Source organism: Herpailurus yagouaroundi, unplaced genomic scaffold (assembly GCF_014898765.1).
Source record: "Herpailurus yagouaroundi ecotype Mexico unplaced genomic scaffold, PumYag 197, whole genome shotgun sequence".
NCBI lineage: Eukaryota > Metazoa > Chordata > Mammalia > Carnivora > Felidae > Herpailurus > Herpailurus yagouaroundi.
Genome location: NW_024412428.1, coordinates 9,565,723 through 9,709,901, shown reverse-complemented (window position 1 = coordinate 9,709,901; position 144,179 = coordinate 9,565,723). Strand labels below are relative to the sequence as shown.

Below are 144,179 nucleotides of genomic sequence, written 5' to 3'. Positions count from 1 at the left end.
TTGGATCCCCCGGGGCTCCTGCTCAGATGCCAGGCATCATCAACATCTCGGATCGTATCGAGTCTCATCCTTCCCACCAGCTGCCCACCCCACCTGCTGGTCCACGATGCCTCACGCTGTCCTTTACTTACAAAGGGAAGAGGACAGATGTAGGAATCTAGAGACATCATCGGTCCCAGACCTGGCTCTTGCCACCTTCTTGCTTATTATCCTGAGCAAGTCGCATCTCTGTTATGGACTGAGTGTTGGTAACACTCCCACATCCATAGGCTGAAGCCCTGGCTGCCCTGCGGGGGTGGTGGGAGGTGCTGCCTTTTGGAGGTGATCGGCTTGATGTGGGGTCAGAGGTAAACAAATCTGCTTAACAATCATGAATCCAGCATTTCCCAAACTTACGTCCGCAAGGACCGGTGGGTAATGGCTGGCTTATCTCCGCTCCCGTTGTGACCGCCAGTGGACAGGTGAGAAAGCAGGATTCTGGCTGCAGAGGTAGGAAGAGTGGGAAGGGGGGAAAGAAGAACCGGGTCAGAAAAAAAAGGCAGATGTTTTCCACTGCTTTGCCCCATTTTCTCCCAACAAGTCCAGACCCACTGGAAGTTGCACCTGGAGGTATCTGGAACCCCGCTTGACATGATTTATAAGATAGGGTTTTGTTTTGAACGCCGCTGACTTCATATAATGGCATTATTTCCTCAAGGGATTAGTTAATGGAGGGAACACTGCCCTCAGCAAAACAGCATTAATGCAGAGCTCTCAATTTAAAATAGTACCAAGTAGGCAGGCTAGAACCCTGAGGATTAAACTCGAAATGTTATGGTCCAAAAATAAAGGATTAAAAATGAGTACTTCATTAAAATGGGGAGAGATCCAGTGTTTGAAGGTTTACATAAAGCAGGATGGGGAAAGGGGTCCGGCCAAGGTGGGTTGGTTGCTCAGGAGGCTCAAAGATTCCAACACGGAAGGGCAAAATCCGGGGGTGGGGGTGCACACAGCTCCCCCTGCCCTTTGTAGCAGGTGAAGATATTCAGGCTTAAGGGATAAGTAGTAATATACTCTGGCCCATCCGCAAGCTGATGATAAAACTGAGAGTGGGTCCTCTCTGTGCCTCTGGAGCCTGGGTTCAGTAGGAAGGAGAAAACTCGGGATTTAAATCCACGTCAGGAAGAAGGGAAGGAAGGAGGGAAGGAGAGAGGGAAGGTGGGGGAAAGGCAGGCAGATAGGCATAGTTTGCTAGTCTGAGGCAGTGGCAATCAATTGTCTAGCTTTTGGAGACACGGAGAGGATTGTTTGTCTGCTCAGCACCCTCCTCTTCTCCAGGGAACAGTCCTTGGCATCACTGTGGCTCTACGAGACCAGCCATTTTTAAAGGAACCAGGCTGCGGCCCTCACTCGGTCTGAGCCAAGGTAAGTGCTGACTCAAGATATGTCAGCAAGTCCCTTTGCTAGGGATGTGAGACTTTGAACCCCAAGAGAACCGGACGTCAGTCTCCCTGTGGGGTTCAGGCTACAAATTAAACCCAGAGACTGTTGTGGCCATGTTTCCTGCACCATGGACAGAACTGGTCTGCAGAGAGAGAGACAGACAGACAGAGAGAGAACAGACAATATCACAGGGACAAGGATGGGACATTAGCCCTGATGGGGTTTTTAAGTTCTTGGTCATAATGTTTCCCATGGTTCTACAAACCAACACATTTCTCATTTTGCCTAAGCTTGGATTGCCTAATGGGGAGCCAGGAGGGATGCATATTCCCTAGGCTGCTTCAAGGTTAAATGATGCCCATGAAGAGATCAGCATAGCAAGTGCTCTGTAACTGGTAGTGGCATCATTATTCTTTCTCTACCGCTGTTGGGATCTCTGAGGGGGTTGAGAGCTTTCAAATGGCTGCCTTAGAGCCACGCTTGGAAAGGACCCGGCAATTGGCCTTCTGATATTATTCCTGAAACTTGTTTTTCTCTACCCTGAGGAGTCTGCGTTGTTGGTTAGAACTTGTGGCCTCTGAATTTTCTTGCGCCATTTACTTAACTGATAACCATCAGCCGGTCATTTAAACTCCCAGAACCTCACTTTCCTTGTTGGTGAAATGGGATAATCCATAGGGGTGTTATTAGGAATAAAGGAGATAATACGTCCGAAGTCTTAACCGAGGCTTGCCTGGCACAAAACAGACTTTCAAAATTGTTAGTTATTTTTTTTTTACCAACAGCGTCCCTTTCCTCTCCATGGTCCCACCCCACCTGGGGGCAGGAGGTGTCGGGGACACCTGGGTCGTGACGGAGCTGCAGCCCATCGGCTCTGTGCTGTCTGCACTCAGTGAAATCGAGGCTTCCGAGGAAGAAAAACCTCGAATCTGACCCGTGGGCTTCACTTCAAGCTCTAATTGTTTTGGGAGGAAGCCCACATTGGCAGACATCATTTCTTGTTTTGTTCTTCTTGGGCCCCGTCGGGCAAAGCTTACTCTGAGTCAGTCAACTGGATTAACTGGGGAAGAAGAATTTGCCAAAAAAAGAGCACTCTGGTCTCTTCAGAGCCCAGACACGGAAACTGCCATGTGATCAGTGCTCCTTCTGGGCGGCTTCGCTTCCTTCTTTTTCCTGTGCGGGACAATTTAAATTCAACAAATCCGAGCCGATAATAGGCAAGTCTGGCTTCTCCCCGACAGGACAGCCGATGTGCAGGCGACCTGGTGGCACCCGAGGGTCTGGTAGATGCCGGGCCACCCCAGCTCAGGCGTTCTCCGGGAAGGCTGGTTCCGCTCCAGCGGCAGCGTGCAGGAGAAGGACCAGATGAGCGTGCGGATTCCTCAGGCACCTGCTGCCTCCCGCTTAACCGGAAGCCCCCGCTTCGGCACGGTGGTCCTTCCCATCACGGCACCGCTTCCATTAGCAAAAACGTGCGCATGCTCTACCCTTCGATTTGACCCTCTATCACCAGCTCTTCTCCCTCCTGCTGAATCTGAAACACCTTGGAAAGCCTTCTACTTCCGCCCCTCAAAATCCTTCCTTCCGTGGTCAAGTCCTTGCCACGGTCACCTCCCCCCAGACTCTGTGCCAGCACATGGAGCTTCTCACACTCCCAGAACTCCTCCACCTTTCTCTCTTGCCCTGGGGCCTTGCCTCATGCTCCTCCCTCCCTCCCTCCACCCTGCCTTTCACTTTTAATTGCGGTAAGACACGCATAACACACAATTGACCATCTTAGCCTTCGTTAACTGCAGGACAGTTGGGTGGCATTAAGCCCGTTCACCACCACCCATGACTGGAGCTCTTGCATCTTGTAAAATGGAAACTCGATCCCCATTAGACAACAGCTCTGTACTCCCCTCTTCCCCCAGCCCCTGCACCCACCGTCCTACTCTCTGTCCCTATGAATCTGACTCCTCTCAGTCCCTCATGTAAGGGCAGTCGTACAGTCTTCGTCCTCCTGGGTCTGGCTGATTTCACTCAGCTGAATGTCTTCAAGGTGCATCTGTGCTGTAGCAGCAATTCCTTTTCTAAAAGTTCTCTTTCAATTGGCTGAGTTCTATTCAACTTTCAGGCCGGGGTGTGAATGCCTTTCCTCCAGGAAGCCCTCCCCTCCGTGGGCCCCCCACACTGATGTTCCCACAATGCTTTGCACCCCTGCTGTCAAGGGGCAGCTGAGCAGTGAAGGGTGGGGGAGCCTGGAGACTACCCGCTGCTTCCCTGAGTGTGGACTCCTTCGGGTCACAGACTCCCTCCTACTCCCACCGTGTCCCGCACAGAGCAGTGCTCGACAAATAGTGCAGCATGAATGCTGAACAAACTCCTTGGAAGTACTCACTGATGACTTTCAGCAAACATCTCGAGACCAAGCCTGAATGTTCTTGATCTACCAGGGACAGGAGGTACACTCACCTACCCTTTGCTGGAGCATGGTTGTCTCTGTGGGGCTATTCTCTGTCTCTCTACTGGATTCCGTGGCCTCGGGCGGCACCCCCTCCACGTCTCTGAGAGCCCAAAGGTACCCTTTCCCTCTCTCCGCTCCATGCACAGCCACTGGGTCATCCGCTCGCCTTCCTGGTACCGTGTCTCTGGAGATGATTTCCCAGTCTGCCTCTCCCAGCCTCACTTCGCCCTACACAGCCTGGGAGCCATCTACTCTTGGCCTCTTGGCCACCCCTCTCCGTGTAAGTGAACTCCAGCCAGCGTGTGTTTCAGCAAGTTAACACTAGCACCGTCACTCGGGCCCGCATTCGGGGGAGGACGCTTGATTCCACGATAATCTGCCCCCAGCCAACAGCTTCTACGTAGCGTCTGGAGCATTTAAAAATTACGCTTTCCTTTCTGTGCTCAGACCCGAGCCCTTCTCTGCGGCATGGCCTTTCACAGAGCAGTGGTACCACGCGCCTGCCTCACCACCGAACAGTGGTCTGACTTTGAGCAAACTCGAAGCTTCGGTTTCCTTATCCATAAGTGTGGATAACACGTCGCACCTCTCCAGGATGTTGTGAGGACCAAACAAAATAATTTTGTGATTCCCACCTGACTGTCAGAGGTGGCCCCGGACAGAAGACCCTCAACATTTTTTGGCGTTGAGTAAGGCGTGTGCTATTGGAGAAGGCCCCACTCAGAGAATGTAGGTGAGGTAGCACCAACGCGGGTAGTGCAGTGACAGGATCTTCTCCCTCCTCCTTGTTGCTCATGGTCTCTGCTTCTTGTCCTCAGTGCTACAGCCAAGCCGTCCAGGGAAAGCGTCAGTGTGATTTGTAGGGGAATCCTTGCCGCTCCAAGGCTCACATATAACAGACGCCCCCCTGACGGACCTCATGGATTGACTGACTGACTCTGTAAACACCTGCCAGATGCCCGCAGCCTCCCAACGATCACATCTGGCAGATGGCACGTCTGCTCCCAATGGTCGAGGGTTGAGTTGTACACTTAACAAGGACCTGCTGTGTGTGTTCCCAGACCTGTTTATGCCAGTGGGACATTTTACTGCAATTATATATTTACTTAAATGAGATGAAAATGTGCCCAAAACCTTGTAAGAACTGAGATGAATTCTTTGGAAAGACTAGAGGAAGGGTGATATTGAATTGAGGATAGATGGGACAACTTTTAAAGCTTGGCGGAAAATTCTAAAAAATCTAGGAGTCTGCTGTGCTCATATTGTTTTGCAAACACCTTCAAGTTCTTGCTGTACTTAAAAAAAGCAAAAGAAGGGGCGCCTGGGTGGCTCAGACTGTTGTGCGACTGACTCCACTCAGGTCATGGTCTCACAGATTGTGAGTTCGAGCTCCATGTCAGGCTCTGTGCTGACAGCTCAGAGCCCGGAGCCTGCTTCGGATTCTGTGCCTCCCTCTGTCTCTGCCGCTCTCCCGCTCACGTTCTGTCTCTCTCCTTCAAAAATAAACATTAAAAAAAAAAAAAAAAGCAAAACCTGAAAGCCATGTAACGGATTTAAGGAAGACTGTGCTGAACTCATCTCTTAGTTGAAGAAAAAGCCTTGGCCCAACATCCAAAGATTGGGGAATGGGTGCACATTTCACTGTTGCAAGTTGAAATAAAACATTTACTGTACGTACGTCGGTTCCCTGCCTTAGAAAACATACGTTTTTCAGTAGCCCAACAACCACAGGTGTTGATCCAGTTGGATGAGAGTATTTCCACTGGTTCCCTTCCTGGTTGGGACCTGCGAGGCAGCCCCGCTCTGGCCTCTTTCCTTCACTGTTCACAGCTCCCCCTTTGCATTCCATTCTTGAGGCCAGTCAGCAGAAAGAGGTAGAGAATCAGCTCGGTGTCCAGAGCCAGCTTCCATGCCAGCCCACTCGGAGTGGACGGAGCGAGTGTCGGTGGCATCTTACTGCTGGCTTATGCTGTTTGGAAGCCTTGCCCGCCCCACACCCATAACAGTCTCCAGTGATGGACTGCAAGGTGTCCCTCAAAGCTCAGATGTTGGAGCCCTAATCCCCAGTGTGATGGTATTTGGACACGGAGTCTTTGGGAGGTAATTAGGGTTGATGAGGTCATAGGATCGGTGCCTTCACAAGAAGAGGAAGAGACATTGTTCGTGTTTCACCCCATGAGGACACGGTGAGAAGGTGGCAACTGCAAGCCAGGAAGAAGGCCCTCACCTGGAACAGGATTGTCCAGAACCTTGATCTCAGACTTCCACCCTCCAGAGCTACGTGAATGAATGCCTGTGGCTTAAGCCGCTCAGTCTGATATTTTGTGACAGCAGCCTGAGCAGACTAATGCTCCCAGGAGGGGAAACTAAAACCCAAGCAGGTTCTGCGAAGGTGAATAAAGAATGACACCGATTCTGCTGCTGCCCACGATGACAGTGATGAAGATGCTGGTGATGTCAAACCCCACGTGTCTGAGGACAGAGGATCCCCTCCCTTTCCCTCTCCGGACCTACACACTGTCACGCTCACCAGCTCGTTGGATTGCAGACCCACATGGGAGATCTCCATGTGTATAACAGGAAGTTTAAGTGACTTGCCTGAGGTCATACTGTTTTCAAAGACCTGTAACTCTAATCCTAGTCCGTGTCATTTTCTAACTGGCCAAAAATTCTCCCAAAGCCAACTTTAGATTCGTGGCTAAATGATGCCCATGATGGATGGTGTTTCTGTCTGTGATGCTCTCCAATTTTGATAGCATCTGAGACATGTTCCTATGTGACCCCCTGAAACAGAGATTGCTAGCTGTCTACCAAAAATCCTTTGTTCCTTTCCTCCTTGGTTACAGAACTCTGAACTCCTCTTGCAGCTAGGTGTGGCCCACGTGACTGTGTTCTGGCCAACAGGATGTAAGCAGCAGTGTATGGGACCTCCTAGAAAAGTCCATAAAGGTTCCTGATCTGGCTGGGAGGTGCCTCCCCTTTGTCTTGGACCTCTGTTCGCCATGCCTCTGTTTCTTCACACTGTCTGAAAGGTGGGAGGCCCTGGCAGCTATAAGGTGATAGGGAAGACAGAAACCGGAGCTAAGATAGTGGGTAGAAGTATGAAGAAGGGGTCTGGGCTCCTGATGACCTAGAGCCACTGCACCAAGGAACTGGGCATGTCGGGATGGTGTCGTCACTCACACAGCCCCACGGCCTAGATCTAAATCATGCAGGCAGGATGTTAAACTGGTGAGATTTGAATGGTGACCTCATTATACTCACAGGCTGTGGGGCTTAGGGACAAGTGACTCATGCTGATGGCAGAGTAGCCCAGGATGCCTCAGCCAGGAAAGGCCGCCTTACTTCAAGGGGGCCCTCGCTTTGACCTGGCTGTTCCGGTTCGGCTCACCTGCCGTTGCAAAATGCATACCATTGATTTATGTCTTGTTTCAGTTCAACTTCAAGGATGGAGTCTTCTGGAGAGCAAGGGTTAGGGGTTTTTTCAGGCTGGAAGAAGGAACACTTGTGGGAATGGGAACCCAGGATCATAATGGTGACAGGGAACAGAGATAGCTTGTCAGTTACATGCATTTTTCTGTGTTGGAACAAGATACAGGCTGGCTGAATCTGTTACAAAACAAGAGCATTTTCCCCCCGAGCTTTTACTCAAATTTGAAACCACCAACTCCTATGTGATATTTTCCAGGTGAATGATTTTCTGCATTCCATCAACTTACTTCAGTTGTGGTTGTGTTTGATCTGCTGGTATTCGGGAAGAATCGCTACTGACACCCAGAATCCAATCAACACATTCGGTTTTGCAAAACAGACATTCAGAGAAACGTAACATTTTTAGAGCTGGAATAAAACTCACAGATCAGCTACTCCCGCCTCTCATTTCACAGATTAATGGAAGTGATTGCTGGAGGTCACGCAACTAATGAAGGTGAATTTAACAGCAGAACTCAGGCGACCCTACCTCATAAACACTTTATTCTGCAATTTCACAGTTTGGGGTCCCATCGAATGATCCAAATACACTATATAAGGGCTCAGGTTCTTTCCTTTTGCCCTATTTCTCTGGGAAAGAATTTGCAGACTGTTTCCTGGGGGTACCAGCAGTCAAATTGGACAGAAAAATAAACACAGATGCACCTAATGGTCTACCAGCGAAGACCAAAATCCATCCTGGAACGGACTGCCCCACTCTCTTTCACCCTCAGAGAACCAACATCATGTCAATGATCTGTTTTGATTTCTGGAACCGAGCGGCTTCCTCCCCACCCTGCCTCTTCCTTTTCCTCCTCTTCTCCCTCTTCCTCCTGCTTTGCCCTCCCTCCGCTCCCTTCCTGTTCCTACATTACACTTGCAGTGGGATTTCTCTCTAAGACTGCCTTCCAGCCAAGCACTCGCCTGGCTTCTGAGCACATCAGCATTTTTCCCTTCCTCTCGCCTTCCTCTCTTCCCTCCTCCCTCTGGGCTTTTGTTTTCAAATGGCGGGCCCATCAAAATTAATGAACTCATTTATTTGCTCCGTATCAAACGCACACTGAAATTATTGTATTTCTAAATAGACCAATGGTGCTGGGTAGACACATTCTGATCTCCTGAGGGCTACCACCGCACCTCTTTGTTACCTTGGGAATGCTTATGAGAACAGAATCGTGGAAATGTGAGAGGCCTCTGACAAGACAGAAGGTTTTCTTGATCTATGCCTGCCCAGTCCCTTTATTTCCTATTTTGAACGTGTTTGGGGCTCTACACAAAAGTCAGCGACGAGGTCATACCGTGTGATCAGTATTCCAGGAGGCTGCCAAGGAAAAACCTGAGACACATTATTTTGCTGGCAGAGCAGGTGTTCTGCTTTGAGTTGTAACATAACCAGTGAGCAATAGCTCATGAAATGACCTTCTTTTCAATTTATTAAAGGGCAAGCATTTCTTGGAAATCCATATATTTTCACCAAGCTCTAAATCAAGACTGCATCTACCAGGGCCCTCTTAAAATCTCTTTCTCCAGTTTTGACTTTCATAGACTGGGGCACTAACCCATTCATTTATTCCTTTCACTTGGAAGCCAAGCTTCTGTGTGTATTTCTTAATAGAGAGTGTGTGCCGTGGGCTGAATTTGCAGTGTCTGTCCTTCTCAGATGTGACAGCTGGGCTGAGCATGATCCTGGGTCTCCTTACATTCCAAGGCCATGAATAATTGCCTTTTTATCAGTCAAAGGAGGACAAAGTCAAGCGACGCTAGGGGGATGAGCTTCAATCATTCCCACAGATGCACCCACAACCACCCCCTCCCCCACCCTACCTGGTCGGAAGCACGATCCCGGGACACACTTTAAATCTCTATGTTTACTTGTTCTCTGGGTCATCCCCTGACTCTTTCAGTCTGCAGTTTGTATTCCATGCTGATCTGCCTGGAAGCCACAAAATCCGAAAATGCAGGTGAATTGGATGGACCAGAACCAACCTTAGCCTTTTCCTCCACCACATTGTCTCGCTCCTCCTTTCCTTTGTGCACAGCAGCAACATCCCCTTCCACCACTGGGGGAGCAGGCATGCTCTGGGGATCTGTCAAAATTTCATAGGGCACTCTAGGGTGGCTCCTGGAGGCAGGAATGAAAATATCCCAGGGGCTATGCTGCCCAAAGGTTCCTGGAGGAATAGAGACAAATAAGCATAGTACAGAAGCTAACCTATCTTCTAATCAGAGCAAAGCTTACTGCTAAGGTTGTTAGGTCAACCTAATCAAATTTAGTTCTGCTTCTGTGGTTCCGTAAGAAACAGCTCCAGGGCAGTTGGCTCTGGAGACTTGAGCCTGGAATGCCTCCTACAGAATGCATCACATGGGTGCATAAGTTACTCAGTACTAACCTAAGGGTGGACAGGATAAATTCTAGTTTTAGCACTTGCTTCAAGGTATATCAGCTAGTGAGACAAGCTGACCTGCTGAAATAGGTACAGAGTCTCTCTACATAGTGAGTCAGGTGAATCTCATTACTTTAGCCCACTCAGGCTAGGCCCTTCCCTGTGTTCTGAATTGTTCCAACCACGATATGACCCTATGATAACACATTTCCTTACTAAACTCACTGCATTGAGTCTAGGTGAGCTCTCTAAGTTGAAATGTCTTTAATTTTGCCAATTTTTGTGAATGTAGGCTGACGTTAAGGTATAGACTGAATTTTGTTTCCTGCAAAACTCACATGTTAAAGCCCCACCCCCAGTGTAACTATATTTGGAGATAAAGCCTGTATGGAAGCAGTTAAGGTTAAAACGAGCTCATGAGGGGTGGACCCTGATCTGACAGCGATCTGATAAGAAGAGACACCAGAGCCATCCCTCTGCCACGCAAGGATACAATAAGATGGCCCTCTGTAAGCCAGGAAGAGAGTTCTCTCCAGAACCCGACCATGTCAGCACCCTGATCTCAGACTTCCCGTTTCCACAACCATTCTGATGTAGGAAAAGACATGCCTATTGTTTCAGTCACCCAGTCAACAGTATTTGTTAGGCAGCTTGAGCTGACTAATACACTTGGCCTTAGAGAATATATGTAGCCCTGAACTGAGACTGAGAAGGCAGCAAGGTGGGACATTCCATACCTAGGTACACCCCATCTCTGCTCCATAGGCACATGGTGCAGTCAAGGGAGGATGAGAGCAGAAACTGTTCTTCTATCAGCTCTAAACTAATGAGATAAACAGGGAGGAAAGATGCTCCAAAGCTGTTCCAGCATGAAAGGGACATTGAATCAATATGTCAATGCTCCATTAATGATGGTTGGAATGTAGAAGGCAGGTCAATCTTCTGAATTATCCTTGGTACCATTCTCTCCCTACCTCCTATCACATCACACCCTCCAAGTTCTCCAGCGCCAGTCCCAAGATATCAAACAAGATACACCAAAAACCATCTTACAGATGATGGGTCTGGGGGAAAGATCAAGATCTTGTAAAGAACAGCCCCACCAGAGTTCAGGTTGTGCCCTTAGCACTGACTCCTTTCAATTCAGTAAGAAAAAAAGGTGGGGGGACACCTGCACCTGGGTGGCTCAGTAGGTTGAGTGTCTGACTCTTGATTTCAGATCAAGTCACAATCAAGTCAGGTTCGTGGGATCAAACTCCGTATCAGGCTCTGCGCTAAGTGTGAAGATTGCTTAAGATTCTCTCTCTCTCCCTCTGCCCCTCTCACCTGTGCTCTCTCTCTCTCAAATTAAAAAATAAATTTAAATTTAAAAAGTAATAAAAGGATTAAATTTACTAAGTGTCTAAACTTAAAGGAAAATACCAGACCAATTCACGGAAGACGATGATCCATTTACAAGAAAAATGAAGACTTCCAATGGCTTCCTTTAGTCCTGTGCAAGTGGTACATACATCTTGTTTTCCCCAACAGTAGGATTCGGGATTACAATCCCGTTTTCCTATTTTGACTAATTCAGAGGCCTTTTGAGAGGGTTGATTTGATCAAAGCAATGGGAAGTATTTTAACTCTTACAAGTTCTTGAACTCTAAAATAGATGGTACTCACGACGTCACAACACTGACATGGGCCATGCGGAAGGTCACATCTAAATCAAAAGAAAGAACACACCTGAGCACAGTGGGAGAGTTAATCACCATAATGCTAGATGCCATACAGCAGTTTCATGGGATGGGGTCAGATCTGGATGAGTGTCCAGCAAGGGAGAGGTACCCGTGTGGCAGTCATTGGTTTTGCTACACTAACTGCTAAGTGTTTATTGAGCACCTAACTATGTGAAAGACCCCATGCCAGGTCCAAAGACATATAAAATGGGTCCCTTGCAAGCTGCTTATGCTATGGTTTCCCTCAGTGCTTAGGGTTTTGAAAGCACGCAGGAGTAGACCAGTAATCAAAAGTGATTTGTAAAGTAGGCTAGCAAGTGCTATGCACCCAATACTTGGAATAGAAGACGGAGGCTAGGCAGGTGGCTCTTACTTCTAAATTCCAATTTCTCTTGCTGTAGCATTTAAACTTCTGTGGGGAACAGGAAAAGGTGACTAAATGGAAGTCTGTATTTACCTCTGTATTGGCCTTCCAGAAACGTGTTTATTGGGATTCTATATAGCCATTTAAATATGTTAGATTCTAAATATGCTGAACGGAGTTAAATGTGCTTTTTTGGAAAGTTGGCTAAGGGATGCAAAGGTAAAAAACAAGTTCTGGAAATTATGTAGTGTGATATAGGTGGCCCTGTATATATATATATATATATATATATATATATATATATATATATGCATAGAAACTTTCTGAAAGAAAATTAAGATTCATTCACAGTGTTCCCAGGAGGCAGAAATGGCAGGTCAGGTGGTAAAAGAGGTCAGAGTAGCAACTAGTGCTTTTCATTTTCCATTCTTTGGTGCTCTCTGATTTTTTGCTAATCGTGAGCATTTTTACAATTGTATGAGAGGGTTTTAAATTTTTAAACATTTTTGTACCACCAAAGCAATGTTTCCATAAGACAGAATTTCTGGAATACAGATTTCCAAAAATAAAAAATAATGCACATTTATAACCTCATCTACCAAGAGATAACATTTGTGAAAGCCTTGGTGTGTGTCTTTCCAGACTTTCAATCTTCCACGTATTTCTTCGTTTTAACAAAGAATCATGCTCTCTTTATTTTTAAGATTCATACTTTAATGTTGTCTTGCGATCTGAATGTTTTCATTTAATAATTTACCGAGAATATTTTTCCTGTGAATACACATTCATTTACAGCACTGTTCTTCAAAGACTGGATGGTATTCCAGTGTATTTGTCATACCATCATGTACTGAATCAATTCTCCTTATGTTGGATATCTAGGTTGCTTCTAATTACTCTCTTTCTCCCTTACGAACAATGTATTGATTCACCTGATAACTAAATCTTGTGCGCATGTTTTATTATTTCTTATGGCCAAATGCTTAGAAGTAGGATTGCCAGTTTGAAGCTTTCGATATATAGAGTCAACTTACCCTTCCGATAGCATACACCAATTTGCTTCCTAGCCAAGAGCATATAGGAGTGCCCATTTTCCTGTATCCTTGCCAAGCTAAAAATATTTGTTTCTAAACCCATTCTTAAAGGGTTTTATAGACCGCCTCCCCCTACCCCCCATCCTCACTGGTACAATTTCATCTTACCAACCAGAATATTAAGTTAAAACTGAAGCTGTGCTCATTATAGTATTTAACATGAAGTGTTTATTGTCTACTCTTGGGGGACTGCAGCTCGGGTCCCTGCAGGCCATATTCTTTGATGTCATAGACATGCACAAAGCCTTCCTGGTCGGCCACGTAGGCGAGGGCATCTCTTGCTGTCACTGCGATGCTGCTGACCTGTGCTTTGTCTCTGGACTGAAAAACACATGCACATGGTCCATCACACGCACACACATTGGGTCCATCATACACACACACACACATACACACACACACACACACACACACACACACATGGCCCATCACAGATGCACACGGGGCCCATTGCCGATAAAGCTGACTTGTCAGACAATGGCAAGTGGAATGCTGCATCCCATTTGCAGTAAGAACTCATCACTGTGCCTGTGTTAATCTTTCAGCAAGATAGGGTATGCTATATAGATAATCAAGCTAAAAACTTGGAGCCCAGAAGAGTCGCTGTGTTGCACAGTCAGGCTAGTGTCGATAAAGAAAAAAACAGGGGCGCCTGGGTGGCTTAGCTGGTTAAGCGTCCGACTTCAGCTCAGATCACGATCTCACAGCAGTGAGTTCGAGCCCCACGTCGGGCTCTGTGCTGACAGCTCAGAATCTGGAGCCTGCTTCGGATTCGGTGTCTCCCTCTCTCTCTGCCCCTCCCCTGCTCGCACTCTGTCTCTCTATCTCTCTCAAAAATAAACATTAAAAAAAAATTTTTTAAGGAAAAAAAACAACAACAAACCCCAAGCGTGGAAGTTATTTCCAATCGACTGTCCAACTTATAGGAGTGAGGTTTGCAATGGGACGGGCCCCACCGAACAGCCTCCAGAAGGTGACAGAACCTGTGAGGAGAGGACAGCAGGAAGACCACCGGGGGGTGTGCACTTCACCTGTGCCTCCGAGTCTCAGACTTTGCTGCCAGGCACTGCAGCCTCGTGACACCAGGGGCCTCTTCTTATATCCTTGGCTAGAATTATCTGTGAATATAGGGGAAGAGGGTCCTCTTCGTGGGTTTTGAATCAAAGGGCTCAGTGGCCTTTTCTGTCTCCACTAATCTAGGCAACTTTCCTGATGAGAAGGGCAGATTCGGCTATGGAGGAAAGGTCTAGAAGTTAGAGCTGTGGCAATCTGTGTGTGTGTGCACACGCGTGTGTGTGTGCACGCACATGCATGTGTGTGTAAGTACTTATTTTAAACACACTGTGGGGCCTGCCTAGTCAAAGGGATTCTTGGGCCGGGGGGGGGTCTTTGTTGCCTATCAGCCACAATTCTTGAATGTGTTTTACACATGGGTGTTCATGTAGCAAGCCTTTGTGAAGTGGAGACCCCATGCATATCACTTGCTCTTGGGAGTTCCCTAAATTACGAGGTTGAAGTTTCCTCCTCTTAGGGCCAAAGGGGCTCTGTGATCCCACCAGGCAAAGCAGAAGCCATGGATGCCTCAGTGTGGAGGGTGGAGAGGAGCATCCAAGGGCATCTGCAGCTTTGGGGCTGGGGCCATGGGTCCAAAGTCCAGAGGACATAGCCTCCCTAACTACCTAACGAGAACGCCAATGACCACCCCGGGATCCGTACACACAACTTGAGCTTCCCCTCTGCAACTGGAACACAGGTGGCTGGCTGTTTTTCAACTCATAATTTTAATTAAAATCCTGGAGCTTTGGAGTAGGACTGTGGCCCACTTGTTACATTTTACTAAAGCCTGAGGGTCGTGTCATTTGTGTAACGTCGCCTCACTAGTTAGTGGTAGATCTGGCTTCAGAAGCTCATCCTCAGGCTCTCAGGGGAGCCCTGGCTTCTTCCTCCTAAAACGAGCAGGATACATAGCTGATCTGCACTTAGGATGCTTTGTTCTTCTTAAGGCTCTTCCGTCAGGCTGCCTGTGCTTACTCGCGGCTCTCCCCTTAAAAGGCTGTGCTTGGTGTTCATTTAGCCTGACTACATGATGTTCTCGGTGACCCACTTCACTTGTAGAGGCCTCTGAGTGGGCAGCTGAGGCGAGGAAACTTGATTTGGAGGAAGTGGGAGTCAGGCCCTCACTCCCTGGGTGATCACCTCCTTAGCTGGCAGGACCGGGGCCAGAGCAGGTAGGGTAAGGGGCTTAGTCAGCCTGGGCTCCAAGGACAGAGCGGCTGGAAGGAGAGATAGCAGACGTTGTGGAGGGGAGTAGTGAGTGCTTAGGGACCCTCCCTTTCCAGGTCCAGGCCTGCAGTGGCCAAATATTAGAAAAGAGCAGCATAGCCCCTGCGGGAAGCTATTCTTACCTTGGGGCCCATTGGTGATTAGGGAAGTGGCCACTGATTCAAACTTGGCTGCTCAAGTCTTCAAGAGGGCAAGACAGGAAACGCTCCGATCTGGGCCTGGTGACCAGGGAGAGTTTGGGTGTGCTCACAGCCCTTTCTCCCACCTTCTTCTGTAGCTCTGCCCCCCAGCACACCCCCTCCCCCACCATGGGCCTGAAGCAGGAGCTGTGCACACAGGGGCGTGGACATCCTGGCGTCCTCGCTGGTTAAGAACCAACCCGGGTAGGGGCGCCTGGATGGCTCCGTCTGTTGAGTGTCCGACTTCAGCTCGGGTCATGATCTCACAGTCCATGAGTTCGAGCCTGCTTCAGATTCTGTGTCTCCCTCTCTCTCTGCCCCTCCCCCCTCATGCTCTCTCTCTCTCTCTCTCTCTCTCTCTCTCTGTCAAAAATAAATAAACATTAAAAAAAATTTTTAAATAAAAAGAACCAACCCAGGTAAAGTCAGGTGTGAAGGCAGATGGCCCTGGCATCGCCCAGGAGCCTAGGACTTTTGGAGAGAAACAAGGATTTGGGAGGCTTTGCCCAGGACTTTACAGGTGCTTCTCAAGAAGTCCCCACTCCCTAGAAATTCTTGGATTGAAATAATATGAACTAACCATTGTCACCTCTTACATTTACCAAGATACAAAACCATGTGAAATCCTATGGTACTGGATTATTAGTCCCATGGTCAGAGAGAAAGTGGAGACTTAGAAAAGTCAAAAGCTTTGCTCAAGGCCAAAAAGATGTCCATTCTTTCATTCACTTGTTTTTGATGAACATGTGTTAAATCTCTGGTACAGCCCCGACATTGTGCTGAGAGCAGTGGATAGAAGGAGAGGCAGAGGGCCACACTGAGGCAAAAGAACTACTCCCAGGAATGAACAGGATGCTGCTGGCACATGCAGGACGGGACTTGTTGTGTATGGAGAAGGGAGAGGTCAGAGAAGGCATCTGAGGGGAAGCAGCATTGAATCTGGAATCTTGAAAGATGTCTCGGGCACTGGGCAGAGAGGGCTGTCTAGGAAAAGTCATCAAACTCTATCTTCTCTGTACAGCCAAGGGTTGGAATACATTCTAAGTCCACCTCCCTGCTTCCTCCTGGTCTTCCACTCCCCCTGCTATACTTTAAGCACCATCGACACAGGAGCCACATCTGTTTTTTTTTTTTTTAAGCCACTTATCTGTAAATCCTCTCGCCATGCTTACTACATAGAACTCAAATATTTGCTGTTAAATAAAAATCCTGGAAACTTAGATGAAACCTGTGAGAACCACAAAGAACGTTGCTACTTGAGGTTGTGGGCAAGGAGCTCTCTTTACATTTTTCTCTTTGAGTCTGTGGGCATCGGGGTACGTGGCCCAGACTGAAGGTGCCATGAATGGTCTCATGTAAATAAGGGGCTATATAAATAATGAGGCTGGTGCTGAAGTTAAATACAAGGGGTGCTGTCTCACTACCATGGGGGTACCCATGAACCAGGCTGTTAATCATTCAGCAATACTTATTTTGGCCTCTGAGCTCACCACAGTGGACATGATAGACTCAGGCCATGCCCTCAAGCAGAAAATGATTATAATTAGGATTATCTATTTAATGGACACTTTCTTTGTGCCAGGCACTGAGCTAGGCATGTTCTCAACATTCCTGTACTTTAATCATCACAACAATCTTAGGTAGACATTATGTTTCTGATTTGGCAGGTGGTGAGACTGTTTTAGAAAGAATTACATTGCCTAAGGCACACAAGTTAACCATAGAAGGGCTGAGATTCAAACCCAGATGTGTTCACATCCAAAGCCCATGCCCTTGATATTGGATTTTGTAGTTGTCTTTGGAAGGCTGAGGATTCTTAGAGGCAGGATGGAGGGTCCACCCACATGGCGGTATGGCTCTTGCCCGTACCCAATGTCTGGGATATACCTATAGTGATTAGGCTAAGTGTTACCTTACTCTCAGTTTATCAGATCCTTGGGATTATTGACACAAGGGGGGGGCAAGATGGGGGGCAGGTAAAAGAGGGGCATATGCAGCAAAGATAAAGTCCCTTCACTTTGCCCACATTCGTCCTGCAGAGGGCCTGCAGTCCCAAGAAATGGGTCTGCATGTCACTTCCCTACTTTCCTCAGGGAGAATTTCACTTCCCTAAACCTCAATCTTCTTCATCTGTGATATGGAGACAATACTTCCTATTTCATAGAGTTTGGCCAGGAGTAAGTGAGACACTATGTGAATTGCGCTACATGACCTTGCAGAGATAGCTGAAAGGGGACAATGAACCTACAGTTCATGGCACAGAGATGCTCAACAAATGGTAGCTTTCATAATCATTGTTACTGAACTCTCTGGCCTCAGTTTCCTCATCTGTGAAAACGGGTACAATAGCACCTATCTCTTAGGGTTAATGTGAATGCTAAATGAGGTAAAATATTAAAAGCACTCAGGAAAATACATACAGGATTAAATATATTATTTATATAATATTTGTATATTGTTATATTAATTATAATTCTATTATTAAATAGTAGATACTATTTAAGTTATTATATTTATGAAATATTATATTGTTATAATAGACAAATATCATTATTTACAAACAAGAAAATATTATTATATTGTTTTCCTAGTTAAAAAGCCTTAGTATCTAAGAACTAATAAATGAATTCAGCGTAATAGCAGGATACAAAGTCAACACACAAAAATCTGTGCATTTCTATACACAGACAAGAAACACTCTGCAAAGGAAATTGCAAAAACAACCCCAGTGGAATAAAAAAGAATAAAACACTTAGGAATTAACTAAGGAAGTGAAAGACTTGTACGATGAAAACGACAAATAAATTCAAAACATTTATTTATGTTATGAAAGAAATTGATAACCTAAATAAATGGAAACATATCCATGTTCGTGGATTGGCAGACTTAATATTGTGAATACTACCCAAAGTGATCTACAGACTCAATGCAATCTCTATCAAAATCCCAATGATGATTTTTGCAGAAATAGAATACCTATCCTAAAATTCGTATGGGATCTCAAGGACCCCGGATAGCCAAAATTTTTTCAAGATTTTTTTAATCTTGAAAAAAAAAGAGCAAAATTGAAAGACTCACACTTTTTGATTTTAACATTTACTGTAAAACCACAGGAATCAAAACAGTGTGGTACTGGTATAAAGACAGACATGTAGATGAATGGACTAGAATAAAGATCCCCAAAATGAACCCTGACGTTTATGGTCAAATGATATTTGACAAGGGTGCCCAGATTGTTCAATGGGGAAAAGAGAGTCTTTTCAACAAATGGTGTGGGGAAGCTGGAATATCCACATGCAAATGGATGAAGTTGGACCCTTATCTAACGCCACATACAAAAATTAACTCAAAATAGATCAGAGGACTAAACGTAAAACCTAAACGAGAAAAACTCTTGGAAGAAAACACAGGCCAAAAATTTCATGACGTTGAATGTGGCAATGATTTCTGGGCTATGACACTAAAGGCACAGGGACAAAATTAAAAATAGACAATTTGGACTTTGTGAAAATTTTGAAAAATGTACATCAGAAGACACTACCCAGGGTAAAAGGGCAACCTATAGAATGAGAGAAAATAGGGGCACCTGGGTGGCTCAGTCGGTTAAGCGTCCGACCTCAGCTCAGGTCACGATCTCACCGTCCGTGAGTTCGAGCCCCGCGTTGGGCTCTGGGCTGAGGGCTCAGAGCCTGGAGCCTGCTTCCAGTTCTGTGTCTCCCTCTCTCTCTGCCCCTCCCCCGTTCATGCTCTGTCTCTCTCTGTCTCAAAAATAAATAAACGTTAAAAAAAAAATTTTTTTTTTAAAAAGAATGAGAGAAAATATTTGCAAATCACATATCTGGTAAGGGATTCATATCCAGAATATATAGAGAACTTCTAAAACTCAACAACAAAAAAACCCCAAACAACCTGATTCAAAAATGGGCAAAGGACTTGAACAGATGTTTTTCCAATAAAGATATACAAGTGGCTGACATGCACATGAAAAGATGCTCAACATCACTGATCTTTAGGGCAATGCAAATCAAAATCATAATGAGATACCCCCTCATACCCATTAAGATGACTATTAAGACAAACAAACAAACAAACAAATGAAATAACAAGGGTTGGTGAGAACGTGGAGAACTTGGAAACCTGTGCACTGTCGGTGGCCATGTAGAATGACAGAACCACTCTGGAAAACAGTACAGAGGTTCCTCAAAAATCTAAAATAAAACTGCCACACGATCCAGTAATTCTACTTCTGGACATATACCCAAAAGAACTGAAAAGCAGGGTCTTGAAGAGATACCGGCACACCCATGCTCACAGCAACGCTATTCACAGTGGCTAAAATGCAGAAGCAACCCAAGCGGCTACTAATGGGAGAAGGGATAAGCAGACTGTGGTACACCCACAATGGAATATTATTCAGCCTTAAAAAGGAAGGAAATTCTGTGATATGCTACAACAGGGTGAAACTTGAGGACATTACATTAAGTCAAATAAGGCAGTCACAAAAAAGACAAATATCGTATGATTCCACTTACACGAAGGACCTATGGTAGTCAAAATCGTAAAAATAGAAAGTATCATGGTGGTTGCAGGGGATGCGGGGAGGGGAGAATAGGGACTTAGTGTTTAGGGGTGACAGTTTCGGTTGGGGATGATGAAAGGTTCTGCGGACAGGAAGTGGTGATGGTGCGCAGCCACGTGATTGTGTTTAATACCACCCAACTTTAAGTTTTGGTGTGTGTGTTTTACCACAATAAACAAAGAGGAGGAGGAAAGGAGGCAGAGGGGAGGGAGGGGGAGGAAAGGGAAGTGGAGGAGCAGAGAGAAAAAGCCTTAGTCTCCCAGTGAGCTCACTGCTTTCCTGGATTTTAGCCTGGTTGAAATCTGCCTCTCTCTTTCACTCTCAAATTCTTTCTCTTTGTTGTGAAGGAAGATGTAACGATCCCGAATGTAAGGAAGAACGAAGCTAAAATGTTGGAAAGTCAGCAGAAAGGATGTGTTTCCAGCTCATTTGGCTTTGCCTGCTCAATCGCCTCTCTCTCTCTCAGCTCCCCTCTCTACTGAGAATGACTTCAGAAGAATTGTCCAGACAGTTTTCCAAATAAGATGATGACCTCTTAACCAATCCCATGTGAAAAAGACCACTGGGTTCTTTGACCTTCCAGAAGAGCCAGGACTGCTCTTTCCTGGAAGGGTGGGGAACTTTCACATACTTTCACCTCGTTTTTTGCAATGTAGAAATGTGACTTATTGGTAACGATGGCTGGCTTTGCATTTGGGGAGCAGAAAAGGAGTTTCTCAAAGCCAACAGTCACATAACTTGAAGCAATAAATGCTGCTGCAAACAGGGTTTTAAATTAGAGCTGCTGGCTAAAAGGTCAACATCGCATTCTTGGCCAGTAACTTTATTTTCATTTTAATGGCAATGAAAATAATCTTTTAGAAGGAAATGCCATCACTTTTTCCCCAAAGGTTTTTAAAACTCTTAGGCACTCTGGGAAAGAGCTTCATAGAAGAATCTTTTTTGTTATCGTAAAGGGGGTAGGAATAGACTGGATAATAAGTCTATAGGTAAGAATTTCTTTTTAATCTCATGGTGCTTAGTGGTTTCCGTTGCTAGCCACTGCCTTCCGGAGTGTCTCTCTCGCAGTCCAGAGGCTGATCACATTACTTTACCATTATTTTACTTACTGGGCATTCATATCTTGTCTCTGAATTTAGACTGTGAGCCCCCTGAAGGCAGGGTCAGGCCTCGCATCTCTCTCTCATCTTTTCTATGCATCTCCCTCAGGGTTATGCCCATGGGAGTGGTTCAAAGATATTTTCTGATCAAGTAAGTCATTAGAACTTTTCCTTGGCTAGTAAGTTATCAAATGCCTAAAGCGGGGATTGCAGGGTAGGGTTCTCTGAGGGTTTGCTGCTTGGGCTTCAGGAAATGCAAGAACTTACCAGTTTTATGCAAAATCACCAGTGCCTTGTGTCTCCCCTGTTGGGGCTCCATGGGTATGAGGTAGTGGGTCCCCTGGCTGTTGGCAGATGAGTGGCTGCAGACTGTGACTTGGGAAAAATAAGCCTGGACTCTGGAGGTAGGGCAAGGACTGATAGGAAGCCTTTGGCGGCTGTGGGTTCCCACGGTTTTCCATCCAGCACAGCCAGCCATGAAACTGATAGTGTGTTTTTCAAATGGTTCATGACTTAGAGGGAGAGGGGTGTGGTTACCAGCCCCAGGACCCAGCCTTGGACCTGCACATAGCAGGAGCTCATCAATATGTTTTGAATGAAGATGTGAATGAATGGGCCCATGATCACATTAGCAGAGAGAGGGGGTCTTAAAGAAATGGAACCAGGGTAGAGAAATTAGAGAGAATGGGGTGGGAGAGTGGGGAAAAGTTTTGCAATAAAATATACAAGTAGTAAGGACTGATCCATGTTGGGGTGTGTGGGGGATCGTGGGACCCTGGGGGCACCCGAAGGGCTAATGCGTGTGGTGAGGGTGGCATTAAGCTTGAGGGCACACAGCTGAGTGACACATCAGGAGATGATGTCTGAGGTGGGATAGGGGACAGGAGTGATAGCTGGGAAAAGGAGCCCATAAAGAGTGGTATTAAAGACACAGGGCTAAAATCGGCACTGTAGCAGAGACCAAGGGGCTCAGCAGGAGAGACAATCCTTCATGTGGACAGTGGATGAGACAAGGCTCCCAAAGGTAGTGGCCAAGGCTGTGAGATAGGCTCTGATGGATGAGTGCCTGGGATATGGACTGAGCTAGCTAAACTCTTAAGCTCCCTCCCAGCTTTGGGAATTTCCATTTGACAGGTTAAACCTGAAACCAGGCTAATCCCTTCTCACCTGGATGCTGTCCAGAACTGAGATTTCTTTATCCGATGAGCCAGGAGTCCAAGCCTGCTGGGGCCTGTGCAGAACGGCCATGGAGCCTGCCCCTCACCTACCTTTTCTTTCTTCTGCAACCATGAGAGGGGCTGAGAGTGTTCAGCTTGCAGTAAATGTGGCCTGAGATGACGTTCCAAATGATGACCTCTCCATCGTAACTGGAAGTCAAGAGAAGAAAAGGTGGGCATTGAGCCACACAGAGGATGTCCTCTTTGTGCCCATGGTTCTGAGAAGGAGAGAGATGGAGAGGGACAGGGTAAGAAATCAAATTCTCAATCACCCATAGATAGTTCTCCTTCATCTTATCCCTAAGACAGAGCATGCAGACGGGTTCCTCCTCCTGTGCTTGCCCACGATGGAGACTCACCTAGAACCTCATGACCCAGCCCCAAGGATCAGGGCATCCTTCCAGGCAGGAGTCTGTGTACAGGTCAGCCAGAGAGGTGCTGCCTCTCCTTGGGTCAGTTCTACTACCTTCCCCAGGGAAGTGATAATCCTAGCAGCTTCCTGACCTCCCCACACAGCTGACAAATGGAGTGTTTGCAGGGAGCCCTGTTTGGGGCTGAAATGGTGATGGCAATGGGATAATGGAAACCAGCTCTGGGCCAAGGTGATTTGGCTTCCCAACAGCTCAGTTCTAAGTTCCAGAGTGTGCTGTCCCTTGACTTGATTCCTACAGGGCTCCCATCTGCGGCTTACACATGCAGTTAGGAATTTAGATCACCTACTCTCCTCGAAAGGAGGATTTGGATATGGATCCTTAAGAAAGATGAGAAACCAAAATGGAGTTTTTTGAGGGCAGTGCTGCAGAGAGGTTAAAGAGCTCCCGGCCACAGTCCTTCAACATCCTCACTGGGGTACAGTTTCCATGTGAAGAGACTTGGCTTCTCCTGGTGCTGTAGAGGCATCATTTTTCCCTTGCTCTCACATACTTTCCACAGAGTGTCCCCTGGGGACCTGTCCATGTCATCTAAGATGTCCCTTCTGCCTGAAAGTGGCTGGGAAGGTGGTGGCATAAGACAGTTGGAAAAGAGAAGGTCAATGGCTCTCTCTTTCCCACAATCTTCTGCCAAATCCTGTCTCCTTCTGTGACTTGTGACCATGTATGTCTGGGATCCTCCTCCTCCTGTGATGCCCCACTGCCCACACCATGACGTGTACATGCCTTACCATGACTGTCAAGCTCTAACTTTTCAACCTCATTTCCCTCCTGTGTCTGATGCCCCAGCCCCTCAAACTTTTCATAGCCCTCCAGACAACATGCTTTTCATGCATGCTTCCCGACTTGGCTCATGCTTTCATGCTTTCCCCCTTCCCATCATCTACATTGCTTTCCTCACCTCGGCCTCCTGGGAAAATCCTAGTAATCTTTTGATCTCCTGTGTGATGTTAGAGCAAAGTTAGTAGTTCCCACCTCTAGGCTTCTCCCACATCTTTTACGTTATTATATCATTTGTCACATTGCATGATTATTATTTCCGTAGTTTATCTCCTCACCAGGCTGTGAGATTCTGGGCCAAGAATCACATTGTTTTTTAAAAATATTTTTTAACGTTTATTTATCCTTGAGAGACAGAGCATGAGCAGGGGAGGGGCAGAGAGAGGGGGAGACACAGAATCCGAAGCAGGCTCCAGGCTCTGAGCTGTCAGCACAGAGATCGACGTGGGGCTCGAACCCACGAACCGTGAGATCATGACCTGCGCCGAAGTCGGACGCTCAACCGACTGGGCCACCCAGGCACCCCAGGAATCACATTTTATTCACGTTGTATCTCTTGGCCCTATCCATTAAGCATGACACTATAAAAGTGCCCAAAAATATGTGTTGAGTGAGTTAATAGTTGAATAAATAAATATTTGAATGCACTAACACTTCACTGACTTGCTTGACAATGCCTCCTTGCAATGGCCTTCACTTCCAGGCATTTTCTGCACAACTTTGTTCTTTCACTCAATAATCACTAATCTGCGAACTCCGGGAAGGCAGAGATCATGAGATGACCCTTTTGATCATAACTTCATCTTCAGTGAACAAAGCACACTTGTTCCACAATCTGCACTTGGCATATGCTAGTTGAATGGAATCAAATTAATTAGGCATTGCTATAAAGTGGGCACTGGGCTAGGTCCTGGGAATACCATGGTGAAGGCAGACAAGGCCTGGCCTCATGGAGTTTGTATCCTAGTGACTTGTACCTTTTGGAATGTTTATGGGGGTTTAAGGTAGGGTTGAGCTGTAGCACACGGTTGGGCACAGTGACTTTGCTTTCTTAGCACTTGTCTTATTGGCTTGGCATCCAGACAATTCTGAGGGAGGCCATTCAACCATAGGAGGCTGCAGAAAGTTGGGGCACTTTGCTAATAAGAATCACAAGAAGTATCCCGGTTGTGGGCCCCCAACAAGCCACAGGGCAGGAATGTCATCTCTTCGGCTCCCTGGCTGCCCAAAGGTGACACAGCAAATGCATACAATTTTGCATGCCAAGCAGAAATAGGAAGTACATGCTTCTTTCAGGAAAGTCACACCCACCACATCTTGGGCTGGCATTCCTGTACTACATGAATCCTGGCTGAGCTCATGGAGAGCTGCATGGATTGGCTTCCGTAGCCCCATGCCCCAATCTGAACACAAGGCCATCACTCTTCCTGGAGGGGAAGCAGCTGCCTGGAGCCCAGCACTTCTGGCTCTACCTGGACCCCAGTCATGATTCCTGCCACAGCAGAGGCTTTTGAGGTCCTTGTGACAACCCTAGGCAGGCCCAGGAGAGTCAGGGTGAGCCTCTAAGTGACAGATATCCTCAACATGTGCCACTGTTTGGGTTGAGAGCCACACAGTGTGGACCAGGGCTCATCAGGTCATCCTGCCAGTGTGGCTGCGGCTTCCAGAAGTGATGAAAGTCACATGGTGCATCCTGTATGCAAAGCCAAGGAAGAGACGTTGTATAAGCAGTAAAATGAGCTGCCAACACACTCACAACTTCAGAGAGAAGGTGTTGGCACATTTTATAACCCTACCCCTCACCCCACCAGTGATGTAGTTTTTCGAAATGTCAAAGCAAATTCCTCTAGTGCTAGTGGGAATAAAAAGCAATCCACTTCTGATGTTTGGGTGATTGCATTTCAACAAATCATATGTCAACTGACAAACTCTCCTTGGATGGTCTGCATAGCTTTGCCTTCATAATAAGAAGCCATAGCCGCTGCATGTGTTAAAACAAAAGCCGTCAGCTCAGGAACCTATAATACCAAAGGACGGATTCAACACCAGAGCTTCTCAGGTAGTCGTCTCTCAAATCATCTGGGGATGCAAGGCTTAGGCTGTGAAATACGGCTTGCTTTCAAACGAATAAAGAACTTACAATGTTTAAAGACCTTCAGAAATCCATGGCCATCCAGCATAGTGAGCAGGGGAAATAAAATGTCACAGGTAGATTTAAAACTTAGTTTCAGTCAGCATTTTCAACTTCTCCTGTCCCTGAATCCTTTCTCCATCTCTAAGCAATAAAAAAATACTTTTTCCCCCCAGAGATGCTTATAGATGGCATTTCGTCTCCTCTTCCCACTTACAGAGGGACCAGGGCATAAAGACAAGGTGGAAGGAAGAAGGGAGAAAGTAAGGTCTGGACAATTGACAGAGTGGTTAGCCCTCACTTAGGGGCAAGGATATGCGAGATATGCTGACGCCCCAGCGTGCCAGGGAGGAGGGAGCATGACAGCCCAGGTACGAGGGGTAAGAATACAAGGCAAACTGTGTAGAGCTCCACGTTCCAGGCACGGTCTGCTTTGAATTCCCAGGGATGCCCTCTGTGCCTCTGATAGCTCTTCTAGCTAACACTTCGTGATACTGCGACTTACGATAAGAAATAGGTATTCGGTCTCTGTCCCCACTTCTGGCAGATAGCTCCTAAAACCCTTGGAATTCCCTAAGTGCTGAGAGCATGGGAGGTGTCTGAAGTTGGTGGGGGGGCATGAAGACCGGGCTTGTGGGACTGAGCCTGTAACCTGTGGATCTGATGCTATCCCCGGGTAGATGGGCCAGGATTGAGCTGAATTGTAGGACACCAGCTGGTGTCAGGGAATTGATTGTTGATGTGGGAACCAGCGCCCTCCCAGAGTTAGGTGAAGAGTCATTATACTTCCTCCCATAAAAGAGAGCTAGAGGGGTGCCTGGGTGGCTCAGTCAGTTAAGCATCTGCTTTCGGTTCAGGTCATGATCTCATGATTCATGAGTTGGAGCCCCACATCGGGCTTTCTGATGTCAGTACAGAGCGCGCTTCAGATCCTTTGTGCTCCTCTTTCTCTGCCCCTGCCCCACTATGTCTCTCTCTCTCTATCTTAAAAATAAATAAACTTAAAAAAAAGAAAACTAGAGGGAAGAAACAGAAACAAAAACCAAAGTAAAAAAGGTTTCTAAAAGGGAGGAAGAGAGGGAGGGAGGAAATTCTTCTATCTCTATCATGGCTTAACTTGTAGAGAGAGCAGAAGTCTAAAGAACTACCACAAACTGATTTTAGTGTGAAAAGAATCAAGGGTAGGGTTGGTGGGGAGAGGATAGCAATCTGAAGCAGGGTTTTGAATAGCTCATTTTGTACATTTCACTTACAAAATACACATTTATTCTTCTGTCCCATCCAACAGCTATGATGCACCTAGAACAGTAACAGAGTAGTGGTACATCTCAATACTTGAGCTTATCATCTCTTTACTTTTTGCAAGCAATCAATACTGTGGTTTAATTTTGCCATGTCTATATGATAAATGGAGAGAGCAAGATAAAATGTGATTTGATAAATTAGGGTCAGCGTTTTCACTGCTACTTAAGGGATCTATAATTTCCGAGGTCTATGGATGCTACTCCAGGAGCAGTTGCCCTTCTGAAGGTTAAGTGAGCCTAAGAGCTCGGTTGAAACATGGAGGCAAGGGCACAAACAGAAACCAGTCGGGAATTGTTTTCACTCTTTTTGTGTTCAGGAGAGAATTTATTGGATTTTTATTCCTGGCCTTGTGGCTGCTGAATTTAATTACTCTGGTAATCTAGTCTGTGATTTATTCTTCAAGAAAGCATTTGGTGGAGAGATGCAGTGCTCCCTATCTCTACCTCTAAATAGTCATCAAAATGTGCAGAGAATTGCTTCCAATATTCTAGAAGAGCCTAGTTGCCTAAATTACCATCAGGGAGCAACCAGGGTCTTCGGGAATGCTTTGACATATTTCCTTCTGGAAAATTCCCTTCATTGTCTTGGTGTCCTCCTCCAGCATAGATTTTGTATCAAAAAGATGCATCCCCCTCTTACATCCAAGCTGAATATAACTTACTTCTTTTGGTTCACCTCCAAGTAGGTACAATCACAGACTTCACTTTGCTTTTCATCTAGAAAGATAACATTGTCACCTTCTATTAGACATTCTTCTTTATTAGTCCTTAAATCAGTTTACACATGTTGTCTCAATTCAATGATTATTGGGGAAAACTTGCGTACTTTCTAGTTTTCAGACCACAGTTAGGTGTCTTTCAAACCACCAAAGCCCTGCTGGTTTCCTGCACCCCCCCCCCCCCCCCGCATTGCCCTAAAATGCTGGTTCTGCCCTTGCTCAGCTTTGGGAAGAAGCTCGCCTTCTCCTGACAGGACCCTACACGGTGCCCGGCTCCTCCTGAGTGAGGAGACAAGTGAACACAGGCAGGTCAAAAGCAGAACTTGGAATCACAAACTCATTACTTTGAGTGATTTTTGTCTTTTTTTACTTTGGATTCTTTTATATTCTCTGGTAGTTGAAAAGCTTTTGCCTCTTATCTTCCTCATGGAAAGTCAACAGGCCAGAATTGTGGAAATTCGACCAAAATCAGGTACAGCACATGAACAAGTGGAAAAGTGGCCTTGGAAAAAAAAGTCACTAACACACAAAACAGACTAGCTTTTAGTTTGCTCACCCATATTTTGACTTATGTGATGTTTAAAATGTTTAGAAAAGCTAAGCTCTTTTAAGAACGCAGATAAACATACCGGGTGATGAAGGAGCAGGTGCACAAGGCTTAGCTGGGAGCACATACATTCATGTAAAGTACATCTCTCCTCAGTAGAAGTTTAAAGTCATTGGTAAAATGAAGGGCCAGAGAAAAAGAATGTAGGATTGTCACGTGCACCCTAGATCCCATCTCATTTGTTTCTTCTACCTTGACAACAAATGCCCAATCTTGCATCATTATGTTATGGGGAGCCTTGGTAGGAAGCGACTTGCCATGTTTCAGTGTGTGCAGACAATGTCCGCTGTTGTAGCTCCATATCTTCAGACAGCCGTCTCTGCCCCCAGTGACTAGCCTAGGAAACAGTCTTCTGTTAGGAAATCATGTCAGGGAGCTCACCGCCTAATGGCTGAAGCTACTGGAGAAGACACATACCTTCTTCCACTGGAGTCAAAGGTCAGAATGTGATTCCAACATTGCCATGAGCCCCAGTAAATCCAGAAACAGCCTTCCTGTTTCAAAGTCCCATACTTTTACCACCTGTATCCGGAAGTTGAAAAAAAAAAAAAGTGACCTTGAGATACTGGCTATCAAATTAAAGGGAATTTGCATTCAGAAGTCTAGTGCCACAGATGTGTAAGATGAAAACTTACCCTGAATGTATCTTTACTTCCAATACAAGTTGGCTTACCTTGGTATATTCATTTGCTGGGCTGTATTATAAAATACCACAGAACAGGGGGATTAAATAATACACATTTAGTTTCTCACAGCTCTTGGGGCTGGAAGTCCAAGATCAAATTGTTTGCAGGTTTGGTTTCTTTTGAGGCGTCTCTTCCTGGCTTGCAAATGGCCACCTTCTCATTGTGTCCTCACATGGTCTTTCCCCTGTGTATGCACACCCAGGGTTTCCTTATGTGTCCAAATTTTCTCTTGTTATACGGACACCAGTCAGATTGGCTCAGGACCCACCCTAATATCCTCATTTTAACTTAATCCCCTCTTTAAAGGCTCTATCTCTGCATGCAGTCACATTCTGAGCTGCTGGGATTGGGCCTTCAACATAGGAATATCCGGGAAACAAAATTCATCCCATAACACTCAGCGAGAAGATTAGAAAATTTAGAAATCTTTGGGTAAAAATCTCCTGACTACCAAGGCTCAGAGAAATAGGTGTGGATTGAATTCTGAGCAGCAAAATTTATTCAGCACCAAGGCGAAGCTGAGTGAGGAAGACAGCCTGTTTGGGGAGAAGGATATATCTTCTAAACCCTCAGCTTTCAGGTTTCACTCAGTCTAACTAGTTTGAGTCTTGGAGTGGCTTTCTTTCTGCCCCATTCCTTGAGCAACCTTTGAATGAGAATCATCTGTCAAGGGAGATGAATGTCAGCTTTCATGACCGGTTGAGGTAAGTGCCTACCCCAAGGAGGGCTTCCTCTGGGGCAGGCTTTCTGGAGCCTGTACCCAAAGGCATGGTGGTGTGGGAGGAGAAATGCTTGAGGACAACACTCTGTCTCAGAACCACTGAATGTTCCTATTAATCTTCCACTTTGTAAAAGAGGCTATTCCATCGACATAGAGAAATTTCCAGGTCTCCAACCCAGAAACCAGAAGGCATCCTCTCACTGGTGTTGATTTAAATGCCTAAGAGCAGGTTTTTAGTAATGTACACTTTGCTTCCTGCCCCTCTGTCCTTTTACAACGCCAGGGCTCGTGGGGTTGGGAAGGAGGGCGGGGTGTGTCTATAGCTCCGGAGCATCCATTTGTTCCCCTTAATATTGCAATAGACCCTTAGCATTACTGGGTATTACTTTAATTATTCCAACCTTTGCAAACATCCCGAAGTTTCACAACATGCGTGACTTGTAATACGGTCAAGGTCCAGAAAGGAATGTGGTACCTGTTGGCATGGAAGAATGAGCAGAGGGCGCTGAGTGGGGCAGATAGCCCGGGATTGACACAGAGCGGGAGGCAACCTCCCTGTGGACCTGCCTTCTGGTTAAGTGGTTAAACAGTCACACATTCGCTTCCTTAAAAAGAAATTCCCCCAACACCACCACCCGCTACTGCCAGTTACGGTTACGGGAGCAAAAAGATTGAAGTGAGCAATTACAATATCTTTAAAAACGACTTAGGGTTCTATTTATAGAATCAAGAAAAGTCTAGGGATGCCTGGGAGGCTCAGTTGGTAAAGCATCCAACTCTTGATCTCGGCTCAAGTCATGATCTCACGGTTCATGGGATAGAGGCCTGTGTCGGGCTCTGTGCTGACAGTGCGGAGCTGGCTTGGGATTCTCCCTCTCCCTCTCTCTCTGGCCCTCTTGCTCTCTCTCTCACTCTTAAAATAAATAAATAAAAACTTAAAAAATATATATATATAAAAGAATCCAAAAAAGTCTAAAGGTGCTACTTACACTTTTTAGGTGCATTTTGTAGAGGGAATTTCAAGCCTTAGCTGGGCCTAAGAACCTCTTTGCCCCAAGTGATTCTTGCTTTTGGAGTTCTCATTCAATTAAACATATTAAACTGCAACCACATCCCAAATTAAATATAATTTTGCTATTAATGTTAAAATCTTTGTAAAATATCTACAGTTTTAAGCTCTGTTGATAAAAAAATTCATTATTCGTAACAGGTACGAAGGTAGGTATATAACCTACCTGTATATGTGTAGGTTGCAGTTCCTATGTAACACATTGCAAACATTTAATTGAATATTTATTAGTTTACACTGTGCCATTTTCAAGCATTTTCAGAGGCATTGAAAGTCGGTGGCCCCTAGCACTTTGCTACGCAACTCAATGAGTAATGTGTGGCATACAGGTATTCATAACTTCAGGATCGTGAAAATCTTGGGCTATGTTCTCTCCTTCACAAATAAAGACTGCAGTGTGGCTTAGATGCTATGGATCGTGACAGTGGGCATAGATTTCACACAGATCTGCGGGATGAGCAAATACTCAGATCAATAATTCAATTCAGTAAGTGTCTGGGAGTTTATTACCAGCATGTGCTTAATACAGTAAGAGTTGACAGAGTATTTATATCTCAATTCAACATCTCCTTACCACCCACAGGCAGGGAAGATATGCATATCAAAAGTAATGCTATTGAAGGAGGCTGACTGTTAGCACAGAATTAGGAGCCCAAATGCTAATGGAGCCCTTCATTCTGCCTGGATGTGGGAGGGATCTAGAAACTTTTCTCAGAGGAGGTGATATCCGAGTTGTGCGTTGAAGAATAAGAAGGGTTTTGACAGATTAAGAGGAAAGAAGGGGGAAACATAGATGAGGTGCTAGTTGCCCTAACTGCCTGCTGAATTGTTAGAAAGGCGAGGCTCATGCCTGGGAAATAGAGCAGGATGGGTGAGGACTGAATCTACACCACATGGGTGAGGACTGAATCTACAGGAAGAGGGAGATGCTTGTGTGAGTCCAGAGCAGTGAAGACACGTTTTGTGGAGGAGACAGGACTTGAGTTGGACCTTGAAGGGTTGCTAAGGTGTGTGTAGGAAAAGAGGAAGAAGCAGGAAATTCCAGGGTGGAGATGGGAAAAAGTTGGACAGAGCCAGGAACAGGCATGTGCAGGATGCTGAGACCAGAAGGTTGGCGTCCTTGGAGTCGCAGGTGATTCTGAAAGATCTGGAGGACAAATGCTTCTATATAAGTATGAACCCAAATTAGACAAGAACCTACCTTCTTTGAGATGAGTTGAGACTGAGTCATCATAACAAATTTTTGATCAACAGGCCAAGTAATCTGTTTCATTTAATACTTAATAAACCCACGGTGATGACTAATTTCTAGAGTAGGAACTGGCAAGAACACATGCAAAGACAGCCGAATCTCACTGGGAGAGAAGCCGAAATGAGTGTGAACATGAAGATGACACTACCAGACTGTGGTGCTCCCGAGGCTATAAATCCTAAAGACAGGGTGTGCCAGGCAATTGCAGGAAGAAGAAAAGAGGATGCTGCCAGATGGCCTGGGACATGGGCGTGTAATGCCAGAGCCTAGGCCAGTGGTTCGGAAAGTGATTGAACTGATATTTAGGTGATTTCAGAACATTTAAAGTTGAGTGTACTTGGGGTGTGTCCTCCCATTAGCTCAAGGGCAGGAGTACATGAATTATGGGATGTGTGCACTTCTCTACTCCCACTCTTTATGCAAGGAGCATTGGTTGTGTCCCTTCTGTGGGCCAGACACTGTGTCACGCATCCAGGACTGGGCTAGCATGATCCTTGAGAGCCCCAGTGAAAGAGGAAGTAGACATGGAATGCTCCATACCTTCATCCCCAGATTACACTATAGTAGAGTTCTATTAATCATCCTACACCATACAAGAGAACCACCATGAAATAATGCCATCCTTTAGTAACAGATGGCCCTTCCAAAGAGCTCATACTACAAGCCACTGGGGCAACTGTGAGCTCTTCCAGTCAGCTTTCAAAGAAGAGTGTCCAAATAATACTTGATAAGTAGCAGAGTTGAAGAATTCTAGTAGAATTCTTAACTTCCAGGGACGGACTGTCCCCGAAACACTCCACTCAGCTCCAAGGTGAGGACCATGGGGCTAGACTCACACTCACAAACACATCATTGCTAAAGAGAACAAAAGTTGATACTTACAGATGCTTCCGTGCAGCTGACCACTTGCCTGAAGGCCCGGTTGTAGCGGTAGCAAACCGCGGGCTCTTGGTGGGAAACCACCAGGGAAGGCTCCGGGGGAGACCTTACTCATGAAAAACAGAGAGAGGATGAGAACCTGAACCAAGTGTAGGACACGGATACCCGGGATGAGGCATCTATTGCCTTATGGAGAAAGGTTAAGAGGATAGAAATGAGTCTGTGACCTTGGACACGTTTAACTGCTCAAAACTCTTTCTTATCTCTTAAATGGGGGTAATGGCATCTACTTTAAAGGGCTGTTTTGAGGGGCGCCTGGGTGGCGCAGTCGGTTGAGTGTCCGACTTCAGCCAGGTCACGATCTCGCGGTCCGTGAGTTCGAGCCCCTGTTTCCGATTCTGTGTCTCCCTCTCTCTCTGCCCCTCCCCCGTTCATGCTCTGTCTCTCTCTGTCCCAAAAAATAAATAAACGTTGAAAAAAAAAATTTTAAAAAAAAGGGCTGTTTTGAGAATTAGATGAGAAGATTCATATAATGTCATTCCCAAAGACCCTCACATGGCATAATTGGTATTCAATGAGCAGCAGCCACTAATCATGAAAACTGACACCACATGTCTCCTCCTTGGGGCAGGAGGAATGTGATGTCTTTTTTTTTTTTTTTTTTAATTTTTTTTTCAACGTTTATTTATTTTTGGGACAGAGAGAGACAGAGCATGAATGGGGGAGGGGCAGAGAGAGAGGGAGACACAGAATCGGAAACAGGCTCCAGGCTCCGAGCCATCAGCCCAGAGCCTGACGCGGGGCTCGAACTCCCGGACCGCGAGATCGTGACCTGGCTGAAGTCGGACGCTTAACCGACTGCACCACCCAGGCGCCCCAGGAGGAATGTGATTTCATTTAACTATGGACCTTCTTTGCTATTAATTTACATCTTCCCCGCCCCCCCCACCCCCCGCAAATAAATACAAGCTGTATTATCCCGTTCTGAATCTTCAAGCCTGAAGAGCAACACCTTTCATTCAAGCAGGGACAAGGCCCTGCAGTGTGCTTCCCATGGGCAACCAGGGGCCAAGGGCTTACCTGTGTCCTCCAGCCTTGCCCCATGAGCTACCTCTGGGACAACAGCACATAGAACAGACAGTTGTAGGGGTTAAGCAGTCCAACTGTTCAGCACTAATGTCCTCATCTGTAAAGTGGAATCTGGAATCCTTTATAGAAATTTAGTGAGGAGTGGGGGTGCCTGGGTGGCTCAGTTGGTTAAGCACCTGACTCTAATTTTGGCTCAGGTCATGATCTTACGGTTCATGAGTTTGAGCCCTGCATCAGGGTCTGTGCTGGCAGTGTGGAGCCTGCTTGGTACTCTCTCTCTCTGTCTCTCTCTCTCTCTCTCTCTCAAAGTAAATAAATAAACTTAAAAAAAAAAAAAGAAATTTTGTGAGGAGTGAGGAAAAGGATGTAAAATGTCTGGAGAAGCCTGGCATGCAGTGAACACTCAATAAATGAATGTTGGTTCCCAGTACTGTTGCTCTGCCTTCTCTCTTGATTGTCCCTCCAATGCCCGGGTTCCAAGGCTGGGCCACTAGAAGAGGTTCAGTGGGTCTGAAACCTCCAACTTCGTGCCAGGCTATTCCCAGTGTGTGGAATCCTTTCCAAGGAAAAATAACATTTGACAGAAGGACTATTTGCACTTTCCCATGAATGGTCTCTGGACTCCTGTGATGGCAGAGTCTTGCCTGGGGGGGGGAGGAGGAGGGAAGGGTGTGTGGGGCACAGTCCCAGAGAGAAAGCGCCGGGCCTGTAGCCAGAGCCTACTGGCTTTACCTACATCCCTTCCCCAACGCGGGGTGCAAGGCGCTGAGTCTCCCCGCTTCGCAGGTGGAACCACCAGAAGGCTGAGAAGGACCAGGTCACTTGATCAAGATCACAAAGCTCCCAAGCGACAGAGCAGGGACCGGCAGACATTATCCGGCACCTAAGTGTTGGCGCTAGAGACGGAGTCTGTTTTTGCCACGAGGTGGAATTTCCGTCTCTTCGCTTAAAAAAAAAAATCCAACAGGCTGTTTTTCTACACGCTGATACCATGTAGAACAAACAGCCGCCTGATTGACGGAAGTCCCGCTTTTCAGCCATTTGCTCTGGCATTTTTTTTTTTCAACGTTTATTTATTTTTGGGACAGAGAGAGACAGAGCATGAACGGGGGAGGGGCAGAGAGAGAGGGAGACACAGAATCGGAAACAGGCTCCAGGCTCCGAGCCATCAGCCCAGAGCCCGACGCGGGGCTCGAACTCGCGGACCGCGAGATCACGAGATCCCGCGAGATCGCGAGATCGTGACCTGGCTGAAGTCGGACGCTTAACCGCCGGCGCCACCCAGGCGGCCCTCATTGCTCTGGCATCTTGAGCAAAGCGCCTGCTCTCCCAGGCCTGGCTGTGACGATGACCGGGTGGGAGTTCTGCCAAGCGCTCTGGATCCACGGGCGACTTCCCCGTGGCCTCAGGGGGGCAAATTAGGAAGGGTGGGTACAGACACGGGCAGCGGCCATACACGCTGGACTTTTCAGTAGAGTTCTGGTGCTGTGAAATCTGATCGCTTTTCTGTAGAGTTAATTCTCGATCTGTGGTTTAGTCACTGAACACAATAAAGGTTCTTCCTAGACATATGTTCACAAATCAAAAAAAAACAGAACACTTTTCGAGACCGTATGCCATCATTTTTGGCTCAGGAAATCCATTTGCCATTTTCATATAGATGGGATGTGACACCTGCAAACCGCGGTAGCCAGCCTAAACCTTCCCTGCCTCCTTTCCTGGGTTTTCAAAGACTGCAGATTTGGGATTCGGGATCCTGCTGAACACCGAGGGGGAAACTGCAGGCAGAGAATGAGGGATGGCGGGGTGGGGGGAATAGCCAGGGGCCAGTTTGGAACCACGAGAAGGCTCTAATGACGTTCCGAGGGCCCGTCACTTCTCAAAGCGCTGGCAGTGCGCCTGGCCAGCCCTGCTGAGCCCGGGGAAGAGGTCTGATCTACCTCGAGACAACTGGGCCCAGGGAAGCTCTCTACCCCCGACACGTGCCTCTTAGGAGCATCTGAGAGAAACCTCCCTGCGGGCTCTGGAGAAGGAAGACTAGACAATGTGCTTCCCATTGTCTACTTAAAAAATAATAATAAGCACCGAGCTCTCCTTCCCCTTCGAAATCTCAGACAGACTTTTGCCCTTGCAGTGGGAGGAGCACCACACAGGGAGGAGGCCGGGTGCCAGGCAACCGGAGAGGCGGTCTAGCCCCAGGTCTGCTCCAGACTCCCAATTCATTCATTCCCTTCTCCCGGCCTCCGTCGCTCATCTGTAAAACTACAGCCTTGTGCTAGGTGACTCGTGGGTCTCCGGGAGGCGGGACTTAAACTCTTCAGGAAGACCAGGCAGTCTCAGCCTAGGCAGGCCAGGGGCGGGCCCTGGAGGGGACATTCGGCGCTAAGGGGAGGATTGTGTGAGTGACCTCCCTGACCGTGGAAAGGGCAGCCGGCACCCACTTTCCTGGCCAAGGAGGAAATGACAGGTGGCCCGGCAAAGGGGTGCCGAGGCAACCGAGGCGGCCTCATTTGTAGAGGAATCAGGGAGACAAGTCTTCAAGGCATTTAAGGGCCCTGGGCAGGAGAAGCCTGCTAGGGGACCCTCCACAAGGACCCGTCCCATCACCTGGGACTGAATGGCTACCCTGCTGTAGGGATGGGGTCTCAGATGTGGGCCTCCAGGGCTTCCTGGACAATTTCCTATAGACGTAGAGCCAGTGGGTCGATACGGGCTCGAGAGGTAAATTCCAGACTTGTGGATACCATAGGGAGGTGGTGCTGGAGTGATTAATGGGAGCTATTAAAGGGAGCTCACCAAACACATAGTGCAAGATAAGGACGTGGGGCATAGAGCTGAGGAGGTCACCCAGAGGCCTTAACTGTGGATCGTGATATAAAAGGTTGCAGGCATCTGCACTGGGCTCGCCGTGCCCTCTAGACAGCTGACGGCTTAGGGCCAAGAGGGTAACCTCATACCTGAGTCGCAGGTGCAGGGGTGCGATCGTGTCGGTGGCCACACGCAGGGCCGTGGGGTGGGGGAGATAGAGGCAGGCCGCGCCCTCCCCCTGGATACCACTGGCTTTGGAGGAGGCCGTAAAAGAGAGGCTGTCTGTTTCCAGATCCCAGATCTGAGGAGGAAATGAGGAAAAAGTCACCGGAGGTCGTGAACCGGCTGCTTTGCTGTGTTTCCGAAGCCGTCACCTGGGGCAGGGGTCTGGTCAGGACTGACGGAAGTTTACACGCTGCCCTGCCCCCACTCACCAAAAGGAAAAAGGGTGAAAGGGGCTTCTTGTCCCCCGTTGTTTGTAAAGGAAGCAGAAAGCGGGGCCCTTGTCCCTGAGCCCCTCTGCCATGCTGAAGCTGCCCACGGAGCAGGGATGCCAGAGGCCAAGCCACCATAGGAGCGGCCAGTGGCTTCTCTTCCCGTGGACCGGCTGAAAGCAGGAGCTCGACATCGTGGGTCACATTTGGGCACAGAGCTACCCCCGTCTCCCAGATACGTTCCCGTTCCTTAACGCAGTTCTTCCATACCAGCCACTGGGGAGATATTTGGAGCACTCAGGGAACAGACCTCAGCGTGGTTATTGGTTAAGGGCATGGAGGTCCGGAACCCCCCTGCCTGGGGTGGCCTTGGGCAAATTACCACTCTCCCTTTCCCTCAGTTTCTTCATCTGTAAAATAGGGAGACTAATAATAGTGCCTATCTTATAGGACTTTAAAGTCTTAGGACTTCTTAAATATTAACAAAAACAGCATTTAGGATCATGGCTAGGCCACAGTATAATGGTATGCGATTACAACGCTAATATTATTGTTAATCCTTTATTACGATTATTGCATAAAGTCATGCCACGGCTCTTGTGTTATTTTAAGGTGATCTGATGAGAGCTGCAAGGGAGGGCTCACTCCCTGGGGAGGAGCAGATGGGCCAAGTGCAAAACTGGGAAGACAGAATCATCACGAAGGCAGCTGTTGCTTAGTGGGCTGGCATGCGCCAGGCATTGTGTTCAATGCTTTCCGTGCATCGTTTCATCTACTCTTTGTTAGGGGCTGAGTTGCGTCCCCCCAGAACTCGTATGGTGAACAACCCCCAGTATTTCAGAATGTGGCCTCATTTGGAAATAGGGCTGGAGTCTGGCGCGACGAGCAGAGATAAGTCACGCCTCAGACAATTTGACTGCCGTCCTTGTAAGAAGGGGGAATTTGGAGAGAGATGCACCGAAGGGGAGAGTGTCATGTAAGATGAAGGCAAGTATCAGGGTGACGCTTCTATGAGGCAAAAACGCCAACAGTTGCCAGCGAACCCCCAGCAGCGAGGAGGGAGGCAGTCTCTCCCTTCAGTTTCGGAAGGGACCAGACCTGCTAATACCTTGATTTTAGACTTCCGGCCTCGAGAACTGCAAGACGAACCTTTCCATTCTTCAAGCCACCCAGCTTGAGGTATTTTGTCACAAACTAATTCGATCCGAAACCAACTTTGGGAGGTAGGTATAATCCACCGGGTTCCGGCGAGGTTCAGTGACTCTCCTGACGCAGGCCTAGTGAGCCGCTAAAGTAGGAAAGAGCCCATCTTGGGCTCGTCTCCCGCCAGAGCTGTGCTGGAAAATCGGAGGACTAAGCTGGGTGGGATGTACTTGGATGGGGCTTCTTTCCCCCACTTTGAGACTCCAGGAAGCAAATCAGCTATCAGGAAATTTGAAGCCTTTACCCCTTAGGCCAGACTCTTATTTGTTGTGTTTATCCTGTGAGTTTTCCTTAGTTCTCCCCAGTAGGTAGCAAACTCACTTTGAAAGTTCTAGCCTGCTTTTTTAGCTGTGATTTTTAGGTCATGGCATGAAAGGCAGGAAGCAATACACTTTGGGAGGTCAGTCTCGGGGTGACAATAGTGATCAAAGTAAAATAATCCCATGGAAAAGATGATCTCAGGCCCTTCTTGTTCAAGGGATGTCCCCCCTTCCTTTCTGGAGAACTAAATTGTTTGAAAACGCTCATTTTCCTGGATAGAAAGGTAACACACGGTCACTTAAACCACAACAGGAATCCATTTATCTAGTAATTTCTTCTTACTTCATGAGATAATGTTACTGAGAGAGAAGGTTTTGATGAGGACAAAAATAAGGTAACTCTGGAGCCTGGCAGAGGGATCTTAGTTGGAATGCTATAGAGGGACCCCTACAAGGTCTGTGAAAGGGAAAGGTAGGAAGGAATTCTTCACACTGCCGTTGTCATTGATTCAGCAAGTTGGCATTAAATCCCCAAAGTAAAAGTAGCTACAACAAATTCGTATCACTGACCTATCCATGGTCTGTCCAGCACCCTCCTGTCTTCTGTTAGGAGAACTGCCTCTCTGATTATAAGCAGTAGACATGGGACGGACCCAAGCCTGGTCAATCTGTGTCTTCCCTTAGATTTTTCTGTCTAGAACTGATAGTGAATCTGGAATTGGGTTGTGGGTTTAGACTGGCCATCGATGGTCCCAGCCATTTGGAAGGAGAAAACCTTTCTGCGGTAGGAGTCAATATCAGTGTGCACGAAGGAGTAGAAATTCGTAGCGCAGGCAGAAAGTGTAGAAATAACAGTGCTGTGTTTGAACCCAGCTGCCTGTGAGGCCACCTGTCTGATGATCAGGTTTCAATAACCAATAAATCCTCCCTTTTTAGCTTAAACTGTTTGAAGTAGATTTTTGTCTCTTTGGCCTAAAAGAGTCTTAACTGGTAAAACTACTCTGTGGTGAGCACAGCTCATACCTTATCTTTTATGAGCACAACTAACCTACGAGGTGGGTCATTTTGCAGAAGAGTGACCAAAGTCCAAGAGAATTAAGAGTGACCAATGACCAAGAGAATTAAGAGTGACCAATGTCCAAGAGAATTAAGAGTGACCAATGACCAAGAGAATTAAGAGTGACCAAAGTCCAAGAGAATTAAGAGTGACCAATGATCAAGAGAATTAAGAGTGACCAAAGTCCAAGAGAATTAAGAGTGACCAAAGTCCAAGAGAATTAAGAGTGACCAATGACCAAGAGAATTAAGAGTAACCAAAGTCCAAGAGAATTAAGAGTGACCAAAGTCCAAGAGAATTAAGAGTGACCAATGACCAAGAGAATTAAGAGTGACCAATGTCCAAGAGTTTAGCAAGATTGAATCCTTCACCCAAGGTCACTGAGTTTCTGGTAGTTTCAGAGTTTAAACTCAAGTCTGTATTTCTCCAAAGCATTCTGTACCCCACCCCCAAATGCACACTTCTCTGTCCATACTGGAAAGGTGTTTCTGGGGAATGACCACCAAAATAAGGCATTTCCTGGTTTCCCTTTCACCCAGAGTTATGAACTTCACAGTAGAGTCTGAAAGAAAGTGATGGGTCATTTATGGCTGGGGTTTTAAGAGGCAGATATGCGTTATCTGCTCTCATGCCCATCGCCCCAGGATGAAGAAGACTCTGGGAGTCTAGGACCCCACATGAAGACAGCCTAGTTCTTGAATGGGAGAAAAATGCCCCTCACCAGGAGCACTGGCCTTGGGTTATGAAAACAAACAGGAATAACCTTCTGTTGTCTCAACCTCTAGAAAATATGGGGTTTATTTGTTACAGTGGCAAGCCTTACCTCAGCTGATACACCGTGCTATCTTCCTTCCAAGAAATAACTTTCTTTCAAGAAATAACTTTTCTGTACTGATTCCTGTTAACACAAAACAGCCGTCTTTGTGGTGTGCAATGTTAAATTCACAGAAAATAACAAGTGAAAACAGAAAACCGAACCTGTCACTTTACTCTCCTTTAGAGTAATGCCAGAAACCAGCAGACTCCTGAAACGTTCCATGTGTCCCCATGATTTAGAGAAGTGAAATATTTGGGCTGAAAAATCAATTCAAAGAACGAAGACCATCTGATCAGGCATGCTAGAAATTTAGCTGTTTGGTTCCTGGTTGATTACTTTTTATTTGATAGGAATAATGTATTCTGAAATAAATTACACACCATATTTCCAAGATAGGATTTCAATATATTTTAAACACATTTTGGGAAGTGATTCAATATGCCTGAATCATCACAGGCAAGATGCTAATCTTGTAATCATGATTTTAGATTGGAAGAAAATGGAGAGGCACTAGGAAAAGAAAATAGGATAGAAGACGTGTTCTTACATACAGAGTTATGATTATCTGATGGTGCCAAGTTTTGAGGGAAAAAAGCTCATTAAAAATATGAAGTCTCCAACTTTGTGGTTTTGAGGATGCCTTTGGACGGATCTGATTTTCAAAATAAATCAAAAACTGAAGTCCATAGGTTTTACCATTTTAATCAAATTTTCTTGGAGGACTGAATTGAGTTTGGGTCCTGGTTGCATCACGACCTGTGATGTCAACAATTAATTTTATGTAAAATGTCCTCATTGCTGCCATGAGGTGGACTCTAAGCTCACTATACAGGAGCCATATTGGATCCTATCAACATGGCAGCGTCCCTGTGCTCAGTCTTTGAGGCTTTTCTCCCCATTGCCCACTCTTGTTCTCTTTTCTATTTCATCCACTCCATGGCTTAAAATTTCATCTAAATGCTAATGAATTCCAAATTTATATCTCCAGTTCTGACTTCTCCCCTCCACTCAGGATGACTCTATCCAACACATCTACTACTGAGCTCCTGGTCAGGCTCCTTCTACACACTATCTGCCCTGCCTCAGTTGGGTGGGGCCCAAAGCCTTGGTGTCCCCCTTGACTCCTCTTTCTCTCTCCTCTCCCCCTCCTTTAAAAAAAAATAATGGTTTTATTGAGGTATAATTTACATCACACAAAATTCACATTTTTAAAGCGTATAATACAGGGGTTTTTAGCATATTCACAGAGTTGTGCAACCATCAGCATTGTTTAATTTCAAAAAATTTTCATTACTTCGAAAAGAACCCCCATACCCATTAGCGGCCACTCCCTATCCCCTCTCCGCCCTCCTCCCTGCAACTACTGAACAAGTTTCTGTCCCTGTGGATTTGCCAATTCTGGACATTTCACATAAATGGGATCATCCAATACATGGCCTTCTGTGACTGGCTTTCACTTAACATAAACTTTTCAAGTTTCATCCATGTTGTAACACATATTAGTACTTCATTTCTTTTTGTTTCTGAGGAAAAGTTCATCGTAATGATATGCCACGTCTTGTTTATCCACTTATTAGTTCATGGACATTTAGGTTATTTCTACTCTCTGGCTATTATGAATAATGTTGCCCTGAATATTCATATGTAAGTGTGTGAACATAAGTTTCCAATTTTCCTGGGTGTAAATCTAGGAGTAGGATTGGTGGGTCATAAGATAACTCTATGGCTAATGTTTGAAGAACTGCCAAAATGTTTTCCAAAGTGGCTGCACCATTTTAAATTCCCACTAACAATGTATGGAGGGCTCTGATTTCCCTGCATCCTTGCCAACGCTTGTTATTATCTATATTCTTATTTTAGCCATCTTAATGGGTATGAAGTGGTAACTCACGGTGGTTTTGTTTTGCATTTCCCTAATGACTAATGATGTGAAGCATCTTGTCATGTGTTTATTGGCCATTTGAATATTTCTTTGAGGAAATTTCTGTTCAAGTCCTTTGCCCATTTTTAAATTAAGCCATTTGTGTTTTTATTATTGAGCATACAGATTTTTTGGTATTCTACGTGCAAGTCCCTTGTCAGATGCGTGATCGGCAAAATTCTTTCCCATTCTGTGGGCGGTCTAATCATTTTCTTAATGGTGTCTTCTGAAGTTTTTAATTTTGATGGCGTCCAACTCATTTTCTCCTTCTTTCTGTCTCTTGTGTTTTTGATATCATATCTAAGAAATCATTCCCTAGTCCAAGGTCATGAGGACTTACTCCTATGTTTTCTCCCAAGAGTTTTGAAATTGTAGCTCTTTTTACATTAGGTCTATGGCCTATTCTGAGTTAACTTTTTTTTTTAATTTTTTTTTCAACGTTTATTTATTTTTGGGACAGAGAGAGAGACAGAGCATGAACGGGGGAGGGGCAGAGAGAGAGGGAGACACAGAATCGGAAACCGGCTCCAGGCTCCGAGCCATCAGCCCAGAGCCTGACGCGGGGCTCGAACTCATGGACCGCGAGATCGTGACCTGGCTGAAGTCGGACTCTTAACCGACTGCGCCACCCAGGCGCCCCCTGAGTTAACTTTTATATATGGCGTGCGCTTAGGGATTAAACTCCTAGGTTGAGGTGTCGGCAGGTTTGCTTTCTTCTGAGGCCTTGCTCCTCGGCTTGCAGATGCCCACCTTCTTGTGGTGTCTTCCCATGGTTGCTCTTCCTCTAAGTGTGCTGATTTCCTCTTCTTAGAAGGACACCCATCATATTGGATTAGGGCCCATCAATATAGCCTCACGTCACTTCATTACTTCTTTATAGGCCCCGTCTCCAGACATAGTCACATTGTAAGGCACTGGTGGTTAAGACCTCAACGTGTAGATTTTGAGGGGATATGATTCAGCCCAGAGCATCTGTAAATCATTTATTATGTGAGTGGTCAGTGAACTGGTTTATGTGTCTATACTGACCAGTCATACTGACTTGCCTGAGGCTCCAGGAGTTCTTTGACTCAGACTGCTCTAAACTCCCACCCTCTGGCTCCATGAGAGAAAAAAAAAAAAAAAAAAAAAAAAAAAAAGGATGAAAACTTTTCATATTCTTTGGGAAAGCATACGAAATGATGGAAAAAGCAAATCAGTGAACTTTCTTTCTTTCTTTCTTTCTTTCTTTCTTTCTTTCTTTCGGTATAAAAGCAACGCATTACAAAGATCACAGGGGCAACTGAATTTTAGAGGTAGATGGGACCCTAGGTATAGAAGTACAAAAAGAGGTATGAAGGCAAACAAAATGAAAATGGTAATATCACTGCTTCTAAAGGACTCTAAGTGTCTAAATCCTAAGCCTTACAGACAACATTTCAGAAAAGGCCCACCTGCCCTATGTGTATCGCACAATAAGATGACCAATAGTAGCAAGGGACTGCTGCCTCCCCCGTGTCCCCATTCTGTCCCCTGCTCCTCCTCTCCATCCTCCAACATACATTCTCCCGGGGGAATCAGGGCAGCATGCAAACGGGGGCTGAAATGCCATAAGGTTTGCTCATCCCAACAAAACACCAGGTATAGAAAATTTTCTAAGAGACTACCCTTCCATTGCCCACGTATCTTCTTTTTCCAAAACAAATCCTGCTAATGTAACTACCACTTGAGTATCTGCTAATGCAGAGGCCTCTAAAGCTGAAGAGGGGAAAGAAAACAGGAAAAGAACACATTCATTGTCTATAGGAAACTGTTGGACAATGTATCAAAACATAAAAGGGCAAAGACCTTAATAGTGTTGTCCCAGGACCTGGAAGCTATTTCGTTATCCTCAGCAGATGCATGGATGTCGATCACTGGAGCTGTGTGGCTTTTCAGCGTACCTGCTGGTTTTCTAGAACGAAAAAAGAACAGATGAACACCAAGCAGTTCTAAGCGCTGTTTCTAAATAAAAATGCAAGACTAAACTTGGTCCGGATCTGGTAGTTCTATTCAGCCTGGAGGAGGGTTACGTCTCCTTCTGAAATCACGCAAGTATATATCTTGTGTGATAAAAGGACTGAAGCAAATAATACCCAGTTACAGCAACACAACTCAGTGCGAGTTGAAGCCCTGGGCTTTGTTTCACCAACTGCTGACAACATCACTCTAAAAGGAATAACGAGGGATGGCACAGGGTGGGGCTGGAATAGATCCTGTGGCAAGTTGTTGCTTTATGCAGGCCAGAGTTAACAGTATTCAGCTCTAGGGGGAATGTCTTTTTGATATAAGTTTATTTCAAGGAACTCTGAGGGATCAAGGTGCCCTCAGGGTCGCAGGGCTGGGTGTGTAGTGAGAGGGTGGGAGGTGGGGAGAAGGGAGGCAGGGCTGAAATGGAAAGGGAGAGCACACTATCGTTTTATAACCAAGTCCCTGGAAGGTAAGTGGATTGTTCCACGTCAGCAGGCAAATGGGCGCCTAAGGTAATAGAAGTGGGTAGAAAAAATCATTTTTCTTTCTCTCTGATTAGGCATCTGACCTTGTGCTGGGCGCTATACGTGGATGACCCCATCAGTAATCTTTATTACTGCTGGAGGGGTAGGTATTCTTGGGACCATCATTATCGAGGAGGAAACCAGCAGAACCCCTTGAGCAGGATCACTTGGCTACCAAGTGACAGGGACAGAATCAGATCCCTCATGCCCACCTGCTCCTAGCGCTGCCTCCACCACTGCCTGTTGTTGCTGAGGGGCATGGGTCACCTTTCAGATCCTCCACTGACGCCTGATACAGAGGCTCGGGGAGGAAGCTTGGGGCGCCCTAGAGGACCTGTTCTTGTCCCCAAATCCCCACCATTAATGCACGAGAAGGCTCCTCCCTCTTTTCCACTCTCCTTCCATCTTCAACACTTACCAGTGGAAATGATATAGGCTTTTAGAATCAGCCAAAATGCATTTGAACCCAATTCCGGTGTTATTTCCAAAAAGTTAAACTCCTCTGAGCTTCCGTGTTACCCCGTTGGTAAATGGGGCCAGGGAGTGGCCGGGGCGCCTGGGTGGCTCAGGTGGTTAAGCATCCAACTCTTGGTCTTGGCTCAGGTCATGATCTCGCGGTTCGTGAGTTTGAGCTCCACATTAGGCTCTCTGCTCTCAGCACAGAGCAAGCTTCAGATCCTCTCTCTCTCTCTCTCTCTCTGCCTCGCTCAAAATAAATAAACTTAGAAAAACGGGCCCAATGATTTGCTTATTAATCCCCAAGAATGAGTCCCTAGTGGCCACAAATAGGAGTTTCCCAGGCTGTGTGCGTGCGAGATCAATGTCAGGCAGGGGTTCTTAAATTATCCTAAAGGGGAATTGGCGATCCCCTGTCCTGCTCTCAGGTACTTTACTAGATCAATGGCACTCTTGGTTGGAGAAAGAAAACAAACTCACCCAGGCAGATAAGGATTCCAGACTCGAATGATTCGATCCATCCCACCTGTCAGCAGCAAGTTCATTCTTTCATTTACAGAATGAAAATGCCTTGACTCCTCTGTAGATGCGAAAAACGGTTTGATCCCATTCTGCTCGCCTTTGGGGCAAACCAAGGAACGCTTGGTGTCTTCTTGCCTCAACGTCTTTTCTAACATCCCTTATCCTTTCATCTTTTGCTTGACATTTGTTGTTCCCACAGTGCGACCTAAAAATATTCACAGAAAAACAAAACACAGCCTCTTAATACGATCAATTTTCTGACGAGTTGCTGATTTTGAAAGTCCCGCTTTTGCTTTCAGTGAGGACTACTTCTTTCTTCCTCTTTCACCCTCTGGTGTTACACCATGGATCATCTGAAGAATGAAAATGATTTCTGTAAGAACATCAAGACTCATTTCCCCTCCTTCTCTAGAGAGAGACAAGAAGGGTCACCTGGAGGAAGGAGGAAGCGTGAAGAAGGCCAACTCATTCTGAGGTGGGTAACCCAGCTTTTAATAAATCTCTGCTGAGCACCAGGCAGTATGCCAGGGTCTCGCCATCCATGATTTTATCTGAACCTCACAGAAACTCAGTGAGGCAAGCACCTTTACCTCCAGGGTACAGATAAGAAAACCTACACCTTTGGGATGTTAAGAAACTTGCCATTAAGAGAGCGATGAAACCAACATCTTCAACCCTAAATCAGAGCTCATTAAGGCAACCTACCCGTTTCATCCACCAACCAGCCAACTTTTTCCTACAATTATTTTGACATATTTTTAGTCAAATGACTTTTTGGCTTATGAATCTACTAAACAGTAAAATCAAAATAGTAGCATCATCCAGAAGCAATCAAAGGCCTTCATGTGGTGTCAGACATCAGTTTCACCAGGAGATCACGAAGGAACTCTCCATCGAGCTTACCCTGACCTCCGACCTTGGCTGTGTCCAAGGTGGCCGAGGGGCCTTGGATGAAGAAGGTCGAAGAATATTTCGTCTTCAGCCTCCCCTTGCCCCCACGCCCAAGTTCATCTCGGAGGGCGGTGCTATTTCAGTCCAGCAGACTCTCCCGAAGTAGGACTCTGATGCAGGTCTGCTGAGTTTCGGGAGAAATGGGAAATCTTTATTCTCACTGGAAAACTTCCAGAATTTTAAATGCTGGTGCACAGTTTCAAAACATGTTTTAAATCCGTCTGTGGTTGCTTCGCCCATTGCTGTCTCTGAAGGCCTCCGGTTTAGGAACGTGTTGGTGTGGGGAAGACAGGAACGTATCTAGGAAGGGGAAGGGGGCCGCCATCTTTCCACTCCTTCTGAGCCCTTTTCCCTCAGTCACCTGGCCACTCTTCAGTCCATGAACTCCATTTGCAAATGACCGGGGTATGTGATTTCCACCTTCTTTGGGGCTGCGGTCTGGGCGCCGGGACAGTTTACTGATGGTGAGTTGAGGTCACAACCTTGCTGCCCGTGGTTTCTCCCAGCACTGGCAAAAAGAGCTGGCTTGGGTAGGGTACCTTGCTAGTCTCTCTGGCCCTGTCCTTCCCTTCCTCCTTTGGTAGGCAGCAGGAAGGTAAACAGTCTTGAACCCAGGGCTCTTTCATCTGCTAGACAGAGGGGAGGGGAGGGTGAGTGCTGAGTGCAGATAATTACTTAAGACGGGAGAGCGGAGGTGCATATCTGGATGAGCACCTGAAGTATCAAAGCCACGCAGCAAACCCCCCTCAAACACCAGTTTGACACCTTCACCCGTCTTGTTATGAGCAAAGATCTGAAACTTCTAAGCAGGTGTGTCATTTTTTTTTTTTAAGTAGAGGGAGAGCAGCCAGTTCATTTGCATGATCTCTAGCAGTTCTTTTCCAACACAGCCAGACAGAGATACATGTTTAAATGGTCGTCATGGAAACCAGAGAGCATAGCTCTCCCCCAAGGTCTGAAGGAAGGATGGTGAAAAGTTTAAAGCAATCACCATGGAAACCTAGAGCAGATTCAAGGCAGGTTCAGATCCCTAGCACACTAACTAGCAAATAAATCTTCAGGTGCTGGAATCCTACAGGAGGGTAGATTCTATGCTTCTAGCACCAGCGCTGACCCAGAAGCCAGGTCTACAGTTATGGGCTCCCAGCATCCTCTGGGGTTGACAGCAAGGTGTGTGTGTTCCCCCAAAGCTCAGACTTTGACTCTTCCTCTTTCGATATGGGTCTTGGAGCCTCTCCTGCACATCTTTCCTTTTATCTTATTCCTCCCTTCCATCAGTTTCCTCAGTATGGTAGGAACCCACAGAACTGCTGTGACAAGTGGATCCCTGCCCAGGTCTGCAGGAGGGAAGACATTCAAGGTCCAGCCTTTGTTTCTCCATAGCTGACCAAGATGTAACTCCCTTTCATGTTTATTAGTGACCACAATGAGGGGCGCATGGGTGGTTCAGTCGGTTAAGCATCCAGCTTCAACTCAGGTCATGATCTCATGGTTCATGAGTTCAAGCCCCACTTCAAGCTCTGTGCTGACAGCTCAGAGCCTGGAACCTGCGTCGGATTCTGTGTCTCCCTCTCTGTCTTCCCCTCCTCTGCTCGCACTCTGTCTCTCTCTCTCAAAAATAAATAAATATTAAAAAAAATTTTAAATAACCAAAACGAAGTCAAGGATTTCTGTCTTCCATCACCTTAAGTAAATGAATGCACTTGAAAGCACTTCCTGTACTACAGAGCCCTCTCTGTAACCCCCATTTAGGGATGGGGAGCTGGTGCTGTAGCACCTTTTGGAGGAGTGTGCGTGTGTGCGAACATATGGATACCTGATTGAAGCAGTGATGTGACTGTAGGACACTGTGGGAACATGTTGGGGGGACATGTTGGATGGGTAGATGGAAAGAGAAAACATGCGAGGAACCTGTCACCACAGAATTCTACTTTTCCTGGAGGGCAAAGCTTCAGAGCACCGCGTGGGGAGAGAGAGGTGTGTGGTTTGAATTCTGACCACAAGTAAGTTCATTCAATAAATATTTACTGAGCACCTATTATGTACCAGGCACTAGTCCTAGCACTTGGGACATAACAATGAGCAACACAGATAGAAACCTCTACCTTTGTGGGGCTTACCTTCTGATGGGGGACGGCAGACCATAAACAACAAACAAGAGATAAATTATATAGTCTAAAGGAAGGAGATGGGATATATAGAATTAGCGAAGGGTAGAGCAAAGTAAGGACGATTGGAAATGCCAGGAGCAGGAGCTGGGCTGTTTCAGAATGTGTATAATAAAGTGGGCAAGGAGGACCTCCCCAAGAGGTGACATCTGAGCAAAGACTTCAAGGAGGCGAGGGAATGAGCAATGTAGACATTTGCAGGGAGAACTTTCCAGGCAGAGGGAGGATCTGGTGAAGAGATCTTAAATATATCCCAGGAGATTGGTATGACTGGGAGGGAGTGGGTGAGGGAGAGAAGTGGGAAACCAGGCCAGAGATGTAAGGGCTGGGTTGACACACAAGGCCCTGGAGGATTTTGGCTTTGACTGTGAAGGAGATGGGGGGCCTGACGGAAGATTTGGGTGGATCTGACATCTAGTTTTCCAGGCTCTCTCTGGCTGCTTTGTGGAAAAGAGACCATAGGGGTGGGGTGGAAGCAGGGAGAGTTGCAAGGCTCTTGTCGTAATCCAGGCGAGAGGAGAGAGTGACTCTCACTGGATAGTAGGAGAGGGATTGGGGCAAAGTGGCCAGATCCTGGGCGCAGTATGAAGATAAAGCCAATGGGCTGGCTGTGGGTGGCAGAGAGGGTCAAGGGTGACCACTAGGTTTTGACTGGAGCAACTGGAAGGATGGACTTAGAACCAACTGAGCCGGGGAAGATGGAGTGAGGGGAAGATGTGGATCTGGGTTTGGATTTAATTTTTATGTCTGTGAGACTTCCGAAGGGAAAGGTCCTGTACAGAGAGACCCATGGCAACTGGAAATGCCAGACTGAAGTTTGGGGGGCAGAGCTGGGTTAGAGACATAAATTTGGGATCTGACAGCAATGGCGCCGGAGGGCATCGCTGAGGGGCTGAAGGAGATCGAAGAGAGGAAGAGCAAGGACGGAATCCTGGGCTCCAGCCCAGGGAAGGAGAGAAGAGGGGCTGGGGGCCTGGAGCCCAGTGAGAGAAGTGCAGGAAGGGAGTGGGAGCCACCTGTTGCTTTGGGTGCTGAGAGGCCAGTGGGAGGAGCATCCACCCTGCCTTTAGCAGCACGAGGGGCCCTGGTGGCCCTGACAAGAGAGAGTTTGGAAGTGTGGCAGGGACAAAGGCCAGCTTGCTGGGAGCTTGAGACAGACTGGGAAATGAGGCATGGGAAAGAGCTCTTCCTAGGAGTCTCGGAGCAGAGGCTCCCTAAGCCCCACTATTCTCCTCTTAGCACCACGCCAGAGCAAAAAACACAGATGGTAACCGGGGTGAGGAGGGCGCCGACTCTTTCGGTCACAGACTTGTCCAGATCTCTAAAGACACTTGGCAGTTCAGGGTGTAAGGAGCTTTAGTGGCCCCTGCTTTCTGGAACGTGAGAAGAAAGAAGGGATGCACAGGAAACTCATGGCAAAATTAGGGATCTGGGAGTGTGAGCTGGATGAATCTTTAGAACTCACATCCAGCATTTTTGTTGAACTAGAAAGGAAACTGAAGCCTGAGGTCACAGTTCTGTGAGTTGCAGAGCCGGGGGCTAGAACTCAGAGATCCTCATGACGGATTCTTTGCTTCTGTTCTGCACAAACACTCAATTTTGAGCTGCTTCAGTTTCTGAAGGCTGAGTGTTAGTTTCTTAGTATTCCTCTCCATTACAGTTCCAGAAAGCCACAATTTCCCAGTTCGAAGAACGTCTAATGAAAATTCCCAAGAAACTTCTTAACCATTGCACATCTCTTTCTAATGCTTTGGTGATTTAAATGTCGGTGAATCAGAAATGTATAAAGGAAGATTTCCTTGAAAGACAACGTGAGCTCGAAGGCTGTGAATCAGGGGTGGAAGAGGCCTCGGGGAAGCAAGGTGGTATTTCATAGGAGGCTGAGCTCTCAGGCATGACTCATTACTGATTTTCCATGATGTTCAGGGGCAACTAGAACAAGATTCTAAAGGAAAGGAGGACAAATACTCCTAGGATTTCAGCCTTTCCAAAGCTAAGAAATGCTCAGGCAGAGCTAGGCTGAAAGGCATCATGAGAGAAATGGCTGTCGTCATTACGCGGGTGGACGGTTGACTTCTGAGTCATTTAAAAAGGTGTTAAATATTTTATGCATTACAAATGCACTGACTGGTGAGTTCCAACCAGGCCCTTAAAATCGACGGGTGCAGGGAGAGAAAGGGAAGGTAAGGGCCAGTTAGAAAGGCCAAGAGGAAAAGGTGAAGATAATTCCAGCAAGTGAAATACCTGGAAAAGAACTTGGGTAGGAAGAGACCCCAAGTCATGACTATCCTCTTGGTGATGAGCACTCAACTCCTGCCTCCCAGCCTCCCCCTTCTCTCTCTGCTGGTGAGCCTGGCTGGGCCGCAGACATGAGTGTCTGTGATGGGCTCTTCCAAAGATTCCTCTCTCGGGATGCTGCTGCTGCTAAGCAGCCCACCCAGACAGCACAAAGATGGCGGAAGGCGGCTTTTATTGGCTACAACTTTCTTACTATCCTAGGGTGAATGATAACATTTCTTTTCTCTGTGGTCAGAGATGTATTCTGCTCCAGGGTCAGAATCTTCCTTTTGAACCCAGGTTGTCCTAAAACAAGTCCCAGGATCAGAGGGATAGGCTTTCCCAGCCCAGCCCTAGGGGATGGCAGGTGGACTCCTGGCCTTGGGGTCAGAAAAACTGGACTTGGGTCCCAATTCCACTTCTTCTAGCTAAGTGCCCAATGGGCAAATTTTAGCCTACTGGTAAAATGGGGTGCACACAACTCATACCTCACCTGGCTACCATGAATATCAAATAATAAATATAGTGCATGTGAGTGATTCTTGAACTTGGCTGCAAATTAAAGCCACTGTGAAGTGTCCACAAAATACAGATGCCTGGGTCACACTGCCTTCAACAGTGGTTTTCAATCTTGGCCACATTAGAATCACTGGGGGAGCTTTTAAAGGTCCCGATGCCCAGTCTTTATCCCAGGCCGATTAGGTCAGAATTATCTGAGGGTAAGACCCAGGCAACCAGTTTCTATAAAGTCTCCAGATGATTCCAATAGGCAGCCAAGACTGAGAATCACTAATGATATGAGAGTTCTTTATCAATTAGCAAGCGCCAAATACATGTAAGGAATCATCATCAGTATCAACTTGAACATTAAGTATGTTGATAGTGATTTTGAATTGGATGGGGCTTTCCCACATACTCCCAAGGGCTTCACAAAATGAGCAAGAAGTTTAACAAAGTAAATGTGAGGAACTGAGACTGGCCTTCAAAGGGCAATTTATTAGAAAAAATATATAAAAATATTAGTATAATTAGAAACATAGAAAAATTTGTGTTGTTGTGTTTAAAGGGTGCTTCTCAGACTTGACATGTATACAAGTCACCCTCGGTTCTTTTTCAAGCACAGACTCGGGTCCCATTGTTCCGAGGGAGGCCCAGGACTCTTCAATTCTAGCCCACACCCCGGGGAGGCCATCGCGGTGGGTCCCAAGATGACTAGCACAGATGACCTAGATTCAAGTCCTCGTTCTTCCATTTCTGAGTTGTGGGGCTGAGTGCAGGCACCATTCTTCACTTTTTTGTAATGGGTAAACCTCCTCTTCCCATCCCCACTTCTGGAAAGCATGCCTCCTCCTACATCATGTAGTTGCATGGGCACGGTCAGCCTCTTACTTTCCCTGCCTTTCCCAGGTCAGTTGGCTTGCAGTTGTCCCAAAGATGGGCCAGACTGGTGCAACGAGAACCTTCCCAGAGGTGGCTGTACTGGGGACCAAGAGTGGCAGCTAGTCTTTATCGGTGACCAAGCAGCATGAGAGGCGGGCCCGTCACCATCTGAGGGAACTGATGTGCGGAGGAGAGAGAGAAACAGAGTCGGAGAAGCAGCTGAGACCCTGCTTCCAGGACTTCCCCACGCTGGGTTACGCGTCTGCCCTTCTCACGTCATATGAGCCATCCACAAAATTCTCCTTTTGCTTCTTCATTTGGATGACACTTCTTTCGATACAGAAAACAACAACAACAACAAAAAACCCCGAACGAGACCCCAGGACAAGTTAATGAATTCTTCTGTGCTTCGCTTTATTCATCTATAAGGTGGGACTAGTAGTGGGACCTAAACCACAAGGTTGTTACAGAGATTAAATGAAATAATACGCGGAAGGAGCTTAGTATAGTATCGGATACTTAGTGTTCAGGGCCAGAGATTGCATCTAGTGCAGACCATGAGCTCATAGCCGGGGCACGATCCCTTATAAAGGGAGTGGATTCCTGGTTCTAATCTAGACCAGTGCTTCCCGCCGTACCAGGATGTATATCCTCCATCTGGTCCCGACAAAATGATTCCACATGAATAGCACAGACGGGCTCTGCCACCTTCCCTACTTCATGGACCCAAGATCAGCCTGGCCAAGCCCATGACCATACCAGGTGTGCATCTGGGGATGTGAGAGTAAGGGATGGGTTGGGCTCTTGGTTCTCCCTTGACCTTCCTCTGAGTTCACTTGGTCAGAGTCCAGCTTCCAGAAAACTGCAAAGGTCTTCAGGCTCTGGTTCTTCCTGTTGCCATCACTTAAAACTGTTATTTTCAGCACGCCTTTTGAATTCACAGAAACGACCCCATCCCATTTCACACCAACGCCCCAAGACCACTGTCCGATGTTGGTATTACTGCATATTCAATAGCATGTAGCACATTAGGGGCGCTCATAGGGTGTGGCCTGAGGTTGCTTAAAGTGGATTTTGCTCTTATTTCAAATCAGCAAATATTGATCGAGCTCTCAGCATGTGTGACGCCCTGTGAAGCCCTCCCTCTGTCTCTCCAGCAGCCTAGTGTGAGGCTTCTAAAGCTAAAGGCGGACAGAAGAGTGGAGGATGTCACATTCTGAGCTGCAGAGTGTGGGATGCCTGTTGCAACGCAGAAATTATAAAGGTGGGAGACATCCAAGGATCTGGCACACAGAGAACATTACAAACGTAAGGGGAATGTAAGCAGTACCTATTACTAGAGCTGTAGGCTCGTGGTTGGGGCTTGAAATGATGGCTTTGATAGGATCGTAATAGTTCAGCTGGAAATGACAAAAAAGAGAGAGAGAGAGAGAGAAGATGCTAATTAACGTGAAGATCACATGCCAGGTCAAGGAAGAGTTTGTAACAACATCTAAATCATCCTTTTGACCCCCATTTCGAGAAGGAGAAAGGAACCTCTTGTTCAGAGGATGGGCACATTTTTTAAAACTGTACTTTTGGAGTGGGCAGATGTGTGTGGGTGGCCTGGCGGAGTGTGGAGCGCGTGGGGGTTCTCTCTCCTTGACGCTGGCTCAAGGCGAAAGCCAGAACCACAATTCCTGGGTATCCTGTCTGACAGACCGTGCCGAAGTTTCTACCACCTAGTTTGGATATTTCTGAGAAAATCGAATGCTGCCTGCATAGCCGCAGGGGTTTCACGGAGAAAACAGCTTATCCTTCGCCATAAATCATATTTAAATTGGAAGCTATGCTGAGCGTCATACTGGGAAGGGTAAAAGACTCTCTTCCCCTGTCTTTGACAATTGAGAGCCAGCCTCTGAAGCACACGTGCCAGGATCAGGGAAGCGTGCCTTTCAGGCAGGTGCCAGGGCTCATCTCAGGTGCAAGGAACAGGAGTCAGTGGGATCCGAGGAGTTTCTCTGCTCTTGGGACATTTCCTTCCTGGAGGAAGTCCTTACTAAGAAGATAAGCATGTAAAATGGATAAACCCGTAGTAGTGTTGAAAGAGCAGCATTAGCTACAAGGGATGACAGGTGTCTCTTTGAGACCTTGCAGGCACTATGCTAGGCTCAGAGGGGGCATGCGCTGAAGACAACCCCTGGTTCTAACCCCCATGGAGGGCAGAAACCATAGAGCCAAAGACACAGGAAGAGGAAGGGGAAGTCTGGGGGAAGAGAGGGTTTCTGGAACTTGGGACCTGACCCAGCACGACAGGACTCGGTGCCCTGAACAATCTAACAGAGCTTCGAATTGTCTCTGTCTTTTCTCTATTAGAAAGGGCTCCCCGGGGATGGCCTACAAGGCAGAAGTCTCAGTGGAGAGATCACGAACACACCCCCCGAGGTGGTGGAAGGAGAAGAGGAGAGCAGACCCCTGGGGATTCTCCTCTCATAAGGCTCCTCTCTGTTAGCTCCCTTTCTATGCTGCCAAGGCCAATGCCAAGGCCAATGCCCGGCTTTGTTTTCTCCCCACTCCGCCCCACCCCCTCCACGTGTGGTCATCTCTTGGATGGGACTAGTTCTGGATGTTGTTGGTTTTGGTTCCTACTGCCTTCCAAGGCAATAGGGGCTGATCATTCAGTGGGACAAAACGTCCACCCTCCAAGCACGGCTCCGCTTTGCAAAGTGGCAGAAGCCGGGCACAACAGGCCCCACAGTGTATGATTTCATTTACATGGCATGGCCAGAAAAGGCAAATCAACAGAGACAGGAAGTAGATTAGCGGTTGCCTGGCACAGAGATCTTATTGGGGTGATGGAAATGCTCTTAAACTGCATTATGGTGATAGCTGCACAATTCAGTAAACTTAACAATCATTAACTGTACGTTTAAAATGTAAAAAGTTGGGGCGCCTGGGTGGCGCAGTCGGTTAAGCGTCCGACTTCAGCCAGGTCACGATCTCGCGGTCCGTGAGTTCGAGCCCCGCGTCGGGCTCTGGGCTGATGGCTCAGAGCCTGGAGCCTGTTTCCGATTCTGTGTCTCCCTCTCTCTCTGCCCCTCCCCCGTTCATGCTCTGTCTCTGTCTGTCCCAAAAGTAAATAAACGTTGAAAAAAAAAAATTTAAAATGTAAAAAGTTAAGTGTAATTACAATGCACGCTAAAATGTAAAAGTTGAAGAAAAGAAGGATCTTGTCCCAATCACCTTCGAGAAACATACCGGTATTACATATGGTAAATTTGCCTGTGCTTGTTAAGTTGGATTGTTTTCTTTTTGTATTCTTACTTAATTCACCTTATCTTTCTTCTCCAGAATTGGTATTTTGTTTGCTTCTCTTTGTGTTTGAAATTTTGTTGGTCTTAATCTTTTAGACAAATGCGATTTTCCTGGTCCAATTTTCCTTCCCGTTGAATTTTCCTTTTTTACTTAGCAAATAAGTTTCGCTGTTTTCCTATTATTTCCTTTCGCCCAATAATATTTCCCGACTTTCTTGTCTTGCATAGGTCTTCTTTATTAAGAATCTTCCCCACCTATTGTAAGCCTGATGTGTTAGGAGGACACAAGAGATGTTTCCAGGAGTCTATGCTCCCCTAACAGTTCTCTGAAAAACCCCTGCTCTCTCTCTCTACTCAGGAGGACAGTGTGTCCAATCCGCATTTGGTTTCTGATCTGCCTCAACATAAAGAACAATGTCTTATTTGTTTATGCGCTTAAGAAATACTAATTTAGCGGGGCGCCTGGGTGGCGCAGTCGGTTAAGCTTCCGACTTCAGCCAGGTCACCATCTCGCCGTCCGTGAGTTCGAGCCCCGCGTCGGGCTCTGAGCTGATGGCTCAGAGCCTGGAGCCTGTTTCCGATTCTGTGTCTCCCTCTCTTTCTGCCCCTCCCCTGTTCATGCTCTGTCTCTCTCTGTCCCAAAAATAAATAAACATTGAAAAAAAAAAAAAAGAAATACTAATTTAGCTTCTCAGAGCCAGTAAAAATGTCAGGGAAAGGACTCTCATGTTCAAAGTCATATTATTGGTCCTAAGACACTCGGGTCATTTGAGTTGGCTCTCATTCCTACAAAAGGAAGGAAAACACACCAACTGTCTTTAGACCCAAAGGACAGTCAGATGGGAACCCCCAACACAAGTATACCAGGAAGTTCAGATCAATCAATTTCTCTAGCTTCTAGAAACCAGATGTTTATCATTCTTTGTACCATTCTTGGTATTTCATGCAGCATTTTTATTTGTTTTCAACTAGGCTAATAAAGTTATCTTGGGAACAGTGGTCACTCATTAAAGAATATATATATATATATATTTGATTGGCTGATACATCTGGAGAGAGACGTCAGGTTGTCAAATTCCTATTTACTTTTACTTAAACATTTCTTTCTTTTCTTTTCCCTTACTTTTCTCTCCCTCCCTCCCTTCCTCCTTCCTTCCTTCTTCTCTTTCTTTCTTTCTTTCTTTCTTTCTTTCTTTCTTTCCCTCCCTCCCTTCCTTCCTTCCTTCCTTCCTTCCTTCCTTCTTAGTTTTACCTGAGTAATCCAGTCTCCATGCACTTTCCAGCAGATATAGTTCACATTTGGAGAGGCCACAGCATTTTTAATGCTAATGTTTGGCATGTTTTCAATTTTGGGCAGTTTCTTCCAAGTTCTAAGGAAAAAGCTATAAAAATCTCAAAGGGATAAGAACGAATGTCCCTCCCACATCCTGCTCATTCCAACCAGGAACCTTTTCTCAGATTATTCTTCCGGCCAGGAATCCCCTCCCATCCTCTGAGACCTCACTAAATCCTCCACGGGACCCTCTCTGATTAAGCTAGACTATCTGGTCACTCCCTTTCCTGGACTCCAGGATAGGCTTGACATGTCCTGCCTTTATTTTCTTACTCAGATGTGTACAACCAGAAGGCTTTTAGAGCCCCAGGAAGCCCAGTAGAGAACAAGGACTCAACCAGTATTGAGTATCCCTGTGTGTCCCAGCTGGGGTTTGAGCAGCCTTTCAGAAGAAGATAGTGGGTTTTTGAAGTCAGTCTTACAAAGAAGCGGGCCTTGTTTATAGGCATCGTGTATGAAGTCAAATGGGAAGAACTTGGAGATGGCATCAGTGACCATGTTATAAACCCTCTTTAATTATTGAGTAATTCACATGAATGCTCTGGGAGATAGATTGTCCTTCCATGGCTGAAACAGGTACAAAGCGCTAGGAACGGAACAAAAGAATGATTCCTTGTGGAGGACCCGTGTCTGTCCAACAGGTACTCCCCTACTTGTTCCCTGCCAACAAAAGCAAGGCACAGATCCCTTGATTTCAGAGCAGTCATGTGACTCATTTCTGGCCGATTGGATAAGGTAAAATCAGCGAAGGGCTCTGGGAAAATATTTTGCTTCTTCCAAAAATGTGAAAATAGTGTGAAGCAGTCTCCCTCCCTCTCTCTCTCTCTCTCTCTCTCTCTCTCTCTCTCTCTCATTTTTCTTTCTCACTTTTCCTCTTCCTTGGCTGGCATAATTTCTGATTTTTAAACACAGTCAGTATGTGAAATGATGTCTAAAGCTATGGCAGCCACTGTGGGACCGTGAGGCCATAGGCTGAAGGACAAAAAGCCAATGTGCTAAAAGATGGCGAAGTGACATAATAGAGGCTGAAGGCTCTTCATGAAGCCATTGATCAGCTAAACCAGCACAGCAAACACCTATATCCTGACGTTTTTGTTAATGAAAGAAAGATAAACTCTTCTATCCTTTGCTGGTCATTTTTCTGTCATTTAAAAATAACAAACGTTTAGCTTTTTCCTATGTGTCAGGCACTGTTGCAAGCACGGTGTATATATTAACCCGTTTACTCCTCAGCATAAACCTATAAGACAGGCACTGTTATTATTCCCTTTTTAAAGATGAGGAATGTGAGGCACGGGATTAGATAAGCTGCCAAAAATCTGTAACTAGGAGAGCCGGGACTCAAACCCAAGGAGCCCGGATTGCAACTTAAAGCATTCTTAGTGGACCGACCAACTGTACACAATCGTCTGCAACTGATGCTCAGGTAGCGCAACTTGTCACAGGATTATGGATTGTTTTCGAGCTGCAGGCGATCCTTTGAGATGACCTTGAAAATAACCTGAGTTAGATAGAACCTGGAATGGTGGTCGATGTATCGCGGCAGCCTGTGAGTAGGCCATTTCTCTCCGTACCTCCAGCAACCATAGAAATGTGCTGGCTTCCTCAAAAGCAGTCCCGAGCAGTCCCGATGTTGGATTTTTTCCCATAATCATTGTGTTTCATTTGGTTACTTATATCATCATCAAGTTCTCTTACTCTGAACTCGTGATTTTACTTTTTGTCTTCTAACTGATCCTTACTCTGTACTTCTCAACTGCTGGCATGGCAATGTATATTTTTTCACTTACATTGCTCATTTGCTTTTGACTACTCTGAAGTACTAATTTTTCACGCTTCAATCCACTCAAAATTTATTTCTTGAGACGCTTCTGTGAACAGTGGTCCTATCAGACTGATAAGCGACCTTCTCAACTGGTAATCACTCAGCACTCCCTCTCGGTTTGGTTGTAACCCTTGCTGTATTGTCTCACATCGTAGAGGGGTGAGTGAGAGTCTATGGGGAGACTCACTTTCTCTCCAAATGAATTTCCTGTCAGGTTACCTCGTCTCTTGGACTTGGCTTTCCAGCCACCTTTGCCTGATGAAACTCTTTACTGCTGAATTTTCTCAAATTTTCCACCCAAGCCCCCTCCTCCCCTGCCCACCTGAACCAAAGAGGAGGGGAAGCTATAGACTGAAAAGATCTCAATTCCCAAACTTCAGAACTCAAGGCCTAGTATTTGTCTTGTTTCTGCTTTCAGATCAGGACACCTCAGAAACCAATGCTGACTACCCGACGACCTCCATTTTACCTGTGGAACTGTCCTTTTAAGATTTATTTTATGGTCTAAATCGACGTGGCTTCCATAACAATACCCCCAATGAATCTGATCTCACTGGTTAAATGGAACATCTTTCTTTAAAAAGCAATTTTCAAGAAGTAGTTTAAAACGTCTGATATTGTTACTTTATAAAGCGTCTCTTCTCCAACAATAGAGCAAATAGCGAGTACATCTCCTCAGTCTGCACCTTCCTTTGTGGTACTTTGAGAGTCCCTCAACTTGCTCTTTCTGTCAATTAATCTCTTGCTTAAATTTCTCTTGAATAAAAATTTTGCTGACCTTGTTCCATTAACCTCTCCTTCATAATACCGTTCACCATCTCTGTTACTTTCCTCTGGATACATTTAATTTCTTGGAAGGAATTTTCATGACAGAAATGGGGCAGAAAGAGAAAGACCGGCCAAGTTTAGAGATGTAGTGAGTTTCAGGAGATGGTGATGGTGCTCAGTACTTGAAGGTAACTCATTTGAAACATGCATTCATATCTCAAGATATAAAACTCTAAAAGAAAATCTTTAAATTCTGCTGGGAAACATGGATTCAGTCGCTTGTGCTGAATTAACTGATGGGGAGAAAGTCTCTAAAATAAGGAATAAGGACTTGATCGTAAGTTACATTTCATTCTGGTAATAGTTTCTGTATGATCCATCAATATATTTTTTTAATTCAGACAAGGTTCATAATCTTTTTTTTTTTAATGTCCACCATAATCTTTTTTTAATGTCTGCATAAAGTAGGTAAATTTCCTGGGATATTTATGACAAAATCTCTTCTTGTTTGAAGGTTTCTAGAGGAGAGACTTAAAGACAAGGTGTCTTTCTTGTATCAGCTTCTCATCTATTCTGAAATTGGTTTCATTACATCTGAGGAACTGTTCTCCACACTGCTAGCTTGCTGAGTTCAGGAATGTTTGTATCAGCAGCCAATTGTTCACCTTGAACTTTATCTTTCAGCTTGTCAAAAACAACAACAACAAAAAACCTAACTAACAGTATTTAAGCACCACTGCGAATCTCCAAGGAAGCATAGATTGGAGGAGTCTGTCAATGCAACTGGAACCTCAAGTCTCCCCCCTCCCTACTCAAGACCCCTTAAGAAGGAGTGTGGGACTCTCCACGGTGGCCCATGAGAGCCCCTTCCCACATTTCAGAAGAGCAGGGCTTCTGGACATCCCACCTCAATGGCTGTGGAAGGCCAATATCACCTGGGACTCTGGTTCCCAGCACATAACACTGAGAAATTGTCTCACTGTGTGTGTTGAGGGGGGCGAGAAGCGGGGACAAGAGTGCTTATCCATTATAGGGCAGAGCTCCAACAGATTTATTCTTTTTCACCCAGATGCAACTGAAGAATACTGTGACTCGTCTTGCTGTGACTCTAGGGCAACAAAAGTTCCTGGAACTGTTACTCCCAGCACTGTTTAGTTTCCACTCCTCTCCCAAAGGTGTCCTTGCATTGTAGCTTTTGAGCAATGAGTGAATGCCTCTAGTCAAAGCAAAATGCATAGTACCAGGTGAATCCCACCCTGAGGGGAGGTTTTAGTGACATGCCACAGGACTGTGTTCTCACTGTGCCCTGTTCAGCAGTCTCCTCTAGGACCTGGATGAATACACTATGTGTAGCACTGTGAAATGTATTGACCGCACACAGCTGAGGGAAAGAGTGGATCCACTGGATGTCAATGACAGCATTTAAAGTCATTTTAACCAAACAGATTAAGGATGCCAAAAATCAATAACGTGAAATTTAGCAAGAAGGAAAGCTCTGGATGTAGGCTCAAAGCATCAATTTATAAGAAAAGAATGAGGAATAAATACATGGTTTGAATGTGGGAGGTAATATGCCAGCAGGTAAAGCCCTGGTGGGCCATCTGGTGCCTTGTGGTGTCCAGTCCCCTGTACTCCAGACATTGCCTAGAAGAGAGGCTTCACGACAAGACATCTTGAAACGAAGTCATATGAAGGACAGCTGAGAAAACTAGAAATGTTTACCTGGGAGAAAAGAAGATAAGAGCCATGCATTTTGGGGGGACTTATGTTTTGTTTCTCTTCTCCTTTAAAAAGCATTTTTTATTTTTATCTAAGCTATACGCACTTGCTTAAAGAGTGAAATCGTTGTGCAAATTTGAGAAACTCGACGCCTTTCCCCATTTCCGGCCCCAAGGGTCTCCACATTCCCTCCTTGTTAGATGATTACTTTGGTGTCTCTTCGAGGTCTCTAAATAACATGCCTACCTTGCTTCTTGGTTTCCCGGGCTGGGGTGTTATCTCTTGACTCTCTACTTTCGTTTGCTTGGACGTCTGACTACTTAGCATTCTTTACCCAACATCTCAGTCTCTTCTCAAGACCTTCAGCTTTCGTTTCATTGGCTTCATCTTCTGAGTCACTCCGGCTGCCCGAAGCTTGGTCCACAGCTGTCATCTTGGGCCCTCTTTTTACTGTCCTCCTGGGGGGTGGGGGGATGGCATTGGATCTTCTTCTTCCTATCTCCTGTTTGCTGTATCCTGTTTCTTCCACTTTTCAGTTTTCTCCCTCATTTTATAGAGAAAATCCTGGGGCGCCTGGGTGGCTCAGTCAGTTGAGCGACCGACTTCGGCTCAGGTCATGATCTCACGGTTTGTGAGTTCGAGCCCTGCATTGGGCTCTGTGCTGACAGCTCAGAGCCTGGAGCCTGCTTCTGATTCTGTGTCTCCCTCGTTCTCTGCCCCTCCCCCACTCATGCTCTGTCTCTGTCTCAGAAATAAACACTAAAAAAAAAATTTTAAAAAAAGGAAAATCCTTCCACATTATTCTGAGAAGCATACGTAGATGGGAAGTACATTCTGAAACTTTGCATCTTTGAAAATGACTTTGTTCTACTCCTACATTGCAGTAATAGTTTGTCTCAGTATAGACTTCAACACTGGAGATAATGTTCTAACAGATTTGGTTTTTAAGATTGTATTTTTAAGTAATCCCCACATCCAACATGCGGCTGGAACTTACAATCCTGAGATCAAGAGTCCCTTGCTCTACTGACTGGCCCAGCCAGGTGTCCCTCCTTTAGACTTTTGAATGGATTTTCCATTACCTTCTGGCTTTCAGTACTGCTGTGGTAAAGTCCAAATCCACCGTAAGTACCAATCCTATGCATAACGAACTGACTTTTTCCTCCTCTGGACACCACTAGAATCTTCTCTTTGCTCTTAATGTTTTGGGAAGTGTTTTCAAACTATTTGCTTGATTATTTTCTCCACTTTCTTTTCCCTTTTTTTCTGGGCCCAATATTTGGATATTATACTTCTGGATTGGTCTTATGGTTTTATTATCGTTCCTCTTTTATTTCACATTTTTTGTCTTTTTGTCCTATGTTTTGGGAGAATATTATCTTCTAACCATTCTATCGAGGTAAAAAATAATGAGCACAGTTTTCAATTCCAAGAACTTTTTATTCCTTCAGTTTTCCTCTATAATGATTCCTTCTTATTTAATGAATTTCATCTTGTTTCTCCAAAGATAATAATGACATCTGATTGTTATTTCCTGCCTAAAAGGAGAAAATATGGCATCAGTGATCTAGGGGGAAGTGTTGCCAATTCGGGGGCCCATGGGGGAGTGGGTTCCGCCTTGTGAAATGGTTTTTTGGCTCTCTGCTTTTCCCACAGCTGACCTAAGGATTTAGTTTTGGGGGGTTTCCTAAGTAACTTACCATGTGTTTTTCTGTTTTCCAAATTCCACGTTTTGCTGCTACTGTTTCTATTCATCCAATCCTTCATTCTATGCCTTCAGAGGGAAAAAAAAATCCTCTCCCTGTTGTTCAGATGGGTTTCGTTTAGGTGGGAATAAAAGTAGAGGCATGTGTTCAAATTATCCTGTTTCCTGGAAGTGCGGAGAGTCCATTTGGAGTCATGTAGGGCTTGCTTTTGGATATTTAGAAATAATCCATGGGGTGCCCGGGTGTCTCAGTCAGTTAAGCGTCTGACTTCGGCTCAGGTCATAATCTTACAGTTCAGGAGCAAAAATGAACATTAAACAAATTTTTTAAAAGAAACAATCCACATTTTCAGGGGCTGCCTTGAGACAGAAGCTCCCTGTTCCCAGAAGGGCCAAGCCGATTTGGAATGCCTACTTCTCAGGGATGTGGCAGAGAGGTTTCTAGTTCCACTGGCTTGGTCACAAATTAGGTAAGATGTCTATCTGAGACCTCACTCAGAATCCTTCAAATCTATCATTTAAACCTCTGATTCCATTACAGTTATTCCAGGCTTGGAGTAATGTTCAAATGTCCAAATCTGAGCAAATGTGCTAGTGTTTTTATTTCATTTTCCATACAGCTTACGGTATACTTTCGTGGAGGGATGGCCTTGGTGAAGAAAGGAGAGTTTGCTTCTTCTGGTTCTGTTCTCCAAAGGTTACAGGTGATGAGACATATGTCTCTAGTCACCGTCAGGTTCTCCTCAGTATTTTCCCAAACATAAATCAATCATTTCAGTTGAATGATATACCTGACAGAGGCTGGTAGGGAAAGCTGAAGGTTAAGGAACATGAAGTTATAGTGTGAACCACTGCTAATTGAACAGCGTGTCAAGAAAATAAAGCATGAATGAAATTCTGTTTGGTCAATGGGCAAGTAAGAGGTCGTTAATCAAAATTCCCTTTATATTCAACTCTCGAGCAAAACAGTTGTCATGTGCAGTTGATGAGTACACGTGCTCACGAGTGGTTACCCGAGCACGCTTCTTCAACCATCGCTTCAACAATGAAGACGTTAATGTCTTATAGTTATTTTTAAGCATTTTCTAATGATTAACTAATTTTAAACTAAAAATAAAATCCCTTGAATTAAAGATCTGATGAAGATCCAGCAACCAACCATCCATCCATCCATCCATCCACCCATCCAACATCTATCCATCACCCATCCAGCCATTTAATATCTACTAAGGACTCAGAAATAAGAGCTCTATTCCTACCGTTTAGGAGTTCCCAATGTAGTGAGAGAGACAGATTGTGGATAGAACTTTCTGTCTCAGAACTATGATCCCAACCACTGAAGTATGTATGGTCTGCTTTGGGATGCATGGTATGGGGAGGAAAGGCTTCCTGAGGATAAGAGGCTTAGTGAAGGCCGAGGGAGTCACCTACACAGTCTCATGGGACCATGAGAAAAGAGGAGACTTGTTAAAAGCCCACCTGCTTTAGAATATGGGGGCCATTTCGGGGGGTGGGGTGGGGGTGAAAACACCAGGAAGAGATGAATCTGAACAAATAAGCAGGGCCCCAATCCTGACGTGTTTTGTGGGCCATACTGAAGAGCTCGGATTTTATCTGAAGGCTAAGGGAAGTCATTGAAGGCTTTTCTGCAGAATAGAGACATCACCAACTTGTCTCCTCTGCTTCCCCATGGTCTGAGTCACCATCATCACTAGAACATAGTGAACTATGAACTAGAACATAGTGAACTATGAACTAGAACATCACTTCAACGTAGAAGTCAGAGCATGTCTCCCACTGCTTAAAACCCCACAACAGCTCAATCCTGCTATGAGGCCCCATGTGACTTCTCTCCATTCCGACCTGATGCCTCCCAATCTCTGCACCTATTCAAACCACACCAGCACACTTGCTATGCTACTTTAGGGCACTCCTCTGGGTGTCCTGTCTTCAAGGAACATTCTTCCTCGCCAATATCATTGCTGCTAACTCCCTCACCTCCTTTGAGCAAATACCAACCTTCCAATGAGGACTATTGGCTCAATAGTAGGCTATTGAGTAGTAGGCTACCCTACTTTAACCCCTACCCACACACACACTCTACCCTGTCAATACCTTGTGCCCTGCTCTGTTTTTACTCTTTCCACAGCACTTATCACCTTCAAAGATATCATATAATTTATTATGTTTACTGTTTTTCTTCTTCCACTAGATTCTGACTAAATAAAGACCTCTTTGTTGGGTTCATTGTTGTGTCCCAGGCAACTAGGAGAAAAGACTGGCACATAGTAGATACTCAATAAATGCTCATTGGATGTGCGGAAGAATAGATTTGATGTTTTACCAAAACAAAAAACAAACAAACAAACAAACAAACAAACAAAAAAACCAAACCCCACAAACAAACAAACAAACAAATACCCAAGAAAAATTTGGAAAATGATCTGCAGGGATTTGATACTGGAGGCTGGGGAGGAATTTGTTGCCGTGATGGTAATGATAGGTGGGAGGCGGGAAGCGACTGAGGGGAGAGAAAGGAGGGCACAGGTTAGAATTACTAAAGAGAGAGAATTGGTCACTAAGGTGACCAATTATTTGGATGTGGAGCTGAGTGGCTGGGATGTCTGGCCTGGAGAGGGCACCTGGAGATAGTGGCCCCATTCCTGGAGGCAGCGGGAAGAGAGAAGAGACGCTAACTTTTGGTGAGCCATCCTTCAGTTCCCTGTGGGGCAGGTGAGTGGATACATACTCTCTCTACATATTACGGCGTACTTCCTGGTTTTACGTTTTCTCTCCTCTGTGGACAGCCCCAATGCAAACACATACAATTTACCCTCAAAGTTTAACAAAATGAAAATAACCGATTGTAATAACTTACTTCTCACCCTATAGCCAGTGGCCTTCCCCATGGTCTTACCTGAGGCTTTAAAGACAACCTCTGTATAAGGCACAATCAAGTATCTTTCCCATTTCCCCAGTGTCCATTTTCACCCTGACATCCAGAGACTAAGTCTCGATTTCCCTACACCCTCACACGCCCTCTAACTTTCCTGGAAATGATCATGCCCTTAACTAGTTTCTTTGAGACAGGAGCAAACTCACTGTAATCCAATCCTCAGGGAAACCATTAGATTGGGGTTTTTTTGTTTGTTGTTGTTGTTGTTGTTGTTTTTAATGGCTGGCAAGGCTCGGGTTCTCTCCAGTTCCTCAAAGCAGTAACCTCGTCTCATGATAAAACTGTATCCACTTGCTAGAAACTCAACAACTTTGTTCTTCCCTTTCTTCATAGCTCCCAGATGGCCACCAGCTGGTCTGGGCTATTTCTTGCATTCGAATCCCTTTATCCGTCCTCCTGGTTTTCTTTGTGATCTTCGTGTCTTGCCCCTCCTCCTTCTAACAGCCACCATACTCTTATAACCCTCTTTAGAAGCACCAAGAGAATTTGAGGACTTTTTGGAGCATTACCTCTTTTTTTTCTTTTGTATTGTAAGGAAAACCAGCCGCGGCAGGGCAGGGAACTGTCTCCTAGAGGAGATCAACAACCTCCTGCATGAAAGGAGTCAGAGCAGACTTTATGTTCCTGACAAGGCTATAGGGAGACACATGAACCCGGCATGTCCCAGAAACCACACCTCGGTCCTCCAGCTGTGCTCGGTCGGCACCCTTCATGGGCATGACGAGATGTCTGATCCCCTCCCTGGCTTTCTCACCATCCGGCCAGGGCGATGGAGAAACGTACCACGTGATCTCGTTTGATCGCTGTTCTGTTCCAACCCCCCCCCACCACCACCCACCGCGACCAGAGACTACTGCACCATATTCCCAGTTGTTTGCAATATAGACCTTTGATTTACACGGCTCTAGCTAGAAGACCGTCCGAAATAACAAACTGAAGAAGCGAAGCTAAGGTGTCTGTGTGTCTGTCTGCTGGGGTGGCGTTGCCTGTGCTGGGAGAGGGTGGACCTCTTTGCATGCCTGGCCTGTGTCCAGCTCCGTGCACGCACAAGGACCTGTGCAGGGCGACTGTGTGTGTGTGTGTCCGTACAAGATCTGTGTGTGTGCATAGGATCCTTGTGTGTGACTGCACAGGGGATTGATGTGGGGTAACGACTGTGTGCCGTCCCTCTGAATCTGCAGATGGTGTTTGGGGGTGACCGGGCTGTGCCTGTGTGGGTGTCAGAGGGTAACGCGTGCTGTTTTGCAGGGCTATCTGCGAGTGTCTGTGCCGGGAGACTGTGGGGTGAAATTAGATGCATTTGGGCGAGTGTCGTCAAAGGAAACGTGTGGAAGATAGGTGGAGGGGTGTCTGCAAAAGTTTGGAGGGTATGTTTTGAGATGTTCGTGGAGGACGTCGGGGGTGTTAGTAAAAGCGTCGATGTGGTGGCAGTGGGGGGGGGGGGGGTGGGGGGGCGTGACCGCAGAGCATCTATGCGGCGTCTATGGGGGTGGCTGTGGGTATGGAGGGTATTCCATTCGGGAGCACGTAGGGGCCTTTGTGGGTGAGCTTGCAAAGAGTCTTCACCTGCTTTCGGGGATGTTTGTGGGGGGGTTGCAGGCAAGTTTCTGGGGGGGGTGTGGCTGGCTGTGGGGGTGCCCGCAGACCTGTGCGCCTCTCTCCGTGAGTAGGTGTGTCTGAGGAGATGCAGTACACGAAGGAAAACGGCCTCAAAAACCTCCCACAGAAGCACAAACCATTGCCTTGCCTTAGTGCCTCGTGGTCCCCAGAGTGTGACTGTGACAGGCCCAGTTTCCCGCAGCAGGCTGCTCTGTCCTTGGGGTCCCCCGGTCACCAGCGGTGATTTGCTCACGACTCGGCTGCACGCTGCCGGTCACTGAGGCCGCAAGCCGACTCGGGGGCCACCTCTCTTGCGAGGAGCAGGTGCGAGTTCCTGCTCTGTCCCATGGGGTGGACACAGCCGTGCGGTCCTCACCCCGTTCCCCGGGACACCCACCAACGCACCTGGGGCTGCCTCCGCCGGGGCAAGCACAACCTGTCATCTGGGGTACCGCCCGGAGAGACAGAAGAGGGGGAACGTCCGGCACCCGTCCCTCCAGCCAGCTCCCAAACATGTCAAGGAGCACGGGCCGCTGGATTTCAATCCACTTTTCTCCAAAAGGGAATCACGGGTTCCTCCTAAAATGAGATGTCCTACAGAGATGGTGCTTTTCACTTTATTCAGCCAGCTGCCAATTGACCGGTGCCACAACCGTTCGGAGGAATCCCGCATCTCCTCGTCAAGAGGCCGTGGTTGGCAAAGGGGTATTTAGGTTTCGCGCGTGTAGGGCTGGTGTTCGGCCTTAGCAATCAAGTCCTTTCGGCATCTCCACGATGCGGCTTGTATCCGCTCCCCGGTTGACAGGTGGGGAAAGCAGAGCGGAAGGCGGCCACACTCCTGCTTGAGCTCCTGCAGGGCCCGGATCCAGAGACGCCCCGTTAGCCTGGGACTCACCGGGCCCTCCTTCAGGGAGCCTGCCAAGGCGCTCCTGGGGTCACGCCAGCTATGGTGGCCAACGTTCCGAGAGGGAACCCGGAGGGCCCAAGCAAGAGCAAACGCCCGCAAGGAGGCAGGTAGACAGACATATTTACCTAGAGGTCCTGAGCAGGACTCCTGTGCTTGTCACGAGGGGCGTTAAATGCTCTTTAAGTAAAGCTGTCAGGTGCCACACGGGGTGGTTCTGGCCGGCTCTATCTTTTGTCTGAAGAAAGGTATTTCCCTAACTTCAAAGCCAAAAGCTGGTGGTGTTCATTCCTGATGTGCCCTTCCTAGTCACTTTATTTTTTTTAATGTTTATGTATTTATTTATTTATGTTGAGAGAGAGAGAGAGACAGAGCAGCAGGGAGAGAGGGAGAGAGAAAGAATCCCGGGCAGGCTCCGCACTGTCAGCAAAGAGTCCAATGCGGGGCTGGAACTCCCAAAACTGTGAGATCGTGACCTGAGCCAAAATCAAGAGTCAGACACTGGACCGACTGAGCCACCCAGGTGCCCCCCGCCCTCCTGTTCACTTTAGATAAAACTTCTCCGGTTTCCAAGAAGCACCACAGGTGGCCACTCCTTCACCTCTTTACCCAGCTGACACACGAGGGCTTTGTCTGCCCCTTGGCAGGTGCTGAGACACCACCTGAGCCCTGTCCCCAGGGCACCCTCCTGTGTTGCCTCTCGGTCAGATGAGCCCGGTGAATGATCTTCCTTGTCCTCCTTCTGGATACACATGAATCACCTCATTCAGGTCTCAAAGTCCCTCTGGGAGGGAAGTGGGGGGGGGGGGGTAGGTATTGCCGTCTTCAGGTTATGAGTGAGGACATGGGAGGTAAGCATCTGGCGACAGCCACACTGCAGGGAGCACACGGACAGAGCTGTGGGCCGGCATCGCCATGACCTCAGTCTCCTTCCCCAGCTACCGCCTCTAGGCGACAGGTGCTGTCCTCCCTAACAGCATCCATTCTACTGAAAGATGAGGCATCGCTGTAAAGCCTCACCACCAGGTGGTGAGTGAGAAAGCCCCAGGGGTGGTGCAGACCATGAATATTACAGGAGGGCTGTGTGCGGCGATCAGGCAGACTGTGGAAGACACAGGGTTGGACCCAAACACTGGAGGTGGGAGAGGCATTTGACAAGCCAGGACAGAGGGGAGGGCACATTCCAAATGTGCAGTTTGTAAAGCAAGATGCAGAGGAAGGCAGGGTTCTGAAGACGGCCCACCCTGGAGCCTGTGGGGACACGGATTCAGCAGGCCGGGCAGAGAGGAATGGAAAGAGAGGGGACAGGAAGAGGGAATTCCCCGGGAGGGACAGGGATGCCATGCCACCAGATCATATGTCACAGATCGTATGTCACGGGAGACCTAGGATGTGTTGGGTTTGGGTGCTTTTTTTTTTCAATATCGGTGGTAAAGACTGGCTCGTCGTTCGCTGTAGGCACTTCCCTCCCGATGACTTGTTCACCTGTCCCAGCTGCCGCTGTAATTAAGCTGACTATGTGACCGACTACTGACTTCTGGAATATGGGCAGAAATGACCCATAGCACTTCCAGGCGCGGTCCCCAAATCCTCCTGCGTGACCGTCCACCCAACTACCTTCCTTGATTTGCCACTTGGACGCAGAGGTCTGGACATTGTATGTTTCGTTGACATGTTCAGACTGACTTTGTCTGTGATGAGTTTTGGTTTCCCTGCTCTCTGCCCTGAACCAGGCAGAATGGCGGGACATGCCCTCAGAAAACATTTCTCGAGTGAAGGAACAAACGTCCCAACTTTGGAGGTCCATAGTGGTATTGTAGCCACTCCAGGGGAGGGTTGGAATGGGAAAATGAGTCTGTCAAGGGGGCGGGAGAGGAGAAGAAAAAGCTAGTTCAACCCCTAAGCTGTCTTGAGAACATTATTATTTTACCCCATGGCAATCGTTACGTAAAGAGGCTACGTCCTTGCTTAAAAATGTATTACTCCCTTCTTTTGAAATTAGATTTAAAACTTCAATATTTACCTTCATCGTTCACCTACGGAAGCCAAAGACAGAATGTTCACACATCCCTGCAACACGGTTTTAAACAGAAAAGAAAAATAAATCCCCTTCAGAAAAGCCAACACATTCCATGTATTTCCCAGCCTCTAATAGCTTGTGCACTCTTGGCAGAAACAACAAGCAATGTTTTTTCCAGTTAAAAGGGAGCAGATAGTTTTCCAGGCCTTTCTGTTTCTCTCAGAGCAGATGGGCCTTTCTGCTTAGCAGGCGGAGCTGCCACCACCTTGAAATGGGACATGAGCTCGGTCAGACCGCACTGTCCACATGCCCGGACCTAGGTCACAGGGGGAGCTCCCTGTGGTGTGTGACTGCAAGCAGGGGACCCCGATCATTCCAGGACGTGTCTCATAGTGACCCGTACTTGGAACTGCAGCTGATACAGCGGAAATCACGGGCACAATAGCAGGCGGGGACAGTAGCAAAAGGTGCCCTCTGGGGTGTTAACTAAATGCTGCTAGTTTGTCGATGGGAGCTTGCTACGGTATTTTCCAGTACAGTGGGACTCAGGAAATCTCCAATAAGTAGCCAGTGCCGCACTACCTGCTTCGCACGCGTTCTCTCATTCCACCCTCACGACAATCCCGCGGGGTAGGCGCTTTGATTATTTCATTATATAGACTGAGGCAGAAAGAGGTCAAATGGCGTACTTAGGGGACCAGAGGTCCTAGGTAGCATAGGCACTGGACTCGCTACATTTTGTGCGGTCTCCGAGCTCAGGAGACTCAGCAGTGGAACCAGCTACGGTCTTCATCGGGTTCGCAGTATGTGGAGTGCGGGGTAGGTAATGTCGTTTTTTGCTCAGCCTGGCTCCAAATCTCGAGAATTAATCTCTGGTCAAACTCTGGTAAACACTGTGCTGCTCTTTTAGCCTTTCTGTGACATGCACCCAAAATTCTGTGACGTGTGTCTCATGTAATATTTTCCCAGTGCAAAATCTATTAATGAGAATTACATCCGCGCCCTTGGGTTCTGTCACTTTCCATGCAATTACAGTACCGTCTAGAACCTCATCTTATTTCAAGAAGCCACCGTATGCTGTTCCCCTCTCTCCACATTTCGCCAGTTAATATGTCATTTTCTGTCTCCGCACCCCTCCCTTAGAGCCCTGCAATCTGTCTCCCTGTTCCTCCGCTCACAGTTTTCTCACCACTGTTTCCGTTTCTAATAAATTAAATGGAATGTTCCCTGTCTCTCATCTTCCTCGATCTCCCTGGATGTTCAGCTGCTAATCAGCTCTTTCGTCTTGGACATTCCCCCTCCCTCGCCTCCTGCGGGTACCTTGTCCCTCTCGGCAGCTCCTTTGCACCTGCTGGGACCCCAAGCTCGCACCTTCACAATTGCACTGTGCTGAACACTCCTGTGTTTGTTTCTTTTTGTCCCCGCAAAGAGCATTTATTATACTATTTTGTTGGTCTTCCACTGGGCCTAGCTGAGGGCTGAGCAGATGATATTTAATTTAATTAACACTCCCTCATTCTGGCTTCTGGCTTCCAGACTTAATGATACCGTGACCCCAATTAAGTTAAGCAGTTGATGAAGCCAGTGGTCATATCAGGATTATTTGCCTGATAAATAACAGATCATAATCAGTACCAGGCCAAAGTGACCAGTGACATCCTACAATAAACTGCTTCACCTTAAAAAAAGGTGAAAAAAGGGGTGTTGTTTTTTTGTTTTTTTGTTTGTTTTTTTTTTTTTACCATTTCCTTTAGGAAAAAGAAAAAGGAAACCAAGGTAAAAACCCTGAGAGCTCGTGGCTGGTCCGCAATCATTTTGCTTCTGAGTCTTATCAAATCATCTCGGAGGCTTTGTTGACATTATCTGCTAACGACTGTAATCCATCTTTCCAAATGGAGAGAGGCAACCGGGCTGCCATACGGCACCCTCAGTCCAGAGATCTGAGGTCTGAGGTCAGCCCCCGACTGTCGCTTAGAGCACCCACCACCCGGCCAGCTGCCCGCGCAGGGCCTCTGGACCCGTTTCTAAAGGGTAATATTTACAGTGTTGGAGAGCTGGGCGCTGCGGAGCTTAATGGGATTCTTAATAAAGGCAGCTTTCATTAAGAGAGGGAGCATAGACAAGGTGCCCTTGCTTTTGAGGAAAGGACGACCCAGCACAAGACGGATGCTCCTTCTCAGTTTGGAAATCATGTGGGTCAAGTGCCTTGTCATGCATTAACAGCCTTTTTAAGTTCCTGGCAGATTGAGAGGAACGGCTTAGATAAATGAAGGCAGAGGAATCACGCGATCTGTCTTGGTAGCATAAACGCTGAGACACAGCAGCTGCATTTAAACAGAGCAATTTGCTAAATGAGTGGTTGGCTACTTTCCAGATGGCCAATGTGACACAGGGCTCGGATGAATCCTTTATTCAATCATGCATCTGTCTAGACTGAAGCAGGAAAGGCCAGGTTATCGCCCCTGCACCAGCCGTCCGGAGCCGCAGCCCCGGCAGCTCAGAACCCCCACAGAAACCCCGCTCGGCGTGGCTGGGGAGGCAGCTTGGCCGGAGACCAGCTGGGGAGGACGGGGCAGCCCGGTGTGCCGAAGCCTCAGGAAAAGCCAGCTTCTCGGCTGAAGGATGGCCCGCTCGGAACCTCACCTCGCCCGCCTGCCTACCGGGGATACGCAGCCAGGTGACCCTAATAGGACGAAGCGACAAAGCCTAGGAAGCAGAAATATTGGTCGCGTTCTGTGTGCGTTTCCTTTATGTGCACTTGAAAGTCCTTTCACACACGGTTGGTTCATCTGGATTCCTCTGGTTTGGTTGTAAAATTCCCAAGGCCGCCGGAAGAATATTCTTAGCTTGGCCCCGTGACCCCACTCTGCTTCCCTTTCTCTCTGCCTCTGACACTTAATTCAACCCTGACTCAAGCATTTGTTTAGAGACGATCTCAGGGATATTGGCTGGAGAGGCCAAGGGGTAGACCAGATGACCACTCAGTCCTGGGGCCTCTGGGTCTATGACATGCGTTGACCGACTGATGTAAAGCAGGTCGGGTAAAATGGGGCCACTTGATGGGCAGTTTGCCCAACTTTAATAGGCAAGCATCGAACTTCATTGGGCTGTAATGGGGACCTACAGGAAGGCAGCTCCACTAACCTATTTCTCTCTGGTAAGTTGTACCACAAGCCTATTTAATTTTTATTATTGCATTGAAAGTTTCCACAGTGAGGGTTTCATTTCCCTGTGTTCTTTAGCAAGCTATTCGAGTTTCCTGGCTAGAATGTTCTGACCAGTTAGTCAACAAGCCTCCCCACCCCGCCTCCCCTCCGCCCCAAGCCGCTGGGCCTCCACCCTCGACAGCAGCTTCCTCTTGCTTCTGACTCAGGAGGAAAAGTTTAACCTGGTGAATCACCAGCAGCGCTTTCTGTGACATTCTGAGGAAAACTACAGTTTGCCGAGGAAGCACTCCGAAACGTCTCACTTCCTGCTGTTTCTGAGCTACACGGGGCGGAAAAATTTGAGTCCTGCCCTGTGCCCATCCACCAAAGCTTTCTCACCAACATTTTTCTCTCTTGGAAGTTTCCGATCGTCAGGGCTGTGTTGACCCTACAAGTCAGCCTGAAATAAACGAGTCAAGTGAACAAGGCTGTCCTACAGGAGGGTCTAGCGTTATCCCTCTGCCCGTCTCACCCAGATGCTACTTCTTTTGTAACTATTTGAGCCCGGTTTCCTCATCTGTACCACAAAGTACAGCAAATGCTTTGTGGGACAATTTTTTTTTTTTCCATTCTCCAACCAACATCACTCTAGATGCGTAAGTGAGAAGCTAATCCATACACAAGGATGCACTTGGGCATGGTTGGCCTAGACTATACCAATGGAGGTCTTTATGGCAAGAGTCCGGGCTATGGAAAGGGAGTTATTCTAGTATCTCGAATATTCCAGTAGTAGGTATGCCAAAAGTTCAGAGCAATGAAGTCACTGAACTCAGAGATAATTACAAGGCTGTTCAAGTCCTTGCAATGAGGAAACAGCTCAGAAAGGGTATAAAAGTGGATTATTAATTTTAAGAAACAGGTTTCTTAATTTGCTGCATGCAAATAACATTGATGAATGTTATCAAATGATCCTTAAGCCATAAGCCTGGGCTAGATGCAACAATCGAAAGAAGTCCAAGGACAATCAAGAGAGACTTGGTAATATGACGTTAGCGAACCAAGCTCCCCTTGCCTTTGTCAGCAGATTGCAAAGGTGGCTTCCCTTATGCTGAGTGTGACTGGGTCCTCAACGCTAGGTCCTCAATAGGTGACCTCCAGGGGATGGTTGGGTGAAAAGTCAGGCCCGTGCTTCTGCCTTATAATAACCACCCTTCTCTCTCAGGTACAACTGATGGCTTTGCTGGATGACAGCACGAACTCTTTAATGCTACATTCACTGTAAGCCTTTTTTGTAGCCTAAAGAAAATTTGATTTTTTTGTTAAATGAACACCAAACGAGGACTCAAACATTTTTTGAAAACGTCGTGGCTTTTTAACATTCAAATATAGCTCCACGAAGAGTCCTCCACGACTGACATTTTATCTTATTAAAGTGCTGTTGGGGCGCCTGGGTGGCGCAGTCGGTTGGGCGTCCGACTTCAGCCAGGTCACGATCTCGCGGTCCGTGAGTTCGAGCCCCGCGTCGGGCTCTGGGCTGATGGCTCGGAGCCTGGAGCCTGTTTCCGATTCTGTGTCTCCCTCTCTCTCTGCCCCTCCCCTGTTCATGCTCTGTCTCTCTCTGTCCCAAAAATAAATAAACGTTAAAGTGCTGTTAATTAAGACCCTGAGCCACTAGCAGCAGCAACAACGACGAAATCAACAGACTCCGGCAAACTCTTCCTGCCATAAAACGCAACTCTGATTTGCAGAGAAGCTCAAAGGACCGCAGCGAATTGGCTCATTCGCATCTAGTCCACTAGGGGGCAGTGAATGATCGAGTTTCCCGCCGGCGGGCTGCGCCGCGGGTTGGTTGCTATATATACACCTGAAGTGTGGCAGGCCTTTTACACAAAGTGAGCAGCGCCGCGGCAGTGACAGGTGTAGGGAAGCAGCCAGCTATTGCTACCAGCACAGACTGTCAGAAGGATGAAGTGAAATGAATCATTTGCATTTTTGCCAATGAACCTGCATTCTAATGAACAGGCAGTGTCGCCCGGATCGGCCCCGGCTTCGCCTTCCTGGCTTCTGCTGGACCGTCGCCACAGGCGCCGGGCTGGACCGCACCCAGGACTGCAGCAAGGAGACAGGCAGAGCCACGGAGCCCGATTTACCAGGCGCCTGGGGCTCCGGACCACAGGGGCACGACTGACCCCGCGGCCGGGGGTGGGGGTGGGGATGGGGGTGGGGTGCTTCCCTCTTGCACTCCGTCCCGGTGTCCGCGTCCCTTTGAGGAATGTCAGGCCCGGGAGAGGCCGTGCAGCATAAATCCAGGCACACCATTCCCCTCCTAGTCCGTGTGAATGGCGCCCCCTACAGGTGAGCAGCGCGCAGATCATTCCCCGCTCCCGCCACGTGGGGGCCTGTGGGCTGGAGGTCTCCGCACCAGGGCCCGGCTGCTCTCTCACCCGCTCCTCGTTTTTGAAAAAAACAGCATTAAAAGGCGTTAGGGGACAGTCGAGAGTAAGGCAACTCCTGGGCACAACGAGAAATTGGGAGCTCTTGGATTTCGGTGTCCGCGATGGTCCCATCTGCCTTCCTCTCTCCGGCTTGCTCGGTTCCGTTCAGGACCTAAAGCCCTGGTGGTGGTCCCCTGGCCCTTGCTAACACTTCTTCAGAAAGATCCTGGGATACTGGACCCTTCGACCTAGCTGTGTTTTACAGCACTCTGTCTCCTCTCCCACGGGAATCTGCGTTTAAACCTTATCTCTGATTGTCAAACAAAACACACAGAAGGTCATCCTCCCTCCGGGCCCCTGATTAGCAAGAGCCCCCGGTGCCCAACGGGAGGCAAACCAGATGTGCCACTGTCCCCCTGCGCTCCGACAGCGATGCTTTCAGAGCGACTACTCCATTCCAGGGCTGTTTCTTCACACCATTACCTGGAACATCCCTTCTGTTTTACACGAGAGTCAGTAAAGCATACCAGTTAAATGCACAGGCTTGGTTCACACTGAGTGGGTTCGAATCCCAGTCTGTCACCTCCCGGGAGCAGGTACGCTTGAAAGCTGCACCACCGCTTTGTGCCTCAGTTGCTCCATTCTCACAAACGGCAGCCGGAGCATGACCCTGCGGTCTGAACTGATCGGATCTGGTGCAAAGCCCTGAGGCCAACCCCAGGCATGTAAGCGAGCACTTCATATATGTTACCTCTTAGTATTTTATTTATTCGACATACGGCTGGGTCTCTTCGTCTGTTTTCCTCTTCATTTTGTCTCAGCTTCGAGACAGAGATGCTCCCACCCTCCTTTCCCCCACCCCTGGCTTCTCCCCGAGTGAAAGGCAGACGGTTTTCTGGCCTCCGATTAAGTGTCTCCTGCCCTCCTTCCACCCTCCACACCTACCTGATCGTCGCCGTAGAGAATCGGGCACTTGTCAGAGTCCTCGTAACTGAAGCAGAGAATGTAAAGAGAAAACATCTTCAGACACCAAGAACAACAAGCTCGGGGATGGGGGGGGGGGGGGGGAGGGTAGAATCTGACAAATGTCCATTATGTCATGCCCGTGTTCTATTTGTAGAACCGTCTTGGAAATAGGCACTTGGTGACTTCGCCTAGATCGGAAGTGATTTCAGATTCTCTTCATGTAATCGCCTGCTTCCACCATGCAGCTTCATAATTAAAATAAGAAACTTATTTATAAAGCCGGTGGCGGAGCTGAGCGAGGGCTGTGAGGAGGTGCTCCTCGGTGATGCTGACTCTAAACCATGTCGGCCAGCCTGGAAGGAGGGGCAGGGACCTCTCGGATGGGAGGGATCCCTCCTGTCAGGTGAGAGCTGGAGGGAGTGTGGGGGGACGACTGGCTCCCCAGTCCGAGTGCGTAAAGAGAGGCCAGACTCTTACGGGAATTGTGACAAGTCCCGCTTTGGGTAGATGGCTGGCTCCAAGGATTTGGGCGAGCGCTGGCAGGTGCCAGGACCGGCAGAGGGAAGTGACTGCCCGGTGGAGGAAGGCTTGAGCACAGGGGGCTTACGGCAGGAGGAGCGGGCGCGCGGCAGGGAGGAGGGATGAAGAGGCCGAGTAGGAGGAGGTGGTGAGGACGGAGGGCGGGACCTTTCCCCGTGACCCCTCGGATCTTCAGTGTTGTTGGCAAACATCACAAAATGCGTGGTGCGGTTGGGTTTCTTGTCCAAACCAGTGACGTGGCCGTGTGGCCGCAAGAGGTGGGCGCCCACCCGTATCTGGGAAACACCAACGTCCCCACTGCAAGGCTTGTTTGGCATGATGTGGTCACGTTAAATCTGGCGAACAGTTCATCAGTTTATATCGGGTTTATTTACTGTTCTTGTATTTCCAAAGGCAGGAAGGGACCTACTAGAGACCTTTCTCTCTGCGTCAGTACCAGAAATCTGCGCGTCTCGTGAACACCTTAATTGTTATCTGACAGATACTATGAAGCTGCCAATGGATGTTGTTTCCCCCTTTTTTCTGGCTTCTGGGAAGTTTAAAAAGAAATGTATTCTTCGGGGATATTGTGGAGGATATTTTCTTCACTGACTTTATCTTTCTATATGTGTTTTTTGTCTTAACCCCATTCACATATACGCATGTGTATTATCTTCTATTCTATACTCATTGCTAGGAGCGTTCCCAAATCCTCTTTTAGATAATGTGGTTATTAATACACAACACCAATGAGGGCATTTTTGTCTCTCCTGGAAGTTTTTAGTAAAAGAAATGGTCTTCGAGCTTTGAAGTCAGATCCGTTTTTTCATCTCTTCTCGACTGCTGTCTCTTGAGTCCTGCTTTTGCAAAAGACTTTTTTCACCCCGATTATTATTAAGATGTTCACTTATATTTTCCTCTACTACCCACCTCAAAAATATTTAGATCTTTATCTGGCATTTATTTTTATGTATACCGTGATACGAAGACTTAATTTTTTTCCCCTAAATATATAGCCAAGAGTTATTTGTTACATTGTTCTCCCACTAACTCGAAATGCTTGGTTTATCAAATACTACTTTCCGGGGGCGCCTGGGTGGCGCAGTCGGTTAAGCGTCCGACTTCAGCCAGGTCACGATCTCGCGGTCCGTGAGTTCGAGCCCCGCGTCGGGCTCTGGGCTGATGGCTCAGAGCCTGGAGCCTGTTTCCGATTCTGTGTCTCCCTCTCTCTCTGCCCCTCCCCCGTTCATGCTCTGTCTCTCTCTGTCCCAAAAATAAAAAAAATAAAAACGTTGAAAAAAAAAAAGAAAAACCAAATACTACTTTCCGTATAAACAGAGGTCTATTATCAATCTATTTGTCTCTTTACAACAGTATCTTATCTCTTTCATTTACTGTAACTTAATAGGATCCTTTAATATCAGATGGCTCAAGTCCCTCCCCCATCGTCCTTTTTCAACATTTCTTGGCCATTTTCCCATGTTTACTCTTCCAGATGAAATTCAGAATCAACCTCTTGAGCTCCAAAACAATCTCATAGAGATTTTGATTGGCATTCCATTGAATTTGACATTTAATTTGGAGAGAGGTGACATCTTCACAGTATTGAATTTTCCCATCCAGGAACATAGTCACTTCCCATTTATTTGGGCTTTCTTTCACGTTTTTAGAAAGGTTATCTCTCTATCTTCACATTTCTTGTTAAGGTTATTTCTGCAAATATTCAATTATGGACCAATTTTCGACTCAGGGAAGAAGTGACAAAGATAGTAAGGAGTCAAGTTCTCCTTGGCCAAGGGATTCCTGTTATGCAGCCATATTCACCTGCAGAGACTTGACGTACCTTTTCCTAGCAATCAGCCCACATACAACACTGAAAATACTAGAAACAGTTGGCGAGTTAAGTAAATTATAAAAAAAAGAAAGAAAGAAGGTCATACATATCCCTCAAGAAGACGAAGATCTGAGGCTCTCTACTAGGCTCTCAAAAAGACCTGTTTGGACCAAAAGAAAATTTCTCTCTACCTCACAGAAGATTTAAAGGGTAGAATTTAGCCTCCTTCCGTATTGTCATCCTCCCCAACACTGCTCTTTCCGTAATCCTTGGGAGATAATATCAATCATAAATCATCCATCCAGTCTACTGATTTCTCATTTCCTTACAACGGTTCTGTTTTCTACTGTGCTGCAGCCACTCACTGGCACGGTCATACCCTTCCTTGATTTAGGCATTCGTAATAACTGCGACCCTCCAGAATCACAGCATCAAACATGCTACCTCCAGTCTTTTCAGCCTGTTCACACAGGCTAACTCCAGGACTTCCGGTCCGTCGATCCTAACACATTTTCACCGTCCACTGTCCACGGACCCTTTCGTGCCTCATTTTCCGTCACGTGTGGCTTAGATTCCGTGGTCAGCCACAACCGCTTCCTCACGTGGGTGCCCTCAACTTTCTCTTTTATTGTTCTTTTTTGGCACAAGCCCACCCCTGATCCAGTTTGACTTGCCCCCCACCCCGTGCATGAAAATGTGGCTGGAGACAAACCACACAACTGTGCTGAGCGGGCTGGCTTCGGCTTCATGACCACAAACCACAAATAAGTTCTCAGAGCTTCCTGGCAGCCATCCTTCATCTCCCACTCTCCAGGACCATTTCCCTACCTCCTCCTTTGTCTGAAAATCTCCGACACCTCCTCCCAATTCCCATTCTCAGATCACGATCTTGCTTTCTAAGTCACTGAGAAAATGGAACCCCTTACAAGAGGCCTCTACCGGATCCCATCACATACGCACACGTTCACCTGCACCCCGACCCACCCCCTCGGCCTTCTCTTGGGTCCCGCTGATGAATTCCGGCTCCTCCCTGAAGTCAGCCCCTCACGTGCGCCCTGGACCCCATCCTTTCTTGCCCACCCAAGGCTGTCACTCAGCATTTCCCCTCTTTCTCTCCTGCTTTATCCATGTTCTGGATCATTCCCATCAGCACACGGACATGTTCTTATTTCTCTCATTGGGGGAAATTATAAAAAAAAATTGTCTTGATCCCCTGGCGCCTCCAACTATCACCCCAGTTTTTTGCTTCCCCTTACAGAAGAGTTACTTGAGACAGGGGTTCATACTGCTGCCTCAGTTTCTCTTCCAGTTCCCATGCGAAGGCATTCCCATCAGGCTTTCATCCCACCTCACACAAAACTGCAGTGACCTCCGGTGGAAATTCGGGGTCCTCATGTTTCCAGCAGCTGCACTTGACAGTGGTCACCCCGGCTTTGAGTGCCCCAGACTCAGGCCCGGCCACCTGCTTGTGTGCCTGCGGCAAACACGCTTATCAGCGTCAGGGCTTTACCCCCACCTCTTCAGGCTGATGATCCCGACTCCGCCCAACGTGCAGGCATGTGACCACCCTGAATTTCTGATGCCCTTATCTGATCTTTTTTTCTTCACAGCACTTACCACTTGGGTGTGTCCTACGTAATCAGATATTGGCTGTTTATTGTCTCAAAGCCAGGCTCCGCCAGGGCGAGGGTTCTGGCCCGAGCAGCGTTGGGCCCATAATGAGCTACACCGATCTTTGTGGTTAAGGCCTTCATATACTTCCAGGCATGTCCCACCACACAGCCGCCGGCCTGGCCTGGAAACTTCGTGGCTCGTGGCTGTTCTCCCTTCAAGTCCTTCCTCCACTGGCGCCTGGTGAGCTCTGCCCTTCCAGCCCCTTCTGTGCTACACTTCATCTCTTCAGTCCTTATTCGCTAACATACTGCCCACTGATTTTGCATATTGCCACCTCTTCCACTAGAATGGAAGTTCCTTGAGAACATACCTTTCACCCGTCTCTTTCACTCCCCTATCCCCAGCACCCGAACAGTGCCTGGCATATGTCTTTGGAAGTACTTACTTAGAGAGCATCCTTTATAAAGTTCTCTGTCACGAGTATGGACGGGAGGACAGTCCGGCACTAGCCGGGTGCACTAGGTCTGGCTTGCACACCCCCCTGATTGCTCGGTGGCCCTCGTTCACCTTTGGCTGCTTGGCCTCCAAGCCCCATGCCGTGACCAGCCTCGGCCAATACCACAGCCTGTCCTGGAGGCCACAGGGACGCCCTTTCTCAGTCCCAGGTTTCCCGTGGCGTGTGGCCTCTCTGCTTTCTGAGCCTCAGCCAAACTCAGAGGCCACCTCGCCCACTCTGGGATTTGTCTTCCAGTTGAATGCATGATGATGTCAAACACAGTGTCTGTGATAGTCTAGGCAGTCCCCTGAACCCACTCATTCCTTCATTCTTCAAATATAAATATATATTAAATATACGCCACATTCTCAGCCCTGTTCTCGGCCAGTGAGATATAATAGATAAAGTTCTTGCCATTAAGATGCTCGAATTCTGATAAGGAGACAGATAATAAATAAATACAGCCTATGGCAGGTAATGATAATTGCCATGAAGATAAATAAAGCAGGGTAAGGACAATAAGGGATTCTGGGTCTGGGGGTGGGGTGATGTGGAGAGTGCATTTGCATGTAGGGTGATCAGAGAGGCCTCTCCTAGTGGGTGACACTGGACTGAGCCACACAGATTTCAGGAGGGAAGGATGCCCCTGGAGGAGATAATGGAGAATGCAAAGGCCCTGAGGCACACACCCAAAGTTGCGGACTGAGATTCACACTTGCTAGTTATCCCAAGTACATTAAAATAAAGGAAACATACTGTGGGTGCGTCCCTGGCTTCTCCTTCACAAATCTTTGCCCCTGAATATTGGCCTATTGTTCTGACAACAATAAGACCGTTGGAAAAAAAAAAAAAAAAAAAAGGAAAGAGTTGCCTGGAGATCTCTGGTCTGCTGTGGCTCACTCTGGAAGGAGCCCCGGGGCCTGCCTCGAGGAATCAAATCGCTGACTTCTCTAAGAGAGCTAGACTCCAGCGGTATTTCTGCCAAAAAAAAAAAAAAAAAATCCCAGAAACACATCCATCCTGAGTATCAGAGCCCAGAAATTAATCATCTCACTCCGCAGCTCTGGCAAGAGACCAGATTTCCTGGAATTCAAGGCATCTGAAGCATTTCATTGTGGCAGTAACAGCAGCAGCCACGGGTGATAACAATCTAGAAGGATTGAGTTTTTCAAAGAGGCTATCTTTGGTTTCTTTTTAAGATGCAAAGAGGTCCAATTTAAGACTGATAATTTCCTTCCTGCTTCAGAAATTTCTCTGGCTAATCGGTGGGTGTATTTTAGTCTCCGTAAAAGAAACCTCTCCTTTGGGAGTTAGGGGTAGCAGAGAAGAGTGGTAGCCAACGGGCTTCGGCTGAAAGATTCACGAGAGCATTTTTGTCACATCTAATAACCTGCAGTTTTCAGACAGTGCTTAGGACGGGGCCCCAGAGCTGGGGAAACTCAGCATATGCCCCTGGAAAGAACAGGGGAGCCAGGAAATTAGAAGTACCCCGCAGCGTTTGGATTGGCTCCAGGTTTTGTTTCTTTGAACTTCCTAAATTGCCAAGTATTATGTATGATAAGTGAGTCCATGTCTGACAAGTCTTGGTATTCTAAATCCTAATGATCTTACCAACTCCATACATTTTTCTGTCTGGAATACATAAAGCCTTAGACGCCAATCCAGTTTTCCGCTTTAAAATGGTGAGAATCATCAGCTCCCAGTTATGAAAGGTGTTCCGGGAGACTGGAACCGATGACAGCTGTCCACAAGGGGCCAAGCCGTGCCTTCCTTTAGGTGGCAAAGTAGGTCTCTAGTTATGATGTTAGTTTCTTCTCTAGACATCAGCCTTCCAGAAATGGAGTGATTAGATCCGCAGCGCTCCCACTTCATAACCCAGCTAAGGGGAGCAGGCAGGTCATTTTTATCTAGCACGTACTTGACCGGAAGCAAACGGAGTGTGTTAAGGCGTTGAAGGGTAGCTGGGATTCTGTCACTTCTGTGAGAAGTTTCACCCGGAGCATCGTGGAGACTGCTGTTATGGGATGAACCATGTCTTGCGAGAGCCGTCTTGGATGAAAACCAGAAAGCGATAGTGATGTTCATCACGTTCATACCTCGAGGAAGCTGGAGCGAGTTCAGATCACATGGCAAGTGTCCGTGTCCCAAAAGGCCTTGACCATTGAGATTTGTTCAAGACCGAGCAGAGCAGAGCCCAATCAAATCCGCCCAGAGCTCGTGGGCCAACATGCAAAGAGGAGAGACTGCAGGCAGTGGGCCAATTAACTAGAACATGTGAGAAACTGTGAGGACTCACTCGGGGCAGTGACTGCGGAAATGAGAGGAGAGAAGGGACAAGAACCGGTCGGCGACTGGAAGTGGAAGGTGAGGAAGAGAAAAAGCAACCACAGGGAGCTCCGAGGTTCTCAATTTGAATGACGAAGGCTGAAATCAAGACAGGAAAACACTGCAGAATTTGAAGGCAGCGCAGTTGTAATGTCGCCGCGTCAAGTTCGAAAGGCCCGTAGCTTATCCACAAGGAAATGAATGTAGCATTTAGAGAGCAGGTGTCGAGAAGTAGATTTTAAATCACGGCCGAACCCACTGAAGAAAAGACAATACTTAATGAGGGAATGTGGTATAAGGAGAAGGCCGAGGGTAGCCCTTGAGGGGCTCTCAGCCTGGGCGGGGGGGCAGTGGTGAGGAGGAAGAAGGAGAGGGAGGAGCGGTGAGGGTAGGCGAACCAGAGACCTAGAGCACTATAGCACAAGCCAAGGGAGGAGAAATGGCATACATCACAGAGTTGGATACAGTGAAGACTCCAAAGAGGGAAAAGATCTGCCTCTTGGGAGGTCATTGCATGGAGACCAGTGAGAAATAGTCACGGGAAGCCTGGCAGCGATGGTCTCATGGGCACGTAGCAGAGGACCAGGGACAGGATGCTGTGAGTCCTTGAATATGCAGAGCGAGGGGGCACGTCTCACTCCAGACCTTTGCTTCACTCTTCCATGGTCTGCGCTGCTGTCTCCCAGGTATCCCCCTGGCTTCCTTGGCTCACTCCCTCGCTTCCTCTGGGTCTCAGTTTGAAGGTCCCCTTCTCGTTGAAGCCGCTTCTGACCACCTTACCCGATGCTGCAACTGACAGCCCCCTCCATTCCCATCGATACACACACATATATCCTGGGCGTTACCTTTTCTTTGTCCATAGGACTTATCACCTTCTAACAATACCGTATCACTTGCTTATTTACAGTATTTATTTTTTATTGTCAATCGTCCCCCCCCACCACCACCACCACTCGAATGGAAACATCTTTTAAGGGCAGAAAATCTTACTTATTTTGTACACTGATGGGTTCCCTGAACCCAGAATAGCGTCTGGCCTACAGACACTACTGCTTAAATTTTCACTGTAAGGTAAGAAACAGGTCACGAGCGAAGGTGAGGATAAGGGAGGGATTGATGGGGATTTGAGGAGGAAGGAGAAAGAATGAAATTATAGGCTTGGAACAAGGTTGGAATGAGTGTGCCTGGGGCTTGTAGATGCCTGCCTGGGGTCTCAAGGGACCACTTGAGCTTCAGAGTCATGAATTGAGAGTGAGCTCCGCTGGTGTGGCGTCGTGTTTTTCTTCAGCTGTACTCACCCCTCCCTCCTTCCATTCCTTTAACCTTCATTCCTTACTCATCATTTCACTTCTGTAAGGACCGCTGCATACGACAGGCTTAACAAATGTTTGCTCTTTGGAGCTGAGGTCTTCAGTCCTTCAGGAAAGGACTTAGAGGAAAACCCGACGGGCAAAGGCAGCGGATCTGAGATTCCCAAGTGGGCTCAGAGGTCAAGCAGGCGGCGCTTTTGAGATCCTTTCCTCCGTGCCTCTCCTTTATCCTGTCCTTTATGGCGACAGATGTGATGTTGGAGAGGGGGTGAGGAGGAAAGAATGGAAGGGACCTTAATGATTATCTCCCCCAAACTGAGCAAAACCAAATGCCTGTGTTAGTCCCCGAGTGGTGGCGAAAGGCTCCATCAGCTACCCAGACTTGGAGTGGCCTCTTCTCAGGGGCCCTCGGGCCCACACCTCCAACCAGTAACAAGCCCAGTTTACGTGGCCTTCTGCAAAACTCGAGTCGTTTTCTTCTCCATCTCATCTGTTGGTTACCTTCGGCATTTGTCATATGGATGATAATAATAATTCCGACTACTTATTGAGTACTTATTATATGCCAGTCACCAGTTCAAGGGCTTTATATTTATTCATTGATTGAATCCTCAGAAGAAACCCATTTTACAGACGATGAACTTGAGGCACCTGAATTTCTGCAATACTCTATCAGTCTCTCTGAACCCAGTCTAATCCATCCTTCGTTTCTCTACCAGAGTGAGTCTCCTTCAACATCTATTTAAAATATGCATTGCGAGGCCCCTGGGTGGTTCAGTCGGTTAAGTGTCCGACTTCGGCTCAGGTTGTGATCGCTCGGTTCGTGAGTTCAAGCCCCGTGTCCGGCTCTGTGCTGACAGCTCAGAGCCTGGGGGCTGCTTCAGATTCTGTGTCTCCCTCTCTCTCTTCCTGTCCCCCACTTGCACTCTGTCTCTGTCTCTTTCTCTCTCTCTCTCTCAAAAATAAACAAAATTAATTAAATAAATAAATAAATAGTAAAATAAATATGCACTGAAGCGATGTCAACAAAATGGTGGCGTACAAAGCCCTGGGCCCTCCTTCCCCCCAACAGACACACTAGTTCAGCAACAACCCACAGACAGATTTCCTTTGTGAGAAATCCAGAAACTAACTGAAAGTCTCTGGCACCCTGGATGAGTATGAAAGCAGGCTCACTGAAGCCGGTAGGGAGGCTTAAAACATCTCACAAGAAATCTCTGCCTGTGGCTCAACACCATATGACCAGGAAGAGCTGGTCCCCCTTGTTCCCAGCTTCATCCAGGGGAGGAAAGGGTTGGTTTGTGTGTCCAGCATCCCAACTTTTCAACTCTCAGCTTCCCTCTACAAAATGAAAAACTCAGAATCCCTGGCTAAGCTGATTAATGGGGATCTTCTCTTGTGAAGGCAGTCTGTAAAGGTTGGAAAAGATGCCTGCTTTGTCTAACGAGCAGACACCAACCCAAAAATCCAAGGAAAATAAAGAATCAGTCAAATATGTTCCAAACAAAGGAACAAGATACATGTCCGGAAACCAACCCTAATAAAGTGGAATTATATGATTTACCTGATAGGGAATTCAAAATAACTGTCATAAAGATGCTCATCGAGGTCAAGAGACCAATGTGAGAATCTCAAAAAAGAGACAGAAGATATATATTTTTTTAAATACCTAGGAGAAATCATGGAGCTGAAGAGAACCAAACTGACCTGAAAAATTTACTAGTGGTGTTCAAAAACAGACTAGCTCAGGCCGAAGAAAAGATCAGGAAACTCAAAGACAGGTCATTGGAAATAATTCAGTCAGAGGAGCAAAAATAAAAAAGAATGAAGAAAACTTAAGGGACTCATGAGATGCCATCAAGTGGGCCAATATACAAATTATAGGCGTTCCAGAAAGAGAAGACAGACAAAGGAAGAAAGTTCATTTAAAGAATTAATGGCTGGAGCCACTGGTTGGCTCAGTTGGTTAAGTGTCTGACTTTGGCTCCATCATGACCTCATGGTTCATGAGTTGGAGTTCTGTGCTGACAGCTCAAAGCCTGGAGCCTGCTCTGGATCTGTGTGTCCCTCTCTCTCAGCCCCTCCCCTGCTCACTCTCTGTCTCTTTCTCTTTCAAAAATAAATAAATAAATAAATAAACATTAAAAATTTTTTGTTTGTTTGTTTGTTTTTTAAGGAACAATGGCTAAATACTTTTCAAATCTGGAGAAGTGAATGTACATCCAGATCCCGGAAATGGAAATTTGTTGATAAAGGTAAATATGTAGACAAATGCAGAATGCTGAGTTACTATAATAGTGTGACTATATCACTTTTCATTCTATCATAAAAGTAAAGGACAAAAGTATTCTAAATAACTATAACTAAACTGCATTAAGTTAAACAACATGAATAAAAATAAACTGTGACAACAATAACATAACGTGTGTTTGTGGGACTGTGTTAAAGTGTAGAGTTTTTGTGTGTAATTGAACTTGAGTTGTTACCTGCTAAAAAGTAACTGTTATCATTATAAGATATTTTATGTAAGCCCCATGGTAACCACACATAAAAATTACCTATTGAAGTTACACAAAAGAAAAATAGAAAAGAATCAAGGGATATCAATACTAAAAAAGCAACAAAACACAAAGGAAGACAGCAAGAGAAGAAAAGACAGACAAGACTAACAAAACAATAAAATGGCAATAGTAAATCCCTCCTATCAATAATTACTTTAAATTTTAGTGGATTAAACTCCCCCATCAATGAATAAAAAAATGATATGCTGTCTACTAGAAACTCACTGTAGATTTAAGGACACACATGGGCTTAAATGAAAGAATAGAAAAAGATATTCTGTGCAAATGGCCAACAAACGAGAGCAGGGATGGCCATACTTGTATTAAAAAAGTATCCAGTAGGTCAAAAACTGTCACAAGAGACAAAGAAAGATATTATATAATGATAAAAGGGTCAATCCACTAGGGAGATATTTGCAATTATAAGTTTATAGGTCCCCAACATTAAAGCACCTAAATGTATAAAACAAATATTGACGGAATCGAAGGGAGAAATAGACAAAAATACAATTATAGTAAAAAAGTCAATACTTTCCTTTCAATAATGGATAGAATATTCAAACAGAAGATCAATAAAGACACATAGGACTTGAATTACACTGCAGACTAAGTGGGCCCAACAGACATATACAGAACATCTAACACAAGAGCAGCAAAATACATATTCTTAAGCACACACAGATCTTTCTCCAGGATAGATCACATGTTATGTCACAGAACAAGTCTTAACAACTTACGAAGATTGAAATCATACAAAATATTTTTTTTCTGAACACAGTAGAATGAAAGTAGAAATCAATAGCAGAAGGAAAATTGGGAAATACGCAAATATTTGGAAAATAAGCAACACATTCTTGAAAACCCATTTGGTAAAAAAACAAAAAAAATTAGAAAATAAAATTAGAAAATACCTCAAGACAAATGAAAATGAAAACACAACATACCAAAACTTATAGGATGCAGTGAAAGCAGTCCTAAAAAGGACGTTCATACTGACAAATATATACATTAAAAAAAGAAAGATCTCAAATCGCCAACTTAACCTGATACTTTAAGCAGCTAAAAAAAAGAAGGACGAACAAAGTGCAAAGTTAGCAGAAGGAAGGAAATGAGACGTATTAGAATAGAAATAAACCAAACCAAACAACACCAAGAGCTAGTGTTTCAAAAATATTAACAAAATTTACAAGCCTTTAGCTAGATTAACCAAGAAAAAAGAGAAAGCACTCAAATAAATAACATTAGAAATGAAAGAAGGGACATGACAATCGATGAACTAGAAATGAAAAGGATCATAAAAGACTATGATGAACAAATACATGCCAAAAAACCTGGATAACCTAGGGAAAAAAAAAAAAATGAACAAATTCCTACAAACACAAAACCTACCAGGACTAAAATCATGGATGAATAGAACATCAGACTTATAACTAGTATGGAGGTTGAATCAGTAATCAAAAACCTCCCATAAAGAAAAGTCCAGGACCAGATAACTTCAAAGGTTCAAAGGTGAATACTACCAAACCCCAAACACCAAACAAACAAACAAAAAAAAAAAGAAAGAAAGAGAAAGAAAGAAAGAAAGAAAGAAAGAAAGAAAGAAAGATTTACCACTCTTTCTACAGGGCCAGCATTACGCTGATATCACAGGCAGCCAGATAATACCAGAAAAGAAAAATTACAGGGTATTATCCCTGATGAATGTAGACACAAAAATCCTCAACAAAATACTAGCAAACCAAATCCAACAGCACAGTGAAAGGATCATCCACCATGACCAAGTGAGATTCATCCCTGGGATGGAGTGATGGTTTAACATACAGAAATCAATTAATGTGATAGGCCACATTAACAGAATAAAGGATAAAAATTACACGATTGTCTCAATACATGCAGAAGAGGCATTTGACAAAATTCAACACCCTTTCGTGTTAAGAACTCTGAACAAACTATAAATAGAAAGTACTTCAGTGTAACAAAGGTCGTATTTGAAGAACCCGATGCTAACACATCATACTCACAATGAAAAACTCAATAGCTTTCCTCTAAGATCAGCAACAAGGCAAGGGTGCCTGCTTTTGCCACTTCTATTCAACACAGTATTGGAAGTCCTGCCCAGAGCAATTAGGCAATAAAAATAAGAAGGAAAGAAGAAAGAAAGAAAGAAAGAAAGAAAGAAAGAAAGAAAGAAAGAAAAGACATCCAAATCAGAGAAGAATTAAAATTGTTCCTGTTTGCAGACATTATGATCTTACATATAGTAAGCCCTATAAACTCCATTAAAGAAGAAAGTCAGAAATAATAACCAAATGCAGTAAAGTTGTAGGATACAAAATCAATGTGCAGAAATCAGCTGTGTTTCTATACACTAAAAATGAACTATCTGAAAAGGAAATTAGGAAAACAATCTCATTTAAAAATAACACCAAAAAGAATAAAATACTTAGGAATAAGATTAAATAAGGAGGTGAAAGATTGACATACTGAAAACTAATGCATTGATGAAAGAAACTGAACAAGACACAAACAAATGGAAAGATATCTGTGTGCATGGATTAGAAGGCTTAACACCCGGGGCGCCTGGGTGGCTCAGTCGGTTAAGCGTCCGACTTCAGCTCAGGTCATGATCTTGCGGTCTGTGAGTTCAAGCCCCGCGTCGGGCTCTGTGCTGACAGCTCAGAGCCTGGAGCCTGTTTCAGATTCTGTGTCTCCCTCTCTCTCTGCCCCTCCCCCATTCATGCTCTGTCTCTCTCTGTCCCAAAAATGAATAAACGTTAAAAAAAAAAAATTAAAAAAAAAGAAGGCTTAACACCCAAAGCCATCTACAGATTCAATGTAATCCCTATCAAAATCCCAATGTCAATTTTACAGAAATAGAAAAAACAATTTAAAACTTCATATGGAATCACAAATTACCAAATAAATCTCAATAAAGAAGAACAAAGCTGGAGACATCACTCTTCTTAATTTTAAACTATATCACAAAGCTGTAATAATCAAAACAGTATGGTACTGGCATGAAGAGAGATGTCTTCAGACGGCATGAAGACCAATGGAACAGAATAGAGAGCCCAGAAATGAGTCCACACATATATGGTCAACTGTTCTTCAAAAGAGGGCACCTGGGTGGCTCAGTCAGTTAAGCATCTGACTTTGGCTCAGGTCATGATCTCACGGTCCATGAGTTCAAGTCCCGCATTGGGTGATCTCAAGCCCCACTTTGGGTGAGCATGAGCCCTACTTCGAGAAACAAAACAAAACAAACATGGGCACCACTTCAGGTGAGCCTCACTTCTCTCTCTCTCTCTCTCTCTCTCTGTCTCTGTCTGTTTCTCTCTGTCTCTCTCTCTTTCCCTATCTCCCTCTCTTTGCCCCTCGTGGGATTCTCCCTCTCTCTGCTCCTCACTCACTTGTGTTCTCTCTCTCTCTCTCTCTCTCTCTCTCTCTCTCTTTCTCTCTCTTAAAACAAGCAAACAAAAACAGAATATCAAGACTATACAATAGGGGAAAGGTAATCCATTCATTGGTGCTGGTAAAACTGGATATCCACATGCAAAAGAATTAAACTGAACCCCTATTTTACATCATACACAAATCCACCCAAAATAGATTAAAGACTTACATAAGACCTGAAACTATAAATCTCCTAGAAGAAAACATAGAAGAAAATCTTCATGACCTTGATCTTAGCAAAGATTTCATGGATGTGATACCAAAATGAAAGGCAAGAAAAGCTTTATGCTAAGATAAATCAGCTAGGCACAGAGAGACACTGCATGATCCCACTTATATGACGCATCTAAAGTAGTCAAATTCACAGAATCAGAGAAAGGAATGGTGGTTGCCAGGAGTTAGGGAGGGGGGAAATGGGGAGTTACTAGTCAATGGCTATAGCGTTTCACTTAAGCAAGATGAATAGAGCCCTAGAGATCTTGCTGTGTAACATTGCACCTATAATCACCTTAAAAAATTTGTTAAGAGGGTAGATTTCATGTTAAGTGTTCTTATAACAATAAAATAAAATAAAATAAAATAAAATAAAATAAAATAAAATATATAAATAATCCAAGCCTTCTAAAAAGGACACCCAAATTATCCCCAAAGAGTATTTCTAATCAGTCAAACGATGTTGTCATTAAATAAAAAGTCAGAAATATATTTGAGGTAATATATTTCTTGCAGCCAAATCTATAATCTACCAAAATTCTGTTTTGTGAGCTTCATGTGTATTTCATTTATTTACTATTTATTTATTTATTTATTTATTTATTTATTTTAAAATACTTAATCATTTTTGAGAAAGAGAGCATGAGCTGGGGGAGGGGCAGAGAGAGAGGGGGGGCAGAGGATCCAAAGTGGGCTCTGTGAGCTGACATCAGTGAGCCCAACATGTAACTGGAACTCATGAACCATGAGGTCATGACATGGGCCTAAGTTGGACACTCAGCCAACTGAGCCACCCAAGCACCCTGCTTCATGTGTATTTTATAGAACAAGTTGAATTAGAAGAAATTGCCATTATTTGACCATGTAGGACCTACACAAATGAAAATACATTGCTGGCTGTAGTATACAATATAATGTTCTATTTCCTTTTCTAAGACTGAATACAAGGAGGCTATGAAATATTTATTAAGATAAAATCCACACAGAATTGATGATGCAAGACAAAGTGCTTAGCAGGGCAGAGATGACCCTCCATTAGCAAATCTCTTGTCTTTCCTGACGTTTTCTTTCCCTCTTTCCTTAAAAGATGTTTTCATTCCAAAGTACATTGGTTTCTGCAAAAACTTCAATATCTCTCACTCCTCCCTCTCCCCACCTATACTCATACTGTTGCCACGGACTGGAATGTCCTTTCTGTCCCTGGGCCGACCATGACCTATTTGTCCTCCAGTTCAAAGGTCACTCCCCCGCAAAGACTTTGCTGTTGGCTTCCAGTCAAACAGGTGGGACCCCTGCCTTCACACCTCACACAGGTCTCTGTCCAGCACTTAACTCTCATGTTGTAAAGACAGATTGGTTGGCTTGTCTACCTCCCTCACTGGGGTGCAAACATGAAAAAAGAGTGTTTTTTTAATTCTACATTTCAGGGCTCACTTTATGAGTAGTATTCAAAATACAAACATCTTTTTTTACATATACTGAGCGAATGTCTCTAATTTTGGAAGTGAAGTCAATCTCTACTTGGTCTTTTACTGACATGTTGTTTTAATAAAAGCCTCTAAAAACTTAAGTTTTTCTTCCAAGAAATCTTCTGAGGTAAGTTGATGTTACATCCCTTAGTAAAGTGGGTTTTCCCCCTTCTTCTTCTTCTTCTGTTGTTGTTGGTTTCTTTTATGTGTAAGGAGGGTAGTGTCTTGTCCTAGGTTAGCAGACAAATCAGCAGTAGATCAAGCTGGGATTAAAAAATACTGATTTTTTTCTGTATTTATTTGCTTCGTCAAAAAATAGTCATTGAATGTCTTTTAAGATTCAAAGGTCCTGTTAGGCTCATACATTTATCATTCATCAAACATATTTCTCTTGGCTTTCTGCTTTACTTTTATATCTAAACTTTTTAAGGCTGAAGCATACCTTAGAGTGTGTCTACAGTGGTGTGAAAGCAACAAAATAGAAGTATTGTATGCGAAATTGTATATTAAAGGTAATGATAGAGTGAGCTCCATACATGGCAATTAGTGTACAATGTGCTCCCACAAATGCACTCAGACACCATGATTAATGCTCCCTGGAGCATTCAGTCCCTGTAACTAGCTCTCATTGTACTTACCAGAACCCTACTCTCCCAGGATATTATGATAAATACCATGTTGGTTCTAATATTGCTCTAAGTGATTAGGTCTGGGTGTGAGGGGGTGGTGAGATGAAATGGAGATAAAATACAAAGTTTATGTGCTGGTTGCCTAGCAAGGAATCAGTAAGGAATCAAGCCAGCAACTCTTAAATGAGGTTTTAGGGTGACATACATAGGGTCATCTCCATCCAACACACCCCCATGCCCGGTCTGTGGGGGTTATAATGGGTTATAAGTGCTGTTTCAAATTGGCTTTTTGTTGGGTGTGTCTGAAAGCTAAACACCAGAGGGAGAATGAAAGAAAAAAAAAAAAAAACTAGTCTTCACCTCACAGGAGCAGAGAAGTATCTGGAACCTCACTCCTAGTCTCCTGGGACAGCCCTACAACAGAGGAGGGGCTGTCAGAGAATGACATCATCGACAGACAGCCCCATTCATTGATGCGACTTGTGTGTGGCCAATACCACTGACTCCATCCTCTCAGCAGGAGACAGATGCCATGATTAGAGTGCACACCCATGTCAGTCAATATTCCCTGTTGTGAACTGCATATTTGTGTTTCCAGAATTCATATGGTGAAGCCCTAATTCCCAATGTGATGGTATTTGGGGATGGGGCCTTCGGGAGGCGATTAGGGTTAGATGAACTCATGAAGGTAGGACTCTCATGATAGGATTAGTGCCCTTAACCACACATCTCTCTCTTTCCCATGTATCTACACCACGGGAAGGCCATGTGAGGACACAGTGAGAAGGTAGCCATCTGCAAGTCAGGAGGAGAGCCCTCACAAGAAACAGAACGAGCTCACACCTTGATCTTGGATTTTCCATCCAGAACTGTGAGGAAATTAGTTTCTGTTGTCAAAGCTGCTGACTCTGATATTTTGTTATGGCAGCCCAAGCCAACTAACATATTCAGATTCATTGGACTATACTCCTCTTGAGGCTAGGGGTCCTGTGTGTTCAGCTCCTGAATCCCTAGCCCATAGCAAAGGACCCCCTTCCCACACACACACACATACACACACACACTTCCAAGCCCCAGGAGTGATGAGGCATAACAAGGTCCTCATGACTAGAGTCTTTATTAATTTAGGGTGCTCTCCATTTAGCCCTCTCTTGTCAAGAGTTCATCTAATCATGATGATGATGGAAACCAGAATTTAAAGAGCCCTTTCTGTGTGCCAGACATGTACTTGACAAGTCCTGTCTCATGAAATCTTCCCAAAAACCCAATGAAGTGGGTGCTACTTTTATTTACCAATTTTATAGACATGGAAACTAAGGCACAAAGAGTTTAGACAGCCTAACATGAATCTTAGCGACATGTGATTTAAGAGACTAAAGTTTTGATTGTTTATTCAATTTTTTAAAAAAATACTAAACAGCTATCACGTATCATACCCTGCAATAGGTATGGGCTTCCAGGGGGGACAAGACAGATGTGGTCCTGCTCTCCCGGTCTAGTGACAGTAGACAAAGAATTCACCATCTATACTCATAGCACATAATATGTGCAATAAAGAAAATGAACAAGGTCAGTGGGGACATAGTTTGGTAAGGCCATTAGGAAAGGATGGTCAGAGGAGATGAGATTTAAATTCAGATCTGAAGGGAAAGGTGGGAGTGGAGGTCTTTCAGGCAAAGGGAACAGCATGTGCAAAGGCCCTGAAGGGCGAAAGTATTGAGCAAGGCTGAGGAGCTGAATGAGGCCAGAGAGGCTAGCCTGAGAGTTGAGAGAGAGTGCAGAGTGTAATGAGAGGAGTCTGAAGAGCTCTAGGGGGACAGAAGCCCTGGGGGCCATCAAGCATTGTTCTCATGGCTCACAGCACATCTGGTGAGAAGAAGAAGGGAGTAGGTGCTCTGTTGGGCACTGTGCTAAGGACTTTATCTGTTGTGTGCCCTTCTGACTTCACCACACTGCCCGGAGGCACAACTACCATCTCTGTTTTGCACATGAGCCACCCGACCTCAAGACCGAACACATGACTTGGCCAGGTCCCCAGAGATAACTAAAAGGCCTGACTTCTGGATCCATCACCCTGTCCTGCCTTCCCCAGGGTCCCCAATCCATCCCAGGAGAAGCCCAGCTTCCTGAGCTGGGCTGATGGGCGTTGATGTCTTGTTAGGGGACCAGGGGAGCAAGAGACAAGCATAGCCTGCCGAGCTGCACTCTCTTTGCCTGGACGAATGAGTTCCCTCAAGGTGTCATCTTTCTTTGCTCATCAAAGTGTCCTTCCTTGAAAGCAGTGACAACTCAGTCTTTCATTTTCAAGGAAACTGTGTGATGTCTTCGGTAAAAGGCAATGAATCACTACACACAACTCGATGAGGTGCCATGGTCATGTGGGCCCCTTAGTGCAGGGAAAGTCTCCAGGCCCTCATCATGAACTATGGGCAGAGGCCACCTTTGGCACAGGAATGGGGCTTCTGATAGGGATGAAGAAGGGCAGTCCAACAGCTGGGGCTCCGTGGCCTTCCGGGGGATGGCTCTGCCTTACACAAGAGGGAGGCCAGGCGGGTCTGGTTCTCTCTCCCTTGCTTTGTTCTATGAGAACCCACTTGGCCACAAGTTTGCTTTCCAACCACTTCTTCTAAACCCATCAACATTTTAGGGGTGCCTGGGTAGCTCAGTCGGTAAAGCGTCCGACTTCGGCTCAGGTCATGATCTCATGGCTTGTGAGTTCAAGCCCCGCGTCACGCTCTGTGCTGACAGCTCAGAGTCTGGAGCCTGCTTCAGATTCTGTGTCCCTCTCTCCCTCTGCCCCTCCCCTGCTTGTGCTCTGTCTCTCTCTCTCTCTCAAGAATAAATAAAACATTAAAAACATGTTTTTTAATCCATCAACTTTTCTCCCTATTTCTCAAAATACAAAAATGACTGGTAGAAGAGAACTGAAAGACATATTTTATTGAAATCGTTGAGCATCTAAAAGGCTTCTATCTCATAAGAAGAAGAAAAAGAAAGAGGGGGAAGCGAAAGGCAAAATAAAACCGGAGCCTCCTTTCATCCACTTAAATAAGAGTTTTCTGACTTAGTCACTCAACAAACATTTCTTGGGAACCTGCTATGTGCCTGCCAGTCACTGGGCAGGGGTCAGAGAGCACACAGCAGAGACAAAGGCACTGGTGCCACTTGAGAGTTACTTGGGACCTGTGCCCCAGCGACACGCGGGACCACCACATCCGAAGGATGGGGAAGCTTCCAGGGGACATTGGTTTTTGGGTACAGAGGAGAATCAGGGGAATCCATGAAGGTTAGGACCATGAAGAATGGTAGGATTTCAGTAGGAACCACCCACTCTGCAACACTGGGAATCTCGTCTCATTCACGCACAGGTCCTACATCCAACGAGTATGTGCAGTAGGTGCTCAAGAAACATGATGGGATGGGTGGTTGGGGAAGAGGGAAGCATTGGGAGCAGCGTGGTGGTGACGATGCCTGACCCAACTTGAGACGTCTCTAGCTATGTTGGTGGTTGGGAGGCCTGAGGCTTCAGGGGGGCTGAAGGCTGGAAAGGCAGAGGGGGGTTTGGATGCTCTCTTAAAGGTGTGGATATTTTTGGAGAGAGAATTGGCAACCATTAAAAAGCAGACTAACATGGTCCGAGTCGAGTTTCAGGAAAGTTAATCCAGTCACATTGAAGACACAGATTAATTCATAATTGCATGCCTCTAAGAATCATTTCACATCTCTAGACTTCCCTTTCCTTATTAGATGCAAGAAGGGCCCTCCTTCCTGGGCAGTACTGTGATGTGCGATGTGGTCACCACAGGCTGCATGGAAACCCTGACATTTACTGAAACTGATACTGACATTTACTGATTCAATACTGATTGAACACAACTGAACATAACTGCCCAAGGGGAGAGGAGGGAAGGCCCCGCTGACCAGGTGAGAGCGCCCCCTTGAGGCCCGCCTGGCTCTGGAGATGCTCTTGCCAGTAGTCCAGTCTCAGAGGGACAGCTTCCAGGCCGCCGATGTGACAGTAAGGCTCCAGGTTGGAGAGTTCATAGAGCTGGATTTCACGGTTTCTGTTCAAAGATCAAGCACAGCTGGAGTAAACTTACACTCCTCACTTCACTTTTGTAAAACATATTTTATATTCCATGGATTCCACAAAACAGAGACCCCTGATCAATAAAACACCTGTCATACCAAGCAACCCCTCTAGCTGAACCTGAGGCCTCCCTCTGCTATCCTACCATTTGGGGGCATCTCTTCTGCCTGCTTCTAAACCGGCCTGGCCTGTCCTTGACCATCAGGAGGCTGGCACAGGCCAGTAGTTGGGGCATTACATCCCAGCTCACCACTCAGCCCCTTACCTGTAAAAATGGGGATCCTACTAGTTCCTGTCTTTCCGGAGAGTTAAATGGGAGGACGTGTGCGAAAGTGATTAGTCCAGGACTTGGGATTTCCTAAGGGCTCAAAATGTGGGCTGTTATTTACTGCATATAATAAAGATCTGCAAAGTGGAGGGCCAAGCCTCTTTCTGTAGACTAAGGGGTTAACTCGGTGCTCCCCTAATGTCCCACCTTTCCAGCCTGCACCCTTGACCCCTTCCTTCCTCTGTTAGCCTGTCTACTTTGGAGCTGACTGTGGGTGTTAGAAAAACAACTTACTGCTTTGACCTGTTGGCATGGAACAAACAGGGGTCACTCTCTAAATTCCAAAGCCTTGTCTTTCCCTCAGCGTGAAATGTCCTTTTTTCCACCTCCTTTTCACCTGCCCTGCAGCTCAAGTGGCTTCCTGCTGTCATAAGCCTTGCCTCATCTTCTGAATTGTCAGCTCAGAATCTCTAGTAGGTGACTGCAATCTCTGAACTGCTACGTGTGCAAAACACATGATAATTACATTATCAAGCATGGCTTTTAAAATCAAACTGGGACGGATGAAAGTATACACCCAGGTTTATTGCTTTTTAGCAGTTAATATTAATTATATGAATACATTTTAATATATTAACAAATATATTTTAATTATTAAATTTAATTGTATTTAGTAGCCTCGATGATCTGAGGTTGGATTAACTGTTTGTTCATTAAAATGGTTGAAGCCTAGGAAACCAGGGGCCTCTGGAGGAGATCAGGTGGAGAAGAGAGAACCCCCAGCTTGCGGGGAGTCAGGGGGAGTCCCAGTAGGCGGGGCTGTGGGAATTCCTTTCAAGCTCCACCCCTTCCCTTAGTCTTGCCCCCAGAGCCAGAGGCCTCGGTCTCTCTGCCCCGGATCACATTTCCCATCCCCGACCCTGTACCCCTAACCCTCCTGCTGAATTTGCTTTTGTTTCCCCGTTGATTTGGAGTTTTCCCAATTTCCTTCCCACCAAGCCACACCCCCTTCGCCCAGGCCATGACTGAGGTAACCAAGCAGCCCAGGGTGGTGCCCATTCATTTTCCTTACATTGCCATGAGCAAAACCTTCGGGATCTTCCTTCCCAGCCCCAGCCCCATTCTTCTGAGGCTCTTCAGCAACGAGCATCATTATTTTTTGCTGGGGATTTGACTTTTTTGAATCTGTCCAGAGCACTTTGGACTGAATTTTGGTGGATAATAAAATAGGAATATTATGTTGAATCTGAAATAAGATGTGCTAAAAGGTCACAAGACTGATATTTTCCCCATCTGGCCCATACTTTCACTCTGGAAGTATTCCAAAAGAGGGCCGTGTTTGAGGCAATGACATCATTGCAATGGGCCAACCAAGGCCATAACTTTGCAAAGTAGCTTTGATTGATATTATGAGTGCCAGCATTTTTTAAAAAGGGCTTCAGGACTTTTAAATACCATAAATGTGGGGGCGCCTGGGTGGCGCAGTCGGTTAAGCGTCCGACTTCAGCCAGGTCACAATCTCGTGGTCCGTGAGTTCGAGCCCCGTGTCAGGCTCTGGGCTGATGGCTCGGAGCCTGAAGCCTGTTTCCGATTCTGTGTCTCCCTCTCTCTCTGCCCCTCCCCCGTTCATGCTCTGTCTCTCTCTGTCCCAAAAATAAATAAACGTTGAAAAAAAAAATTTTAAAAAAATACCATAAATGTGTACGTGGCTGTGTAAACACACATGGAAATGGATGTCATACCACGACTGTTTCCTTCCAACTGAAGAGCTGCAGACACTCACCCAGTCGCTATGATCAGTTTGTTGTACTGTGGCATGCTGATGACATCTGTCACTCACCTGGGCTTCCGGCTGATGGACTTGTCCTAATGTGCGGAAGAGTGGAAATAAACAAAGATACGCCTTTTTAAGTAGGACAATTTCATAAGACAGTAGGTGCTTAAAATTAAAGTTTTTTAGGGGCACCTGGGTGGCTCAGTTGGTTAAACGTCCGACTTCAGCTCAGGTCATGATCTCACAGTCCATGAGTTTGAGCCCCGCGTCGGGCTCTGTGCTGACAGCTCGGTGCCTGGAGCCTGCTTTGGATTCTGTGTCTCCCTCTCTTTCTGCCCCTCCCCTGCTCATGCTCTGTCTCTCTGTCTCAAAAATAAATAAAACTTTTTAAAAAAATGATAGTTTTTAAAAATTTGATGTTCTCCTTCAAGTAGAAAGAACTTACTACATAGATTCAAAGAGCCACCTTTATTCCCTCTCTCTAGGGCGGGCTTATTTCACAGCCTAACGGGTTTAAGATTGCAAGGAACTTCTAGTGTAGATGATAAGTTTCCAGAGGGCAAAGGTGAGTTTCTATACCCCCAGCACCCAGCAGAGAGCCTAGGCTATGTCGGAGACTCAACTATTTGTTGAATGAGATAACAATAATAATAAAGACTTTAAAGAGAGCATATATTCTGAAATAGGTCAGGCATTTTTATTCCTATCCTAAGTCTACTTCCCAGATGCTTTTTGCCTTCTGAATTTCTGATTCTGTGATTCAATAAGTTCTCTGAAGACAAACCCTAGGATAGCTAGCTACCTAAACTGAAATAATCATTTAACAGGAAAAAAAAAAAAGAAGGAAAATTCTTTTCCATTTGTCATTCATTAAGACATACGACAAATTCCATGATGGAATCATGTGTAATTCATTACTCCATCTGATTTTAGAAGCAAAATGAAGCATTATCTTGTACTACATATAGAGATCATATTTTATTTGCATTCTATAGACTAGCAAAAGACAACGTGAATATATTACATTCAAGGACACAATTTCTGTAATCATGCCACTTGAAGAGCAGTTTAAAATAGCAAATAAAATCAAACTAGAGCACTCAGCATCCTTATCAAATGAAAATCACATACAGAAACTCTCTTTCTTCTTTTCAACTTCAGCAGCACAGCAGGCAGATGGAAGGAAACCTCTTTCTGTCGGGCCAAAGCATCCGCTTGCTCTGAATACTCGAGCTGCAGATATGTGCAGAAGCCATCCTGGAGGGTAAAAGGAGGTTCATTAAACATCTACTACCCTTCTTCCTTTCAAAAGTTCTCTTTACCATCAGGGTATGGATAATTCCTTTCTTGGACACGACCTAATTATTTGTAGAAACTGGTTCGTTTGTATGCCAAAAACTCAAGAGTAATAATTGGGTGTGCCTGTTCAGCTGGGGCTGGAGGTCTGTCACCCAGCTTGGGCTCCCTTCCCCACCTCCAGTCTCTTTCTCTGTCTCTCTAAAGAAGATGGTGGTGGTGGTGATTGAAAGTATGCAATGTTCCACGCAAACTAGACCTTCCTCACAATTCTCATGATACCTGTATGAGATAGGTACCACTGTTCTTCCCATTTACACATTTGGAAACCCAAGCTTTGAAAAGCTACATAGCTTGCCTAAGATCAAACAACTGGTAAGTGGCTGGCCAGAGACTCGAGTCCTTACTGATCCCACTGCCCAGTTCCCACCCACCAGGATATATGCCTCCGGGGGGGGGGGGGGGGGGGGGGGGGACCTGTAGGGCCTGGGAACATCTCTTTTCTCTCCACTGCCCCCAAAGCCCCAAGGCGCTAGAGCTTTCTCTTCTCTGGAATCCTGATTTCCTATTCAAATCAGATGGCAATGTAAACACTTGTATTGATTTGGTTGGAGAATTGGCCCCAGGTCTGAATAGAGGAGTCATTTTAGAACTTAATTCATCCTGGAACAATAGAAGGGCACTGACAGACACAAAGGCAGAGAATGTTTAAAGCAGATGTCTCAGCTCCTTATTCTTATACAATCAAAATTAGGTAACATTAATAATAATGATGATGATGATATTTGTTGAGAATTTACTTTGTGACTGTCCCTGTTCTAAACACTTGACATGTATTAACTGATCCAATTACGTCACAGAATTTCTTGCTCAGATGTTTCACTTTTGCTTTGGGGTAAGGTGACAAATGTATCCTTTATTCTCTGGTTTTAGGACACTCTTCTTGAAACTTGCTTTAGCTACTGAAATCCCCAGTTAAACTACTCCGAGTTTAACCTGACCTTATGAAATTTGAAAATTGTGAACAAGTATATCCTCTCAGATCAGTTTCAAGTAGATGAAGGCACTGAGGGACATATCATACTCGGCACCAACAGTTTTTGTGTTTTCCTTACTAATCTTCAATTTGACTATAAAGCATAACCCAACTTACCCATTCAGTTCTGCCCACTGATTCATTGTTCAATCCTCTGGAAAGGAAGGAAAAAAAACCCCGTTTATAGATGGCACAGGAGTAAACTCTTTCCTAGGTTGTTGGGGGAGAGGATGAAGGAGAGGAAATCTTAATTTTTCCAATTTATAAATTTCATATTAAAATGCACCATACTCAAAGATCTCTGGAATGCCTGCTCCAAAACATGAATAGGGTGGTTAGTTGGAGTTCAGTGTGCTGACCCTAAAACTCTTTCCCCATGAGATACTGGGGCTCCTAGAACTTCTATCTTGGTATTCATGGCCTATGTGATCCCCTCCCCTTGAGCAGCTGGCTTGTAGACAATAGAATACCTTAATGTAGAGGGTAATGTCATTTCTATGATTAGATTACATGAGAACCTAACTTGGGCCTTGCTCACAGGCTCTCTTCCTGGCTAGCTTTGATGAGGCCAGCTGCTCTGTTGTCAGCTGCCCTCATGAGAGGTCCACATGGCAAGGAACTGAGGGCAGCCTCTGGGCAACAGCCAGCAAGGAAATGAAGCCTGGCAACAACGATGTGTCCTCGGAAGTGGATCCTTCCCCAGTCAAGCTTTCAGATGAGACGCCGATCAGAGCTACCACCTTGATTGCAGCCTCATGAGACGCTCATGAGACGCCCTACCGCAGAGAACCCAGCTAAGTCATGGCTAGATTCCTAACTCACAAAAAATGTGAGATAATAAATATGGCTTGCTGGGGGCACCTGGGTGGCTCCATCAGTCAAAGGTCCAACTCTCGACTTCAGCTCAGGGCATGATCTCACGGTTTGTGAGACTGAGCCCACAGCACAGAGCCCGCTTGGGATTCTCTCTCTCCCTTTCTCTCTGCCCTTTCTCCTCCCCACCCCCTCTTAAAAGAAATAAATAAATAAATAAATAAATATTGTTTTAAACTTCTAGGTTTGTACTAATTTGTTATGGTGGCTCAAAAGAACTGAGCTAATGGGTAAAATGTCAAGAAAGACCAATTTCAGTTCATAAAGGGGAAAAAGTTCCTAAGGTTGAAATGGGCTGCCTTGTAAAGCACCGTGTTTTCTTTAGCTGAAGGTATTCAGGCATATGCTGACTCATGGCTTCTCAGAGAAGAAAATTTGAGCATGGAAGGGGTTATATACTCGGTAACCTCTAAAGTCATTTCAAACCCCAAGCTTCTGTAATTTCAGGAATGTATGCAGAAGGTAGCTTCAACAGAAATGGAAAGGTTATACGTCTATCTGGGGGAGTGAGATGCTGCCTTTTCTCTTACAAGTCCCGGGTGTGTTTGCCTTTGTGTAGTAATGGCAGTAAAAGGGTAAAAATAAGATAATGCCTGGGTGTTCAAGACACCAAGGCATTGCCCCTTGGTGAATCCACACTCCGTGCCAGTGTAGAGGTTGTGAGCAAAGACCCTGGCTGTGGAACTTAGCGCGGCCCCAGTTCCTTCTAAGTCATGCTCCAATGGAGACGTATCGTCCTCCCGGATGCGGCTGACAGTGCAGACTTCACCATGGCAACTAGACAATACCATGCACATAATATGGAACAAGTGTTTTTGAAATGGATGTCCAAACAAACCAAAACACCCAGAGGGATGGACTCAAGAAGAGCCTAGGGCCAGAGATGGAACTGGAAACAGAAAAGCTCAGGATGGGAGAAATCGCTGCCTGGGCTCAGGCTGCCCACCTCGACCACCTTGTCACCACAAGGCAGAGTGGAGGAGAGCTGTGGGTACACCGGGGCATCTTGGAGCTCCAGACAAGGTGTATCCGGCAAGGGTCACGCATCATCGCAAGCCCTCGCAGGAGCTGGCCCTCAGGCAGGACGTGGGCCATCAGATGGTCTCTCTTCCAGTCCAGAGCTGGGGTGGGGATATGTCTTTGCATATGGATTTTGCCCAAGGCTCTGCCTTCTCAGTGTGATGATGCGGGATTCTGACAGACACTTGCCTGCTTCCTCCACACGTTGACTCACTCATAGAAGAAACACAGGTTGAGCACCAGTGGTATACCAAGGGCAGTGCCAGATGCTGAGGCCTCAAGAGCTGAAAGGTATGTTACCTTGCCCTCACAGCATTCGCTGTTTAGCGGGGTCACAAACAAGCAAATGAGGTGATGCAAAATGATTAGTTCTCTGCTCCAGGTAACCATAGACCGCTGTCAGGTTAAAAGAAGCACCTCTTAATTTCTAGGAAAGCTAGGACAGACCCCTTCAAGAGCACGGTGGCCACACTGCCTTCATGTCATCCATTCATTCAACAACATTTATTTGTCACCTGCATGTGTCATGCACATGGTACTAGATTCTGAGGATATTAAAAAAAAAATCATGGGGTGCCTGGGTGGCTCAGTCGGTTGGGCCTCCGACCAGCTCAGGTCATGATCTCGCGGTCCATGAGTTTGAGCCCTGCGTCGGGCTCTGTGCTGACAGCTCGGAGCCTGGAGCCTGTTTCAGATTCTGTGTCTCCCTCTCTCTCTGCCCCTCCCCCGTTCATGCTCTCTCTCTCTCTCTCTCTCTCTCTCTCTGTCTGAAAAATAAATAAACGTTAAAAAAAATCAGGATTCAGAGAGGCATTTCTTAAGCAAAAAATGGGAAGAGAGCATTGTAGGCAAAGGGAACAGTGCATGCAAAGATATAGAAATAAGAAAATAGGGTATCACCTCCTCTACTCCCCCAAAACCCAAAGGCTTGGTGGACGTTGGGACTAAGACTCCCGTTCCTACAGATGCCACCTACGTCTGAAATGCTCACCCTGTGCACTGTGCTCTCCCTACATGTTATTCTTCAGTGCCCTTGCCCTTTTCTGGCATTAAATTTTGACTAAGTCAACATTTCCTAGAAAGAGCCAAGGAGATACTTCCTGGTTTTTAGCAGGGACTAGACTATGAAACCCTAGAACAGTGGGGAGGACGTGGGGGTGTTAGCCATCCTTCCTTACTAAGAGAACGCACAACTTTTAACAGGATACATGCTTCCTCGGGAAAAAAGATGACTTTTACCTGCCTCCTTTGCAGCTATATATGACACGTGATTCATTTCTGATGGAAAAGTTAAAAACGTCACAGGCAGCTTCTGGGAACTGTCCTTAAAGGAAAGGAGTGCATCCTTTTTTGCGCCTTCTCTCTGCCTGCCGCCTGGAATGAGAGCATGTCCGCTGGAGTCTGAGCAGCCATCGTGAGCCATGAGGAGCCCACGTGCGGAAGGTGGGAGCGCAGCAAAGCAGGACAGGCTCGCCCTGATGACTTCATGAAGCCCTTTGACTGCCTGACTTTTTACGTGAGAGAGAAAAGAATTTCTATCTTGCTTCCGTCTTGGTGGCTTAGCATTTTCTGTCACCCTTGTAGGTGAGCCTAACCTTAACCGATGTATTGAGCATTAGTTTCAGACCAGAGTTTGAATCCCGAAGGCTTTCCTGAGTAGCTGAGGGGCTTCAGGTAACTTACTCAGATTCTCCAACCCTCTGTCTTTTCAGCTACAAAAAAAAAGAATAAGAATGCTTTCCGACAAAGCTATTCTTCTGTTCAGAGACTAATGAAATGAAATATGTAAAGATTCTAAGACGGTATGGTCACACGGTCAAAAATCAATTAATTGTTTGATTAAATAAGAAAGACACAGTTTCATGGCTCCTCGGTGATAGACTGGATAAAATTAACCTTAGTACAAATGGCCCCAAATAATCTGATCCTTGTCCTACATTTTGTTGCCCAGGTTCCCCTAGAGGTATAACAGCAGTATGCTGGCCCTTGCCTATGTGCTTCTGGGAATGCTGTTCCCTCTTCTGGAAGACCTTGCCTGTCTGTCCCTCCTTTAGGAAGCAATTCCCTTCATCCCTCAAAACTTAGCCCAAGGTTTGTCTCCTCCAGGCCCAACTGCCTGGTCTGGATGATATGCCCCCACGGCCCCCATGTTGACTTAAAAAAAAAATTTTTTTTTTAGTGTTTATTTATTTTTGAGAGAGAGAGAGAGAGACAGAGACAGAGTGCGAACAGGGGAGGGGCAGAGAGAGAGGGAGACACAGAATCCGAAGCAGGCTCCAGGCTCTGAGCTGTCAGCACAGAGCCTGACACGGGGCTCAAGCCCACAAACTGTGAGATCATGACCCAAGCCGAAGTCGGGTGCTTAACAGAGTGAGCCACCAAGCACCCCTGAATTTTAGAGTGGCTCTGATCTCTCTGAAGGCGGAGACTATATCTTGACTGACTGTGTGCCACAGGGACTGAAACAAAGCCTTAGTAAATATTCACTAAGTAAATACTGGCCCACTAAATATATAGTGAATGAATGAATGAGAGGATAAGGGAGGGAATGGCTGACTAGGCGACCAGACATTCTTAGAATATAAGTAATTAGACTGCTTTGGTTAAAGAGATCTGGAATGTTGGTAAATCAGCCAATAATTTATCCATTTAAAACACTCTCTCCTCCAAACAGAAGTTCTTTGTATAGTATTGCACAAATAGAGGAGAGATTGTTTAATTTTTTTTTTTTCAACATTTATTTATTTTTGGGACAGAGAGAGACAGAGCATGAACGGGGGAGGGGCAGAGAGAGAGGGAGACACAGAATCGGAAACAGGCTCCAGGCTCTGAGCAGCCAGCACAGAGCCCGACGCGGGGCTCGAACTCACGGACCACGAGATCATGACCTGGGCCGAAGCCAGAAGTCAGACGCTTAACTGACCGAGCCACCCAGGCGCCCCGAGGAGAGATTGTTTAAAAATAGGTTCCATTTGGGGCGCCTGGGTGGCGCAGTCGGTTAAGCGTCCGACTTCAGCCAGGTCACGATCTCGCGGTCCGGGAGTTCGAGCCCCGCGTCGGGCTCTGGGCTGATGGCTGAGAGCCTGGAGCCTGTTTCCGATTCTGTGTCTCCCTCTCTCTCTGCCCCTCCCCCGTTCACGCTCTGTCTCTCTCTGTCCCAAAAATAAATAAACGTTGAAAAAAAAATTAAAAAAAAAAAAAGGTTCCATTTAATGATCATTTCTCATTGTAGGAGAAATTTTAGACACACCTAAACTTCTACTGTAGCCATTAAAACTGTGGGCTTATACTTAGAAGGGGCATGTTTTTGCTCAAATTCCAGGGACAAGATCAAAGAGCTTTACCTTGAATTTGCTTTTATGTATGATTTATGATGTAATCAGGAAACCTCAGTCACTAGAGCTTAAAGAGCCCCTTCTATCATAATATGATTATATATACATAATAATTACATAAATATAATTATCTATTGCTATGGACTGAATGTTTGTGTCCTGACCCCACCCCCAAATTCATATGTTGAAATCCTAAAGCCTGATGTGATTGTATTAGGAGGTGGGGCCTTTGGGAGGTGCTCAGGTCATGAGGAGGGAGCCTTTATGAATGATATTCGTGCTTTTATGAAAGAGACCCCACGCAGCTCCCAAGTCCCTTCTGCCACATGAGGACATAAGGAGAAGTCTACAACCTGGAAGACAGCCCTCACCTGACACGGATCTCAGACTTCCAACCTCTAGAACTGTGGAGAATAAATGTTGGTTATTTATAAGCCACCCAGGTCGTGGTAATTTGCTAAAGGAGCCTGAATGGCCATTCATTAAGATTTCATATTCTTTTTTTCTTTTTTTTTCTTTTTGAGAGAGAGAGAGACGGAGAGGAGAGAGTGTGAACAGGGACAGGGAAGGGGAGAGAGAGAGGGAGACGCAGAATCCGAAGCAGGCTCCAGGCTCCAAGCTGTTAGCACAGAGCCCGACTTGGGGCTGGAACCCAAGAACCGCGACATCATGACCTGAGCGGAAGTCAGACGCTCAACCGACTGAGCCACCCAGGCGCCGCAAGATTTCATATTCTGAGCTAACAGCTGAGCTAACCAAGATGGCAGAGGGAATGTTTAAACTTTTTAATTCCAGCAGATTGGGGGTAGAATTGACGTCCACACTCTTTGGAAACAACAGATAGATCTTCCACCACTTAGGATTATCAGGGTAGGTCCTGATAACCCTACTGTAAATTGAAAATATTTTAAGTGGAAAATGCATTTAATATACCTAACCTATCAAACATCATAGCTTAGCCTAGCCTACCTTAAACGTGATCAGAGCACTTACATCAGCCTCCAGTTGGGCAAAATTATCTAACACAAAATCTCTTTTATAATAAAGCATTGAATACTATACTGAGGGTTGTCTGGGTACAGAATGGTTGTCATCGTATTGTCAGCTTGACCCTCATGAACGCGTGGTTGACTAGGCACTGTGGCTGTGCCCAGCGTTGCAAGAGAGGATCAGACCACATCGCTAGCTCTGGAGAAAAAATAAAAATTCAAAATATGGCTTCTACTGACTGTATATGACTTTCACATACATCTTAAAGTCAAACTATCATCTGTCGGGGACCGTCTACAGACATAATTAGTGATCCACCAAGAGCCTTTTCCCTTCTTTTCAATAAAAATCTCTAAATACCTTGTTGGTCTAGTATTTTTTAAAGAATTTAAAAATATTTTCCCCGGGGCGCCCGGGTGGCTCAATCGGTTGAGCATCCGACTTCGGCTCAGGTCGTGATCTTGCAGTTCGTGAGTTCAAGCCCCGCGTCGGGCTCTGTGCCGACAGCTCAGAGCCTATGGAGCCTGCTTCAGATCCTGTCTCCCTCCCTCTGCCCCTTCCCCGCTCATGTTCTGTCTCTCTCTGTCTCTCAAAAAATGAATAAACGTTACAGAAAAAAAAAATTTTTTAATATTTTCCCCAATAAACTGTTCCGTGAATCAGGTAGATACTAGCAGAAACCACAGTTTAGAGTTGAGAGTGATCTTACAGATGGAACATCAAGCCTAATTGGTTCCTACAGGTGAAGTTTTAACTGTGATTTCAACAACCCAACATTTATAAAATCCATTTACTTTACTCTGTGACCTGACCTCATACTCTGCTTCATTATGCATTTGAATGTTTCCATGCCCACCAGTTGTCCTCCTCTCTTTTCATACTTCTTAGAAGGGAAAAAGAATAATTAGTGATGAACATAGTTGCATTTTTGTTTAGTCTAGGAGCAAGAACCCAAAGGATCGAATGTCTAATTAGACTTACCTAAACCTTGTCAACTTCTAACATTCTATCCCCCCTTGTTCATTTCTCTCATGCATTCGCAATTTGTTTCTAATTCCATTAAGAAATGACAACCGGGGCGCCTGGGTGGCGCAGTCGGTTAAGCGTCCGACTTCAGCCAGGTCACGGTCTCGCGGTCCGTGAGTTCGAGCCCCACGTCGGGCTCTGGGCTGATGGCTCGGAGCCTGGAGCCTGTTTCTGATTCTGTGTCTCTCTCTCTCTCTGCCCCTCCCCCGTTCATGCTCTGTCTCTCTCTGTCCCAAAAATAAATAAACGTTGGGAAAAAAAAAATTAAAAAAAAAAAAAGAAAGAAATGACAACCAAGGAGAATTTCTTTTTCATTGTTATTTTATAGGAATTTAAAAAGATTGTACTTTTAGGGGCGCCTGGGTGGCGCAGTCGGTTGAGCGTCCGACTTCAGCCAGGTCACGATCTCGCGGTCCGTGAGTTCGAGCCCCGCGTCGGGCTCTGGGCTGATGGCTCGGAGCCTGGATCCTGTTTCCGATTCTGTGTCTCCCTCTCTCTCTGCCCCTCCCCCGTTCATGCTCTGTCTCTCTCTGTCCCAAAAATAAATAAACGTTGAAAAAAAAATTAAAAAAAAAAAAAAAAAAAGATTGTACTTTTCACCGAAAAATTAACCATGGAAGAGAGAAGCAAGTTACCCAATGAGTATCTAGAAAGCTTACCTGGTCAAGTCTTACCTGAAAGAGTGTTTTTATGTTCTCTGTAGCCCTTCTAGAGTCATTAGATGTGCGATCTCATCAAAACAGAAAAAAAGTTAAAAACATATAATACTAATGGTAATGCCCATAAAATGCAACTTCTGGAAACCCATAATTTCTCCCTTTATGAGAAGCCAATGAGACAGCTAAGCCTCCGAATAACACTTAGGATAGCCCAACCCTCATTCTTCTAGCCTCTATTCCAATTCAACTGACCTCTTAGTTCCCAGTTCTGGGGGAAGATTGGCTGGATGGGGTTGGAAGGACGGAAGAAGTAGCGAGGTAGGAGGAGGAGAGGACAGTCGAAGACCTGTCAGGACCTAGACGGAAATGGGGAAAGGGAGACTGGAAATGTTTTGCTACATCATATTACAGAGACTTTCCTGTCAGATGTCCTGTTCAGTACTAGTCCTGTCCTGCTTTCTGCCACATCCTCTGGCCCCAGTTCCATCTCAACCCAGGCTGAACCAAGAGGAGGTCTTGGGAGAAGTGACCTGGGAACATTTTCTGAAGCTATGGCTAGAGGGCCCTTGGTACACTGGGTGTGAGGGAAACCAGCTGTCTTTTAGTCATCTGTCCTTAGGTCCATAAACAGACCACCAGAGGTTGCCTCCTCTCACCCCCAGCCTCTGAGCTACCATCTCAACGATTTGGCTTTTATAAATGAAAATGTCTAAACTTCTGGCTTAGAATGAATGAATAAACTGTGCCCAGTGAGTAAAGCCAAGTTAAGCTCCGGTGTCCTTGCACCATGTCACGAGACTTGAGGAAGATACCAAAGGGTGAAATTGGCTATTTCCCCAATAGAATCATCCTCTGAGATCACTACGTCCAGCCTCCAAGCTTCCAAGGTGGTGGCCTTTACCATAAAACTCAGACCGACACCCAAGCTATTGAGAGACACATCATTTCATAAAATTGAAGTACCTTTCAAATTCTATCTTGAATGATCCCATAATTACTTTTTAATTTGCTTTCATCAAGGAACCAAATTGGAAACCCAGCTCCAGAAGAGAAAACACTCCACCCGAAGTTTCTAGTTAAAATTTTCCTGTAGAGCTTTTCTGGTAAGGCCTGAACTCAAAAGGTAGTATTAAAAAGCTGACTGGGGGAATCATCTCCATTGTATCAAAGATGATTCCATCCCACTGAGAGACCATTGCCCTTACCCAACAAAACCTATTACCACCGAATGAAAAATTTCTTGGACCAAACCTCTCTAGATCCAAAAAAAGCAGATGAGAGTTTACGAGGCTTACATACAACACATACAGAAGAAAGTACGTGAATCTGAGGTCTACCAAGATGGCACCTACCAAGATGGCATATGACTTCTCATCCTGCACCCTAGATGTGAATTCCAGGGGGTAAAACAATTGTTTAAAGACTTTGAAAATTATTTCCCTTAAGATTGACAAATGATGGGGAAGACATGCTATCATTCCCATTGTTTTACATCGTATCTTTCTGTGTCTTTATGATTTTAAACATACAACAGACTTTATGGGCCTATATGTTACATAAGACATGTATTCCTAAACTCACAAAGCGACTCTAGGTTTGTACAAGGCAATAAAAACATGTTGCATGTATGTTATCCTTCCTTCTGTCTTTTCACTGCCCCTGATACCTTTTCTTTCCTCTTAACTTCAAAACTTCCTGAAATTTTACGCTGTGCAATTATTTGTCCACTAACTCCCTGATTATGTGAAATTGGCCTTTGACCTTGCTCTATTTCCATTACTGAAAGAGAATAAACAACAAAAAAATTGCCCTACCTCCCAGGAGGGGGCTCCCCAATCCAGAAAGAGACTAACTCATCTTCTCTCAATAAATTTACTAGAAATGCTGCTGAAAGAGGAGTGTGAACGCCATCATAAATAGTAGGAATGAAGGGCACGAAATCTACAGCCGGTGTGATTATATGATTTATAAGGGGCTTTACAGGAATCTTCATTAAAGTATAAATGTAACCAAAAAGCCTCATTTTCTCCCCAGAGCCATCTCTCCATCCCCAGGAAATATCCTATCCGTCCCTGCCCCCTCCTACATTCATGACACTCCCACAGCCTTCCAATCTTCCAGGGTTCACTCTTTGTTATCCTAATCATTCTGTTCCATCCTGGCTACAAAAACAATTTTTCCTGCATCCCCTTCCCCCACCTTCCACCAAAAATAATAATAATAATAATAATAACAATAACAATAATAATAATAATAATGAAATGGATGAAAGGTAAGTATTTTTCAGGCTTGCAGTACAAAACGCTGTTAACTAAATTTCCACTGCACTTAAGGAAACAGTTCTTAAATCTCTCAGACCTCATCAAATTTTCATATGTCATGACGGAAATCGAAAATCCAATGATCATTAGCCAACTTCTTTTGAAAAGGCAGCAATATAAATCCGTTTTGGAGAAACACGGCTACAAAACAGAGCCATTATTGTGCTTTTCCTTGAAAATATAAATCAGGCCTTCACATAATTGCATGTTTTTTAAGGCAAATTTGGAACACAAAGCAGAGAAAACATATGTCCCTTCTGGGTACTCCTGTGCTTGGCAGAGCTTGAAAATTCGTAACTGCCATCGACAGCAAGTCACATTGTATCACTAAAAAGCTTGAATGACTTGTTTTCCTACAAATAAAAACAGGGAGAAAAGCCTGACTATTTTATTTCCAAACTATCATAGCTATAGTGACAACCATAAATAATTCAGTCTACAATTGTGGAGTCACATTTTAAAGATATTATCTATTGCCCGGCAATGCATTTTGCTTTACTCAAATGCAATTTCATAGAAAATTACCTGGATAATTCTCTAATATCCTATATTAGAGGGGAATTCATGGAGCTATGATTCTGCTTGTCCTTACACTGCAGTCTCCCCAAAGCAAGTGGTTTTTATGATTAGAGTGGTTTTCCCATAAGGATTCATTTGCCTGCTGGTTGCTCATTTGCATTGCAAATGAGCTCTCCTATTGTTACAACCCAACATCTCCGTGCTGCTCACTGTAAGAGTCTCCTCAGTCAGGACGGTTTAGGGGTAATTTCACATCTCCGACAAGGGAATTGACTAATTAATCGAATAAAGTATCCTTTTGAAAATCTGTTCCTTGAGCAGCTGTCTCTATAGCTTCAGAAAATAGATATGATCCTGTGCTCTTAAGATTCTCAAAGAGAAAATAACTCCAGAGGGTTTGGGGAGTTCTACGGGTTGAAATTTAGGAGATTCCGTGGCAGATCGTCCCGATGAAGAGGAAAAGAGGCAGGCTGCAGGGAGTTGTGCGACGAACCTACATGGTGAAAGCATCTATGTGCCAAAAGATCATAGCGTAACCTAGGGAAGAAGACGAAAAAAAAAAGGGAGGGGGGGGGTATTCTGGGTGACTGTTCCGGGAACTCTCAAAGCCACCATCAGCCACGGCTCTAAGGCTCTAAAGAAAGATGGTCGTCTTAGCCATGTTCGGAGCAGGAAGATCAAAAGAGTAGCTTCAGTTTTGAAATAATGACTGCAGCCTAAGGCAACACGGCCACACCCTCTAACCTTGATCGAGTGTATCGTGAGCTGGCCACTGGGCACTTTATCTGCATGTTTCCATCAACCTTCACAACTCTGTAAAGGAGATTATGTTCCCTATTTTAGATGTCAGGAAACAGGGGCGCCTGACCGTCTCGGTCAGGCAAGCGTCTGACACTTGATTTCGGTTCAGGTCGTGATCTCACGGTTCCCGGGATAGAGCCCTGTGTCTGGCTCCGCGCTGACAGCACTGAGCCTGCTTGGGATTGTCTCTCTCCCCTCTCCCCTCTAAACAAACAAACAAACAAACACGCAAATAAATATAGGGAAACTGAGGCACAGAGAGGCCAATGAACTTTCCCAGCTTCACACAATTCACACAACTAGTAACTGCTGGAACCAGGATCCCCACACAGGCTGCCTGTGCCGCTGACCAGGTCACTGATCGCCCAGCTCGATGTTTTGGTGCCCAGCCTCTGCCCGAGGTCCTGGGCCAGCTCCCAGGGGAACACGGACAGATGAATAGACTGTGGAGATATATGGACTTCGAGACCTCTACCGTTCACTATCACTCCCATCCCCCCTCTGGACAGTCTAAAAATCAGAGTGGATTGTTTTAGCTCGGGTGACTGGTACCCTAAAGGTGGCCTTCAAATTCCCCTTTACTTGGAGGTGTTCTTACTTTCTTATTTTGGTTATGGTCATATGTTGTGTGGTTAAAAGTGTGGTGACATTGGAAGAGGCAAATCCTCTCCCTTTCCTCAGCGAGTATTCAAGACTTCCCACCACAGGGAGATTTTATAGCTTGTGTAAGCTCTTAAGAGGATCCAAATTCGTTGCAAGGAGCAGCCCAAGCATTTCCCAGCTTGCTTCTCTAAATTAGTCTAAAATGAATACATTGCTGCTTTTCCAGCTGCTTGGGTAGATCCCATGGCCTCCTAGTGGTTTAAAGAGAGAGAGAGAGAGAGAGAGAGAGAGAGAGAGATGCTTCCTCCAGCCTCACCAAATAAGTAGGACACAGCTGACCTTGCATGTGTATTCTGATCAACAGTAGTGATCAAGTACTATGTCGAGGAGAATTCTGAGGCAATATTCACTCTTGGCAGAAAAAGGCCAGGGTGGATTTGCTCTGCTGCAAGCACTGGAGGGACGAGTGACAGGAACAACAGATCTGGGCCACGAGCAAGGCAGCCAGGGAAAGAGCCAGAGAAAGACTGAGCTGGAAGTGATCTTAGGACCCATATGGTCACCCCCCTTCCTTTACCGTGGGGAAACTGAGGACCAAAGAAGATAAGTAACTTGCCCAAGGTCACGGTAAGATCACGTCTGGTTTCCTTCCACAACAGAAATGGGATGAAGCCTTCCCCTTGCTGGAATGGTTGACTGGAACTTTCCCCTTGAACCAAAAGCAGAGTTAGAGGGACAAGGATATTCCTGCGAAGGGAAGAGAGGCTCCTGTCCTACCTTCCAGAATTCTAGGCACCAGCTGTTGAAAGTCAAGATCAGAGAAGGGAAGACCAATAGCCTGGGGACAGAATCAATCAAAGCAAATCCAAGTTCATCGCTCATTGTTGTGGCAAACTGTGAAAATGGCCCTCGTCACCTGCCAGGTTACCGTGTCTTCCCACCTCATTTCTGGATTTGGCGTGGAAACTTGCTGCTTTGGTCAATGGAAAATTAGAAAACGTGCCGCAAACAGAGGCGTAAAAAGTGTTTGCACAACTGGACGTGGCTTCTTGCTTATGCCATCAGCATAAGGACACGCCAGGTCTAGCCTGCTAGAAGATGAGGGACACTCATCTCAGATTGTCCCAGGAGTCCCGGCCACTCAGGTCTTAGATCAGCTGACAGCCTGCTGGTTTCCACACGTAAGCCAGCCAGGCGTGATGAGCGCAGCTGACTCTGCGGGCATGTGAGAAACCAGCAGGGAGTCTTGGATGCCACTGAGGTTTTGTGCTTTTTGCTAGGCAGGGTCACTGTGGCACTGGATAACTGCCACGCTGTCGCTCACGGATTGGCCGGGCTCCCACCACAGGCACGTATGCCTGAAATATCAGCCCTTGCAACGTTAGGTACTGTGAACCACGACTTCTAAACTCTCTTTTATATCACAATCCTTGGTGAGAATCTGTTAAACATATACATGCATGCATGCTATAAATTACATATGTGTAAATACACATACATAAGCTCAGAAAACATTGTGAGCATGTGTGTGTGTATATATATATACATATATATATACTCATGCACACATATGATTTATAGCATGCATACATGTGTGTGTTTAACACGTTCTCAGGGAGGATTTTGATATAAAAGAAAGTTTGAAAGTCCTGATTTTGTGAAACGCTATTTCCCTTTAATATATTTGATGCACTCTCCTTCTTATTCTATTCTCTTTTATTTCCTTTTTTTTTTTCTCCCCCTGAGTCGTGCTTATTATCATCCGCTAGGCCGATTTCATGACCCGCTGGCGGGCCGGGACCTGCGGTTTGAAGACCACAGCAGACCGTGTCACAGACTTTCTCACGTTAGCAAACGGGCCTCATTCGTTTTTGTGTTCTCGGTACCCTTGTCAGTCACGGGCACAAACAGTCACTCAACAAATATTTGTTGAATTCGGTTGAATTAAGAGAAGCTTATAGCCACCAAATTCCTCGGTTTGCATTTTTAATCCCTGCCTGCTGGATCTTCCCTTATCTCCCAAGACTTCAGAGTCACGACAATTACTCTTCCCCCAGCTCCGTTCCTAGACTTGACAGAAACCATTTCTGAGTCACTGTTCACACACAGCTCCATCCGGGCCAAGAATCTGGTGCCCTATCTGTCCACTCTCAGTGACAGACCAGCCGCAGAAGTGACAATCCCACTCTGAGTCTGCGCAGGTGGGTGTATGATGGTGGAGAGATAAAGGTAGGTACTGGATCACATTAACCATTGCTTCCGTGCGTCGAGCATGCTGTCCAGCACAGAGTAGGTGCCCAAAAAATACCTATACAGTTGAACTTAGCTTACTTCAATCCTCTGGGTCTTGGTTTCTTTACAGAAAAGACAGGACATTTGGTCCGGTTCTTCCCAGCCTTAAAAGCCAAGCTCTACGTGGTGCCAGCCAAATTTGAGTGTATGCACACGTGGGATGAGAAACTACCTACATACTGTGCTTTAACTGTGTCAAGAAGGACCCCATGTCCCCGACAGATGCTCTGCTCAGTGACCAATGTCAGAGTCCAGCTAGAGTTTTCTTCTTCACATTAAGGTACCCAGCCTACCTGAAGCACAAAATCTTCTGCAAGGGTCAATTCAAGCTATTATCAGTCTTGCACACCCAAAAAAGAAAGAAACTTCTGGGTCTTGCCTTGGGAGGGCATTCAGAGAGGGAGGGGTATTCTATGAAGGAGCAGGTGGAACCGGAAGAAGGCTGGAGCCCTCGGGGATGGAATAAGTCTGGAGACGGTGATGATAGACTCGAACGAGCCCACAATGGGCTGGCTGTGCTGTCTGCTGTCTTTCCTCGGCTCCTTCCCCCTGGCCGTGGGCACAGAAGTTAGGGTAGAGCTGAAAAAGTCTTCCTCTCCTACATCCAAAGCCAGTACTCTATGAGCAACTCTGGCTCTTCCAGTTTCTAACACAAACTAAAAATAACTGCTGTGTGCCTGTTTTCCCACAGCTGACTTAAATATGTGCCACACAGGCCAGCCCTTTTGCTTTGAAGTGCCTTCAACCCACAGCCTCCTGCACCGCCTGGATTCCGCACCCTCCCACACCCGCCTCGTGCCAGGAGATTCAGATCCTGTCGCTATTCGGGACGGCAACGGGGAGCCCCCTGCCAGGCACAGCCCAGTCACCGTGTGGCCAGGGCAAGTGCAATTTGCAAAGGATCAGACCCCAGGCTGGCCACAAGCAGCTAAAAACTCACCCTCAACTACAAAATGCCCCCCGTAGCTCAGCCATCCTCTGGCGATGGTGGAAGCTTCCTTCAATCGTGGGCGAGCGCACAAGAATCTAATGGGTAGAGCAAAGGCTCCCTACACGGAGCCACTGGTTTCAGACTTGTAGAGCCGCCACCCACTTTCCATCATGACGCAGCGCCCACTCAGAAAACAAAGGCTTCACCAAACACCACTTGCGCGTCTTCTGGAAGAACTCTGGTGTGAACGACCGTCCGTCTTTCCTTTAGTCATATTCCGGGAAATCACTTTCCATTAGTTGATGTCACCCACAGTGTGCAGATCCCGTCCCCAGGAAAGCTCCTTTTATTTATTTATTTATTTATTTTAATTTTTTTTTTCAACGTTTATTTATTTTTGGGACAGAGAGAGACAGAGCATGAACGGAGGAGGGGCAGAGTGAGAGGGAGACACAGAATCGGAAACAGGCTCCAGGCTCTGAGCCATCAGCCCAGAGCCTGACGCGGTGCTCGAACTCACGGACCGCGAGATCGTGACCTGGCTGAAGTCGGACGCTTAACCGACTGCGCCACCCAGGCGCCCCAGAAAAGCTCCTTTTGATAGATGGGTTGCGTGGGTCACAACGGCGAAAAGAACAAAACCCAGTTCTTCGCGCCTCATGATCCACTTCTAACCTCACTGTCCCGCAGTCGTCGTGTATCGGCCCCTCCGGCCCTGTGTGCCTCAATCGCTTGTCTTGGCGTGTCCTGTTTCCTCCATGTGGATGGCCTCTACTGCACACGGTCTTGGAAAAACTCCTACTCATCCTTGGAGACCCGTCTCTAATGCCACGTCCTCCATGAAGCCTTTTTGCCCCCTCCCCATCTCCTCATTAGGAGCATGTCTTTGATCTGCAAATCTTCCTCTCTTACCGAGCTCCTCCTCTGAAAAGCAGCCACGAATCCGTCATCCGCTGCCCAGCTTTTTGTCATTCCTCTGTTATTTACTTACTATGTTTCTTTAAATAAACTTGTTTGTTTTACATGCTACCTTCTTCAGCCTCATCCTAAATAATAGTAATGAATGAAATCAAGGCTTTGATGTACTTGCTAGAGTTCTCGCACACATTTACCTGAATACTTCACTGTTACTAAAACTTAAAAAATCTCAGCCTACTACCATGTCCTGTGAGGAAAAGCCGTGCTAGTTGTATAAAGTCTCGAGAGACTATATTTTACTTAAGTTTGAGTTTTCTCTGGGGCTCCGTACACGGTATTGCCCCATAAATGTTTGCTGAATTGAAATCAAATAAAACGGATTAATTGGAACGTAGTCACACCCTTGACACGTTAGCATGAATCCGATTTATGTGAGGAGGCAATTGTGACCTTGAAAAGCAAAGAATGATACTGGAAAGCAGCCGGCCGTGTAAAAAAAAAGTTGCAAGACATGGAAAGGAGGAAGAGCAAGAAGCATGGCGAAGCTGGCCATGGGTTAGACGGAAAGGTCTGGGAGGTGCGTGCATTAGGGGAGAGGTGGTTAAGGAGCAGCAAGGACAGGGAGGACCTTATGCGGGAGGACACCACAGCGCACCCAGTAGGATCTCTGGCTTTAAACTGGGTTATCGGCCCTGGACCCTAGGGGATTCCAGCCAAGCCCCAGAGCTCTGCCCAAGAGACTGCATAGCCCAGGACATTGTGGTCCCGCTCCCTGCCCCCTTACCTTTTCCGCCCTCGGGCTCCAAGCCAGGCCCGCGGGGTGCGGTGGCGTCCTCCCCTGAGCCAGACCCTCCATCCCGATGGAGTGGCTGCACATCCTCTGCCTGGCAAAGCGGGCCTGAAGCAGCCAGGCCGGGGGGGGGGGGGGGTGGCCCTCTGCAGCCCCTACTCCCCTGCAGGCTGAGGTCCAGTGGGGCAAGTCTGGGCTCTGAGCGTTACCGGCTCCCCCAGGATGGCTGCGGTGTCCAGGATGCTGTCCAGACCCCAGCCCGGAACATGGTCACGTTAGGGGTCTCAGTTAGAAGACCGGGTCCCACTCCACCGCCATTGCCCTCGAGCCCACCTGCAACTCCCTTGGGAGCAGACTAAGCAGCCGCCTTCTCAGAAGTGGCACCAGAAGTAGGAAAGGACTTTGGGGTGGGGGTGTGTGGGGGCAGGATCTCTGCCTTCACTGACCAAGATGAAAGACAGCAAGCTGAGCTCTTCCCACCCTGCTTTAAGGGAAAAAAAGGATAAAGGAAGAAAAAGACACCCAATATAAGCCTAGAACTACTAATTTCTCAAATATTTTTCAGTTCTGGACAGACAATGTAACAAGTAAGCAGGAAACTATTAAGACAAAATCCATAGAAGTTAAGGATTGTAATTAAATAAGGGCTACACCAAAGTGAATCTGTCATAATTTTTATTGTAGTGCATGGTAATTAGATATAAGTGACAAGTTGTTTAAGCAATAATCCTAATTACTATTAATTTTACAAGATGTTATGGGGGCTGCTCGGGAAAATCCCCAAAGGTGCCTGAGATTGCTGCTTTTTCGACGTAAGTATTTCCGTCTTAAAGAAACAGAGGCAATAATAGATCCTAGACTTTTTTCATAGGTACGTGCCCTTTTGTATTTGTGCTCAGAGAGAGTAACACTTGCTAGTCCCTTGCCTAAATTTCTTGCTCACTGGAAATATAGAGACTCCGAAGAAACTCATCTCTTTGGCTGCCAAGTCAGGCAAAAGAAGTTTGTAATCTCATTTCATGTTATCGGGCTCATAATCTGGGCTCTCGGGAAAGGAACAAACAGGTAGACCGGTTATGCCGCTCAGAGGCTCAGCTGTAAGCTATAGGGTAGACTGTGGGTCCTCCTGAAGGTTCAGGATTATTGAGTGATTAAGAGGGCATTTTTCAGAGCATCCTGGGATTCTACATCCTCGAATGCTGGATGTAGAAACTGAATCTACAGAGCCTGGGAAAACCTCTAAGTAGAGTCTCTTACTCTTGGTGCCCTGGAATTTTATTTCATGTGACCAAAAGAACATAGAGTCTGTCCTGGAACAAAACCTCCCTGACAGTGGTGGGTCTTACACCACAAACAGCCAAACCAGGCTTTTCCCGGATATGAGGAGGGGAGGGGAAAGAGAGCCGAGGCGAACTGAGTTGAGTAGGATTTGGATGAGTAGTGGAAGAGAGAAGGAGTAGGGATGCTATGGGAACATGGGCATTTAAATGAAGTACCTTGGATAACTGAAGTGAGGGCCCTGGACCTCTGCAGGAGGAAGCCAAAGGGAAGAGAGTAGGCCAGGATATGGAAACATTGCAGAAGTACAATCCTTTTTTTTTTTTTTTTTAACATTTATTTATTTTTGAGACAGAGAGAGACAGAGCATGAATGGGGGGAGGGCCAGAGAGAGAGGGAGACACAGAATCTGAAGCAGGCTCCAGGCTCTGAGCTGTCAGCACAGAGCCTGATGCGGGGCTCGAACTCACCGACCGTGAGATCGTGACCTGAGCAAAGTCGGACGCTCAACCGACTGAGCCACCCAGGCGCCCCCCCTTTTTTTTTTTAAAGGATGGTAGCGTTTAGAGATACAGCTACTTGGCTTACGAAGCTTAATTTCCCCAACTGTGAAATGATCATGATCCTAGTACCTAACCCCCAGGGTAAAAAGTAAACGTGAGATGGAAAAAGTGTATGTCAAGTATTTAGAGCAGTGCAAGACATAGAGTTGGTGCTCTGCTCATATTAGCTATTGTTATTGTTGCGTTATTATTGTTATTAAGGCTTGTCCTGCCCCCTCCTATCCTACATGAGATGGACCAAGGGCCCCCGACCCTCTTGCCCACGGCTGGTTGGGTGAGGTAGAAAGATTTCCAGCAGCCCATCATTAATCAGTCATGTCCCCTAAAATGAGAAAGTGGGCTAAGGAATCTCTAGGTTCCATTTGGGTTCTAAACATTATTGTTAATCTACTTATTATCCAGCTTAGCAGAATCTATACTCCCCAAACCTGCAGCTCGTCTACCAGCTCCTGAGTTCTAGAAGCAGTGACCCTTCAGAATGAGGGTGGGTGTGGGTGGCACAGCGTCGCTGAAACTCTGTTCATTTCCTCATTCATTCTCTTACCGAGACCAGCATTTGTTGAGCGCAAGACCTATACCGGACATTGTATCAGATCTTGGCGCTATAAAGACAAAAGAGATTACAGACAGGTGAGCCAATGATTTTAACACTGCAATAAATGCCATGTTGCAGGGGAGCACTATAATGACAGAGAGGAAGCACTTAACTCTGGCTGGACGGGTCCGGGTGGGGAGGTGCTTCCCAAAGGAGAAGCCATTGGGGAGAGAAGTATTCGTTCCAGGAAGACCAGAAGGGCAGTGCCTTCCAGGAAGAGCCAGAGCAAGTAGACCAGTGCAGAGGCCAGAGCGAGATGGATGCTGGATGTCGTCAGGGAGCTCCACGCAGTTGAGCAGGGAGATGAAAGACACAAGGGCAAAAAAATTAGTGGGGGTCAGATCCTGAAGGAGCGTGTATGTCACACTAAGGAGGTTTCATCCTCAAACAACGGAGAGCCAATGCCAGCAAGATACTTTAGAAAGACCCTTCTCTCTGTAGCAAGAGGAAAGATTAGAAGGGACCGAATGTGTTTGCAGGAGTCCACAGAAAACTGTAGAGGGCCTGAACCACAGCAGTAGCGGGAGTGGAGATGATGGTAGATGTCTGAAGTAACAGACTTCCGTGACTTTGTTGTGGGGCAGGTGAAGGATGGCTCCGGGTTTTGGACGAGATACATGGGGAGAGGCTATTAGAAAACCATGGCGAAAGGAAAAAGACGTGCCACTCAAGATCATACTGAATCAAAGCTCCTGTTGAGATAGCCAGGAAGAGAGATCTACCAGACGACCAGAAGTAGAGGTCTGGAGCGCTGGAGACCCGCCTGGGACACCGCCCCACGGTGGTCACTGCAGCGTGAGTGGAGGCAGGGAAGGCTGTGTGGAGAGTGTCTTCTTCTCAGAAATGTCAGCGTCACTGTCGATCGCGTGCCCGGGGAGCCAAGCACCTAATGGTGATGCTCAAGGTCAGCAATTCAGAGGAGCTAATGCACACACGTTAATAAAAAAGGATCCGGTTTGGGGGACAGATCTTGGGCGATTGGAAGCCTGAAGACTTGAGCACAAGGGAGAGAAGAGCCAGAGGCAAAGCCTGGAGCCAGAGACATTGGTGCATGCCCTTGCATGAAGTTTGGGAGGTGGAGGTGGGGGTTCCACTGTTCCCAGAATCCCGGGCAGCCTTCACTTCCCGGACTGCAGGGTCTCTCCTTTTGGAGAGATGGCTTCCATCCTTATGGCTCCTGGGTCCAGCATGCCGAGAGCTCTTCTAGTCTCATTTCCCTGGGATGGCCCCACCGTTGAACCAGCTGCCCGGTCCCCGAGTCTGAGACCTTTTTTTTTTTTTTCTTTTTTTCAACGTTTATTTATTTTTGGGACAGAGAGAGACAGAGCATGAACGGGGGAGGGGCAGAGAGAGAGGGAGACACAGAACCGGAAACAGGCTCCAGGCTCTGAGCCATCAGCCCAGAGCCTGACGCGGGGCTCGAACTCACAGACCGCGAGATCGTGACCTGGCTGAAGTCGGACGCTTAACCGACTGAGCCACCCAGGCGCCCCAAGACCTTTTTAATTCTTCCTTCTCCTCACTTTCCTGGGAGCAGAACCACCGTTTGAATAGCTGCCCAAACGCGGGAGGGTAGTCATCTTGTGCCCCCTTTCTGGCCATGTGTCCTCTTGACCGACCCACCAAGTCATTCAATCCTGTTATTCTCTGTTCCCATCCCCCCCAACCTGGTGGTTTCTGGGTCTCCCTGACTCTTGAAGCTCCCATCCCTGATTCTTCTCGAGCCCAGATCCACTTGCCTGCAGACCCTTTCCTCACGCCACCCTCTGCTCGAAGCTCCCCACTGCCCTACGGAACTGCCCACCTGCCACTCTCTGGTTTTCTGCCCACGGGCAAATTATGTAACTTCCGTGACCTTAATTTTCTTGTCTGTCTTTCTCGGATCAGCTGGTGTCCCAAGGACTTTTTATCACTTCTCTGCTGCATTTTAAAGATTCCCATCACCTCAGACCTGTTAGGATGTCTTATTATAAAGAGATGAGATGACAAATGTGGACAAGGATGCGAAGAAAAGGGACCCTCGTGCCCCACTGGTGGGAATATAAACAGACACAACCACTATGGAAAACGGTATGGAGGTTCCTCAAGAGATTAAAAATAAAAATATCGTATGATCCAGCAATACCACTTCTGGATGTTTCTCCAAAAGAAAAAAGAAACAAAAAAGGAAATCCTGTCTTTTGCAATAACACAGATGAACCTGGAGAGCATCATGCTACGTGAAATAAGCCAGACAGAGAAAGACAAATACTGCCTGGTACCAATTAAATGTGGAATCTAAAAAAAAAAAAAAAAGTCAAACTCGTAGAAATAGAGGAGACAGCAGTGGTTGTCAGGAGATGGAGGTGGGGAAAACAGGGAGAGAGTTTGGTAAAAGGATACAAACTTTCAGTTATAAGGTCTGAGGATCTAATGTATAACCGTGGTGACGACAGTTGATGACATTGTATTGTATAATTGAAATTTGTTGAGAGAGTAGAACCTAAATGTTCTCACTTAAAGAAAGGTAGGGGGGGAAGAAAAGAATCTTCTGATGGGTTTCCACACCAACTCACATAAACCCTCTGGCTTACAGGTCTCCCCCCCCAGCCGCGGGATGCACAGGACTTGTCTCCTCAAAGACCTTCTGCTCACGTGGTTTGCACCTGAGGCACCTCTTCAGTGTCGCAGGTGTCTAAACTGAGGTAGAACAAGTCCAGGCCTGCTGCTGTCCAGTGGTGGGGGTGGGATACAGCCCAGGTCTCTCTGTCAGCTTTTCTTTGATTCTGACCAAGATTAGGGCCAGTGATGGGGGACAAGTCATGTCATAACATCACAAAACACCACCTAATTCTAAATGTTTTCATGATTTTTGTGAATATCAGTGGCTCTCTCACCGGGAACATCCCTAATTGGGAACACCCAATACGCGTGCGGAAGCCCTGATCCCCCGGTGTGCTAGTACTTGGAGACTGGACCCTTGGGAGGTAACAAGGTCATGAGGGTAGAACCTCGGTGAGTGGATTCGTGCTCTTATAAAAAGAAACGCAACAGGGATGATCGGTTTTTCCGTGATGTGAGTACCCAGGAAGTTGACTGTTTATAAACCGGGAAGAGATGCCTCAGCAAGAATCCCACGGTGCCCACCATGCCAGCACCCTGATGCTTGGGCTTCCAGCTTCCAGAAGCACGAGAAATCCATATATGCTGTTTAAGCCACCCGGTCTGTGGTATTCCGTTGTGGCTGCTCGAGCTAACTCAGACCCCTATGGCAGTGAATTTCGGTTTGTATTGACATTTTAAAAATTATTTTGAGAAGGGGAGAGAGAGCATGAGTGGGGGAAAGGGCAGAAGGAGAGAGAGACTCTTAAGCAGGCTCCACGCTTAGCATGGAGCCTGGCGTGGGGCTCGATCCCTGGGATCGACCCTGGGATCACGACTTGAGCAGAAATCAAGAGTTAGACGCTCGGGGCGCCTGGGTGGCTCAGTCGGTTAAGCATCCGACTTCAGCTCAGGTCATGATCTCACAGTCTGTGAGCTCGAGCCCCGCGTCGGGCTCTGGGCTGATGGCTCAGAGCCTGGAGCCTGCTTCAGATTCTGTGTCTCCCTCTCTCTGACCCTCCCCATTCATGCTCTGTCTCTCTCTGTCTCAAAAATAAATAAACATTAAAAAAAAAAAAAAAGAGTTAGACGCTCAACAGACTGAGCCACCCAGGCACCCCTGTGCCGACATGTTTGAATGGAACCATCATGGACCATTCCTGTGTGTCCTCCCTTCCTGCGGCCCTTTTAGTGGGGCCTGCCTGCCTCTCACCACATTCCCACTATTTGCCTGTGCTCGACCACCTTCTCCTTTCCCTTCGTGACTTTTTGTTTCTGGCTCTTGTCTTCCCAGCCAACATAGGTCAGCTCCCAACATCTGATCAGGCCCTCTTTTGGAGAAGACCCACGGGGCCCGCTTTTCCAGTTGACTAACCAGACTGCTCCCTCACCTCTGACCTGAGTACCGCCCTTCGCTGTTCTGACCTTTAGCGGCCATGGCAGAGCTTCTCGTCACCTGCTCTACCCCACACAGCTCCTTTCACACTCCCCACTCCATCCCCCAACCTGCTTAAACACAGACACAGAAGAGGTACTGAAGAAGTCCTGTGCAAATAGGAGCTTTAAAAAAGCTGAGCAGTTCAATCAAGAACTAATCCAAACCATCACAGGGGTGCATTTGTGCGGCGGCCAGATCAGAGCCAACACTAACATCCTTGGCTCCCTTGGATTCTGTCTGCAGAATGTGCTTACCAGGCTGGGAGACATGGGCCCGTCTCAGATCACGAGCTGGCATGCCCTGGTTGCCCATGGCAACCCAGCTGCGCTGGAGCGTTAGCATTTGTAAATGTGTGTGGGCTTAAAATTATATTATTGATTCTGTCTGGAAGATGATAGTCTGATTTGTATATAGCTCTGAATAAATTACTCATTATCCTTTACAGCCATCAGAATATGAGTCTCTCTTTTTCTCCTTTAAAAAAAAAATTAGAGAGACAGCAAATCGTGTCAGCAGATGTGGAATGAAATGTTTCCCATAACAACCGTACCAGAGGAACCAACATCCAGGGCACCAGCCTGGGAAGTTGTCTGGGCATTCCTGAATAGATAACTAACGGAATGGCTTTGGGAGGGATGGATATCATTTTGGATAGCCTACTACAAAGGGACCGTAAGGTGTAGCTTGAATTACAGTGACAAGCAGATGGGAACAGAGGAAATTCAGCCCTACCCCGGGCTTGATTAGTTCAAGCTGAACCCGCGATTTCTCTTCCGTTTTCTTTGATGTGTAGTATACAAGCAGGAAGATTGAAACATTGTTCTGATTCATCACCCCTCCCCCACATCCATGCTGTCTGCCCTGTAACCCAGTAGATCTTTCCACAAAAGGCGTCCCCGTACCGCTCTGGGTCTTGTAGCTTGCTTTGCCTCGTTGGCCAAAGTGGCAGTGTGCCAGTTCTGAGCCCACGACTTAAGAGGCTTCAAATGTTTGCATTTTCCCTGTCGTGCCTTTGTTGCCATCACCGTGCAAAGAACTTCCTTTGAGAATTGCTGCCCCTTCAGTTGGGACCCGGGATAAATACAAGTGGAACGGAGTCATCCCTGTCACACCCAGCTAGAGTGACGGCGCCAAGAACTATCCCAGCAATGCCCAACCTAGATGAGCCACTGCAGCCAAGCGGCAGATGCGTGGGAAGTAAGTGCTCCTCAAGATGTCACAGGTGCTTGTTATGCAGCAGTAGCTGACTGGTGTAATTCTCCATCTGTCCAACATCACGGTGTATCAGCATCATTAATGACGGCAAAGACAAGAATAACATCCCTCAGCTGAACAGTTCATTAGTCACTGACCCAAGGCTTCTTGAGAGAAAATGCAGGTTTCGTCACAATTTCACTTCCCATTGGGCCCTCATTGTGCATTCACTATCAAACATGGTTTTGCTACCAGGAGCACGATGGAGGCCAATGCTTCTGAGAGAAATCCGAATAAATTAGAAGATTCCATGGCCACCACTCCTTTAGTGCTCATGCAAGTCCTGTCGAAAACATTGGTGGGGGGGCACCTGGCTGGCTCAGTTGGCTAAGGGTCCAGCTCTTGATTTCAGCTCAGGTCACGACCTCACCGTTCATGAGTCCGAGCCCCGCATCTCTGCTTGGGATTCTCTGTCGCCCTCTCTCTCGGTCCCTTCCCTGCTTGCTCTCTATCTCTCTTTCTCAAAATAAATAAATAAACATCAAAAAAAAGAAAAAGATTGGTGGCATTCTGTTTGAACTGGGGAGGAAGACGCCATTACACCTGTCAGAGGGCACTGTGAAGGTGCCTTTCAATTTACCCCAGAATGAACATCTTTTATCAGAATGCCACCCATTATTACCCTCAAGCCCTTTCTAACCTTCCCATTTCCATTCTCCAATCAAGGTATGTGCTGCATTAGCACATCCAATCAATTTGCAGCAAATGTTTGTTGAGCGCCCACTGTGGGCTGAACCCTTGGGCCCGTGCTAGCTGCCATGTTGAACAGAAGAAAAGTAGTTGTGATGGGTAGTTAGGGAAGGTGAGTGTCGAGACTGACTCCCAGGCATCTGTTCTGAAACACTGGGTAGAGGGAGGTGCTGTTCTCTAGGATGCGAAGGCCTGCAGAGGGGCTGGTTGGGGGGGAAATTAAAAGTTCAGTTTGGGACGTACGTGTCTGAGATGCTTCTGAGGCACAGAAGTAGAGCTGTTGAGTGGGGAGTTGGATGCCAAGTGTGGAGCTCAGAGGAGAGGTATGGGCTGACGATAGCAGTCTGGAGGGTTGCCAGCGTGTAAACCGCAATTCAAGCCACAGGACTGGATAGGATTTTCTAAGCAGAGAGGACACACAGAGAAGGGAAGAGGGCCCAGCTGAGCCCTGAGGAATCCCGGATATTTCAAGGACAGGCAGAGGAAGAGACGTAAGGAAAAGGGCTACAGATGAGCAGCTAAAAAGATGGGAAGAAATCCAGAGAGGGCCCGTGCACTTCCCCCAGCAGCCCTCTGTCCCCACCCTTTCTTTAATGACAGAACTCTGCCTTTGCGGTGGGTGTCCAGGGGGCGTGCCCTTCATGAAAGGCAGGGCTCCTCCCTCGTCTCAATGGGGGAGGGGGGGGGAATCCTGAGAGGCAAGACGACAAAGGTAACCGCCTTTGTCCTTGCTGGTTTGGGCTTAGTCATAGGCACGTGACACAACTTGGCCAATCAGATGTGAGTGTAAGTGCACCGCGTGGCTTTTGGGAAAGGCCTCATGCGTTTAGAAAGTGGAGAGGGGTGCCTGAGTGGCTCAGTGGGTTAAGCATCCCACACTTGAGTTTGGCGATCTCACCGTTGGCGACTTTGATGGTGACTTCGAGCCCCACGTCAGGCTCTTGGCTGACAGCGTGGAGCCCGCTTGGGATTCTGTCTCCCCCTCTCCCTCTTCCCCACTCATACGCTGGCTCTCTCTCTCTCTCTCTCACTCAAAATAAATTTTAAAAAAGAAGAAGAAATTTAAAAAGTGAAGAAAAGGGGGACACCGAGGTTTTCCTTTGCCTCAGACGTGGCGACTCTGATTGGAGATGCCATAACCACATGCAACCCAGATAAATGTGAGGCCCAAAGCCCGAACAAGGAGGTCGGAAAGGATATTTTGTGTTAAATGACGCTTTTGTGTTGTTGATTTAACCAGCTTTGGAGCACTCCCTACCAGCAAATGGATGTTGTAAGGTAATGAGCTTTCTAAACGTCTAGGCAATGTGGGTCTCCTACGAGCTATGACACTAAGCCTCCTAGATGGTAACTGTGGCAGCAAATTTTAAGCGTATTGTTTGTCAATATAGATACTAATTTAATACTATGTTCACGGTTGTTTCTGTCACATCCTTCTGCTGAGCTAAAGGCACATTGTATCTTAGCCACCTCAGAAAATATGGATCACCTTTTTAAATGTTTATTTTTTTATTTTGAGAGAGAGATAGAGGCAGAGAGAGGGAGAGAGAGAAAATCCCAAGCAGGCTCCACAACCATCAGCACAGAACCCAACGCAGGGCTTGATCTCACAAACCGCGAGATCATGACCCGAGCAGAAAGCAAGAGTCAGTTGCTTAACTGGCTGAGCCACCCACGCGCCCGAAATGGGTCACTTTTAATGGGTCACGATACTTCATCAACACTTGGCCAGGAAGAAGGATGGGTTGAAAGACTGAGCTGGAAATACTCTAGGGTTTCTTTTCCTGCTAACGTGCCTGGGCAGTGTGAGAAAAGAAGAACAGATACTTAATGGCCAGGACAACAAGAAAATTAGATAGAAACAAATATAAATAAAGTACCCCGAAGTCAAAATAGTTGATGACACTTAGTACTTTAATTAACCAGATTTTAAGATAACGGCTGTAGAGTCTGTTATCTTCAAATGGTTTGGGATGTCCTTAAAGCTCTTCGAATAGTGTTCTTTTTATTCAATTAATGCTTCTGAAAGAGCTTTAATTTTGCATTAATCAAAAGCCCTCTCGTGATGTTATCAGGATTTACACCAATTCAAGGGGGTTTTTTTTGTTGTTTTTTTTTTAAGTGCAATCAAATTATCAAGGCAGAGGCTCTGATTACGGAGACAAAATTCCATAGCAACAGCCAGTTAAGGACAGTGAGCACAATCCACTGTAATGCACTGATGTTCGTGCCGGTCCATGTGGGGTATGGTTAGGCTCCACAGTGAATGTGACAAATTTCTCTTTACCTTCCTCCTGAGGAGCAAAACCTGCTTCCTTGACAACATAAACAGTCACCTCGTAATACTCACTGTTACAGCAAACAGCTGTCTGTACCCAAGCAGAATTCTAGAAAATTCTATGAGACTTAAAAAGAAAAAAAAAAAAAGGCAAGGAATGAAGATAACTTTTCTTACCTGTTAACGTGAGATGTTTCTCACCTTCCCAGAGCAGAGTCTGCTCTTCTTCCTCTCTGGTTCATGGTCTCAGACGGCAAAACCTGCCAGGTGCTGCTTTACTGATAAGAACTGTGTCCACTAGGTTCCCTAGGGCAATTACTAATGATCAGAGAGATGCCAGCAGAAGAAACTCTTGCTGCTTTCTCACTGGGAGCAACCAGTGCTGATGAGCTCTGCCCAGAGCGGCTGCTTGCCTCTCGCTGCCAAGGTCTGTAATTGGAGTACCAGGGTAGGTACCTCCTCTCTCTGCTCCCCGCCCCCCGACTCATGTACCTTAAGGTACATGAATCCCATCACCGGAGAAGGTAACTGATGCTAACGTGAAGTTGGTGGTGGGGTGGGGAGGAGATGCCAGGGAGGGACCAAAGAGGAAAAATAACTCTGGTCTTAAAAGTGCTGTCTTGGGGCGCCTGGGTGGCGCAGTCGGTTAGGCGTCCGACTTCAGCCAGGTCACGATCTCGCAGTCCGTGAGTTCGAGCCCCGCATCGGGCTCTGGGCTGATGGCTCAGAGCCTGGAGCCTGTTTCCGATTCCGTGTCTCCCTCTCTCTCTGCTCCTCCCCTGTTCATGCTCTGTCTCTCTCTGTCCCAAAAATAAATATAAACGTTGGAAAAAAAAAAAGTGCTGTTTTGGGGCATCTGGGTGGCTCAGTCAGTTGAGTGACTCTTGATTTCAGCTCAGGTCATGAGCCCAGGGTTATGGGATCGAGCCCTGCGTCAGGCTCCATGCTGAGTATGGAGCCTGCTTAAGATTCTCTCTCTCTCTCTTTGTCTCCTTCTGCCCCTCTCCTTCTCTCTCTCTCTCTCTCTCTCTCTCTCTCAAAATAAAAATTTAAAAATGCAAGTATTCTCTCGTCACTTTGCCCTGCCAGGGCGCAATTCATAATAATTACATTTGAACGCCACTCACTGTCCAAAGCTGAACCCTTGATTACCCGGACTCAGACAGCAACTCCATTTTTCCGGTTGCTTGTGGAAAAATCCTTGAGGTCATCTCGTCCTCTTTCCCTCGCGAACGCACGTTCAGTCCACCGACAAATTCTATAGGTTCTACCTTGGAAATCCCTTCAGAGTCCAACCATTCCTCGCTTTCTCCACCAACACCTCCTCTTGGTCCAAGCGACCCACATCCCTTGCCTGGCCATTGCCACGAGCCTCCGGTCGGTCTCCCTGTTTTCATTTCTGTCTCCCTGCTCTATATTCTGTGTAGAGAGCCATCGTTTAAAAACAGAAGTTGGATACTGTCAATCCTCTGCTCAAAACCCCGCCATGACTCTCATCTCGTTCAAGCGAAATGCAATGCAAAATCCGTAGCGTCAGAGGCTCCTGTGATCTGCCTGCCTTTCTATCTTCCTGACCTTATCTCCTCCTACCATTCTCTGCTGGGTTATCTAGGACCACACTGACCTTCTCTTAGTACGTGCAGGCCTTCTGCCCCTGTTCCCCTACCTGGAAGGCCCTGCCTCTAAATATCCGCGAGATTCTGCCTTCTTCCGTGGCTTCTGTCGGCTCGGAACGTGCTCAAGGCCACCTTAGAGAGGCCTTCCTGACCAGCCCACCTAAAATAGCAACCCTCATGTCTCTCCGTGGTTAGTCTGCTATATTTTCCTTCACACTCCTGAATTCGACACTGGTGTATTACATGGGAAATACATATTTGTATTACATGTACGTTTCCTTCACCCTACTGGGACTGTCATTGTATCATGCGTTTATTAGTTTGTTACCAATTTTCTACCTTCAAGAACATAAGCTCCATGGATATAAATTGATCTCTTTTCCAGCTGAATCCCCAGAGGCTAGAACTATGTCTGGAATAGGAGAAGCGAGAATGAATGGCACTTCTCAGTTTGCCCGTCGGTCCCAAAACTTCATCTGCTGATTCTCTGGGTCAACCCCCTGAAGTGTGGCGATCCTCATTTACACGTGAAGAAAGCAGCCCAGCTCGGATGGGACCCGTCTGAGATTTCTGCTTTGAGATGTGCCAGCTTGCCTCTCTGTCCTCAAGTGTGGGGTCCCCTGAACTTCACTACAGCTGCGTCCCCTTTCGTCTCTCTTGATGTTTTACACAGAGTGTGGAAGTGCTCTGACTTTAGGCACTACCTGTGAGATATCCTCTGGTAGCACTCTGATATGCATTCCTCGAGATAAACCATACTGTGGTGGACACCGGTGTATTCCTTTTTTTATTTTACATTAATGTGAAGTTGTGTAATTTTATAGAAATGACATCGTGTCACTTTTTTTCACTTAGCAAGATGTCTAGACTGGGTTTCCTTGTCAATAAGTAGAGATGTAGGGGGGCCTGGGTGGCTCAGTCGGTGAAGCGTCTGACTTTGGCAAGGGTCATGATCTCATGATTTGTGGGTTCAAGCCCCGCATCAGGCTCTGTGCTGACAGCTCAGAGCCTGGAGTCTGCTTTGGATTCTGTGTCTCCCTCTCTCTCTATTCCTCCCCTGCTTGTGCTCTGTGTCTCTCTCTCTCTCTCAAAAATAAGCAAACATTAAAAAAAATAGAGACCTAACTGTGTGCATGGTGTTACATTCTGAATTTACTTAACATTCCCCCTTTTTAAAAAAAAAAATTAATGTTTATTTTTTAAGAGAGAGAGAGAGAGAGAGAGCGCAAATGGGGGAGGGACAGAGAGAGGGAGACACAGAATGTGAAGCAGGCTCCAGGCTCTGAACTGTCAGCACAGAGCCCTATGCGGGGCTTGAACTCAAAAACCATGAGATCATGACCTGAGCCGAAGTTGGACACCCAGCTGACTGAACCACCCAGGTGCCTCTTAACAGTCCCCTATTAATGGACATAATAGTCATTGACACTTTTCTCCAGTTTCATAGATCTTTGATTTAAAAAATAAACTGCGCATGTAACTTCTCCCATTTATCCAAAGATCTTATTGTGGTAAATTGGTGAAAGGGACTCTGAAACATGTTGCCAAACTGAGATCAGACTGGATTAGGGTGGGCCCTTGTCTGATGTGATCAATGTCCTTACGAGAAGAGGGAAATTTGGACAGAGACACAGAGGTGAGATGGTCTTGTGAAGACACAAAGACACAGAAAGAATGCCATGTGACATTGGAGGCAGAGGTTGAATTGATGCTTTTACAAATCAGGAAACACCTAGGTTTACCAGAAGCTGGAAGAATCATAGGATTCTCCCCTAGAGGCTTTGGAGGGAGCATGACCCTGCCAGTTTCCCCCTTGATTTCCAATTTCTCGCCTCCCAAACGGTGAGACAATAATTTTTGTTGTTCTCAGGCCGCCCAGTTCCTGGTCACTTGTTACAAAGTAATACACATCATAACCACGCATGAGGACATCCTTTCCCATCCTTGCCAACGCTGTTTGGTTCATCTTTGCCAACATGGCAAGCCTTTGCCCATTTTTCCATCAAGGTGTTTGTTAATTTCTGGTTGATTTGTAAAAACGATCTGTATACTATTGCTACTTTGTTATAGGTGATGTGAATACTTTTTCAGTTGTCTCTCATTTTCTTACGATCAAGGTTGTTTTGGAGTTGGGGAGGTGGACAAATTTTATAGTCTCTTTACTTAAAAATCTGTGTTTTTTAAGGGGCGCCTGGGTGGCGCAGTCGGTTAAGCGTCCGACTTCAGCCAGGTCACGATCTCGCAGTCCGTGAGTTCGAGCCCCGCGTCGGGCTCTGGGCTGATGGCTCGGAGCCTGGAGCCTGTTTCCGATTCTGTGTCTCCCTCTCTCTCTGCCCCTCCCCCGTTCATGCTCTGTCTCTCTCTGTCCCAAAAATAAATAAAAACGTTGAGAAAAAAAAAATTAAAAAAAAAAAATCTGTGTTTTTTACCTTCATTAGGAAAACAAAAAATTTCTGGTGCCTGGAAGATGTCATGTTTTAAACATTTTACATTTGTTTATTTAATCCATTCTGCCATTTATTAAGGGAATGATGTATAGATACGTCTTTTTGTCCCCATGGTTGGCTTTCAGTGGCGTTTATTTGATAAGCCATTTCCTTCCTACAGTTTTGTACTGGCATCTTGATTAAATACCACATTCCCATATATGTTTTAGTCTTTTCCTCGCCTATTTTTTTTTTGTTAATCTGTTAATTTCCCCCCCACCTATGACAGCGTGTAGTATGGTAACTTTATGACACATTTTAATATTTATAAGGGAAATTTTCTCCCAATTATTTTCTCCAATTATCTTCTGGATTAAAAATTTCCTGGTTATTCTTGACATTTATTCTTTCCAAGCGAGCTTTGGAAGTTTTTGTCAACTTATATACACTCATGAAGCTACAGTTAAAAATTCTATTGGTATTAAATTTACAAGTCGATTTAAGAAAAAGTGGCATTTGTGCAATATTGAATCTTCTGTATGAAACTGCACCCCCTCTTTATTTCCTCAAGACTTACTTCATGTTCCTTAGAGAATTTTATGAGTTTTCTTCATATGGGTCCTGTACGTTTCTGATTAAATGTTACCCAAAGTATTTTATAATTACTATAAAAATAAGAAACATTAAGATAATAAAATAAAACTTAAAAACTAGTAAAATTAGTTAGTAACTGACTACTGATTAATTATATCCATCAATTGCTTAAAAACAGTCAACACGACTTTTGTTACTTTTTTTTACATTTATTTATTTTTGAGAGACAGAGGCAGAGCACAACTGGGGGCGGGGAGCAGAGAGAGAAGGAGACACAGAATGGGAAGCGGGCTCCAGGCTCCCAGCTGTCAGAACAGAGCCTGATGTGGGGCTCGAACCCACAGACCGCGAGATCATGACCTGAGTCAAAGTCGGACGCCCAATTGACTGACCCACCCAGGCACCCCTAGTCCACACGATTTTAAAAATACTGTATGATTTTTTAGTGAGATATCCTTAACATGCCAAAAAAGACTCATTTTTTTAGTTTTATTGAGATATAATCGATATGTAACATTGTATAAATTTAAGGCCCACAATCCAATGACTTGATACATGTTGGTATTGTGAAATGATCACCACAATAAGTTTAATTAATATCCATCACTTTATATAGTGACACATTTTTTTCTTGTGATGAGAACGTTTAAGATCTATTGTCTTAGCAGCTTTCAAATATACACTATAGCAAATCATCGTCTTCATGCTGTACATTGCATCCTCGGGACTTACCTATAAGTGGAAGTTAGAAACTGTTAAAAGACAGAAAACTTCAACTAAAAACCCTATTTCTGACTTTCAGCTTCCGCTCAGGGCTCTGGAGAGGAGGAAAAGGTATAATTCCCACCCTGATAAGAACAACCACCACAGAAACCCGGACAAACTGCAAGTTTGCAACTTTTTTTGTGCCTATCACAGAGTTGAGGTCACAGGGCAAACCAACTAGCCCCAAATCTAAGGAGACACGGGCACCCGCGGGGCGAGATGGGAACTGATATTTGCTTAACCTAGGACAGAAGCACCTGGACGCCAGAAAGAATTCTGCAAGAACAGTTGGTGATTTGATAGAAACTAAATACGGGCTGGCAGTAGAGTGTGGAGCCCGGTGAGGCCGCGGGACTTGGGGGATCTCCCACCCCCTTGCAGACTTCTCCATGGACCCTGCCAGGAGTTCATGGGAGGGACTTGTGACTCTCCAGGGAAAATATGGTGCAGGCTTTAGGGAGAGTAGCTACCACAGGAGGAGCAGGAAGCCCTACCCCGACCCCTTTCCCTATCTCTCCTATGGAATATAAGCTTTATTCTATAAGGGGGGGAGAAAATAATACTGCCTCTAGGGCCTAGGGGAAAACCCACTGCTGCTGAGGGAAGGGAGATGAAAGTATCCTCTATTCATGGGAAAGGGACAGGCACAAGGACTGGGCTCAGAACTATAGCTAGAGGGGAGGCAGGAGTCCTGAGAAGGCCACATCCCAAGACCCGGGAACCTAGTATCAGCCTAAGAATAAGGCTTAGCCAGTGCACCAGAGAACATCCCCACCACGACGCTAACAAGCTGAGTGACAAGTAACAGTAGAATACTGCCAGCAGAGCTACAAGTGTGGAAATACACCCATACTGAGGTGCATCGTACAGGAGACACCTAACGCTGGGAAGGAGCAGGAATTGAAAGTCTCTGGAAAGCCAGCTGCTATGGTACAAGGTACTGTTCCACTACAAGGTATTGTTAGAGGAATCTGAAACCTGTGGTGCACCCAGGGTAACCATAGCAACAACAAACCTGACGGAAAGAACGCTAACTCCCACACCAAAGGTCTACTAGAAGACAAAGCATAACGGTACCCAGTCATGAAAACTGTTGACTCCAGATTCTACTGTCGTACGCAAGATGTTCCGCTTCCAGCAAAAAGTTATGAGGCACATGTAAGGACAATTTAAAAAAATCAGTACACTGTCAAGAGACAAAGCAATCAACAGAAAAAGACTCAGCTATGGCACCAATGTTGGAACTATGTAATGGGAAGTTTTAAACAACTACCATGAATATATTAAAGTCTAACAGAAATGTAGACAGTATGCAATACCAAACAGTTAAGGTCAGCACAGAGATGCAAACCACAAGAAAGAATCAAATGGAAATGCTAGAAATGAACAATGTAGAAATCGAGATGAAGAGCCCCCTTTGATGGGCTGATCAGTAGACGTGACACAATCAAGAAAAGAATCAGTGAACTCGATGACTGGCCGATAGACATTAGCCAAACTGAAACACAAAGAGAGAATAGAGCAGAAAAAAAAAAAAAGAACAAAACAGAATATTTCAGAGCTGAGTGACAATGTCAAGTAATATATGTGTGCTTAGCATCATAGAAGCAGAAGACAAGAGAACAGGGCAGAAGAACTCTTTGAAGGAATAATGGCTAAGAATTTCCCCAAATCAATGACAGAAACCAAACCATAGATTTAAGAAGCTCAGAGAACATTAAGCAGGGTAAATACCAAAGCCAAACAAAAGGACAAACAAAAACCTTAATATTATAGTCAAACTCCTTGGGGGAAAAAAAAAAAAAAAAGAAAGAAAATTTTGAAGGCAGTCACCAAAGAAAGACCTATTACAGAGGAATAAAGATAAGAATTAGGGCGCCCCTTGTTAGAAATGACACAAGCAATAAGGCAAAGGAAGAACACCATTAAAATGTTGAAAGAAAAGAAATCTGTTAAGCGAAAATTCTATAGCTCAAAAAATATCTTCCAAAACTGAAAGCGAAATAGAGACATTCTCAAACAGAAACTGAGAAAAATTTGTAGGTTTTGTTGTACCGAGGGTAATCCTAGCAACAAGTCACCTCAAACTCAGCCCAGCTCCTGATAAGATTAACCTTAATCCTCACGCAAAAGTCTACCAGAAGGAAAAGCTTTGGGAAGGTTAAAGAATATGGCATCAGACAGAAACTCAGACCTACACAAAGAAATGGAGAGTGCTAGAGATACAACAAAGATAACATCAAATTTGATTTTTCTAAAAGAAAGCTATCTAAAAAAGAACAGTAGTCTGTTGCATATTTATAACATCGGTGAAAATAAAATGTATGATAACAATAGCATAAAGGAAAGAAGGAGGAATTAGGCATATAAAATTATGAGGTCTTTAAACTCATGGGAGGCAGTAAAATATTTGATAGTGGATACATACTACTTCAAGATGTATATTGGAGACACTAAGGCAAGCACTAGAAAATATTTGGAAAACAGCATATATAATAATAAGGAGACAAAAATGGAATAATAAAAATAATCTGGATCAATCCAACTGATTCAAAAAACATGCTGATATCAATCCACGAGAAGATAGAAAAAGAGGGAAAAAAGAAGATATGAAATAAAATGGAAAACAGATATCAAAATGAAACATTGTAATCCAATCGTACCGATAATCACATTAAAGGTGAATCGCATGAGCTCACTAATTGAGAGAGAGATTATCAGATTGAAAATAAAAGCAAGTCTAATTATTTGCTATCTACAAGAAACCTACTTTATTTTTTTAATTTTCATTTTTTAAAGTTTTTTAAAGATTTCTTTCTTTCTTTCTTTCTTTCTTTCTTTCTTTCTTTCTTTTACTTATTTATTTTGAGAGAGAGGGAGAGCAAGCAGGAGAGGGTGGGGAAGGAGCAGAGAGAGAGGGGGAGAGAGAGAATTAATTCCAAGGAAGCTTCACACTGTCAGCACAGAGCCCAAGGCGGGACTCAAATCCACAAACCTTGCTATCATGACCTGAGCCAAAAATCAAGAGTCAGCTGCTCAACCCACTGAGCCATCCGGGCACCCCCATTTTTTAAGTTTTTATTTAAATTCTGGTCGGTTAACATACAGTGTACAATATAGCGATTCAACACTTCCATAGGATACCCCGTGCTCAACACAACAAATGCACTCCTTAATCCCCATCACCTATTTAAGCCATCCCCCCACTCACAAAATACTAATTCAAAGGGATACACACACCCTGATACTTCAGCGTTATCTGCAATAGCCAAATTATGGAAACAGCCCAAATGCCCATTGACTGATGAATAGAAAAAGATGTGGTATATACACACGCAAGGAAGCCCACTTCAAATGGAGACAGGGGCACCTGGGTGGCTCAGTTGGTTGAATGCCTGACTCTTATTTTCAGCTCAGGTCATGATCTCGTGGTTCATGAGATCGAGCCCCGCATCAAAATCTCTCTAGGCCATTCTGTTGTGCAGCCAAGGTTGAGAAGCACGGCTCTGTCCTATACCTGCTGTACAGAGAGGTTCTTAGCACATAATGAAAATTCCACTACATATGCACCATGGTGATTCTTCTCTTTTCTCTTATTTTTTTAAAATAAATTACTGCAGTCTTTAATTTAAAGTGATGTTACTTTTCGACTCTTCCGTTCGTGAAAGCATTTTTTAAACAGAACAGAACAAATTTAAACATATTTATATCACAGTTTCCTCAAGAGGTTAAAAACAAAGAACAGATGTTTCTGGAAAGTATAAAAATCTGTTATGTATGTATTTTTTTTTTTTTTTGATTGGGTGTGTGTGCGGGGGTGAGTTTTGCAAGAGAGTGGAAAGGGAATAAAAAAAAAAAAACCATCAGGGGATTCCACAAAAGAAACAAGTTCAGAATCATTATCTGTGTTGAAATGCAACTCTCTTTGAAATACGGTAATAGAGATACTAGGACCACATAATTAATTCACATCGGACGCATTGACTGATCTGGTCTTGACAATATGCTCTGAGAAGGAACCATAGCAAAGCAATCATTCACATCCTTTGGCACATTAAAATAACCAGTGGCTACTGGCCTCAGGAGAACCTTTGAAGTTTTCAATGTTTCGAATACCTTCACCATTTGGCAGGCTTTAAAATACAAAGGAAACACAACCGCCCTCTCCTATGTTTAAAGACAACCACTTTTTAAACACTACCCAGTTTTCAGTGGTGTTCAGACTTAATATTTTTAAGAGGGAGAACTGATTGTACCAAGCCTTTCATTTTGTTTTGAGGTTTCCCTGAAATGTCTCATCTAAATAAATACTGTGCGTGAATCATTTAGCTATGGTTACATTAATCTCAGTGGCATGCAACGAAAACCATTTATTTTTCACTCACAATTTGTGGGTCAGTGGGGCAGGTCAGCTGGGGTAGGTGTATGAGTCTATTTGGGCTGCTGTAACAAAATACTGCAGACTAAGTAGGGGTTCAATAAATATTGACTGAAGTGGCTGCTCGTTGTTTCGTATTTGTCACAGGATCCCAGTGGTGTGTGGACCATGCTTTGGAGTGAGTGTTGTAAGGACAGTCAGGAAGCCCCACACTACACACACTAAACTAAGGGTGAATCCATGTGAAATTACTGGCTGGCCACAGCGAAATCCCTAGAATTCCAAGAAAGACATCAACAGCAGCTTGATGTTCGAGTGCTGGCCCAAGCGGGGCAAACACCAGCTTATAGGTAGAAAATTACCCATCTTAAAGAGACACCATTGGGATATTGCTGCTTTCATACAAAATGGAAATGGAAAGTAGGACAGGTGCAAACAAGAGATCCATAAAACACTGTGTGGTCAAGCTGCCTCCCCACGCAAATCTTGCTGGTAATTATTATTCAGGGCAGGGAGCAGAGGAGAGAATGCCCCCACACAACTTCGGGGGAAGTAGAGAGAGTGAGGCTGAGAAGCCTTATCTTTAAGGAGCTTCCGATGCACTCCAATACCTCACAACAACCAAACTGCACGTTACTGAGCGGGGCCCGGGCCTTGGGTGAAGTCACAAATTCGTCAGAAATTCAGAGTAGGTACAGATCTTTATTCTTCTCGAATCTTTGTGCCATGGTAGGGCAGTAGACACCGAGCCATGGGAGAAACCCAGAGCAAGGATCTCCGATTCAAGGTTCTCTGATGGGCCCCAATGGGCAGATGTGGGAATATACCTTCCAGAAGCACTACACCTGTCCCCTTGTCGCTTGTGGTTCCGAGACAACCTGTCCAAGCCTGATGACCATACAAAACCTGGAGGGGTTTGCAACACTCTTCCCAGTCTGCGCAGTTGAGAAAGAGTTGTTCATCCCCTTCTCGGAGGAACCAGAGGGAGCATGGGACTCTCCCCTGCCCTTCAGTAGCAAGGGCCCTTCTATTAGCCAAGCCCTTCACTTCTCAGCCGGTAAACAAATACTGACCAGCCTTCCCCTAAGGCTCATTTTTCTTGGTTCAGAGGCCCCAGGGGACTGACCTAGCCTGAGGGCAGACAACCTATGATATCCGTTATGAGTACTCTATACATTGAGGGAAAAGACCAGACCCCAAAATTAGAAAAGGTGGCTCCAATTAAGGCAGAGTCAATGAAGAAGGTAAGGATAAGTTTAACAAAAGAGAAGTAAACTCTCAAGGAGATTCAATCATAGAGTGAAAAAAAGACTTTCTAAAGCTAAAGCTAAAATAAAATTTGATGCCTGGATTTAAAAAAATTTTTTTTAACGTTTATTTATTTTTGAGACAGAGAGAGACAGAGCATGAACGGGGGAGGGTCAGAGAGAGGGAGACACAGAATCCGAAATAGGCTCCAGGCTCCGAGCTGTCAGCACAGAGCCCGACGCGGGGCTTGAACTCATGGACCGTGAGATCGTGACCTGAGCCAAAGTCGGCTGCTCAACTGACTGAGCCACCCAGGCGGCCCTGTAGAAAATGAATTTAAAATTTTGTATGTCTTGCCTATTGTTCGATGTGAGCACCGTTAAATTTTTCTAGACTTAGTTTGCTATACCCTAAGATTATGAAAATACTTACTAACCAGCATTTTCTCGCTTCTGTAATCTTGCTTGCTTAACACATTCCTCCCCTTCCCCCTTCCCCCTTCCCCCTTCCCCTTTTTTCTCCCGCCACAAGTAACGGACAAAGCCTTCCCGCCAAAGGACAAAGGACGCCCAATCAGAGAACAACAAATGTCCTTACTTTAAAATCAACTAATCAGGCCCCCTATAATCTGAAACCTCCCCTACGCTATTTGTCTCTGTCTATAACAATGCTGTACCAACCCTGATTGGGGCCTCTTATCGTCACTGGCAACGAGTACGCGGAGGTCCAGGTTCGAACCTGCAATAAACGACCCTTGCCGCTTGGCTTTGACTTACGACTCTGGTGGTCTCTTGTGGGGGGTTTCACGACCTCGGGTGTTACACCCCTAATGCCTGGATTTTAAAATGTGGCAAACAGAAGGGTCATTGCTAAGAACCAAACTGATGTTTTGAGTGAGCAAAAGGAAGAAACATACAACAGAAGTTAAAACCATTTTTAAAAATGACAACGATAAACAAAAAGGCGAAAGACTAAAAGGACAGATCCAGGAGGCCTCTGCTGCAAATATTATTATATTCAGAAGGAGAAAAGGTAGCATAGAGAGTTCCATAGAGAAAGGCCATAATAACAAAAGGTGAAATAAAAGAAATGACCTGAAGTTAAAGAAAAATTCCAAATGAAACTGAACATAGCTTCAAAAAGTTACCGAAATAGTCTAAAGATAACGAGAGAACCTTATAAACTTCCAGGAAGCACACACACATGCACACACACACACACACACACACTCACAAAACCCAGATCACATATGGCAGTAATTGAACCAGACCAGTATCTGACTTATAAATTGTACTCTCAACCAAGACAATAGAATACCTGTGGGCAATTGAGAAAATCAAAGTTAGTTCCAAGAATTCTACACCCAGACAAGATACCATTTAATTAAGACAAAAGGTCAAAAGAATGACCTTGTGGGATAAGTAAGGTTCAGGGTGTTACCATCCTGGGAACCCATCTGAGAAAATCCATAGCAACTATTCTAACCAGATAAAAGTAAGTCAGAGCACGGATCTCATCATTTAGGAAGACAAAAGAATGGAGGAACCGGTGATAGTTAAATATAAGTGGATGATACTGATGATGTGACTGAAAATTATATGCCTTACATCTTCTTTAAATAGGAAAGGAAATTGCAAGGAAATCCTTAAGAAGCGCTTGAAGCAAAAATTCCAAACTCCCTCAGCAGTGAAGTGTGTGTGAGCGTGTGTGTACATGTGCGTGTGGGGATGGGACAGGAAGTACACTACGAGTTGGGGAAATAAAATATCTCCCATCAGTAAGTGGGGAAGGGAGGAGTTGTGAAGGAGAAGGCACCAGAAGCATAGGAATTGTGTAATTTTTTATTTTAATAGAGAACCCCAAATCAGCAATGGCCATGTATGACTTTTCAAAAACTGCTTTTAATTCAAAAAATAGTGTAATTTAAAAATCAGGGGCACCTGGGTGGCCCCGTCAGTTAAGCATCTGACTCTTGATTCCAGCTCAGGTCATGATCTCACGGTTTGTGAGATCGAGGCCTCTGTCAGGTTCCGCACCGACAGCATAGACCCTACTTGGGATTCTCTCTCTCCCTCTCTCTCTCTCTTTGCCTCTCCCCCACTCGTGCTCTCTCTCTCTCTCTCTCTCTCAAAGTAAATAAATAAACATTAAAAATAATAAAAATTAGTGGCTTAAGAAAAAAATAAAGAAAAAAATTAAAAGTAAATCTAAAAAAAACAATAAAGAATAACAAAAACTAATATGGCAATCATAAAAGCAAGTATGTCAAGCATCATAATTACTAAATTCTCCCGGCAAAAGATAAAGACTCTCATTAGTTACAATATAAAACCCAGGCATAAGGTATTTCTGGAAGCATATTGAAACAATGCTACAAGGAAAGATTGGAAATTAAGGGAAGGCAAAGATATGCCAAGAAAAGGCAGAGAAAAGCAAGCCCAACATGGATGGCAACACTAATATCAGCTTCAAGGTAATTCATGGCCAAAATTATTAATGAGGTCAAAGAGGAAGAGCATGTAATGAGCAGGAAACTAATCACTGAAAAAGCTCTATGAGTCATGAACATTGACAAACAACATAGCAGCTATATATTATATATTTACATATATAAATATATGAAATCCAAGGAGACATTAATGAAAACATTTTTACTGTGGGCTGTTTTTAATATTATTCTTTCAGAATTTGACAGTTCAAGTATACAAGCAAAGATAGACACGATGTGGGAAACACAGTAACCTACACGTTTTTTTCTCCTCTTATATTCATGTAATTTACAAATTAATCATATGCACAACTAAAGAAAACTTTGGTGTATTTTTCAAAGCAAATATATATATTTTTTAACTTTCAAACAGGCAATCAACAATTACACATTTTTTTTTAAATCCTCTAATTATTGGAAAATTAAGAAACCTCTTTGGCATAATGTCTGGGTCTAAGAGGCTATCAAAACTGAAACCACAAATTAAGTATCCAGAAGATAATAGAACAAAACATTACAGCAAAATCTATTAGATACACTTAAAGCTATGGGGGTGGGAAGGATTTATGACCTTAAATGATTTTATTGTTTAAAAACAAAATAAAACAAAATTACACAGCGTCACGAATAAATTATTTAGAACAATTTGGATCTTATTA

The 144,179-nt window shown here is 45.8% G+C and overlaps 1 protein-coding gene and 4 long non-coding RNA genes across 7 annotated transcripts in view; 2 read left to right on the top strand and 3 right to left on the bottom strand.

Moving 5' to 3' along the window:
• The window catches only part of LOC121012821 (uncharacterized), a 5,217-nt gene extending 3,813 nt beyond the window's left edge, over positions 1-1,404 (top strand). Inside the window, exon 3 of the long non-coding RNA XR_005782337.1 lies at positions 1,318-1,404. This is a non-coding gene — a long non-coding RNA (uncharacterized LOC121012821). The remainder of the gene's footprint in view (positions 1-1,317) is intronic.
• Positions 1,405-27,826: 26,422 nt separating this feature from the next.
• LOC121012668 (uncharacterized) lies at positions 27,827-29,010 on the bottom strand. Its single transcript, XR_005782212.1, has 3 exons — positions 28,868-29,010; positions 28,650-28,754; positions 27,827-28,569 (listed from the first exon to the last, which is right to left on the bottom strand). It is a non-coding gene; the product is annotated as an uncharacterized LOC121012668 (long non-coding RNA).
• Positions 29,011-52,291: 23,281 nt separating this feature from the next.
• On the bottom strand, positions 52,292-77,416 carry LOC121012819 (uncharacterized). 2 transcript variants are annotated; one of them, XR_005782333.1, is made up of 4 exons: positions 77,344-77,416; positions 63,334-64,152; positions 54,026-54,095; positions 52,292-52,872 (listed from the first exon to the last, which is right to left on the bottom strand). It is a non-coding gene; the product is annotated as an uncharacterized LOC121012819 (long non-coding RNA). The 2 variants fall into 2 exon arrangements; XR_005782334.1 differs by lacking the exons at positions 52,292-52,872; positions 54,026-54,095 and adding an exon at positions 61,391-61,636.
• Positions 77,417-77,654: 238 nt separating this feature from the next.
• On the top strand, positions 77,655-126,231 carry LOC121012818 (uncharacterized). Of its 2 annotated transcripts, none has more exons than XR_005782332.1 (3): positions 77,655-77,767; positions 87,639-87,717; positions 125,640-126,231. It is a non-coding gene; the product is annotated as an uncharacterized LOC121012818 (long non-coding RNA). The 2 variants fall into 2 exon arrangements; XR_005782331.1 differs by lacking the exon at positions 125,640-126,231 and adding an exon at positions 101,081-101,658.
• A 17,934-nt stretch (positions 126,232-144,165) lies between these two features.
• TEX26 (testis expressed 26) overlaps positions 144,166-144,179 on the bottom strand; it is a 31,222-nt gene continuing 31,208 nt past the window's right edge. The window contains exon 7 of the mRNA XM_040448138.1: positions 144,166-144,179. This exon is cut by the window's right edge and continues 152 nt beyond it. The gene's annotated coding sequence lies outside the window, so the exon portion shown is untranslated.